The following is a 118,716-nucleotide window of genomic DNA, read 5'->3' on the forward strand; positions in this document are numbered from 1 at the left end:
CTCACTCGCACCCCTCCTCTCTCTCATCTAACATCCTCATCATGCAGCCTCTCATCTTGGTTTAATGGCACCGGGGACGCTCCACGTTCTGAGTGTTGGTAAATTGATGCACTGAGTGTCCCAGAGCTTGATACTTGGACCAGAACGAGCTGATATGAGTGTGATTTTTTTTTTTAAGCGTGAGGCAGGCAGGGCTCAGATTCACCGAGCATGCAGTATAGATCCAGTACAAGACAGTTAGAGGATCAGAGAGGAGGGTAAAGTGAAAGAGGATGGAGCCTCAGCCGCCGCCGACTGTCCTAAATTATTCCTCTCTTTGAAGACGGATCATCAAATTTAAGATCTACTCCCAGTGATGTTGGAAAAGTCTGCAAGTCTGAGCGGTTTGTTCTCCGCCTGACGACTGACCTGGTTGGCTCGGATTATCGCAGATGACACCCCCACCCACCCACCCACCCTCACCACTCCTAAAAAAAAAATGAAATAAGTCGTCAGGCGCGTGAGGCTAATGTTGATGCGGTGATAAATGTCAGTGTTTACTGACCGTGTAACAGCATCAGCGCCAGATAAATGTCACACGGCTGCGTCACGTGAGATTATTTGGGCTATAAATGTACCTGGCTTTATTAAAGCCCTCGCCCCTCGTTTCATCAGCCCTCTGTGTTTTGAAAGCAGCAGACACACACACACACACACACACACACACACACACACACACACACACACACACACACAGAGGAGAAACTTTAACAAGTAGCTCTCTATTTTCAGCTCTCCCTCTCAGCGTATTTTAAAAAATGCTGCATAGGAAAAAGGAGGAGCGGAGGTGGTGGTGTTTGGTGTTTGGCAGCCGACTAAAGCTCGTTAACGATCAAACTGCCGAGTTAAAAAAGCACAACAAAGGCTGTCGCAGGTCCAGACCGAACCTGCACAACCAGCAACAAGTCCCACAGATCAGACGACGAGACGACCGAACACGTCGCTGCTTCAGCTCCTCTACAAAGACACGGCTTCAACATCAAAACCCTGAGAGATGAGGAAGTTAACCAACCTCATTAACATCAGGTAGCACTTGTAGTTTAGGGAAAAACAAGACCGTCCTCCAGAAAATCTATTGTCACGTTTGTTGACAAGGCGACATCTAGTGGTCGTAGTGATTATGGCTGGAGACGCGCACACACACACAGGAGAGCAGTGTTTGATTCAATTCCCACGTTAAACTAGCCTGACCATCCAGACTATATCATTAACTCATTGAGTGCCGCGCTCCTTTCCAAAGTTTTAGTCAAGTGTACCGGCAATTTAGACCATTTTTGACTTTTTATGTAGAGCCACAGTGTATTCTATATTATTGCCACCAACACATACTGTAGCTCAATTGAAAGGTTTACCTTAATGCTTCAAGTGGCCACAAACCGTTTGTTTCTACGTGCCTCTGTTCCTGAGAAAAGTCAAGCTAAACATGGCTGGGTTTCACCAAAATCCCTCCTTTTTTTCTAGAAAAGGAGATAGAGCGTCTTTTATGAAAGGTGCGCTGTTTGTGTCTGTCGCTCTTCTGACACTCGCATTTCTGGATCAAAGGGCTCGTATAAGATAAATATATACAACAGTTGTTGTTCTATTCACAAAACCACCATCGGGGGCGGGGGGGGCGCCACTAAACAACAATAACACAGACGCACCGTGCCGTGTCACAGCTTCTCCCCGCGGAGCGTGAGGGTCAGTCGGCCACCGCGGCTCGGGAAGACCGGTCCCGCCGGTGGTCGCGGTCCTTCTGTGGTTCGGGTCGGTGATGCCGGTCTGCTTTGGTCCAGAGACCATCAGATTTTTACCGCGGGAGGACTTTGGGGAGGACACGGTGTTGCTCCAGCTGAAGACCGGGCGGACTGTCAGCTGAGAGCTTCCTGGTTCAGCTCCGAGCAGCTCGAGCAGCTGGAGCAGCAGCGCAGGTGAGAGCAGAGCAGCTGCGCTGCATCTGCATGCAGAACTCGTTTGCAGAAGCCGAGTTATGATAAAAACTTCCAGATCATGAGCTGTCATGTGACTTTGATCGTCATCTATTTCAGTTCTCCTCCTCGTAGAGTCCCCAAATTTACATATAATGTGTATTAAAGTGTCTATTTTCATAATTTAAAAAAAAAGCAAAAAACGTAAAATTACGTTTTCGGCACTCAACGCATGGGAACGAAAAACGAGAAATTACGTGGTTGGCACTCAATGAGTTAACATGTCTAGTCTGGCAACGACCGGTAGACCACGGCTCAATCCAGGGGGCGGGATGAAGGCTGCCTTTCAAACTGCCTCTGCACCAATAGGGTAGCGCTACGACCAATCAGAGCAAAGAGCAGGATGACATTAGCCTGACAAGCCAATTAAAATGTATGTCGTCATGGCGTCAAGCCGCCCAACGACTCTCTAAACAGATAGAGCGCTGTGATTGGTGAACACAAACGGTGTTCCAGACTCAAAAAGTTCCTATGGCTCGTTTCTAGACCCACCTACGGAGCAAATATTTTTGCTGCCGCTAGGGTGCGTCTAGGTTTCTAGGCTAACGTTAAGCGCTTTTTAAAGCTAAATCACAATTTGTTCGTCAAATTAACTAAGCCGTGAACACTATTATAGTAACCATGGCGACGAAGGTACAGTAGGTGTACCTAGAGTGCTGGAATAAGACAGTTTAACGTCACTTTAATTGAGTCCCGTGGTAAGCCTCATGCGCCCCCTAGTGGCAGGATGTGGGTATTGCAAAAGTGCCCAGAAAACCCGTTCACTACAATCAGTCTGTGTTTTGCCCACTTGCTTGTAAATTGATGAAAACAGCCGTGTTTTCTGCTTTTACGTGTCTTGGTCATATCAAAGCAGTACTAAAGAACTTTCAGTTTTGGTTGAGTTTGGCGGCGCCTGTGGACCAAAGCGGTAGTGTTTTGCCTGAAGGAAGACTCCATTTCCCATGAACACTAGCGTGAAGCCCGGTAAATATCCTGCATTAAAATTAACAGAAGACATCAAAACTAAGTTTCTGTTTCCAGTGGATCATTTCAACGTGAAAACACAAACATAATCCATTGCTAAAGTTCTGTTTTGCCTGTTCCCTCCTTGTTGTGACTCGCAAAAGTGAAAGTGAAAGTGAGAGCCGGGTTCCTACCATGCTCCTAAAGCTGCTTAGTGCCAGAGAAAGAGATACAGACCCCCTCAGACCACGACAGAGGTGTCATTCAACTTGTTGTAAGTCGATGTATCATCACAAAAGTTATGAAAATATTTTATGAAGGTTGAAAAGTTACTTAGTGCTGCTTTAAGTCATGCTTATAATTTGTTTATTTCAAAAGGTAGATTGTAACATTAATGTAGACAACTGTTTTTTTAGATTATTTTACTGTGTGTTAATATTTATCTGTAAAAGGGTCCACGAGGATGCTATTAATGTGGGTGATTTAGAAATTTCCTTAAATTATTGAAAATATCGCACTTACTCGTTTCGCTAACAATGCAGAGTTGCCAGTTCTTGGGCACTTTAACAATACCCATATCCCGCCACCAGGAGGCGCATGGCCAACTTTCCACTTGACCAATGGGTGACATTACTTTCTTATTCCAGCACTTTCAGTGTACAACTCTCGTTTTAACCATGACAACCAAGGTGCAGCATGTTTGCTACCATTGGGGGGTGCTGCTTCAGGATGAATTATGTTTTTTTTTTTTTTTTGCAATAAGTCGTCATCAGTTCGTATGTTCCGTTGTTTTGTTTTTTTACGCTATCGTCGGTTTTCTGCTAATTAACTGAAACGTGGTTGTAGCTCCTCTTGTTGTAGGTTGTGTTGAGTAATTCGATTTGAGGTGGATTTTTTTTTTTTTTTACAAAAAGTATAACTCTACAAAGTCTAAAGCCTCGTTTTTCAGTTCCCCCCCCCCCCCTTTTTTTATTCTTCTCAGCTTCATTCAGGGTCGTGGAAAGTCTCCAAAAAAATCAATTCACTTTCCTCTGAGAAAGAAAAAATTAATCTTTTAAAAGGTATTAAAAAGTCAACAGATCTTTGTTTTTTTTAAACCTCTGATAATTAGAATTTTGATTTTTCTTTAAATAAATCACAAACACAACATCTGTAATAAATAAATAACTCCAGTATAATCGCCATGCACCACCAACAGCAGCTCCACAGACCAGTGTGTTCATGTTGTGTGTGGTTTACACATGTATAAACTACCGCTGAGCCTCTGCATCCTGCTCTCTAATCCTCCTCTCCTTGTTACGGAACTAAACTCATTCATTATTTTTTAATTTGGTTTATCTACCCGTCACTTTTCAGCCCCCACATCTGGATCCAGGGCGTCGTGATTAGTTAGTTTTCTATTATAGAGAGTTATTGATGTATATACAGCAGGGACCTATACCGACAAAATGTGATATAAAAGTTAAAAACTAATTATCCCTGCAGGTAAAAAAAAAGAAAAGAAAAGGTATAAACCAATCTCCCCTGTAACGTGTAGAAAGCCTGTTTGTTGGTGTTGTTTTTGTTGTTGGTATTTGTCACTGATTAGAAACAGTCGGCGCGAACCGCCCGCTCACTCCGGGGAAACGATATCAAACCTCAGTGTTTAGATGAAGGTGCGTTTTTACTCCTCTTCTTCACTGAGTCATTCGTTCCCATAGGAGCCGGGATTTCTCAGTAAAACACTGCAGCTCCATCTTCTTCACACTCCTGTTATCTCATTCACTCCCTCGTGATTCATGCTAATGCTCTGTGTGTGTGTGTTTGTGTGTGTGTGTGTGTGTGCGCTGCAGGCTCAGGTTTTTCAAAAATGTTGAATATTTATGCCATAATTAGCGCTCTATTGAAATTCGTATGGTGTGATATACTGTAGTAAGGCATTATCCATATTGTGCTTTGTGTGTGGATGGAGGCGTGGGAGGAGCAGCAGAGATGCTGATGTAGATGAACGTTGGAGCTTCATGGAGAAGACGGGAAGTTAATATGACTCAGGGTCAGTGTGTGTGTGTGTGTGTGTGTGTGTGGTCACAGTTTAACGATTTCAATTAGTACATTTTTTTTTTATAAATAAATATATATTTATAGAGACAAACAACACACACACAGAGGCGCCAATCAACCCACTGTGCATGTGTTTGGACCGCGGGAGAGAAAAAAACCCACTCAGACACTTGGAGAACGTACAAACTGCAGCTTCTCTGTTGATGTGTGTGTGTGTTTTACATATCCTACAGACATAAAAGTAAGGAAATTATGTTTTTTCTACGCAAAATTTAAAGGGATAGTTCAACATTTTGGCAAATTTGCCTATTGCCATAATCCCTATAGTCATAGCAGTAGATTGTTACCTTTTAATTGTCGGTGCAAGCTATTTTTAGAACGGCGGAGCAGAGCCGCAAGCTTCTCAGAGCTACGCTACGGAGGGTCATGGGATTTCTTGGTTTCCCTCATCATCAAACTCATCAAATACACAATCCAACAACTCCAAAACGCTCTGGTGGACAAGTTGTGACCTGCACATTCACCACGCTATGAGATAATAACACAACGTTACCAGACAGAGTTGTTTTAGAGGCAAATGCAGCCGGAACTACATTCCAGACACGGCTGCTGGGCGGAGGGATTTCAAAAGCGCATGTAGTTCTGAGTATTGACTTCCTGTGTGGTAATGTTACATAATGTTCCATTATTATCTCATAGCGTGGTGAATGTGCTGGTCACAACTTGTCCACCAGAGTGTTGTGGAGTTGTTGGATTGTGTATTTGATGGGTGAACCTGCTGCTATGACTATAGGGATTATGGTGAGAAGAGGATTTGCCAAAAAATGTTGAACTATCCCTTTAATGTGAGGGTCTGTTCATCAAGTCTTTCTGTGACCGTCACAGGATCAATGAGAGTCGTTGTTTCCTGTAGCTGCAGGCTGATGTGTAGCTCAGGTCTGAACAAAACAGGACAGAGTTGGCTGGTGTGTGTGTATGTGTGTGTATGTGTGTGTGTGTGTGTGTGTGTGTGAGAGATATTTTAAAAGTCAGTCTGGTACTCTCAGACACCCCATCACTTTTTCATCAATCTCCGGGCTGTGGATGAATAATGGAAACGGTGTGAGACGTGGAAACTGAGGCGGAGGTCAGAGAGAGGAGCTTCATTTGTAAACACTGCTGAACACGACCGTCGTTACTTCCTGCTAATAATAATAATAATAACTATTACTGTAATTATTAATCTGTGCTCAAGGACTGTAACGTCTAATACACTCACAGTTGTGGGTGAGATGTGTGTGTCTTTTTAAGGCGTAACGCCGGCTCGCTGTGATCCCGGATGCAGCGCTTTTTTTTTTTTTTTTTTCGCTGGCGGCAACAGTTTGGAGAAAATTTTAGCATTCAGCAAAGGCAGACCTTGTTCCAAATATAGCCCGCTCGGCGTTCCGCGTTCTGATCTTGTTTGGGTTTTATTTTAATTTTCGAGTGCCCTGGAGAGCTGGATATTATAATTTGTGGATGGAGGAGCACCGTTTCTTTCTGCTCTCGCTCCCGCTACAGTGCCTTCCTTCGTAATTAATGGTCTCTGATGAGCAAGGAGTTTATGACTGAGAGAAAGGAAGAGAGAGAGAGAGAGGGAGGAAGAAGAGGAGGAGGCAGGAGTGGATGTGAACCCGGCTCGCTGCCTCCATCAGCTGAAACAGGGATTATGATGGAGGGTGTGAAGAAGTGATTACATGAATAAATGAATGAGTCCATGGAAAAGGGCAAAGGAGGCAGAGGAGGAGGAAGAAGAGGAGGAACATGATAAGACAGGAACATATAGACCGTGTGTGGACGTCTCCTCTTTGAGCTGCTGCACCGTCGCCAACTTGGCAGGGCCTGACTCCGCCCCCTCAGTCGCAGCTCATCCAAATATGGGCAAAGAGGAAGGGGCTCGTAGTAAAGATGTACACACCCACCTCCTGTCACTCAAACTGGCCACGCCCACAATTATGCAGCACTTCACGTCTTAAAGGAATAGTTGACCCAAAAATGAAATTCATTAGTCATTAGTGACTCACCCTCATGCTGATGAATACTCCGGAGTAGTTTTTTATTCCTCGAAGTGCATCTGGAGACCCGGGAGGCCGGTAAACTTTATATGAGAGTAATAGCGCCCTACACAAAAACGTCCATAAAACTACACAAAAACCATTTAATATTCCTCCACACTGCTCGTCCACTGCAATCCAAGTGTCCTGAAGGGAGATAGTCCAGAGTTTACTTGAAACGACCTCATTTAGGACATTTTTACAGCCTAAACAGTCCTGTATTGAATTTGCCTGGGGCGTGCTCTCGCGTTCACACAATACACATGGACGTGACCGGACTTGCCTAAATGACGTCGTTTCGGGTAAACTCTGGACTATATCACTTCAGGACACTTGGATTGCAGCGGACGAGCAGTGTGGAGGAATATATTTCAAGGTTTTTGTGTAGTTTTATGGACGTTTTTGTGTCGGGCCCTATTAATCTCATATAAATTTTTCATTGGACTACGAACCGGCCTCCCGGGTCTCCCGTTGGACTACGAATTTCATTTTTTGGTGAACTATTCCTTTAAAGAGTAACTATGCAGGATTTTTACCTTCATTGTGTGTGTGTCTCAGCTCTGGAAGTTGAGTCTTGGTTGAGACAAGTAAATTTTGGCCGTGCCCACCACGGCTCTAAATACTACGATACCCATGATCCTCAGTGGTCGGTCAGAGATACGAGTCAGTTGTGATTTTAATTCATTCGTGTCTGGTGTTTTCTGTTTTCTCAGCTGGTGGTGTTTTAAACCAAAGTGCACTCTGGGAGTTGTAGTCAACTTCTCATCATAGATGTTTACACACCTATTTTTTTTTTACTAATACAGTTGTTCTTCCTGTATAAGACTTTTAATTTTTGTGTTATTTCTATTGATTCCCATCTTGTTTCTCATATTGTAAAAGCTTGAATGAGAGAATATTGACAATGACCTATTCATTATTTGACAAGTCATGTCAGTGTCATGTCAGTTTCTGCAGATGCATATGAGATACACAACTCACAGTAACACAAGGCTACAGCTCCTGTCTCATTGTTAATGCAAACACCCGTGTACCTTTTTGTTAATGCATCGTAACGTGTGTGTGTGTGTGTGTGTGTGTGTGTGCTCGGTCACACCTCCACCTCCTTCAGATCAAACACTCAGGAAGAAAATGATTTGGAGTAAATCTGAGTGAAGGGCAGACGGGTACAAATGATTAGACCTCGACCCGATGAAACCATAAAACTAACAAATGGCCTCTGTCAGGCTCCGACCAACAGTGGCCAAGGTTGTACAACCAAAACACACACACACACAATCACACACACACACACTTACAGCCGTGTAATGAGAAATGTTGGGACGTGGCCTTGAGCAGCGTTTTTTGGACCACGTCCCGTTCAGCTGAAATATGTTTTCAGCTGCACAGCGACGATCACTCACTGGGTTTTTTTTTTTTTTTTCTTCAGTCCCCCGTCTCTAACTCTAACAAACACAGAATAATGAATCATGTGAACAACAGGAGAGTTTCTTCCCTCGCGGTTCTGCTTTTACACATGTTTTCATCGAGGTATTAAAGCGTCCACAACACGCACGGAAAAAGAAAAAGGAGTAAATCTGAGGTTAGATATAAGAAACGTTCCCGGCGGCGACAGCGGCGGCGGCGTTAAAAGATTCAACAGTGTGAGTTAAGTCCGACAATTAAAGGGCGATTCATCAGCGGGAGCGGAGGAGCTGTTATAGCAGAGTCACACTTAACAGAGGTGGTGCCAGCCAGGAGCATGCTGGGAGGAGGTGGCAGCCCATTAACTACCACCAGGGGCAATAATGACATGGTTCAGGAGAAAAAAAAAACACGCACACACACAGAGCACAGGGCTGGAGCTGTTTTTTTTTGTTTTTTTTTCCTTACACGCGGGTGAGTGGTGTCATGGTTTAAGTAATGTGTGCTGGTCCGGGCTGGGAAATGTCAGCGTGTCAGGAGATGCTTTTATTTTGATAAGTGGGCTTCGAAGTAAAGGTCAGCAGCAGTTTAAACCCATAAGTCCTTAAATCTGAGCTTTATTGAAGCAGCAGTGAAACAGTGTCTAGTCACTGGTCGTACTGGGCAGTTAGACCTGTTTATATACACTGGCATCATGCAAAAGTTTGGGCACCTCTGGTTTAAAATATCTGTTAATGTTGTAGCCTAACAGTTCAGCAAGTGGAGGATTAAATGATCTCCAAAAGGCATAAAGTTAAACATGAAACACTCTTTTGCAATATCTTATTTTGGTTTTCTCGGGGCTCCAAACTAACATTTTTTACCAGGAGCACAGTGGCAAGCAGAAAATGTAGTGGTGCACACTGTAAATGGACTTGCAAAGCAAATATTCACTTTTCCTTTTCATTCATGATCGTTAAACACATTCTCCTGACACATAACATAGATTCATCCACATTAATATGAGACTCTTTTATAACCAAAAGCAAACTCATCGGGGTCTCTCTTTTTTTGCACATTCGCAAGTAGGCTACAGTAGATGAAGAGTTACTTGTACCGTCTCAAATTTAAGGGGCAAAATGCCTCCATTTAGGGGCAGTTTGGAGCCCTGTTTCTGCAGTTTCAGAGTGAAAAAAGGAAACAAAGCAGCAGCCTGCAAACGAGTGGGAAACCCAGGAGACTTTGACCAAGGTAGAGTAGAGTAGAGTAGAGAATACTTTATTCATCCCTAGAAGGGAAATTCAAATTAGTCCAGTAGCTCACATGACAACCCTAACCCAAAAAGAAAGAAAGATGGGGTAGGACCGCCGGATGGAGCAGGGCCGCGGGATATACCAGATATTGTAATTGACCCTTTGTCGTTTAGTTATCCAGCAAACGTAATGTTACCGTTGCTAATGTCTTTTGAACTTTGTGAAGTTTTACGAGGAGAAACGGGAGATCGGCGGAGATTAGGTGTTAGCTAGTAGCTAACGTTAGCTAGTGTCGTTAGCTAGGCTACTAGCTAGTGAGTGACCAAAACAATGATTTTTCACCACTTTTCCGTTCAATCGCTCTTTAGCAACGTCTGTCTTCTATCATAGACAAAGTTTTTCTGATAGATAAGTTAAATCAAATTTTCCTTACAAGTAATTTAAATCTGCCTAATTTTCAATGGTTTGCAATGGGAGTTAACCCTTTCATGACTATTATTTGTCCAACCTATAGCCTACTGTACAATATCCGTGTTGGGTGGTCAACTACACTGTAACTTTATGCCTTTCGGAGATCATTTCATCTTCCACTAGTTTAACTGTTCACATGAACAGAAGTCGTTTTTAAACAAGGGGCGCCCAAACTTCTGCATGCCACTGTAGCCTATCTACGTCTCTACAGGGATGAATGGAGTCACAGAACAGGACAAATCTTTTATGAAGACGTGTGCAGATGTTGCAGCGCAGCTTCTTATGGTAAAATATAGCATCCGTTTGTCCTACATACCCCCACCCACCTCCACCACCAGCCCCTCCTCCTCCTCCTCCTCCTCCAACGTTGCAGGGGTTTGCTCAAGGCTTCACATAAATTATAGTGACAAGCCCCTGTCTAGATGTTCTCTCCATCGCTCCCTGTCCTCCTCTGTTTTATAACACTCCTTTTATTTCCCACCATGGATACACACCGGCACGCTGAAGCTGCTGCTGCTGCTGCTGCTGCTGCTGCTGCTGCTGCTGAGCTCCTATCAGAAGATTTACATCTGTGACCAGCTCAAACTCTTTCTTCCAACGCCGACACTGAGTCTGTGCTGTTGCCAGGGCTGAATCCCCGGAGAAGAGAGAAGAAGCAGCTTTTTTTTGTGTGTTTTTTTTAGGTCCACAGCAACTAAACTGAAAATGATTCAGGAGCTCAAGCCTGTGACTGAAAGATTATTTTCATTATTGATTAATCTGATGAACATAGTGCTGCTCTGACCTGTAAATGCAGTTTTTAAAAGATATATAACACATCAATTCGTCATTTCATAATTGACTAATCGATTGTTTGTTGTTGCAGCTTCATCCATGGTTATAGATCTGTTGCCGGCCTTAATAATAATAATAATAGAACCATAGATGTGGGAGGTTCAGCTGCTGTCGTCTGTGCTTGACTTTCATTTGTGTCACAGTTTCTTAACCGTGAGCTAATGAAGTCGAACGTCTCGCCTCAGTGGCATCGTTGCAGCTCGGCAGCCAAATAAGAGCAGAGGCGCCCTTTAAAGCCGCGATCAATAATGTGTAGAGACTGAAACAGCGGCCGGCCGGTGTAATGTACAGTTTGATCTTTTAAAGAAAACGAGCGAGGAGCTTGTTACACAGCCTCAGAGAGGAGACGGTGTTTGTAGAGCGAGCGCTGGCGAACACAGAAACGTGAACATGAGCCGAGGTAACAGAGTTGATTCAGAGCAGAAGTTTCACTGATGTCACTCAGATCAGATCGATGCTGCAGGTTTGACTCAGATGAAGTCGTAGCGCATGTGAACAAGTTCTTAGTTCTTTATGTTTGTTATATTCTGAACCATAAGTCGACTCTGGAGCAGCCGTCAAGTTAGTTAGCTTTAGCGCACTTAAAGCAGAAGTAAGCGGAATGTGTGTGTTAATATATATAAAGTCTTAAATAGTTTAAATATCTTCTGACAGCAATCACTTCTATAGAGTGTTTGGTCTGTCAGTCACTCTGCTCTGCTGTAAGCCGAGTTTATCCAATGAGGAGAGAGAACGGCATAAAGGGGCGGTTCTCTCTCCTGAGATGCGCGTGAATGTGGTGACGTAGGGACGAGGGCGGGGACTGCTAACTGTTTTTTCAATGAGGGCGACACGATTTGGTCGGTTATAGTGTGGCTGCACCTTAAGGCTGTATTCAGACCTGTGGCTCGTTTGCTTTGTTCTGATTATGGGGCTGAAACGATACGATTGTTGCATTTTTATTTTGCGTCCTTCGTGTTCACATGGTAATAATCCCAACCGGTCCAAAGTTATAAATACATGCCAACTGTTCTCTCATTGGTCAGAAATCTTACCTGGAAAGGAGGAGGTGGAGGTTAACCGGGAAAAACAGCAAAGGTCCTGAGATCTGAGTCATTTGTATAGTATTTCCGGTCCAAACCAGTGTGTACAGTCTGGTTCAGGTTGTTGAGAACCATGGGACATCAGAGGTGTGTCACGTGTTGTGTTGGTTGCTGAGTCGATTACTGCAAACGAAGCTCCAATGGAGGCGAGCCGAGATGAGGCCATCGTTACATCTTCTTCTCGGCGATCTCGGCCCGCTTGTTTCATCCCACATCACTGCATTCACATTAACTTTAGGGTTAAACTCTGGCTGAATACAACATGAGAATAAACCACAACAACCAAACGAGCAGCTAAACTAACAGCAACACAAACTGGTATTTGTTATTTGTTACGTCCCCAGTGTCCTAGAAATAAAACTAGAGAGCTTTAATAATTAATTAATTTGTTTTCTAGTCCACAACCTGGTTCAGTTTCTCACTTCTCACACACACACACGGTCATAAAAAAAAACATCCTAGATTTGGCCGTTTCTTAAAAACGTTATTCAACTAAATCTAATATAAAATGTAATTTTCTTCTTACTACTTCCTCATTTTCCATGAAGGACACAGTAAGGACGAGTCTTTTCTTATAACCCTCAATAAAATTCCTCCAACAGTTCTAATATTTTCATTTTACAACTGAAACCCATTTAAATCAATTATTTCGTTCTTTCTTTCTTTTCTTTTTTTTTTACAATCTCCACATAGATTTTTCTTCACATAAAGGTCCAGTTCATTGTTAATAAGAGCTCAGTTTGATATAAAGAGTCCAGAGACTATTTTCTTTATGGTTAAAATGACAAGAGCTCATTATAGAGACACTTAAACCAATGTTGTTGTCTCTTATATAACTTTACATAAAACCACAGCACCTTTTAATATATCGATATTCTCTTATTAAATGCAGTTTTTAAACGATGGTTTCATTTATTATGAGAAAAAAAAGCTGTATGTAAAAAGTAATTACCCCCCTTGTTAAATCATGAACTAACTGTGATAGATCAATTTTTTTTGGAAAGCTGAGTTCAGTTTCAGTCTCCACACCCAGGCCTGATCACGGCCAGACATATGGTACAGTAGGCGCTGATTCATGTTATTGCCCGTGGATGTGGGGCAAATAAGTAACTGCACAACAGAAAACGGCAATAAAAACATGTAGTTACCTTTGAAAACCACCCAAAAACCTTTTGTTTTCTTTTTTCCTGCTTTCCCCCATTTGCACTCAAAACTCTCTGGTTGCGTCATTGTGTAACCTGATGATTGATCGTTTTTTCCCCTCTCTTTTCTTTTTTTCTCAGATTTAAATGGCCCCGACAGACAGAGCACAAATAAAATTTGATATTAGAGCTGCAACAATTAATCGATTAATCGAACAATAATTGATTATTCAATTAATCGTCAACTACTTTGATAATCGAATAATCGGTTTGAGTCGTTTTTTCAAGAAAAAAGTTAGTTAGTTAGTTAAAGTCCAAATTCTCTGATTTCTGCTTCTTATATGTGAATATTTCTAGTTTCTTTGTTCCTTTACGACAATAAACTGAATATCTCTTTGGTTTGTGGACAAAACGAGACATTTAGGACGTCATCTTCTGGTTTGGGAAACACTGATTGACATTTTTCAAAAAAAATTTGCACAAACAACTATTCGATTAATATTTAAATAATCGACAGATTAATCGATAATGAAAATAATGTTTAGTTGCAGCCCTATTTGATATTACTCACAGTTTTTCTACAGATTTTAATTGACAATCAAATAGGTACCGGTTTCAGATTGGCGGGTCAAACTAAGCACTTCAATAAAACCTGGTTGTGACAAAGTGAAGTCGGCTGAGAGATCTGAAAAAGCAAAAAGAAATTCAACAAAAGATTAAAAAAACAAAACAAAATCATTGACATCCATCAGTCTGGAAAGTGTAACAGAAACATTTCTAAAGCTTTGAGACTCCTTTAAGCTTTTATCCACTTTCCACTGCAGCTGTTCACCTGCTGCACCTTCAGCCAGTCCCGGTGCTCTGTGTGTCCGCGGTCGGTCACCAGGGGGCACTGCACCACTAAAGGCCCAGAAACACACACACACACACACATCAGCTCCGTTCATGTCACTTCTCCTTCACCGACTGTGACATGTGTGTGAGACGCTTCTGCCGCCAAATAATGACAGACAGACAGACAGGGTTTCTGTTTTTTTTATTATGTTTTGTTTTGTTTTTGTTTTTTTTTCTTGCCTCAGGGTTCCCGGGACAGTTGCAGACAGTTGTTGGTGTAGAGACAGATGTTGCAGCTGTTTTCACAGGGCGTAAACTGCCAGAGGTGTTTCTGTGCTCTTATATATGTGTGTGTGTGTGGAGATAGAAAGTGTTTCTACTAAATACTAAGCGTGTGTGTGTGTGTGTGTGTGTGTCGGATGCTGCTGCAGGAGGTTTGTCGGCCGTCACATTAACACTGAACAGGCCTCCAGCTTCAACCTTTAACTGCTGCTCATGTGTTTACGCAATTAACTGTGTAGCTGTGATATTAACACCGACCGACCGACCGACCGACCGACCACCACTGGAACAAGCAGTTTAAAGCACCACAGCACATCTGGATCACCTCTGGACTATAAACCACTTAACCTTCACAGCTTCAGAAGATTAATTTCCCCTCCTCCTCCTCCTCTTCTTCTTTCTCTTCTTTCTCCTTTCTTTTCTTTCTGTTTTTTGTGTATTTATTTTTATTGCTTTTTTTACAGAAAAATAGATACAAATTAACAAGAGATAGTGGTGCTAAACAGAACAGTACAGATTTTTTTGACAGAGTTTCTTCTTACACGAGACAAACAGGACATACAGTATGTATAAAATAGCACTAATTTTTTAGTTTTTAGACATTAAATCGAGAAAAGGTTGCCAGACTTGAAAAAAAATATTTCCTCTTTGGCAGATATAATATACCTGATTTTCTCCAAGTGTAATACATTTCCCAGTTCTTTCAACCACATTTCAAATGTAGGAGCACTTTCAGATTTCCAAGACTGTAAAATTAGCTTTCTGGCTAACAATGTTGAAAGGGAAATAGCTATACTTAGCTTCACAACTACTTTTCACATTATTTGGATTGGCCTAACCCCAAACAACACGGTGAATGGGTCTGGGTTACATGGATGTTTAAAGGCCTTAGTGAAGAACTCAAACAAGCCGCCCCAAAGTGATAGTAGCTTATGACATGACAAAAATAAGTGGGATAGTGTCCCTTCTTCTTTTCTTTGTTTTATTATTTAGTTCAGTGAGATATGAAAATGAACCAGTAGAGACTCACAGTCGGAGTAATCGATATGAGTAATACATCCTTTTTTATTTATTTATTTATGTTTTTCTTTAAATTAAAGTTGTGTCTGTGAGCTGAAGTTGTTGCGAGCAGTAAAAAAAAAAACGTTTCCCAGGATTTATAGCGATCTGTCAGAAACGGCTCCTCTGTCAGGCTCGAATCCAGGAGACAAACAGTGAGTAAACATCGCTGTCGACTCACATAAATAATGTCAACGTGTCGTCCATTAACTGTCGCTGTTCAGCACTCGATTTGGTACAAACTCAAACCGTCCCTGCTGCTGCTGCTGCTGCTGTTGCTGCTGCTGTAACTCTAAATAATGAGGATTTAGCTCCATGTTTGGAATAGTCCTCAGTATTTTGTTATTAAATAAATTTAGGGTGAAATGTTTCGGTGACGTTTTCCTCTCTTCACGGAATTTCTTTCTGAATTCTCCTCTGTAGCTTTTGTGATATTTCTATAATGTTGTCGTCTTCTTCTCCTGTCTTTTATTTTGAAAGGTTGATCCATGAGAAGATGTAAAAAAAAACCATCTCAGTGTAGTTTTCCATCTCCTCTATCAGTTTCTCTCTGGAGCTCTAGTAACAACAGGCCGGTGTCGGCCAATCAGAAGAGAGGAGGAAGCTCTGAGCCTCTCTTCTGATAAAAAATAGAGCAGATTTCAGAATAAAACACTCAGAGAAACCAAATCCTGCAAGTTGTTGTTGTTGGATGGATGGTGGGTCCAGGCGGTGAGGGGGTGGGGCTTTGTAGTGACATCACAAAGTGACAGGAAGTCCTGACGGCTGGTTTTAAGGCTCAGTTTCTGAATACAGGCTGTGTGCATTTCTCTGTGGACTGAGGCTTTGATACTTTCACAGTATTAATATAGAACCTAGAGCTGCTTTATAATCACACTACACATGGACATCTACCTTTATACTGTATGGAGCTTTAACACAAACATCTACCTTTATACTGTATGGAGCTTTAACACAAACATCTACCTTTATACTGTATGGAGCTTTAATACAAACATCCACCTTTATACTGTATGGAGCTTTAATACAAACATCTACCTTTATACTGTATGGAGCTTTAATACAAACATCTACCTTTATACTGTATGGAGCTTTAACACAAACATCTACCTTTATACTGTATGGAGCTTTAACACAAACATCTACCTTTATACTGTATGGAGCTTTAATACAAACATCTACCTTTATACTGTATGGAGCTTTAACACAAACATCTACCTTTATACTGTATGGAGCTTTAACACAAACATTTACTGTATTCCTTTTTCTTTTTAAATATGCACTCTTCTGTTTTGTCATTTTTGTGAAATTAACCTGAACATTAACTAACTGTTGCCTCTCTCTGCTTTAATATGTTTCTCTTTTTTTCATGTTAATAAACTGAAGGAAAGTTCAAGCTGTGGAGTAGCCTAAAGTGAAGTTTGTAGGATGGAGTGATCACTGTCTTCTCTCTGTGTCCGTCTGCAGGTCGAGAGAAGAGAAAGGGTCCCATGATCTCTGCCGGCGATGCCGAGTTCCCGCGGGATTACCACACCCTGGCCGGCGGCGGCGGCGGCGGGAACCGCGGGGCCCGGCGGTTCCCCGACAACTCCAACGGGGGCTTCACGTCGTCCTCGCTGGACCGCCGCCACAACTCGGTGGCCGCCAAGAGCCTGGAGGCGCTGAACAGCATCCACAAGGCGGACATCGAGCGGCAGCGCGACGCCCTCATGGACCTCCAGAAGAGCAAGTTCTCCAACAGCCCAGGCAGCTTGTCGCAGGGCGCCGTGCCCGTGGGCCGACAGGTGAGTCCAGCACGCTTTACCCTTTACCTTTTACCCCTGGGCATTTCTGTCCACATCTCACACTTTCCCAACTCCCCACGGTCAAATGAAAGGTCACTGGGGCCGGATTTTTGGCAAGGAGGTGTATCTTTGGGTAAACTCTGGATGTCCCGAATTTCAGAATGAAAGTCCATTTTTTGGAGCCGTAATGATGAATTTTAACCACATCCATGACCCTTCAAGTGGACAAAAATGTCCAATGGGTTTTTTAATGTAAAAATTTTAACTAACAGATATCACTATGAAACTTCCCAAGTTTATCACTCACATTAAGACAAATATTTTTTGTATTACACGTTTTGTCAAATTTTATGTTTAAAGCAGATATCAGTGGAATGTTTTTGTTAATATAAGTCCTAAATAGTCCTATTTTCCGTCAGCAATCACTTACATGAAGTATTTCAGCCTAAACACGAGTCTCTCCGTCACTCTGCTCTGCTGTAACCCGAGGAGAAAATTTTCCTTGTGGGATACAAGTGTTATCCAATGAGGAGAGAGAACGGCATGAAGGGCTGTGTGTGCAGCCAAGGGATGCGCGTGAATGTGGTGACGTAGCACGAGGACCAATTGATGCCTGACAAGGGCGGGGGCTGCTAACTCATGGTGCGTTCAAAGAAACTCGTACTTTGTGTTTTTCCTTCCTGTGAAGTCATACCAGTTCGATCTGGTACGAGTTCACGGGTCGGAAGTTACGAGTGGCCGTTATAGGGAACTTTCACAGACAACAGGATGGTAAAAACACGAGCTACGGGTTACCTGGAACGCTACCAAGTCGTAGTTGTGACTTGAAGCTGTAACTTACGGTTTCAAAAGCCTGCCTTGAACGCAGCATTAGCCGAAACGGCCGTGAAGCTGATATCTGCTTTAAATATGTAAATGAGGAAATATCTAATGAAATATGCGCTAATTTCCAGAACCGAAATCTGAACAATGGATAAAGCCCCTTTAAAAATTCTTGTTTTATTTTGTTAACAAGAGGAAAAGACTCGCACACTGATCAAAAATGACAATGTCCACCAGAGATTGACAGATGCAACAAACATTTAATGGTCCATCAAACAACAAAAAAGTGCAACCATGGTGATAAAATAAAGACACAAAAATAAGTAAGTAAGTATTACTTATTTTTGTTTCTTTATTGTGTGCGAGCCTTTTCCTCTTGTTGTTTGTTGGCCTATGCACCTGAAAAGAGGATTTTTTTTGGACAGTGAGCAAGAGCACAAACACCTTTTCTCCTTTTTGTTTTATTTTGTTGACATATTATAGTCAGAAGTTTTCACCGAGGGGATTTTGGATTTTATCTCTTTTTATCACTAAAATACTGCCACCAGCCATAAAGCCCATAGAGCCCCATAGAAATGTTGTGTTCTTGCAGCAAAAACAACTGACCAGGAAGGAAGGGGTTAAAAATGTTGAAACCCATGTCAAAAGTGATTTTCATGTCTAGTCAAGACCCAGCCCTACAGTATATGTATCACAAATATTTTGGGAGTAACTGATATCTAATTTTTGTCCAGTGGTACAAATGAAAGGATCATCCGAGGGGTTAACAACAACAACAACGCACTTAATTATCCGACAACAAGCTAAAACAACCAAACAAAGACTCCTGTGATGTTTCCCCGCGGTAACACCAGTAACAGTCTGACTGCATCAGCGCTGGTGGTCACCCTCGTTAATACTGCACATAATAAACAACACGTCACACACACACACACACACACACACACACACACATGCAATTAAATTTCCATAAAAATAGACCAAGGTTGGATTATTCTGCTTTTTCCCAGTCGACATAAAGGACTCTGGAGCCACCACAGGCCTCAGTAATCACACCACACACCTCGGTTTACCTTGTAATCAAACATCAGCCTCAGTGTATACACCACACACACACACACACACACACACACACACACACACACACTGAAACATATCAAAGGATTTGTTTCAGTGTGTGTGTGTGTGTTTGTGTGTGTTAATAATAACCAGCGTTCAGGATAAGACACCTTAAAGCAGGTTTCATCAGAGGAAACAAACAGAAACACAGCGTTACGGTCACATCTGTCTCTTCTTACACATCCAGACTGATGTTCATGTGCTGATTAAGATACGAGCTTATCTACACACGGCTGCTGTTTTATACACATTATTAATATATGTGCACTGCAGTGTATATATAAAGTTTATTTGTCTTTCTAGTTATTCTCTTGCAGTTTATTTGCACAGGATTAATGTATCTATCTGTATAGGGTTTTTTTTTTTGTTATGGTGACGTATCAGAAGTTTCATTACATCCGTTACAAACACTCATTTATGTTGATTACTTACTAATTACTTAGTTTGTGATTGAAATAATCTATTTTCCTAAACAGTTCTTCTTCATATGGAAGGAAAATGTCACAAGGTCAAAGGCAAATATGTAGAAAAGAGAGAATCTAACTATCCACCTTCTTCCGAACGTCAAAAACGTAAACCGGTTTTGCTCTTCTGGTGGAATTTTACGTTACGATTTTTTTTTTTTTTTTCAATGAAAATCTGTAAAACGCATGGATCATCACAGCAGCTTTTAACAGTGGATATCACACAAATTGACATCCGTGTTAAAAGCCTGCATTAATAGATCCATGCGTTTACCGCAACTATGACAACGACTGAAAACCATGGAAACGTAAACGTGCAATTCCATCGGACGACGTGCAAAACCGGCTTCTGGTTTTGACCATAGATGATGTTCAGAAACTTGTGGATACTTAACCAGTTTGCTTTTTAGAATAAACTTTATTGATGGTGATATTTTAAAATTATTTTTTTACTATTATATAACCACTATTTAGATTTGGAAATATATTGAGGTAGCAACTTCATTTACAATATAGAAGTACAATGGACATGTCACATATGCAGCAACATGTACAGTATATACAGTACGGTATTGGAGGACTGTTAAAGTAACAGAAGATCACATTAGAAATAAATTGACGATCAGCAGGATGAGTCAATTAAAGGGAAAGTTCACCCAAAATTCAAATTTCACTCATTATCTATCTACTCACCCTCATGTGGACTAAGGGCTGGGAGAATTTTCCGAGTCCTCCGTGCCTTCTCTGAGTTACGGGGGGGTCCACGCAGCAGTATTTGTCCATATAATGGTTGTGAATGGGGCTCACTTTTCTTCGTCCAAAAAGACACACCAAAAAACATCCAAATACCTCCATACTGCTCGTCTGTAATGTCCCTCTTGTATTGAAGCCCCAACATGAGAAATTGTTCCGAAAAAAATTAAACAAGTCTATATTTTCAGCTTGTTTGTAGCTGAAGCTCCCAGTGTCTCAGTTCACTGCTCCTCCTGTGACCGGCGGAACAATTCTCATGTCGGGGCTTCAATACAAGAGGGACATTACAGACGAGCAGCATGGAGGTATTTGGATGTTTTTTGGTGTGTCTTTTTGGAGTATAATAAAATAGTGGTAAATAGTAAATATCTTGTCTGATCCCTTGGTCAAAGTTATCTGAGAGCTTAAGTCTCCTGGGTTTCCTGTTCTTTTGCAGCTGCTGCTTTGTTTCCCTGTTTCACTCTATAATTCGTATACTACTAGACTGAGACTGTGAGGTGCGTGAATGAGGGAGTGATGGTGTTCTACATGTGATGTGTTGTTATTGCAGGTCTGAACAGAGACACTGAAACTCAGATTTAAAATAATGAAAGATGGCGTCTGCTACAGATGAAACAGTCACTGTCACGTCAGACCAACGAATAAAAACAAGAGGAGGATGAGGATGACAGAACAGATTCAGTGGCTCTGTTTACACCGAGGCCGCAGCTATAAATCAGTGATTAATGGCAGTATTTGATTTTTGGCATCAAAACGTTTTGGGTTGGGGGGAAGGGGGGATTTATTATTTCTTCCCTGCAGAGAATGGAGAAATACATATCCTCCTCCCGTCATCCATCATCACTGTGTGCGTTTGGATGCAGATGCAGATGCAGGGCCCCGCATTTCTGTACAATAACAAATGTGGAGGAGAGTGAGTGAGTGAGTGAGTGAGTGCAGCCCAGGGGGAGGAGGAGGGAGGAGGGGGGGCGGCTGAGTGCTTTCTCTTATTTCCACATGTGAACATTTTCTTCCTGGGAGATAATAGAGGCACATCCATCGGTGGGCTCGCAAACCCACACAGGCGCATTATGTGGCGAGATGTCTCTGGGGGCTTTCGACACACACACACACACACACACATGTATACACACACATATTTTATGAGCGGCTCTCTGGGTCAGTAATGGACACTTTTTTAGCAGTTATTATCTGAGAGACTGAGCAATAGAAATATGGAGAAAAGCGTTTAAGTGAGTCAGTGAGAAAATGTCAGATTGTGAAATATACGATATTAAACTCTCCGCTCCGCCGGATCTCTCTCTCTCTCTCTCTCTCTCTCTCTCTCTCTATGCCTCATATCCTCCCTCGCGCTCGGCCATCAATCACCACAACACCAGTCGTCCTGACGATGTGATACCACGGCTCCAGTCTGCAACCTAAATGGCGGCGTTTTGCCCCTAAAATTTGAGACGGCGGAAGTAATGCACATGTGCAACCAGTGTGAAATGTGGAAGGAGCGACTCTAGAGACGATCTGGAATCTGTCATTACAGGTGGCAGGCCGATTGTAGCAACACAAAACGTATTAACGGCCAATTACGTAATACTTTTGCCCATTTTAAATATAATAAAGCCAAAAATGTAAGAATGTAATAAAATAAGTACATTTTCAGGGTAGAAGATGTCACAGTTCTGCGTTGTGTTTAGTGATACATATATGATGACGTTATCGGCACCAGTTATTCCAATTTCAAAAAGGTTTTTTATACTGATAACGTAATAACCTGCCAATGATGTAATAACTTGTTACATTATTGGCAACTTATTACGTTGTTGGCTTTATTACATTAAAAATGGCCAAATTTATTACATTATTGGCTTAAAGGGATAGTTCAACATTTTGGCAAATTGGCCCATTGCCATAATCCCTATAGTCATCATAGCAGTAGGTTGTTTTAGAGGGAAATTCATGCAAAACCGCTGATGTGCGTTTCCTTCAGGGACAGTTTTTCATCAAGCAGTCTCTGCATTTCCCTCTAAAACAACTCTGTCTGGTAATGTTGTGTTATTATCTCATAGTGTGGTGAATGTGCAGGTCACAACTTGTCCACCAGAGCGTTGTGGAGTTGTTGGATTGTGTATTGATGAGTTTGATGAGGGAAACCAAGAAATCCCACGAGCCTCCGTAGCGTAGCTCTGAGCAGCTCACGGCTCTGCTCCGCCGTTCTAAGAACAGCTTGCACCGACAATTAAAGGTAACGAACCTACTGCTATGACTATAGGGATTATGGCAATGGGCCAATTTGCCAAAATGTTGAACTATCCCTTTAAGTTAGGCGCCACTGTTCTCCTATTAAAAGTAAAGTTAGTCTGGATCCCTGGATACCTGTGACAGCAGGTGCAGCCTGCAGCAGCTTCCCCTGGTCCACATCTGGAGGGAAAACACCACATTTCTCTTGTCTCGTGTCTGTGCATTAAACACACAGCTGGACTGTGAAACCTCCTCGTCTCACTAATGAACACAGGGAGGGAGTGTTGTTTGTTTACCTGCAGGAGAACAGATAGGAACAGTTTGTTTATCTCAGTATCTACAGTTAGCACAGGTTTTAGTTTGGGTTTCTGCAGCTCTACAATCACAGTGGCTCGTGTTTGTTTGGGGTTATTAGAGGTCGGAGGTTAAGAGCTGGAACACGAGCTGCATTCATCTCCTGAAACTTTATTTCAAGGAAATTTTTCTGTCACTTTTTCCTCTTTTTTCTTGTGTTTCTGTGTTTTTGTGCGTTTTGTGTTTCCTGGCTCTGGCAGGTGACATCTGCTGTCGACGCAAAACACTGAAACTCTGACGGGCGCTCAGTTGTTTTTCCAAAAAGCAGGAATCTGGGTCTAACGAGATGGTAGGAAGCCTAGCGAGCACAGATGGAGCTGGTTGAGCTGTAGTTGATGTTGGAGCTTCAGTTCCTCACAGCCAACTGATCATCTGACTTTATTTACATGTAACAGCAGCTCAGGCATGGAAGGTGAAATAGTTCATTCATATTTAGAGGAGGAAAGGGATAAAAACACATATTATATGCATAATATATAGACTTTAAATAGGAACTATGCTTCATTTTTACCTTATTTAACCAGCTTCAGAGTAATAGCGCTGGTTAACCCTTGCATCAACCATGCAACCTGTCCTAAAGGGTCAAAACTGACTCGACCTGTCTGATCCTTTACAAAACATTAGGTATAAAATTGTTACCCAATAATTACATTACACCTTTTCAATCCACTTTTGCACATTATTTTGGTCTTTTATTGTTAATATACCTCATTTACATGAAAACATATATAATTTGTGCAAGCAGGATGCTGTTTTAAAACCATTCCAGTTATAATTATGTTATTTTGAGGCAATAATTTGACAGAAAACCATAAGAAACATCTGACAGGGGGTCAAATTTGGAGGTTAAATCAATGACTTGTAACTACTACTTTGTTGGAAAACCAATGCACACGGAGGAGCGGAGGGTTAGAGACACAGAGGAGGAGACACCAGACCTGGAGAGTTCCTCTTTAAAGGGATAGTTCAACATTTCGGCAAATTGGCCCATTGCCATAATCCCTATGGTTTTAGCAGTAGGTTCGGTACCTTTAATTGTCGGTGCAAGCTATTTTTAGAACGGCGGAGCAGAGCCGTGAGCTGCTCAGAGCTACGCTACGGAGGCTCATGGGATTTCTTGGTTTCCCCTCATCATACTCATCAAATACACAATCCAACAACTCCACAACGCTCTGGTGGACAAGTTGTGACCTGCACATTCACCACGCTATGAGATAATAACACAACGTTATGAGATGGAGTCGTTAAATAAGAAAGGGGAAACTTCACTTTATCCTTTGAGTTGCTTTGACTTTACTGAAACTAGTTGTCATGCTTTGATTTTGCTTTGATGTATTTTGTATTTTCAGCTTTTTAACGATTCATCACAGTCTGACTCTGGTTTGCAAACGAATGAATGAATGAATGAATGAATGAAACTGAAATATTCAAGCTGTGATATTTTGGTCTGGATTGACATTACAACAGGTTCGATCTTGACTTTTTTCCACTCAGGGAGTCGACCAATCACCTTCATGCAGCGTCGGAGGAGTCACCGCCGTGTTAATCGGAGGAGCTCTGCAGGAGTTTTTATTTAAGACTCCTCAGGTCTTTCACACTAAGCCGGGTTAACTACGGCCTGACTCCACACACACACACACACACACACACACACACACACACACACACACACACACACACACACACACACACACACACACACACACACACACACACACACACCAGGTAGAAAACCGATGTCGATCCTCTCCATGTGCTGTGTGTCTATTTACCACCGTCTCTCTATCTCCTGGTGGAAAAAGGTCGACTGAGACGGGGGGAGAAAAAGAGAGAGAGAGGGGGTGGGTGGGGGGGAAACAGGTGGAGTCAGCCGTCGTCATGGCAACCCACTGTCTCTCTCTCTTTCTCTCTCCTCCATATAAGGCGAGTGAGTGATATCATATGGTTGGCAATGCCTGGGCGCTTTGGAAGGAGGCACAGGCTGTTCTGAGTGAGAGGAGGCAGCAGCAGCGGGAGAGAGAAGGAGCGACAGGGAGCGACAGAGAAGAGGAGGAGGAGGAGAGAGAGAGAAGAGGAAGAGGAAGAAGAGAGATAGAGGAGGGAGGGAGTGTGTGTGTGTGTTTTTTTTCTATCGTTTATATCAGAGGCTGACACACAGAGAGATAGAGAGAGAGCAGGAGGAGGAGGAGGAGGAGGAGGAGGGGCAGGAAGAGATGCTAACTGCCTCTTAGGCGCTACTACGGGTACAAGCCAGCGAGAGCAAGGAGCGAGGAGGGGGGGACTGGACTCGGGCTCTAGATCCTCAGGGCGCGGGAAAGACACAGAGGAGCCGCCGCCGCCGCCAACACGAACACCGCCGCCGCAGTGGGAAGAAAACAGAAAGAGAAACAGAAAAAAGAAGAGGATAAAATAAAACATGGAGAGGGGGGAGAAGGAGGAGGAGGTGGGAGGCTGGAGGAGGATGAGGATGATGATGAGGATGATGAGGATGATGATGCACCAGGCGGCCGACGTGCTCATTAAGTAGCCACGGTAACTCTCTCTCTCTCTTCTCTCTTCTCTCTCTCTCTTCTCTCTCTTCTCTCTCTCTCTGTGTAACGGCGTCCTTCCTCCTCAGCGGAGACGTCGGGGCATTCCTGCGTGGAGCCATGACGCTGCTGCTGCTGCTGCTGCTGCTGCTGCTGCTGCTGCTGCTGCTGCTGCTGCTGCATGGCTGATGACGGAGTGATGGAGTGATGCAAAGTACAGGAGTGTGTGTGTGTGTGTGTGTTCTCAATATACGTGTGCATTGCAATGTGTGTGTGTGTGTGTGTGCAGCGCAGGTGATGATGCAAAGACAGTGAGCTCACAACTCATCCTCTCCTCCCTTTTCTGTTTAATGTAAAGTGTGTGTGTGTGTGGTGTGTGTGTGTGTGTGTGTGTGTGTGTGTGTGTGTGTGTGTGTGTGTGTGTGTGTGTGTGTGTGTGTGTGTGTGTGTGTGTGTGTGTGTGTGTGTGTGTGTGTGTGTGTGTGTGTGTGTGTGTGTGTGTGTGTGTGTGTGTGTGTGTGTGTGTGTGTGTGTGTGTGTGTGTGTGTGTGTGTGTGTGTGTGTGTGTGTTGTCGGGGAGGGGGGGTTTCCGAGCAGGCAGGTGTTGGCCAGGTGTGTCTTTTGCTGCCGCAGTGATGTGTGTGTGTGTGTGTGTGTGCACGTGTTGTGTAGCCTGAGAGTAGAAGAACAAGAATAAGAAGCATCATATCGTGCAAAGCATAAACACAAGTGTCTGTGTGTGTTTGTGTGTGTTAGTGTATGAGTGAGTGCACATGTGTTGGTGTGTGTGTGTGTGTTTGGACTGGAAGGGGAGAGAGGGAGGGGTGGGGGTGGAGGGGGGCAAAGCTGGACTGTCAGAGAGTGAGTGAGGGAGAGAGGGGAAAAAAAGAGGGTGGGTACAAAGATGGCTACTTGTCATGCAGGTCAGGCTTCACGTCTCTGTGCTCATCCCTCTCTCTGTTTCTCTCTCTCCTCCTATTCTTCTACTTCTTCTTCTTCTCGTCTTCCTTCCTCCCCTCCTCCCCTCCTCCCCCCCTCCACCTCTCCCTCTCTCTCTCTCTAAGCCCTGTCTGCCTCGGTGCGTATGTATGTGCGCCTCGGGATTTCAGCTCAAAGTGATTGAGAAATATTGCAGGCAGTAATCACTGAGTCACGGCGCATAGGGGGCCTGTTTGTGTTAGATGAGACAGGTTTTATGTTCCAAAAAATGTCCGCTTGTTGGTGCATTAAATTATCTGTGGAGTGACTTGGCGGTAATTCCTGTCATTCCAATTTAAGGTGAATAAACCAACGGGAGCGGGTGATTACACAGCGCACGGCGGCGGCGGCGACAGCGGCGTCTGTTGTGTGAATGCTAAGATATACTGGAGGATTATAACACAATGGGTACTTGACTTCACAATTATCATCTGTTTTGTTTTCTCTTTACAATATTTTGAACCCGTGAAGAGAGCGATAATGAAAATATTAACGCCTGTTTGGCGGCAACTGGCAACTTGTAATTAGGAGGCCGAGCTGAAACCGTGAAGGCGCTTGAGTTTGTCGCGGCTGTTTGGTTCTGGATCTTTGGGAAATTACCTCTCTTCTCTCAATATTGTTGTTATTCTTCTGCAAATAAAACGAACGTCAGCTGGCGAGAGATGAGCGTTTTATTGATTGAGACTAAATTAATATGAATCTGCAAAGACGTCGGAGGCAAATGTCAAAACGAGAGAGAGATCATCGTTTGCTAAAAAAGCAGCAGAGAGCAAATAGGCTACTGTACTGTACGAGTGTGTTGGTGCAGCAGGGAGGAAAAACCAAGAGAGAAGCAGAAGCAGCATGAAGGTGACAGACAGTTTGACCAGTTGATCGTTGAGTGTCCTCTGCAGGGGACAGGACCAAGGACTATGGACGTCCAGAGGGAGAGAGTCCAGAGAGGAAACCACTAGAGCAGAGGAGGTGATTGGGTCAGGATGGACCAACGCCTCCCGGGCTTCTTCCTCCTTTGGGAGGTTTTCCGGTCACGGGATGAAGGTGCCAGAAACCGCCTGAGGAATGAATGAACGATCCTGTCTCAGCGGGGAAACACGGCGGCGGGATTCCCGGAGGAGCTGGAAGAGCGTTGGTTGGTGGAGAGAGGGAACTTCCTTCTCTGAGCTTCTGCATTTTGAGTTTGACACTGAAGTATTAGTCATTTAGCCTCTCAGGGCTCAAGACTGCCCCTAAATAAGCCTGTGCATATTCTCATTTGTCCAGGTCATAGTATCTCAAAGGAATTTTAAATCGAAAGCAACTGGACTTGGTTATTTGTCTAGGAAGACGTTTCACCTCTCATCCAAGAGGCTTCATCTGCCCTAAATGGAGCCATTTTGCCCCTAGATTTTGAGACGGTGCTAGTAAATGTTTCATCTACTTACAACCGGTTAATTTGCCTCTTTTCTTTCTTTCTGGTGTAACGTGGAAGAGGCGACTCATAGACCGATGTGTACTGTATGTGTGTGGATCATGAATGAAAAGGAAATGTGAATATTTGCTTTGCAAGTCGATTTACTGTGTGCATCCCTAAAGTTTCTGCTTGCGCTCCTAAAACATTTAAATTAGGGGCCGCTGTGCTCCTTGTAAAAAAAAAGTTAGTTTAGAGCCTTGACTATTACTGGTAACTTACTTATTACTGTTACTACGGCCTTACTTGATACAATTCACCCCCCAAAATATACGATATCATCGCTTATCACTGTGAATATCAACATTAAAGTTCCACGTTTCAGCTCTATTCCACATCAAGGCAGAAAAACCAGTGTGAGATACAGGTTTTCAATACAAAATAAAAGGCAGCAAGATGTTGTTTCCTCCACATTAGCTCATGCACGTAGTTAATTGACAGAAGGAGGTGACCGAAAGGCACGAAAAATAAAAGCAAAAATCTACCAGAGTGATCAAAGGCAGATCAACAGAAGCAGGTGAACACGGAAAAACTACAAAATGGAAAAAACAATGAGTGGCAGAAAGAGAGAGAGAGAAGAGAAGCACAGAGGTTGTTGATAATGTGATGATGACTGAACAACAAGTGGACGATGCTCGGTGAGATGGAGACGGACACGACGTCACAAACAGAAAAATAAAACTCCATGGACTCGTGAAACAGAAAACAAAGGTCAAAGATCACGACCCGAAGCCTCCGCCTCGTCTGTCAAACATTCTGTTCTGTTCTGGCTCCAGAGGAACTGGGACGTCGACGTTATTGATGATTTCACCGCTGATGGAAACAAGTGGGAGACCGACTGGAACATTAGGTGCAGAAATTCAGTCGAACGGATCAAAAAAAAAAAAAACCTCATCGGACGTCATTTCTCCGCGGAGCGATCGAGGACGACGGCTCGGGAACAAAAGGTCACCGTTCAAAGTGGAGTCGATGCTCTGATCTCCGTCCAGACTGAAGGCAGCGAGTCTCTGCAGGAGCGGAGCGTCACCGGGGGAAAGAGCCGGAGCGTCGGCTGAGCGTCCGTGGGTGGAAAAGAAAGACTTCACAGAGTCATCGAGTGCAAATTAGAAAAAAAAAAAAAATCTTAAATGTGGTAAATTAGTTTGACTGATCTTTTCAAACACCTAAACTTTAAGCACTCTCCATTAAAAGGCCTCATATCTCCCACACAGCTGTTTTAATACAGATGTAAGCCCACTCAAATTAAAGCACAGACTCTGCTCTTTAATGCAGCATCTATTATTTTATTTCAAACTGAATGAGTTCAAGTAACTGTAACTGACCAAATACTAACGTCCTGGAGCGACATAGGAAGTAATTATGTTTGAATAAGGTCTTGGTGAAAGAGATGAAGAGACAGACTGAGGCTTTTCATTATATTTATACTGCAGATATATATATAATAGTTCTGTTTGGCTATAATAATCTTCAACACTTGACATTTTCATCTAGAGAAAGAAACTTCCAGTCTGCTTATTCATTTGTCGTCTGTAGGTTTGTAAGGTCGTGGTTGAAGCTGTAAAGATTCAGGGACGTCGGATGCGTCTCAATTCAGGCGTGCGTCTTTTTCGAGGACGATTGCGTCGATCCGAAAGGTTCTTTATGATCCGTCCTTCTTTTCCCCGGGCAACAAAGGTTTAGATAAATAGATCCTCCGTGGTGGCACATCGATTAAAGGAAATGATATGGCAGCAGACAATGGAAGGATTCAGCTCAGGTTCAACAGCTAAAGCTTCAACAGAAAGCTAAACAAAACACAAAGGACGAGGGATAACAAGTTATGGTTTACTGAGGTTTGGCCTTCGTAGACCACACAACCTATGAGTCAGGACACAGTCAGTGCGTTTACATGCACAGCTAAGTCGAACTACGCTCGGAGCTGGAGTTGGGGTGGCGATATGCGTCATCTCAGCAGGTTAATACAGACAGACCCCTGTCCGGTTGACTTTTCTGTCACCTAGTAAATATCTGGATATGAATAACGATATGATATGAGTTCTCAATTAGTGAGTTCCCCGACCAGATGCCGGCTTCGTTGCTACACTTCGTGCCGTCACTCCACCAGCTCCCGGTTTCTTTAAGAATTGATTTTAAAGGAGACATATTCTGCCCCCTTTCCACAAATTAAAATAGTTCCCAGGTGTCTTAAAGACAGGTCTGTGACATGCTGTGGTCAAAATACTCCAAGGATCAAACATCACAGCTCTGTTCATCCTCTCCAAACAGCCCTGTTCAGAACGGCTGGTTTCAGTGCCTGTCCCTTTAAATGCAAATGAGCCACTGCTTGCCCCGCCCCCTTCTACTGGCCCCAGGTAGGGGTGGGGTTATGCAAATTAAAAACCTAGTTACATCACTGGAGGACAACTGAGGGAACAGCTCGTAAAACCACATGGATTTCAACCTAGGGAGCCTGAAAATTACAGATTTTGTCAATTCCCGCATTTTGGGGCCGGAAGGCAAAACAAACACAAATATATGTTAAAGAGTCTTCAAAAAGTGATATTTCCATAATATGTCCCCTTTAAAGCTCCTAATGGGCTGGCTCCCCAGACCGAACTCCTACAAATCCCATGCCCCTGTCAGAGCACTAAGATCAGCCAATCAGCTGCTACTGGTCAGCCCAAAAACTCGTCTGAGGACGAAAGGTGACCGAGCCTTTCCTACGGTCGCCTCTAGCTCTGGAACAGCCTGCCCTGGTACATCCGGTCAGCGGTTTCATTAGAGCCTTTTAAATCCTCCCTGAAAACACACTTTTTCTCTCTGGCTTTCAGTTGAGTTGACCCATTTGTCTTTTATTTACTTATTCATAGTTTGCATTCTATTGCACTTCACTTATGGATTTTATGGTATTTTGATAATGGTATGTTTAAGTGCTTTATAAATACAGTTGAGTGTCTACTGTTGTGAAGCATATGCACACATGAATTGTCCAGTTTCAGTCTGATTAATGTATGCAGAAGAAAACTGGCCTCCGATCGCATTATCTGGGTGTTTTAGTCGGATCTAGAGAAGTCCAGTCTTAGTTGGACTAACACATTAACATGCAATTCAGTTGTCCAGTTATAGACGGATTAAGGCCATAATTTGTTTTCTCAACGTACTGAGTGGTACCCTGATATATGAGAGCATTGCATGTGGATTTGCCATATTTAGTATTATCTGATGAGTTTCTCAAAATGTTAAAAAACCACTGTCCTGCGAAATAAAAATGAAAAAGGGGGGGATTTGAAGGCAGGAACAAATGAAGTCTTTGGGGCACAGAATGAGGCCGTGCAGACTGAACATGCTTCATTAATGTGGTTTTGTCGGGTTGCGGTGCGACTGAAGTTGACTGAGGCTGGGTGGCATCAGATCAGGTACAGTAGGACGACTGAGCCGTTTTGTGGTCAGCGGACTTGGACACGGGCCCAGGAGCCACACGGAAATCTGGGTCACGGCCGTCCGACGGTCCCGGCGAGGTCTTTGTTTCTCCCCCGCCCGTCCTGCCTGCTCCGCTCCGCTCCACATTCAACACGGAGCGAGACAGATTTCAAGAAAGTTGCCAGTGAGATTTCGAGCAGAGAGAAGTCGTTGGGATCCAGGCGGCTCCCCGAACAGCTGCTCAAACATGAATTAAGTTCCACCTACACCTTCGTTTAATTATTAAGAGGATTTGTGTTTTCAGAAGCTCTCAGAGCGTCTGTGATGGAGACACCAACACACCTGAGCTCCGAGTTTTTAAAGTCACATTAAAATAACCCAAAAAGTGCAAAGTCAAACATGCACACTCTCACTTTTTACTGAAATAGATGTAAATTGTTTGTTGTGACAGTAGAGTTGTAGACGTCAGTGTTGAGGAAACCGGCGCGGAGGTGCTGAGAGTGAACAGGCAGCGCTCAGACGTTAAACACAACCCTGTTTCTGGGAGAGTGTGTGTGTGTGTGTGCTGCTTCAACACCTCCAGGTTCACGTGATGTCAAGTGTTTCTGGTTCCAGTTAAAAAACAGTGAGGAGGTTCAGCTGCAGATTCCCACTGAGAGAATCAGCTGGTTGATTCCCCCTGAGTCTTGTCTGTCAAACATCAGTAGTGTTGTAAAGCTCGCGACCACATTTACAAGTTTCTTGTTGTCTCGGTCTCAGTTCAGCTGGACTCTGGATTTTTTCTCCGGACCAGTCAAGACCACAGCTGCAGTGACATATTTTTTTAACCACAAATGTTTCTCTGTTTCTCTCTGTCACTGTCTCACTTTGGTTTCTGTGATGCAATTCAGTAACTTTAAGATAATTCAAATAGTTGTACTAAAGTATCTGCTTGTGTTAAACCATCTGAACAACTTGGTGTCACCAGTGTGAACAGTGGGAAGAGACTTCAGCAGATTCTGTGCTGTGTTCTTCTGTTCAATCCAAACTTTGTCTCAATTATGCTGCGTTCAATTGCACTCGGAACTCAGAAAGATCCGACCTCCGACTTGGAAAAATGCAATAGAACGGCCCTTGAAGTCAGGACTCAGACTCGGGAACTCGGGTAGGATACAAGCAGCCCGAGTCAGTCAGAATTACGTCAAAGCAAAATGGTATTTATTTATTTAGGCTATTTATTTTCCAACCTAGACATTAAGCAAGGGAGAAGTTATGGAAAAGGGAATATAGCCTAGATCCACGCGTACTGCAGCAAGAGTTGAATCTGCACGGCTCGCTATGACGCATGCAGGATTCCCCTCGCTGGTGTGTTCAAGACTGTGTTGCAAAGTGGCATTTCTCTTTCTCTCTCTCCCCCTAATATTCTTCCCCAGCAGTACTTTTTGATGCTCGAAAGACATCAGCTTACTGTGGCCGGCCATGTTGCGCAATGAAACGCATTTACCTCGGAAGTCGGAATTTCCGACCCGGATCTTTCCGAGTTCCGAGTGCAATCGAACGCAGCATTAGATATGATATAGATTGAATACAGTGATGGTCTTGAAAATGGTCTTCCATTGGTTTGGTTTGGTCTTGACTTGGTCTCAGGTTACTTTAGGTGGTCTTGACTACAACACTAGTCTGTAGGTCCTAAAAGTTCTTGATTCAGTTCCCAGAACAGTCTCTCTGAGTCTCTTTGGTGTCCGGTGTTTTATTTATTTCGTGGTCTTTTTCAGTCTCTGTTCTTGATGGTTTTGGGTTTGGTTGTTTTCAGTCGTCCGACCGCCGGTGACCGACACTGAGCTGCTTAAAAAGCCTTGTATTTAATCCTGGGTCAAGGAAGGAAGGAAGGAAGGAAGGACAAAAGGAAAGATGGGAGGAAAGAAAGAAGGGGAAAAGAAAAGAAAGATAGAAGGGGGGAGGGAACAGATTGGGTCAACTGGGTCAAAAAGGAAGGAAGAAGTAAGGACGAAGGAAGGAAGGAAGGAAGGAAGGAAGGAAGGAAGGGGAAAAGGACTGTGGAAAGAAGGAAGGGAAAAGGGAAGGAAAGAAGATGGAGGGAGGGGAAAAATTTGTTCAAGGAAGGAAGGGAAAAAGGAAGGAAGGAAGGGAAAAGGGAAGGAAAGAAAGATGAAGGGAGGGAACAGATTCGTTCAAGGAAGGAAGAAGGGAAAGAAGGACGGAAGGAAGGGGAAAGGGATTGTGGAAAGAAGGAAGGGAAGAGGGAAAGAAAGATGGAGGGATAGGGAACAGATCAGGTCAATTGGATCAAAAGAGGAAGGAAGAAGAAGGACGAAGGGAAGGGAAGGGAAGAAGGAAGGGAGAAAGGAAGGCAAGAAGGAAGGATGGAGGAGGGGAACAGATTGGGTCAATCAGCCAAGATACACAGGTGGAAGGCAGAGAGCCTCCATTCTCCCTGAAACAAGACATTTAAACGTCACAATTACGCCAAAGCTGATTCATAAATTAACAATTTAAATTTAACAAATGTAAGAATCTCGCATCGTTCCTGTTTAAATCTTTGAAGAACCTTTTGTTTTTCTTGTAATATCAGGTTGAGCCGAAGTCAAATCGACTGTGATGATGACATTTGATTAACAGAGCGCAGTGTTCACTTCAGTCCGACGGATGTTTCCTCTGATTCACTGCGGTCGACTGCTTCAGTCAAAGTCTCTGATCGACCGCGACTTGTCCGACCTGCAGAAAAATACATTTGACAGTAACATCTCTGTACAAGACGGAGAAGAAGGAGGAGGAGGAGGAGGAGGAGAAGAGGCCGACATCCTGGCACAGATAAGAGCAGTCGGATCCAAAAGCTAATCCTCCATCATGCATGATTGATTGATTGATTGATTGATGGCTTTTGAGGTCACCGCTGCAGCTTCTTTATAAAATCCAGACTGTTATCGCTCTGTGATATTGTCGTATTGGTCAGTGCTAGTCTAGTTTTGCGGTGTAAGCCGTCATGCAGCAGCTCTGTAACGAGACACATCTATAACATCAGAATGTATTGACACGGTTGGACAGGCAGTAATGATCAGTGCTGCAGAGTTATTATAGCTCCTCTCAGCTGTCACCACCGCTCATCATCACGTCTCGTCCAGCTTCAGAGGGAAAGAGCCACTCTATCATGTTCCAGCTGACGATCGCTGGGTCTGTTATTATTGTAATTTGAATTTTAAAAAATGAACTGTAGAGTTAAAGTAGCTTCACACGTCTCTAAATCTGCTAATTTCATTATAGGAAATATGTGTCCTTTTTGTCATGATGCACCTGGAGGTATACTGTCACTGCTACCAATGGTTATTTTTGAATTCAAGTAGGTGGAAGTGTTGTAAAAAAAAAAAAAAAAAAGATATTATATATTATATATCTTGCAGTTTATTGAGAGAGAAAAACAACCTGAGCAAAGGTAGAAATCCGATAGTGGAGTTGTGTAAAAGCGCCATACAGGCCGCTGAAGGTCTCCTCTGTTGGAGTGCAGCCATTCATTCAGACTCTTTTACATCTTTCTCTTTCTCTCTTTCTCTTTCTCGTCACTGTTGGGACTTTAGAAAGAGACTGATGCAGAGACCTTGGGTTCAGATCCATTTTCTATTTCAACACCTTCATCGTTGACATCGGTCGGTTCGCTGAGTGGAGGCTGTTCAGACACGAGTGCGTAGAGACACTTCACTGAAGCATCTTCATGTCTGGTCATCAGGTCGAACTCACGGCTGGTGGTCCAGTTGGATGGAGCTGATGTTAGGAGGCCTTTAAAGGAATAGTTCAGCAAAAAATGAAATTTCCCTCATGCTGATGAATACTCCAGAGTAGTTTTTTACTAGGCCGGTTCCTAGTCCAATGAAAACTTTATATGAGAGTCAATAGTCCCCGACACAAAAACGTCCATAAAACTACACAAAAACCTTTTAATATTTCTCCACACTGCTCGTCCACTGCAATCCAAGTGTCCTGAAGGGAGATAGTCCAGAGTTTACACGAAACAACGTCATTTAGGACATTTTCACAGCCTAAACAGTCCTGGATTGAATTTGCCTGAGGCACATGAACGTCAGAGTGCAATCCAGGACTGTTTAGGCTGTAAAAATGTCCTAAATGACGTTGTTTCCAGTAAACTCTGGACTCTATCCCTTCAGAACACTTGGATTGCAGTGGACGAGCAGTGTGGAGGAAGATTAAATGGTTTTTGTGTAGTTTTATGGACGTTTTTGTGTCGGGCGCTATTACTCTCATATAAAGTTACCATTGGACTACGAACCGGCCTCCCGGGTCTCCAGATGCACTTTAAGGAATAAAAAACTACTCCGGAGTATTCATCAGCATGAGGGTGAGTCAATAATGACTGAATTTCACTTTTCGGTGAACTATTCCTTTAATGATCCAGTCATCTACCACCATCAATGATCAATACCTTTTGGTATCAGAGGACGAGGAGCAGCTGAATCGTTCTGGTCCAAAGTGAAGATGTGAGTGAAGACGTGTCTCCATCTGAATAAACTCACTCAGCTTCACTGCTCCTTCTCTCTCCTCTTTGTAGTTTCTTTAAGCACTAAAAATAAATGTGCTGATGCTGTATATTTTAGTCATTGTCAACAAAAGCAACAATGAATGAAGCAGAACAACAACAACAAGTTCAGTGTGTCCAGGGACAGAAAAGGAAAGTTTATATTTTTTTTTACAGATGAACATGTTTTATTTGTAAAAGCAGATGGTGGTGAAGTCAGGAAGGTCGGATTTACAATGATGTCAAGACAAGAGGACGGGAAATAACAACGATACAAGATAAAAGAACAAACGTGTAAATGCGATTTGATAGATAACAAGAAGAATCTGTAGCGAGCTCCAGGTGGACGATGCTCAGCATGAACTCTGGGACACGGCGTCTTTACTCTGGTCTGATGTGGTGGAGCGTGGAGGTAAAGTGTAATAGACGAGAGAGGCAGCTTTGTAAATAAACAAACACAAATGCAAATCACAGGGCTGTGAGACAGACGGAGAGAGAGGCTGCAGCCACGACGACTGTTATAAGTCATAAACCTGAGAGCAGAGAGGAAGGAGGAGGAGGTTTTATCGCTGCAGCTTGAAGCACAAGACGTCGCCACGATCTCACGCTGATGAGAGGAGGAGGAGGAGGAGGAAGAGGAGGAGGAGCTCTTCACACAAAGATCTTTCAGGAGCACTCGACAAACGCGAGGGGATGACGAATGACACCACTAAGATGGCTGCACAGGCAACCCAAGACACATATAGATGTAAATAGGCTTGATATCTATAAGGATTTAAGGTTTCATGGTGCAGTCGATCTTGAGTTTGTACGTTTCGATCCCGTTCTTCGCTAACGTTACATCGTTGTTCCTGATTTGCATGAGTCACTTTAGTCTTTATTGAGAATTTTTCTTTATACAGATGTAAAACCAACATTTATACAGGTAAATGCAGAAACAAATATAAACACATGGGTCTTACTGTCTCAGCAATCTGTCCATATTCCCATTTTCTTTTATTCAATCAAGTCTTTTGCTTTGTCGCTGGTCTTATTAATATTGTCCATCTCATCCATTTCTGTTCAAACTGAGCTTCCTGTAGTGTAAATGGGTTCGTATTTTTTTCCATTAGTGTCCATTTATCCTGTGTTGGGGTTGTCCTCCTTTCCCCATTTCCTTGTAATGGCTTTTTTAGTCGCTGTTAGTCATATTTTTACCAACTATCTCTTCTTCACTTGTATATTTTCTTCACATACTGTAAGTTACACAAACACAGTACAGTACAAGACACAGGAAATCAAGTATTTTCAACAATGCATCGTGTAACATTTTCGAAAATTGTGTTTTATCACATTTCCATGTTTCTTTTATTTTTTTATACATATTTTCATGTCGGATGCTGCAGATGATCCGAAGTTTAACCAAAGTCCAGCAGCAGAGAACTGGTTTCACTTTTGCACTGCATCATGATGCAGATGATGGTGAATAATGTCCACCACAAATAGATTTTTCTGCTTTTGGCTCAACCAACGCAATATTGTTCCGTTCATGCATCTACGCATAGCGCTCTTTCTCCGTTATTGTTATTCACGCACGCATGCATGACAGTTGTGCGCGGTTAAAGAGACTCATACGGCCACAGTCTTATTGCAAACCCGTGGGAAACACTGGTGATGTGTCAATTAGTCTGGTAACAGGTGGAGGGGTATGGATGAGGAATGGGATTGGACCGACCAAGGTGGTGGGTGGAGGTGCAGGGTAAAACCAAAGAAATCCTCAATCTACAAAGATAGCATCCTTCGAAACGTGTCGCCTCTCCATTTGGGCTGTAACTCTGGCAACTGAGGGAAAAAGATGGTATATGTAGAAGTATACGTGGAACAAGGACTCGTCCAAACGAAGCTGCATCTTAAATTCTCGACCGACTGTGCAGATGAAGTAAAGATGGCAGCCTGTTAATCCAGAGTCGGTGCGTGGCGTTAATCCTGCTGCTGGGTCCGCGCCAGACGACTCATACATCACTGAGGGGCTGAATCTGTGTGTGTGTGAGTGTGTGTGTGTGAGAGTGAAGCCACTGTAAACATTTGATTAATTGCTGAGAGGCAATTACAAGCAATTAAAGTTCTATTATGTCGGCAGTGAAGGACAACGTGAGTTAATCTGGTTATCATCACGATAATTAGCTCATCATTTTTCTCACCAAGTCTTAATGTAAAAAAACAAAAAAGAAAAGAAAAAGAAATAAAGTTGTTTATTGGTTTGTTTTGAACCTAAACTACAATTTGTGGTTGTTGTTTTTTAAAAGGCGGTGAAGACGTTTTAGAGCCAATCAGAGCAGCCGTATATAAAAATAATGCAGCGTTAAACCTCTGAAGCTTCGTTAGACGGAGCACTTTGTGGTATCGCTCACTGATCTTCACATGGGAACTGAGTGACACAGCAGTTTGAGTCTGGTTTCATCTGGCTGCTGCTGCTGCTGCTGCTTGATCTCCAACATGAGAAAATGTCTCACACTCAATCCTGTTTTCTCCTCTTCTCCTTCTTCTTTTTCTTCTTCCCTCCCTCCCCTGCCTCCTTTTCTGTCTCCTTTGCTCTTTGTTTTTCTTACCCCCCCTCCCTCCTCTCCTCCTCTCCTCCTCCTCTCCTCAACCCTCCACCCCTTAGCAACAGCCAAACTACTGGAGCTTCAAGGTCAGTGCCAATATTGTGTTTGTGTTTCAGTGTAAATCTGTGCCTCTGTGTTGGATTTGTCTCTAATAGGATAACTCTCCATTGTGTCTTGTGCATGCCTGCTCGCCTCTTCACCGCCACATCCAGAGTCGCTCACATTTAGTGCTCCGGCTTTTTTTTGTGTGTCTTTTTTAACTCTCTTTATACAGTGGCATCATGCAAAAGTTTGGGCACTGCTGGTTTAAAATATAATCGGTCAATGTGAACAGTTCAGCAAGTGGAAGATGAAATGATCTTCAAATGGCATAAAGTTACAGATGACACATATTTTAAAGTGATAGTTCAACATTTTGTCAAATTGGCCATTGCCATAATCCCTATAGTCATAGCAGTAGGTTCGTTACCTTTAATTGTCGGTGCAAGCTATTTTTAGAACGGCGGAGCAGAGCCGTGAGCTGCTCAGAGCTACGCTACGGAGGCTCATGGGATTTCTTGGTTTCCCTCATCAAACTCATCAAATACACAATCCGACAACTCCACAACGCTCTGGTGGACAAGTTGTGACCTGCACATTCACCACGCTATGAGATAATAACACAACGTTACCAGACAGAGTTGTTTTAGAGGGAAATTCAGAGACTGCTTGATGAAAAACTGTCCCTGAAGGCAACGTGCATCAGCAGTTTTGCATGAATTTCCCTCTAAAACAACTCTGTGTGGTAACGTTGTGTTATTATCTCATAGCGTGGTGAATGTGCAGGTCACAACTTGTCCACCAGAGCGTTGTGGAGTTGTTGGATTGTGTATTTGATGAGTTTGATGAGGGAAACCAAGAAATCCCATGAGCCTCCGTAGCGTAGCTCTGAGCAGCTCACGGCTCTGCTCCGCTGTTCTAAAAATAGCTTGCACCGACAATTAAAGGTAACGAACCTACTGCTATGACTATAGGGATTATGGCAATGGGCCAATTTGCCAAAATGTTGAACTATCCCTTTAAACAATATATGTATTTTTTTATTTTCATCTTTTACACTTTCAAACTGACAGAAAAGGAAAAGGGCAAAGGTTTGGGCCCCTTGCATACCGAGCAAAAATAGAGTGTTTCATGTTTAACTTTATGTCTTTTGGAGATCATTTCATCTTCCACTTGATGAACATTTTGCCCAAACTTTTGCATGATGCCACTGTTTTTGTTCTGTAGTAAATGAAATGCAGACTGATTAGTTGCATGTCCATTTACTTCAACCTTTGTGCTGCTGTTATTTTCCCACTGGTTTGATTCCTGGTTGTTGTTGTGATGAATGAACACAACAGGCCAGCTGCTGCTGTGTGAGGTGTGTGGTTTGTGGACTAGTGAAGGTGGAAGTCTCCAGTTTCTGCAGGGCCGTGATGCCTTCAGTGACTCATTGGCAGCTGTTTCCTTTTGGTTTTTAAAGAGAGGAGATCGTGTAGTTTAGAGCGGGTTCATCATCCTCTGCTGAATAATGAAGGGAAATGAAACGGTAAATCAGTCTGGTTATCGGCTCCCACAGGTTCTTAGGAATGCGAGCAGCGTCGTCGGCTCGACTTTGGTCCAGACTGAAATATCTCAGTTTGTTGGATGGATTTCTGAAGGATGTTAAATGGTCCTGTGGAAAAGATTCACACTGACGATCGATAACATTGATTAGTGTGATGTTTTTTAATAGGTGCAACCTGCTCACTGTCCATCGTACATATGACAAAATAAAGTGTAATGGCAGCATCATTTACATCTGAGACATAATTTAGTTCTATTATAGAAATATCCTCCTACTCCCTCAGATCATTGGTTTTGTTCTCAACCAAATAAATGACTTTGGCTCACGTCCGACCCTGAAACAGTACGGAGGCCAAATGATGCCTTCAAGGTCTCAGAGCAGCTTTTAATTTAATGATAACAAATGGACATTCAGGATACATCACAGTATAAGGCCTTAACATGAGGAAAACGAGGTTTCATTTTAACCTTTTACTGGGCGAGTGACCACATTCAGATCAATTTACATCAGAGGAGGCTGGTCCATTGAGGCAGAGGAGGTTGGTCCTCCTCTATTTTTGAGAGGCAAAAGGAAAATTTATTTTTTATTTAAGAAAGAGTAACTGGTTGAAATAAATCATTACCAAATCTCAGTATAATTTATAAAATATTATATATGTATTTTATCATAAAAAAAGTTTGTTTTTTGGAAGAAAATCCACTTAAAACGGCTCAACTGCGCCGCCAGCAGGCTCAGGAGACAGAGCAGGCTGTGTGAGGAGCAGGGAGCAGGGAGCAGGAAGGTGGGGGCTCTACGGAGGTGGCAAGATTTTTACTTCCCTAAAGCCTGCCACACACATAAAGATAATCGGGCTGATTTTGCCCCGATTTTCCCCCTTCCGACCACGGACAGACACCGCCCGATTATCTTAAGGTCTTAAGATTATCTTATAAGATTCTCTTGTAGTGTGTGGTGTATTAAGAGTCAAAATTCCCCCGACAATCGGTCCGGAAAACGTTCGGCGCCGATAATCGTAAGTATTAAACATGTTCAATATTTACGATTATCGGGGCCGACTTCGGTGGCCGTTTCAATCAAAAGTCATCTTGTGTGTGGAGAGCCGGTGTTGTGCGGAGAAGCGCCTGCTTGCCGAGCTCTGCATGCTGCTCGCGGCAACAGCCACTTCTCCACACAACACCGGCAACCTCACAGAGAGCCACAGTGCAGCCCTGGCATTACATGAGGTTCACACAGACATTCACGCATACACGGGAGGTTTCCTGATAGCTGATAGCAAAGACAATAGCGCTCGTAGCCAGCAACAGCCAGCAATACAGCAGCCATGTTTAAACGATCATGTGACCGCCGCTCACAGCCCGTCATGTGACAGCGCACGGCTCCCTATTGGACAGCCGCTTGACTGCTTGGCGTCCGGAGCCACAGACACACAGACACACAGAGATGGGATCGTTGTAAAGGCTGAAGTGTCCCGCTTTCATTAAAAAAAAATTACGTCGCTCTCATTGTCCATTCCGGAAATAGACCCGAAAGAGTAGCTACAACGACACCCCTGGTATCGCTGCTGATGCCGGATTGTTTTCTGACCAGAGGGTCAAAAATCTTAATGTGTGTGGTGTGCTGTGTTTGGAATATCGCAGCACACCACACACAATACGATCAAAACTGTTCAATCACAGATTTTTTATCTTCATGTGTGGGGTCTCTCACAGATAATAAATCGGTTGAGATTTATAAAATCTTTATGTGTGTGGCAGGCTTAACTGGCCTCGGGGCGGGATCTTCTTCCATTGACTCAATGCATTTAGGATGTCTTCATCCTGACCTGTGATTGGCTAAGACACGTAAAATGACGTCATGACGGAGGAGGCTCTTCTGTACCAATCAGCAATCAGAACACAAGATTGACAGCAGGTTGGTCCAATGACAGTTCTCCAACCCCCCTTGGTTACTGTTGCTATGTGCGCCAAACTTTCACTCCCAGCCGCTTATGCTGCTCCTAGCACAAGAAATACGGAGTTTTCAGAGATATTGGCATCGATTTGAAAGGAAATATCAGCAGATTTCTGGATAAACTGTTCGGAGATATCAGAGAGAAGCAGTCAGAGAGATTGTTAATAGTTTTCAGTTACGTGACCTGGGCAGCTGGAGGGTAAACAAAGACACGACCGGACTTTTTTTTTTTTCTCCGCCATCAGCTCAGGTAAAAGCATAGCTATATCTAAGAGGTAAAAGCCAAATATGTATGTAATTTGAGTGGAACACTTTGTTTTGTTATTAATAATTACAGATTTTCATGGTTTTTGTTTTTCCTTTTTAAATCAGAGGGTGTAAATCCCCACTGTGGCATTTACAGGTGTTGAACACTGGCCTGCTTTTTTTTTTTTTTTTACATCCCACATCCAAGATCATGGCTCTGTCTTTTTCATTAGGCCTGTGTTAATCTGAAAACAGTAAGATTTAATAAAATTATGTTGTTTTTAAGAAATCTTGTAAGACATTGTTTTACTGTTTAATTTTCATTGAATATAATAAAGTAGGGAGAAGTAGTGCTATAAAATAAAATGAGGCCGTGGACTGGTGTTCCTCCTGTCCTCCCTAATTTTTTCAGTCACCAGCCGCCACTGATTTACATTCATGCAAATACTTAAACTTACAGTAGAACAAGTATTTTTTACACATTTTTATTTCTAAATAGATAATCCTTTGACTATTTCTTTGTGTTAAACATATTTTATAGGGTGTAGAACCATATACGTATAGTAACTTTATTGGCGTTGATTTCCAGCTAATTTTCATGTTTTTTCTTTATAATATAAGAAAAAAAACTCTTCTAATAGCCTCCAATAATGGACCAGGGTTGAAATAATGAATATAGAATATAAAGGAATAAACATTTAAATACATAGTTATATTTTTGGTTGTTATTATTTCTCCTTTGTGCTGTTATACCTGTGATTTGTCGGCCAACAGGTTGGGAGCTACAGTATTGACCCAGATATTATTATTATAAATCATGGTCTCTGGGCTGGACTGTATCCAGATGTAACATTTCAGTTTCTCCTGAACCTGCAGTGAGGTATCTCGAGACGTTCATGGTCGTCAGAGGATGAACCCTGACGTTGGTTCTGTCTGTTGGTTCTGGTTAAACCGTGACAACTTGAACCATCCACTTCCTTTTCATCTACAATCAACGTCACGTCGACTCCTTCCTTCCCTCCACATACATATTCTCTCTCCGTGCAGCAATATTTCCAGTTTAAGCTTGTCACAGGCGTAAAGTTACACTCAGTGTGCCCCCCCGCCCCCCTCCCCCTCCCTCCTTTGTGAGCCCCCGGGACAGTTACACCTGGGTTATTATTTGATTAGCTGAACGAGAGCTCCTGAGCAGTCCGGCGAGCAGTAATGGAGACAGCTGCAAGAGATTATTCATGCCCTCTTATTTCTTAAGGTAACATGAATGTAATCTGTGCTGCGTTACGCACATTTCGCCTAGTGACAGAAAAACATGAGAGATGGGATTATCTGACATGAAGCAAAAATAAATAAAAACATCACACGCCAGAGTGAAACCCACGCAGAGTCGCCTCCAGGATTTCTGAACCACTCACATGTGCCCACCACCACCACCGTTAAAAACGAAACCTCATTTCCACTCAGATTTCCACCGTGGCTCTGGCGACGCTGGGATGTAAATAGTGTGAAATGCACAAGTTAATCTGAGAGTGGAGGAGCCATTAGTGGTCATCAGTCACCGCCAGCTGCCGCGTTGCAGCTCTTATTAGTTTGTTGCCACGGTCGGAGCAGAGCTAGTGCGCCGAGACGGTGCTGAAGTTTCCACACTTTTTCACTCTCATTATGTTGAGAATAGAAAAAAAAGAAAAAAGAGAGAGAGAAGATTTTTTTCAGCGTGAGGCGTGAGGCGAGCTCCACCAGCAGATTAATCAAAGTCTGGAGTGTTTTGCTCCTCGTGTTGTTGTGAACAAACAATGGCATTTAAAATTTGAGAGTGGAAGAATTAATCTCACCAACAGAGGAGGAAGAGGAGGGGGAGGAAGAGGAGGAGGAGAAGGAAGCTGCAGCATGAGAGTGTAATGCTGCCATAATGAACGTCTGAGTTCACCTCGTTAGGATTTTAACCCTCCTGTCCTCCTGGGTCAAGGAAGGAAGGAAGGAAGGAAGGAAGGAAGGAAGGAAGGAAGGAAGGAAGGACAAAGGGAAAGAAGGAAGGAAGGAAGGAAGGAAGGATAAAGGGATAGAAGGAAGGAAGGAAGGATAAAGGGATAGAAAGAAGGAAGGAAGGAAGGATAAAGGGATAGAAAGAAGGAAGGAAGGAAGGAAGGATGAAGGGAAAGATGGAAGTTAGGAAGGAAGGACAAAGGGAAAGAAGGAAGGAAGGATAAAGGGATAGAAAGAAGGAAGGAAGGATGAAGGGAAAGATGGAAGAAAGGACGAAGGGAAAGAAGGAAGTTAGGAAGGAAGGACAAAGGGAAAGAAGGAAGGATAAAGAGATAGAAGAAAGGAAGGACAAAGGGAAAGAAAGAAGGGAGGGAGGATAAAGGGATAGAAGGAAGGAAGGACAAAGGGGAAAGAAGTAAGGAAGGACGAAGGGAAAGATGGAAGGAAGGAAGGATAAAGGGATAGAAGGAAGGAAGGAAGGAAGGAAGGAAGGAAGGAAGGAAGGAAGGAAGGAAGGAAGGAAGGAAGGAAGGAAGGAAGGAAGGAAGGACAAAGGGAAAGAATGAAGGAAGGAAGGATAAAGGGAAAGATGGAAGGAAGGACGAAGGGAAAGAAGGAAGGAAGGAAGGACAAAGGGAAAGATGAGAGGAAAGAAGGAAGGGGAAAAAGGAAGGAAAGATAGATGGAGGGAGGGAACAGATTGGGTCAAAAAAGAAGGGGACAAAGGGAAGGGAGGCAAAAAGGATTGTGGAAAGAAGGAAGGGAAAAGGGAAGGAAAGAAAGATGGAGGGAGGGAGGGAACAGACCAGGTCAACTGGATCAAAAGAGGAAGGAAGAAGAAGTAAGGACGAAGGGAAGGAAGGAAGGAAGCAAGGGAAAAAGGATTGTGGAAAGAAGGAAATAAGAAAGGAAGGAGAGAAGGAAGGATGGAGGAAGTGAACAGATGAAATGAAGGTCTAACTTCCTGCTGGTGGTTTGTATCGTGCAGAAACAGCGCTGACGGTTCATTGTGTTGATTATTCATGTGTTTCTGACCTTTAAACCCCGGACAGATAAAACCAGAACGACTCAAGTGGCAAAATATTTTTATAAACTGGCTGAAAGAACCATTTAAAATCCAGAACAAATGAGTAAACATTAAAAAAAGAAAATGGTTTAATCGTTTTTTTTTTGTTTTTTCCCCCCCGCTAAACTAATTCAACTCCATATGATGCATTATTAGTTCCACCTCTGCCTTGAATACATTACGCTGGCTGCACCGACCCCTCTGACCCCTCGGTGCAATGTGGCCTGTGGGAGATTGTGCTGCCTGCCGTTGTGCATTATGCTAAGCTAAGCACTTACTGCAGCTTACAGCATCTTAAACCATAAAATTACTCGATTTTCTTAAAGGCTGCTTTCATGCCTATCGCTGATACGGCCGACAGAAACCGCTGAAGGATTTTTCTCAAGTGGAACAATAGCAGCGCTGCAGCTTTAGGATTAAACACGGTGTCAAATGTTTGATGCATTTTTACACTTTATACTATTAAAATAGTAAAGGACTGATATTCTTTTTTATTATTATTATTATATTATTACTATTATTGTCAACAAATCCCATTAAAACTACAAAACAGACAATGCAGGTGTTTTCACAGTGATAGATCTGATTCTTCTGAGCTCTAAAAACTATAAAAACAGAGAAAATATGATTTTTTTTGCACACGATTTTGGTAAATAAGTGGAAGTCCAGATCTTCTTTAACGGTTAATTATTGATATTAATAATAAATCAGTGCACTCGATGAATAATTCAACATTTAATCGTCACCTGCTGCTGCTGCTAAGTCGTATTTCTCAGAAACAGAAACCATCAGACAGACGTTAGATTTTATTCTGCGTGGTGTTTGAAATGTATGAAGTCTCAGGTTTAACCTGTCGAGACCACGTCAGTGAACCACGGCGTTGCCCAGGGTGACGGGCTCCTTCAGCGCCACGAACACACACACACACACACACACACACACACACACACACACTCTGTAGTTTATATATAGTCTATAAGCACCTCTCTTAACAAGGTGACACAGAGCTAAATACATGCAGACAGACACACGCTGAGCTGCAGTGAAGAAAAGTCTGTTAAAGATACAATAAATATAAAGTTTTTTAAAAAGAGAGCTCAACCGAACAAGTGAATGAAACGTGTATTAATCCTCCACTGAAAATAGTCCTTATAAATGGTGTGTTAATGTTTCCTAAAACCTGCAAGACCCTGACAGAGGAGACACAGATTAATGCTTGTTTCCATCTGCTGCTTTTAAAGAGTAGAATAGAAGAACTATGCAACATTTTTACCTCAATGAAGCAGCTCCAGAGTCCTAGTGCTGGTTAAATCAATGACTTGTAACTAGTTCCAGGGAGAATGGAGGCTCTCTGCCTTCCACCTAGCATCTCTTGGCTGAAAACCAACTTTGTAAGATCAGACGTAACGCGCCCCATAACCCGTAATCTCTTGTTTATGACAGATAAGGCTACACAGATATACACATGGTAACATGGTAGATGATAAATAACGTTATCCACAGCTCCATGGATTGATTTCTCACCGGCTTCGTTGGAAAAAAATGCACATGGAGGAGAGGAGGGTTAGAGACACAGAGGACTTGGAGAGTTCAGCTTTAAATCAAATTGTGAGGAGTTAATGTGGTAACCCTTTAATTTACAGTCCACTAATTGCGTCATAATTACGTGATAACGTCAAGAAATAGCCAAGAATTGACAAGTAATTGCGTAGTAATGTCAAGAAATAGCTTAGAAATAACAATCAATTTCATAATAATGTCATGTTTTTCATGAAAGTTAAAGATTACACATGCTTTTCATGCTTTGCATTTTTTGGGAAAGGCCAGAATTTTTCTCCACCAAGCAATCGATTGTTATTTCTTAGCTGCTTTTATCGACCATACTATGAAACTGACCGTTATTTCTAGGCTATTTCTAGACATAATGACGTAGATACCGGTTATTTCTTCGCTATTTCTTGACATTATCACGTAATTAGCAGCCTGTAAATTAAAGGGTTACCGTTGATGTTTGAAATAAACGGTCGGTGCCGTTAAAACCACTGAATAAGAAGATGAAGAAGTGGGAACAACAAGGTGACGTGACTGAAATACTGTAGCAGCTGTCAAACGGCAAATGGTGAAAAATAACATGGAAATCAATATTATTAACATGATCAATACACCACATGTTTCCACTTTAGAAGGAGCTTCATGTCTTTACCACTGACACATGATGATGATGTAGCAGCGTTTCTCCAGTGTTGTGGTGTTTCTATAAACCGGTAAATGTTGTATAAGACACATAATCTCTTCTAATTTTAGTGACAGAGCAGCATCTTCTTCTTCTTCTTCTTCCTCTTCCTCCTGTCGTCATGTACAGTAGCAGCTGCCCTCGTCTGTGGAGCTGGTGACAAACACACATGCTGCCCCCTCTCTCTCCCTCTCTCTTCCTCTCTCTATTTCTCTTTCTCTTTTCCCTTTTCTTTTTTTTCCCAATCTGCCTCTATTCGTTCTCAGGCTGCAGCTCGTACAGGATTGGTTATCGCTGCTCTTCCTCTCAGGGAGCCGGGGAGTCTCGCCTCCTCTTCTGATGCAATAGAAACCCCTGCAGCAGTGCACTGCTGAGCCTCTGTGTGTGTGTGTGTGTATATGTGTGAGAGGGAGTTATATGTGTGTGTGTGAGGGTGCGTATGTGTTTAATAGTCCCCCACTGGTCCCCTTTGATGTTTCATTAGTTTGCCAACTCACTAAATGCACACACACACACACACACATGGATGATACTCCCACTGCAAAAACACACGACAGATTAACAAACAATTATATTAGGTGGATTGGATTTGAGCGCACACACATTTTCACACACACACACACACACACACACACACACACACACACACACACACACACACACACACACACACACACACACACACACACACACACACAGACTGTAAAATAAAACGTGCATATGTTGCGCACACATTCCCAGACCCATCCATCCCATATTCCCCCACAGGAGGAGGTGGACGTGGACTCGAACATGTGACACTGACACAATGGAGCTGCGAGCTGCTGCATGACTCGCTCCTTTATTCACTTCTACAAATATCAATGCTTCATTTTTTTTTTTCTCTCTGTCTGGAGCGGCCGAAGTCGCCGCCGCAGCTCCGTCGCCTCTGACAGAGAAACCATGGAGCCCAATTATTACTGAGCAGCCATCTTCATGTTGAGGGGGAATTACAATGGGATTCTTCTTGTGCTTGTTAAAGTAGCCATAGTGACGGAGGAGATGAAAAAGTTAATTAAAGAGAAACCATATGATACACACACACTGCTGTACTTCATACACACTAACACAAAGACACGACAGGAGGGGAAGGTGTTATGGAAAATTAAAAAACACATTCCTGAGTTTTTTTCACCATGATTCATAAAGATGCTTTATGTCCACGACTCCTCCTCCTGTCAGACTGAACTGAGGGCAGAATGATTAGCATGTTAGCTTTTATTAGCTATGTATATTAAAGAATAACAGCTGTTTAAAGTATGAAAAACAAACCAGTTCCTGCAGGTTCAATGTGTCTGGTCACTTGTTCACAGTTTGTCGTGGCTTTAAATCTCTTTTTTTCAAAATCTTTATGTCGTTTTAAAAGGTTTTGGGCACATCTGTGTGAGTTTAGCGTTTCCCTGAGTGTAAACTGTGAGCCGGCGTTGCTAGGAGACCGGTTGTCATCTTTCTCAGCATGCCGCTGCAGACGGGCGGAAAAACAAACGTCCCCCTGAATGTGGATGTGAAGGTGTGTTGGTTTTGTTTTCCAGACGGTCCACACAGGGTTTTTGTTTGTTTTTTTGGTTGCGGTTCCACAAGGTTGAAGGAGGCAGTTAGCCTAGCATGCTAACGACATCACTCATGAAGTGTGTGCTGCTGTTCATTTCTTTGATGTAAATATAGCAAAAAGACAAAATAATAGATTAAAATGCAGCTGCAGCTTCTGTTTCTAGGCTTTTTCTATTTAGATTTTTGTTGAATTAAATGATCAAATTCATGATATAGCCTATTTAGTTAAAGATTAACACCACTGATTCAGTAAGAGCTAAAGAAGAAGTTGACGTTTTGTTTTTGGTCTTATATGGGAAACATTTTTAGTTTTACCTTTTAAAAAGGTCATTTTCAATTCATTTATTTGCAGATATTCAACAACTTGGTCCTGTGGTTCACCTGGTGGAACAGGAACCATTTAGGTCGGTTCGATTGCAGGGAGCTGAAAGCTGTAACAGTGTTGTAGGCTATTTATCACTTGGTTCGGTTCTGCTTTCACACGGCCATTTCTGAAACGCACCAAACTTTATGAATAACGTCACCCAAAGAAAACAGCTAACAGCTTTATAAAAACAGCTAACTGTGGCGTATATAAAATAAAACAGCTAATATACATCTCACTTTCGTCTACCAGCGTATGTGGCGTGTTGACCGTCATTCATTGAACCACAGTTAGGCTACCTCTGGAGAACATTTCACTCTTCAATGAGGAAATGAAAGAAAAACGGCACTGGAGGAAAATACTGTCAATGATGGACTACGAGGTGTTTGTGTTGCTACTGTAACGTTACAGACACATTGTGTAGCTATAGATGACACTGTGTGACATTTTCCACATTTGGTCGTGTGTTTGGTCCGGTGAGCGTTCACTCTGCAGACGACCCTCATCACGGTTTTTTACTTGCAAGCGAACCAAGACCCACGTTTTCAGGCGGACCAGGGTTCGTTAAGTTTCACACCACCTGCACAAACGAAGCGTCTTTACCTCAGCAGCACAGGTTTGATTCCCGTCTGTGGCCCTTTACTGCATGTTGTCTATATCATTTTTAGATGATTGACAGCTCTGTCAAATAACAGATCAATCCTCCAGTAATCCATTCTTACTTGGTTCCAAACTGCACTGTAACAACTCTACAATATATTCTACAATTATCACACAACGCTTCGATAATGAGTCGTCTGCAAACAAACACAAATAAAAAGTGTTTTTTTTTTCTGTTGAATGGTTTCTGCGGCTCCAGGGAGAGTGTGTGTTCGTCTGTGCTCCACGTTTTTTTTCTTCCACACAAAACAAGACACGATCCCCAGACAAACCCCGGCCATATTTGTCCCAGCGAGCCAGCTCAACGCTAACCCGTTCAGACAACTGCTTTTGTTGGCGCTCACGCTGCTCGGCCGTTGATACGAAGCTCGGCGGAGAATCTCTATTCCCCTGATCTGACTCGGAGAACAGCGGAGAGTGTTTTCCACCGCTAAAAGGCTTAGGCGGCCGGCTGCTGCTGCTGCTGCTGCTGCTGCTGCTGCTGCTGTGTTTCCCCCCTCCACCGGCGCTGTGCTGAGGCACGTGGCCAGAATCACTTATTGACACTTCGCTGCCATCTGTCAAGGCTGCGAGCTTCGCTTAGCAGGCCGAGCATTAATAAGGCTGAACTTGGTGGAGAGCAATAACAGGATGAAAAGTTCCCACTGGATTTCATGTGAAAGACAATTATCCTGCACTGTGGGATGTTTACTGTCTGAAGTAACACTCACACACACCGACCAATCAGGAGGCTGCTCTGTGTTCGTACTGTAGACCAGTGGTTCTCAAAGTTTTTTACATCAAGGACCCCTAAATTGACACACATTAGACCACGGACCCCCATTGGACAAAATTTTCAAGCAAACACCAGAAATACACAAATATTTGTTCTGAGACTGAAGAATGTTACTTTTGTCAATGTACATTCAAATTAGGGCCAATGATGTGAATTTTTGGAAATATTGTAGAGAAATTTCTGGCAAGAAGTGGTACAATTTCTCCAAAAACGTTTAAACAATTCTAGAAAAATGTGGTAAATATTTTCAAAAAAAAAATGTTCTAGAAAGAAATGGTAAGATTTCTTAAAAAAAAAAAAAAAAAAAAAGCTAAACATTTTTTAGAAAGATGTGGTCAAATTTTTCCAAAAAAAAGAGAAAGAAATTCTAGAAAGAATTGTAAAAATTTCTAAAAAAAAAAAAAGATTTTTAAAAAATTCTCAGAAATTGTTTCAAAAAAATTCTCGAAAAAATGGTAAGATTTCTAAAAAATAAAATAAAATGTGGTAAAAAAATTCTCAAAAATTCTCGAAAAACCCCCTTGAACCGTCTCAAGGATCCTTGTGGGTCCCCGGACCCCACTTTGAGAACCCTAACCCAAAAAAGTTTAAACAATTCTAGAAAAATGTGGTAAAAATGTTCACAAAAAAAAAAGTTAAACAAAAAGAAGAAAAATCTAGTAAGAAGTGGTAAGATTTCTAAATTTAAAAAAAAAAGTTAAACATTTTCTAGATAACAGTGGTAAAAAATTTCTCAAATTCTACACAAGAAGTGTTAAAAAATCAAGATACAGTTGGGGACCCCCTTGAACCGTCTGAAGGACCCCTGTGGGTCCCCGGATCCCACTTTGAGAACCACTGCTGCAGACAGCGTGTGTTGCGCACCGCGGCACGAGGACGTTTTTATTTTTATAGTTTGTTTTATAGACGGTGGAAATGAGGAGGTCAGACAGATCGAACACGTCCGGTCAAGGTCGAACACGTAGGAAACCTCCGATCAGAGCACGACACGTCGACCGTGACTGGACAAGAGGTTTCCTCCTCTCTCTGTAACAACCAGCGCCCTTGAGCAACGCAATTAACCCCCAGCTGGAGCCGCTCTGTGGGAACGAGAACACGACTGTGGCTAAATCAGGCAGCTCACCACTGTGTGTGTGTGTGTGTGTGTGTGTGTTTTCCTTCACCTGCCTCTCTCCCTCAGGCTGTTGTTGTGTGTGTGTGTCTGTGTTTCTGTGTGTGTGTGTGTGTGTGTGTCGACTGTAAACTCCCGTTCAGACGAAGTGACGCAGGATTTTTCTGAGCCTCGGTGGAGAGGAATGCTTCGCTCTGTGGTCGTAATGCCCGTGAAATCTCTGAGTTCGGGGGGTGTGGCAACTGTGTGTGTGTGTGTGTGTGCGTGAGAGAGGGTCTGAGGGGTTGGTGGGGGGCAACTGTACAGCTGTGCACAGCTGCCCCATCAATCAAAACACTGCTGCATATTAGCTGGTGGGAAATCAGTGTGTGTGAGGAACAGACTCTGTGTGAAACGTGGATCCATTCGGCTCCGTCAGGTTTTTACAGGTTTAAGGTTTAAATCCTGCGGCTTCACATTAGTGTTTATATACAGTTTTATATTTATATACGTATATACAGTCCTTCTATACAAGACTGAGTCCGTAAAGAGTGAAGAAGAAGACTTAGAGGAGCTGAGGAAGCTGTTTTAAACACGATGCTGGAGGTAAGAGTCAGAAACATCTGCTGCTGGTTCTCTCAGCTCAGAGATGAAGATTTTCTACAGTTCACAAATTAACAGAAACCTCTAACACACTAACACACTAACTAACTCACTCTAACAGCCAGTTGGCAGCAGCATGTGTTCAGGACTGTGACTGCGAACTGTTAGCAGTTAATTCTCACAATAACTAATCAAACCTTGTGTGTAAAATGAATAATAATAATGATAAGGATAATGAGCTCGTCTGTTTCCAGTGTCATTCAGACACACGTGTGTAAAAGGACGTGATGCTACATGTTGTTATTAATTGTTATGAAGCTCAGGACAGTGGAGGATATAAAGTCTGTTGCAGTGATGGATCAAGTCTCATAAAATGAACATCGAGTATCGAGCTGATAAAACTGAGTCACAGTCCGACACCGAAACATGTTCAGTTTTTATAATAAAATAACACCGAGACTGTTTCTGCTTCATAAATAACTTATATAGTTTATTTTACTTAACGTTAAATCTCCCTCTGCATCTTTTATAAGCAGCAAAAAAACACTAAATAATAGATTTATAATGAGCTATAAGCGGATATAGGTGTTTATTCATGTATTAGTCAACAGCTCCTGTCTGAACGTATACGCTATAATAAATAAAACGGCTGCTAATCAATACTCACGGTGATGCGCTGCTGCTGTTAATCAAAGCTGATGCCAATATTTTTTAATTAATGAAGTTAATTAACAGTAATTGCAGTTTGTGTCTCTGCTCCGGTGGTTGTCACTCAGTCGTGAGCTTCAATCCAGATGTTGGCAGCTGTGTTTAACCTGCCGCAGTGAAGTATTAATGGTTTTATCTGCTGAAGGTTGTAGCTGCTGTGATTCTCATCATCATCATCATCATCGGTATCGGTGGCGGTGGTTCTGCCAGCCTGCATTACCCAGAGCTCGGTGTTTGGGTGCGGGGGCTGTTTGTGATGCAGCCAGCTGTTTGGTAATTGTTTTTTGGAAAGAAGAAAAAAAAAAAAGGATAAATGACTAGTTGAGTAAAAGCTCCTGATCTCGGACTAACTGGTGTTAAATTCAATTATTGTAACGAATTACACGCGCAGAGTGAAAACGTGTCGGCTCTCTGATTGAATCTCTGATTTATCGTCCGTGCTGCAGAAATGAAAAGCAAAGGAATTTAATGCTTTTTATTTAAGGACATTTCAGCTCCTGGCTTTTTCTTCTTTTCTCTTTTTTCTTTTTCTTTTTTACCTCTGAAGTCGTCATGAAACAATGAAACAATGATACAGGAATAACAAGCAGCAGCAGCAGCAGCCGGGCTCGGTGTCACAGTCGTAGTGGTTTAGTGCAGCTTCTCCAAACAAATCGGCCTCAGAATAAAGAGAATGAGACAAAGACGCCGGCGCTGAGACGTGAGGATCGTCTCAGCTCAGTGAAAACACTTCAGTCCAACCTGCAGCTTCTTAAAGGGATAGTTCAACATTTTTGGCAAATTGGCCCATTGCCATAATCCCTATAGTCATAGCAGCAGGTTCGTTACCTTTAATTGTCGGTGCAAGCTATTTTTAGAACGGCGGAGCAGAGCCGCGAGCTGCTCAGAGCTACGCTACGGAGGCTCATGGGATTTCTTGGTTTCCCTCATCAAACTCATCAAATACACAATCCAACAACTCCACAACGCTCTGGTGGACAAGTTGTGACCTGCACATTCACCACACTATGAGATAATAACACAACGTTACCACACAGAGTTGTTTTAGAGGGAAATTCATGCAAAACCGCTGATGCGCGTTGCCTTCAGGGACAGTTTTTCAGCAAGCAGTCTCAGTATTTGCCTCTAAAACAACTCTGTCTGGTAACGTTGTGTTATTATCTCATAGCGTGGTGAATGTGCAGGTCACAACTTGTCCACCAGAGCGTTGTGGAGTTGTTGGATTGTGTATTTGATGAGTTTGATGAGGGAAACCAATAAATCCCATGAGCCTCCGTAGCGTAGCTCTGAGCAGCTCACGGCTCTGCTCCGCTGTTCTAAAAATAGCTTGCACCGACAACGAACCTACTGCTATGACTATAGGGATTATGGCAATGGGCCAATTTGCCAAAATGTTTAACTATCCCTTTAAAATCCTGCTCGACTGTTCATGCGGGACGATGTAAACAGGCTGACGGACTGATTTACTGAGGGCGTGAACATCTGGCAGCTGCTGGTTTTGACGCTGAGCTGTCGTCCGTTATGTGATACGATGACTGTGCGTCTCTGAATTCACCCTGGAGACGTTGAAGCGCTGACTCACTCTGTTAAATTCATCTGAGTTTATGTTTGAGAGGAAAAACGATGAGTCGATTGATGATTAGGAGGAGATATATAACATAATGACTCTGTTTTACTGATCGATGAAGCAGAAATGGCAAAAACCTATTGGCTTTTGTTAGTATGTGCTATTTCTTTTAGTCTTTTACAGTTATTAACTGGATTTTAGACGGTTGATCAGACAAAACAAGACATTTAAAGACGTCAGCTGACAAAGTGTGACGGATATTTTTCATTATTTTCCCACCAGCTGAGCCAGTTTACAGCACCCAGCTGGGTTTTTCATATTTCCAGTGTTAAACATGCGTCTGATGGACAGATACAGTTCATGACCATGACAGTGACACAGTGTAAAGCTACAGGAGTTAATAAAAGATCAGACTCATTGTTTTGCTAAGATGAGTTTATTTGCACAGTTACAAAGACAGAAAAAAGGTCAAAGGTTCAGTTTGTTTTATTATTTTCCCAATTAATTCCTCATTTAATTAGACTTACAGATTTAAAAGGTTCTGTTTACAATCATTTATGAAAAGAAAAGTAAAATATTTAACAACGGAGAGTTTTAAATAAACAAACATGTGATATTTTTGCTTTAAATCCTGATATGAAAACATTTTCCATTTCATATTCTGTCAATCGATGAATCATCAAATCAAAAAGTTTTAGATTTGTGCTTCATTATTTAGTTTTTCGCTTTTATACATGAGAAAGTTTTGCAGATTTCAACAGCAGATAGATTCTCTCTTTTCTTTTTCTCATTATAATAAGTAAAGTTAGTTTCTAAAAAAAAACAAAAAAAACATTTCAACTGAACTTAATCTGACTGAAGTTGTGTTTATCATTTGGATCCATCAGCAGCTCCTCTTCCACTACAGTTAGAAAATAAACAATAATAATAGAAAAGCACAAAGGATGAAGAAGTATAAAATAAAAGTAAAAAAGCACAAAGAGACAGAGGAAGAGTTCAGAATTATAGAAATCACAACAGATGGAGGATTAGTGAGGCCACAGAGGCCAGCGAGCGAAAATAATGACAGATTTCATTTCGTATAAAAATCGTCTCTCGTGGGGGAAACATTGACAAAAACTTCTGATCTCAGAGCAGCTGCAGCGAAATTAAAGTGGAGTCGGGTTTAATCTGCGTCACATAGTTCACATGCTGCCTATAGTATATGTCAGAAATCACTTTTTCTATCCACTCGAGATGAGCAACTCTAATCTCTTCAACTATAAAGGGATACGATATTTTTTCGTGTCTTGCCTCACTCCCGAGTCCATGACCAGCAGATAGACACCATCCTTTCCACTAAGCGTGCAGTAACAAGGGAGATAGAGCCGCATCGCCGTAATTAGCTTAGCTCAAACGCTGGAAGTGTATGGGTAGTGTTAGCCTGCCTCCTACCTAAAGTCATCAGAGAAACTCTTCAGCAACTCTAAACGGAAACCGGCGGGCCGATCTTCGTCTCAGAGCTGACAAAACTCTCCGGTAAGGCATCTTGAGCGGTCAAATGTCGCTAACGGGACGAGATCGGTCAAAACGGAGGGTTCAAGCAAAGACGGTTTATTTTGGTTCAAGCTAGCTACATCGAGGGTAGGTTAGCTTCCTATTTCAAAGTAAAAGCACAAATTCTATCGTCATGGTTTTCTGTATGTAAAGGGCAACGGGTGTTTTATTTTGTGAAAGTAACCAGAAGTGCGTTGGTCACAACAGCTAGCTTGAGTAGCGCCGAATTCGTCCGAACAAAATTGTAAACAGCTGGTATTTAGACAAATTAACGACACACTGCTGATCTAAACGGCTACTTTCTCACCTAAACATGTTTGAAATGTTGATAAAGTGATATTTTTACAGAGTTTAGAGCTAAAATGAGGCAGGCTAACACTACCCATACACTTCCAGCGTTTGAGCTAAGCTAATTACGGGCGATACGGCTCTATCTCCCTTGTTACTGCACGCACAGTTGAAAGGATGGTGTCTATCTGCTGGTCATGGACTCGGGAGTGAGGCAAGACACGAGAAAAAAATGTTGACATATCACAGTCTGTAGCAGTGAACCTTTCACAATAAGAGCCCGCCTCTCTTTCATTTTGAAATCTCAATGTTTTACTCCATCAAACTCTCATTTTCTCCTCTCCTTGTTGGACCGTGTCCCTGCATCAATCGATTTCATCCTCGCCACAGATGCATCACTCTCTCTCTCTCTCTCTCTCCTTCACACACACTGTGTTAAAGCTCAGCGTGGCGCCGATTCTCACCGAACCTGTCACGACTCATCACTGCACCTGAGGTCACTTAGACATGACGAGTGCATCTTCGCTGGTTTAAATGACTCATAAGAGGAGCAGAGGCAGCAGGGAGGAGGATGAGGGGAGTAGATAGGAGGAGGAAGAGGAGGGGAGTAGGGAAGAAGGGGAGTTAATTGCCCATTACAGTGGATGGAAAAACAGCAGAGTTAAATGAGCAGTGGAGCTTTATGTGTCTCTAACCTGAAGAGGAACTCCTCTCCTCTGCACCAAATGGAAATTAGCCAGTTAGAGAAGTTAGAGACCATATCTCTTCATCCATCTTTACGTCCTCCTTTGCTGTGTTTACTCTCCTCTTCGCTTTTTCCTCCATATTTCATGTTCTGCCGTGCACTTTTTCTAACCTCTATCTGTGCGCTCTCCTTCATCTTCTCTTCACAGCTCGCTAAACACAAACTTTATAATTCCCGGGTGTTTTTCTTCTACTTTTCCTTTTCTTTTTTTTCTTTTTTCTCCTCTGTAGCTCGACTTCTTCAGGACGGGAGGTTAAATCTGCAGCAGCGCACGTGATCTGTCAGGCTGTTTAGAGACATGAGGAGGGGAAAAAAACAGTCCTGTGTTGTATAAAGTGATTATAAAGCAGCTCTAGGTTCTATATTAATACTGTGAAAGTATCAAAGCCTCAGTCCACAGAGAAATGCACACAGCCTGTATTCAGAAACTGAGCCTTAAAACCAGCCGTCAGGACTTCCTGTCACTTTGTGATGTCACAACTAAGCCCCGCCCCCTCACCACCTGGACCCACCATCCATCCATCCAACAACAACTTGCAGGATTTGGTTTCTCTGAGTGTTTTATTCTGAAATCTGCTCTGATTTTATTTATTGGAGCGCTTTAGATAACATTCAACCAATCAGAAGAGAGACTCAGAGCCTCCTCCTCTCTTCTGATTGGCCGACACCGACCTGTTGTTACTAGAGCTCCTGGAAGAAGCTGAAAGAGAGAGGAGATGGAAAACTACACTAAAATGGATTTTAGATCTTCTCATGGATCAACCCTTCAAAATAAAACACAGGAGAAGGAGTGTTTTATTCTGAATCTGCTCATTTTTTATTGGTCAGCCAATCATAAGAGAGACTTGGAGCCTCCTCCTCTCTTCTGATTGGCTGACACCAACCTGTGAAACTGAGAAAGCCACACTGAGATGGTTTTTAGATCGACCCTTCAAAATAAAACACAGATAGTCAGACTCAAACTAAATCAATGTAAAGTCGCTGTAAATGCAGAAGAAACAAAGAAAGCAGTGAGAGTGAGTTTATTAATTCGGTTTCTTTCTTTCTCTCGTATTATTTGTGTGGTTGAACTTCACACTCGTGGTTCTGGTGGTGTCCTGGAGGATGTGTACAGATGTGCGAGGCGATGTGCGCAGCGCTGCGGGAGCTCATTACCGTCTCCTCTGGGCTGGAAAATGTCTGTCAGTAAAGATTCATTAAAAGCCAACAACCTGCTGCAGCGGCGGCGGCTCCTCGTCGTGTCGTAATGAGAGACCCCCCCCCCCCACATCCCATCATATCCCCCCTCCGTCCTCTTCCTCCTCATCCTGTGGCCTCAAATTGCACAGGTGAAATATCTGCAGCGTTATGGGTTTGTAATTGAGTCGAGCTGCGTCGTGGTCATTAGTGCGACATCGCTCATGTTGGCCGACGATCACTAGCTGTTGTGAAAAACATCCACTCATTTTATCTGAGCTCAGAAAAGCTTCCTGTTCACTCTATCTCTCTCTATCTCTTTCTGAAGGTTTAATTGATCGAGTGGTTCTTCGTGCTTCATTATCGATGTGATTCTGAGGCGTTTATAGAGTCGGTTTGTCGAACTTTGTCTGGTTTTATCTGCAGGATTCAGCTTCTTCCTTTTTGTTTTGTTTTCCAGTGCAGCCTGTGTTTGGTAGACAGAGGATGATGTAAGAGCTGCTTTGTCTGAGCTAAACTGTTTAATGTGTCTGTGCTAAAAGCTTCCCCCCTTTCCTCTGCTTTTGTTTCTTTCCATTGATTATCGAGGCCATTTTGTTTGTCTTTGTTCGCTCGCTCCACTTCTTCTTCTTTAATTCTCTACTGCTGCATCGTCTGGTGTTGTCGTACTATGGAGACCGCATTTTCAAGGTCTCAGTCGAGCTGGATTTTACCGCAAATGTCTCTCTGTCAGTCGCTCACTTTGGTTTGTGTGATGTAATGCAGTAACTTTAAAGGAATAGTTAGGCAAAAAATGAAATTCATGCTGATGAATACTCCAGAGTAGTTTTTTATTCCTCAAAGTGCATCTGGAGACCCAGTTGGTTTGTAGTCCAACAAAATCCTTATAGAGTCAATATCACCCGACATAAAATCGCCCTTAAAACTACACAAAACCCATTTAATATTCCTCCACACTGCTCGTCCACTGCAATACAAGTGTCCTGAAGGGAGATAGTCCAGAGTTGACTCGAAACAACGTCATTTAGGACATTTTTACAGCCTCAACAGTCCTGTATTTTCGCTCTGACTTTCATGCGCACCAGGCAAATTCAATACAGGACTGTTTAGGCTGTAAAAATTTCATTAAATGACGTTGTTTCCAGTAAACTCTGGACTATCTCCCTTCAGGACACTTGGATTGCAGTGGACGAGCAGTGTGGAGGAATATTAAATGGTTTGTGTGTAGTTTTATGGAGGTTTTTGTGTCGGGCGCTATTACTCTCATATAGTTTTCATTGGACTATAGGAACCGGCCTGCCGGGTCTCCAGGTGCACTTTGAGGAATAAAAAACTACTCCGGAGTATTCATCAGCATGAGGGTGAGTCAATAATGACTGAATTTCACTTTTTGGTGAACTATTCCTTTAAGATAATTCAAATAGTTGTACTAAAGTATCTGCTTGTGTAACCATCTGAACAACTGAATATTGTCAGTATTGGTACTGGACACACTAATGGTCTTGAAAATGGTCTCACATTGGTTTGGTCTTGACTGCAACACGAGCATCGTCTCCACTCTTTCTCTAACTTTCTTCCCTTGTGTCCCACAGACTCGAACGCCACGCGTGACTCGACTCAGCCCGACACAGCCGGCTCTCGCTGACCAGGCCAGCAGGGTTTCCTTCGCCTCAGCAGAGAATCTGGAAACCATGTCCGAGCCCGACATCCCCATCGGCTTCAACCGGATGAACCGGCTGCGCCAGAGTCTGCCGCTGGCGCGCTCGTCCAGCCAGGCCAAGCTCAGGGCGCCAGGTCGGTCACTCACAAGTCATCTATTACCTACGTAGTTTTAACCTGTGGAGTCAAAGTCTTTATATGTTCTGTACAGGAGATAAAACACACAAAGAGCACAAGAAACTTAGAATTTTTTATCATCAACTTGTGCAGTGAAATCTGGTCTCCGCTGAGTTGCTCCGTCTTCTTCTTATTTATATTTTATATATGAGAATGTTTTTTATCACTGAGTTTGTCCATGTAGCATTTTAAGACATAAGACTGTTTATTCATCCCACACATGGGGAAATGTGATTGTTACAGTTGCATTGTAGCATACAAGGTTAAAAAAAAGTGTAAATGCAAATATAGAAATATAAAACGATATAGAACAAACATATAAAAACAAAAAGAGAGTGAGTGATATTCTGTACAGTTATGAGTCAAATTATTTCAAGAGTATATACAGTTATTTACAAGGATAGAATAAAAATTAATTATATATAGGGCTACACAGTATTGATAGTTGTAAGGCAGAGAAGAAACTATCGCAGGTACAGTCGGTGTATGGGTGTGTGTAGGAGTAAGGTGTGCAGTTTGTACACAAAAGTAAGTGTTGGACATAAATAAATAACTGTAAACTGTATAATTTATTATGAAGCACCAAGTTCTAGAAGAGACGACTTATGTGTAATTAATTAGACAATTATTCTGTGCATGTAGGAGCGAGAAAAACAAAAACAAACATCTACGTAAATTAGACATTAATCAAAAAGGATATCAAGAAATAAATAAATAAAAGCTCGGTAATTAAAGGAACAATAATATTAGGTAGTATGGCCAGTAGAATAAGTTTCTTTGCAGTGATGCGTTCAAGTTCCAGACTTTGTCGTCCCCTGAGGGTGAACCACCTGTTAGCATCATGACATAGAAGAATGAAATGAATAAAATAAAAGGAAATTATGGTTTCACAGCAGCTCCAATAGAATGGAATAAAAACAAAAGATAAGATAACTTTAAAAAAAGTTTTTAAAGCCACAATATTATAACCTATTTTGTGGTTGACAGTGAAATGTGTCGACAGCTGCTGAGTAGATTGAACGCGGCTGCAGGCGGCTGCTCTTTGTTCATCAGTGCGACTCACCTGCAATTATGAGGATTTACCGTGTTGTTCGTCACCGGCAGTGACACGGAGGCGCCTGAACGCATCACAGCCTTGTCATGTTTACACTCCAGCTCTGCCACCTGACATCACAGCTGCCGCGGCGCCGATCCGCCCTCGTCTCCATCACAGCTCCGTTAGATCACTGCCGCAGACGGAGTCGAGCTGCTTCCCTCTGCTGCCGTGTCAACTGTGATGCAGGTGGAGCAAAAAGGTCACATCGCTTCAGTCTCGCCTCGATCGCCATCGTCCAATCTATCGACAGCATCATCGCTTTGATTGACCATTGTCCATGTGCGTTAAACTGTTAATCTTGTATTACCTCAGTGGACGGCCAATAGGAGGCTGGATGCAAACAGAGAGTCAGTCAGTCTGCTCATGTGAACTCACCTGCAAGTTTTTATCGAGCAACTGAAAATAGAAACTCTCAAAGAGGATAATTATTATAATACAGGTGAAAAGTACAGAAAACAAAACAAAAGAGGATTCATGAAGGAAAACGAAACAAAAGCAAAACATCACCAAATAGTAACAGATAAGGTGTGAAAGATGCTGAATATTAGGCATTTAATTCAACATAAAAACAGAGCAGCAAAATAATAAATTAATGCAAAAAAGGCTTAATTCCTTGGCATATTTGTTTTCTATTTTTTTAAGAGACAAAAAAACAACAACAACTTAAAGTCGTTAATGAAACCAGGGAAGGAAGGAGGGGTTGTAGTTCCTCCATTTTGCACAATGGATACGACATTTACCCGACAACAGCCACAAGAGTCCCAGTCTGCAGGGACAAAGGCTTCACCATAGGTCCAACCAGAAGTTGGTCTTCTTCGTAAATTCTCCTTTTCTTCAAATCGAGAATTTAAAAAGTATATATTGTTTTAAAAAGTATATATTTTGATTCAAGTAGATTGGTTTAAAACTTTATAAGTATAAAAGATCTATGGCGCCGTAATCCAGTCCATACTGGAAGTTGGTCTTCCTCGTTTCCTTGCTCCATACCGATAATTTTCTGGTAGTTTTCAATCCACTTTAAAGCGATAATTTAAAAAGTATTTATATATAAAACCAAGTGGATTACGGAGATTAAAACTGAAAAAGTATAAAAGAAGAAGACAGGAGGACGTTCGTCTTCCCCGTGTGTTTATTTTGCCTGAAGTGGCCGGATTTAAAACACTTCAACAATCATTCACACAACTTTACAATATGTAAAACTGAGAAGTTAATAATTAGAAGACAAAAAATAATAATCACAGAGTTACAATGTTACATTTTAATTGATTTGCAATTAATATATTATATTATGTAACTATAAATAATATAATATATGAAAAAAATGATGCATTTGTGGGAGTTAGAAAATGTGGGAAAATGCACAACTCTTAATTCTTGTGACACCGTACAGATAAAGTGAGGATGAACTATGATCATTTAGTTTCCTTCTACTCTCTCAGCTGACACTAAAATCTAACATACTGAGGTGAAAACTGTCCCCCCCCCTCACCTCCTCTCACCCCCTCCCACCCCCTCCTCCCCCATCATGGTTCTCCCTCATCGCTCCTCCTCCTCCTCCATCTCCATACCTGCAGGGATCTTGTTCCTGCAGCTGGGAGAGGAGACGCGCCGGGTGCACCTGACCCACGAGCTGACCAGCCTGGACACCCTGAGGGCGCTCATCGTGCACATGTTCCCCCAGAGACTCACCATGGCCATGCTCAGGTACCGACCGTCACACGACCCCCCTGACCCCCCGACCCCCAGACCGTTTGTCCATCTGTCCATCGATCAGTGTGTTTCTCTGTTTACACTCCGTTTGGTGCGAGTTCCACCGATCGATCACGAGACGAGACGTGTGAATGACACAGATGTCGAAATAATAATATAAATAGTACTGTATGGTAAGTCTTGTAAACAGATACAGATCTATAGAAATGAAACGGGCGTGAAATTGTCACATAAAAGAAAATGCAGTCAGTCATACTGGAGGGAGATGAACAAAATAATGGGTGTAGAGTTAGACGACTCCTTTGTTACTTTATATTATCTTGGTACGATGCCTAAAACAGTTCCACACAAGGATAAATTTACTTTTTAAAGATACTTTTGACAAGTAGTACTGTAGTAGGAAAGCTATGTCCATAAAATCATTGCAAGTTGATGCTCCGACTCTGGAGCAGTGGAGCAGGTCGTTAAAGAAATCTATTGGAGCAGAGACTTAATTTTGTTTTAAGACTTGAGTTGGAGAAATGAACTGAACGCTGGGAGAAATGGATTATGTACTGTACAGTATGCACTTAGACCATGACATTACAGTATACCACAGTGTATGTGGGGAAATATATTGTGATTTTAACTGTAACACCAATGTCAACCTCATGTTCTTGGTAAATTTCACGTAAATAAATAGTAATAATAATAATAAAGTATTTTTTAGTATTCACATTAAAGCAGATATCAGCTTCATGGCCGTTTCGGCTAATGCTGCGTTCAAGGCAGGCTTTTGAAACCGTAAGTTACAGCTTCAAGTCACAACTACGACTTGGTAGCGTTCCAGGTAACCCGTAGCTCGTGTTTTTACCATCCTGTTGTCTGTGAAAGTTCCCTATAACGGCCACTCGTAACTTCCGACCCGTGAACTCGTACCAGATCGAACTGGTATGACTTCACAGGAAGGAAAAACACAAAGTACGAGTTTCTTTGAACGCACCATGAGTTAGCAGCCCCCGCCCTTGTCAGGCATCAATTGGTCCTCGTGCTACGTCACCACATTCACGCGCATCCCTTGGCTGCACACACAGCCCTTCATGCCGTTCTCTCTCCTCATTGGATAACACTTGTATCCCACAAGGAAAATTTTCTCCTCGGGTTACAGCAGAGCAGAGTGACGGAGAGACTCGTGTTTAGGCTGAAATACTTCATGTAAGTGATTGCTGACGGAAAATAGGACTATTTAGGACTTATATTAACAAAAACATTCCACTGATATCTGCTTTAAGTATTTTATTAGTATTTTATCGCATGCTTTGTTAAATGTTTGTTTTTTCTGATGTTTTCATCCTAAACTGCTGGAAGTTGTGAATTTTCCGCGGGATGAATTAAAGTATCTGTCATCAATCTGTAAAAAAAAAACACATAAAATCTCATCTTAAGGATCAGAGCTGCTGAAATTATAACAAGTTCATGTAAAGTTACATAAACTGTACTGAAGCTTCAGCTACATGTTCTTTCAATACTTTATATATTATATTTTAATATTTTGATGTATTTTTTTATGCAAAACAAAGTGAGGCCTTTGAGGGGTTTTGGACAATGTGTAATAAAGTTGCATTTGCTTAAAGCTGCAGATTTTTCCATTATTAAACACATAAGAAAAGTATAACTTAAGATAGACGGATGCATGATGGGAATCGTGATGTCAGACTCTTTAAAGCTCCGTTCAGAGTCGTCTGTATTTACCCTCCACATCGTTCTGGCCTGTTGGACTCGGTCTCTCTCTCATTACTGCGGCTTCATGCACTTAAAGATCTTCCAATTTTCCTCCTGCTCAGTAAATGAACCTACATCACAGCTTATTATGGGATAATAGCTACTGAAATTGTCTTTCGCCTCGACTATTTATCAGTGTTTTCTTCTTTTATTGACGTGCAGGTCTCCGAGCACGGCGCTGCTGATCAAGGACGAGACGCGTAACGTCTTCTACGAGCTGGAGGACCCGCGGGACGTTCAGGACCGCTGCGTAATTAAGATTTACTGCAAAGAGCCGGTGTACGGCACCTTCCCCGGACACCACAGCCCCCACCTGGCCAACGGAGACCTGCGGGTAGGTGTGTGTGTCTGTGTGTGTGTGTGTGTGGTAGTTGACAAAAAGAAGGGGACTAGCCACACTGTATGCTCCCAAAGTATACAAAAATGTATTAGAGGACGACATAAAAAAGAGACAATGACAACGTTTCGAGCGTTGAGCTCTTCGTCAGGTCAATTAGGGCAGTTGTTCTCAGGTATTTAAGGTCTTTAAGTAGATTCACAGGATCCACCCGTGGCTGTGGATGAGTCAGCAACACCGGTGGGTGACAATTACAGTAGTGGCGACAAGGTCTTGAGAAATCCACAATAAAAACAAGATCTATAAATATCAGTTGGCATGGCAAATATCAAAGACACAGGTCGACCATTTTAGATTAAAGTAAGAAAAAATATACTAAATATTATAAATATGACCCTGAATTCATGCCTAACAAAACGGATGATGCCTTCGACATCTGGGCACAAAAGGGACTGACCATTTTTGGGCAGTGTTTAAATGAGAAGGGAATAATACAATTTGAATCTTTAAGTAAAGCGTATCGTTTGCCGCATTCCCACTTCTTCCGATATTTACAAATAAGAAGTTATATCCAAAATAGTGAAATAAAAAATAAGACCAGTAGAGACTTACATCCACTGGTACAATTTTTGATAAAGAATTATGATAAAATTAAAGTCCCACATCAAATCTCGGCTGTATATACTATTTTGGAAAATAACTGTAAATATCAAGATACAAAGGCAAAACTGAAATGGGAAGAAGAATTGAATATAGACCTATCAGAGGAGAGTTGGAAGGAAATGAATCAGAATGTTCACACAACAACTGTATCGCCGTATTGGAGGGAATATGCATGGAAAATACAATCACGATACTTCATAACACCAGTGCAGCAAGCTAAATATAATAATAAAATATCAGCAAGCTGCTGGAGGGAATGTGGCGAACCATACGCTAATGTTCAACATATATTCTGGTCATGTCCCATTTTGCAAATATTCTGGGAAAAGGTACAGAAAGAAATCAGTCATATTTTAAGATGTGCTGTACAATTAAATATGGAGTATATGCTATTGGGAAGGACCATAGACACACCCCATGAGGAAAATGACGACTATTTGCTCAGGGTGCTGCGTATAACTGCTCTAAAACAAATCACCAGAAACTGGCTTCAGAAAACCCAGCCAACAATAGAAAAATGGAGGGATACCATTCAACAGGTACATCAAATGGAGTTTGTAACATATAAAATGAGGGGTAACCTCAGACTATATGAGATAAGATGGGCCAAGTGGTCAACCTACTACAATTGATTTAATCATCATAATTTTGTTGTTGTAACTGTGATTATCCTGCTCGTTGTAATTTTTCTTTTTTTCTTTTCTTTTTTTTTAATGCTTATTTATTATTTATTTTCTGAGTGTCTGTCTATGTGATTGTTGATGTCATATGTTTTTTTTTTGTTTTGCTTTGTTTTCTCTTTTTCCTCTTCTTTTTCTATGTGTATGACGTTGTGACTGTTATGTTGTCTATGTCTCGTGACCTTCTTTCATGTGTACATGTAAATGTACAGACACGTGGTGACTTTAAAAATAAAGTAAAAAAATAAATAAATAAATAAATATTATAAATATGAGGACAGAAAGAGTAACTAATTTTATTTTTAAAAAACACACATTTTCTGTTTCCAAAGGAAAAAGAGGAAAAAATGTAGGAAAAATTGTATATATAAGGGGTTCCCTTTCCCTAAAAAATAAGGAAATTCAATTCAATTCATTTATTAAGGACTGCACAACAAGTCAGCAGAATTTGCTTTCGGCACAGCATAGTACCAGCACATAGTAGCCTACTGTGTGGCAACAGACATCAGTTATACATTTACAGTAACATACATGAGCAGACATCAACATTAGAGCAGACATTTACATACAGACTATACATTTAACACAGATGGAGTTTGGAGATGAGTGGAGTTCAGTAGCCTGATGGCAGTGGGGAAAAAGCTGTTTTTGAACCGGGTTGTTCTTGTTGAAATGGTACAGTGTATACAAAAGAGTTAAGAGCAAAAATACACATCACAGCATTAGTTCTACCAATGAGTAGTAAAGTCATGATGATATCTCAACTCAAGTTAATAAAATATATATATACTATATATAATGGACTCTGGGGGTATACCTAGAGAGATAAGAGCAAAGGGGTTCCCCTTCCCTCCCCTTGCTGTCCTCATTTTTATAATATTTTTTCTTACTCTCATCTAAAATGGTCGACCTGTGTCTTTGATATTTATGCTCGAAACGTTGTCATTTTTGTTGTGTAGTCCTCTAATACATTTTTGTATACTTTGGGCGAGTCCTCTTCTTTTTGCTGCTTACCTCCCTGGACTCAGCACCTGGCTACACTGTGGATGTGCGATTGTGCGTGATCCTTTTTCTTTATTTTTGTGTGTGTGAGGTAGTTACCAACTCTCTGCTGGTTTTTGTTTTATTGTGACGCCAAGAAAACGATCCACTTCAGCCACACACAGTCTCCTGTTTTTCCTTCATTACACATTCAGTGTGTGTGCAGCTGTCTGACTCACAGATTAGGGAGCGACACACACACACACACACACACACTCCCAGACACACACATACTTGTTTGTTTCTGCCGTCCAATAACACACTTTATAATTCCCCTTGAAATTTGTTATTTATTCTCACACACCTGCTTCGTTCTCACACTGATCTGATTTCCTCTGTGTTTACAAACACCAGCTCATGTTACGTAACGTGTCCGAGCGTAAAAAAAATGGCCTCTGGGGGTGATGATGAGTCATGTGACCTCGCTTTCTGCGCTAGGCAACTGGGCCACACGCCAGCAGACTGTATAATAACACCAACACTGCTCTGAGGTGACGGACCGAGGGCGACCGGGTCACCGATCTGGGATACTGTTGTTGTTTCTTTATTTTATCTTATTCACGTTATTCTACAAAATCCAAACACAGACGCTGGTTTCTCCTCTAAAACCCTCAGAAGCAACTCAGTTTATAATGATGTGGAATAGAGAAAAAAAAGAAAAGAAAAAGCAGCAGCCTCCAGGGTTCAGGGCCGCCAGAGAAAGATGAGTCTGCAGAAAAAAATGAAAAGCTCAATAATAATAATCACATCTCTCAGGTGTTGAAGCCGTTTTTTGTGCCTCGTTCACATGAATCTTTGCTCCGTCGCTTCACGCTGCATCAGTCACAGTGAAAAAAACAACCACCGACAACGTTACACAGAGAGAAGGTCGTCAGTCATTCATCTCCTGCTCCTCTTCTCCTCAAGCCGCCAGCTAACGAGCTGACAGAGTAGAGAGATTAAAGGTTCAGTTTGTAATATTTGGTTTAAGGTTTATTGGTAAAACCTGAATATTCTACCCATGAATATATTTGTTTAAGTGAATAATCACTATGAAATAAAATGTGTTTGGGTTTCGTAGCCTTATAATTTTTCTTTTATATCTACATATAGTGGCTCTCAAACTTTTTTAGATCGAGGACCTCTAAACTCACACAAATCAGACCACTGGACAAGATTTTGAAACAAACACCAGAAATACATAAATATTTGTTCTGAGACTGAATAACGTTACGTTTTTTAGTCAGTGTACATTCAAATTAGGGCCAATGGCGTGAAATTCTGGGGGAAAAAAAGTGATATTTCTACCCCCCTTTGAGAACCGCTGCTTTAGAGAGTGTCATGAGGAGGTGGATCTTAATACCACATAAATATAGTTTAATAAAGGTAAAGGTAAAGGAAAAGTTATATTTTATTGTCCCGTGAAGGGAGAATAAAGTATAACTGAGTATACCTGCTGCTGCATTGCACACATCGTTTAAAGAGACCCCGAGGAGTTTGCTTTTAGTTATGAAAGAGTCTCATATTAATGTGGATGAATCTACGTTACCCACTTCATAAATAAAACATATCGTATTATTGTTTCTTTATAGTTATTTTGATATTATTATTTAGTGGTCGACTCGTCCAGCATTTCCTAGTTTCCTGGTTTCCCAGACGCTGCCCGGCGGGTCATGGGAATAACACCGCCGGATCGCTAGTTGGCATCGTTTATGGTCGGAACTACGACGGCATCTGATCGTCTTCCAACCTCTGACTTTCATTCTTGATCAATAAAAACATTCTTGGCAAATGTTTTCGCTTTCGTCTGTCTTGCGCCGGTCCAAGAATTTCACCGTGCTCGCAGAGGCTCATGGGAAATGTAGTGTGAAAACACCTCGCTTTCCGAAACTCCTCGTAGTCCCTTTAAAATACATCATAATACATGAAACATAAAACATATCAGCAGGAATACATGTCCATCTCAGTATACCAACTCATGATCCAAATGTAGTTACAAAACAAAACAAAAAAAGTAATCAGAATATACAATAAATATAGCCTACAACAATATAAATATCAAAGTGCTGCCTGAGGTTTAAGATCAGGAAAGTTTCCATTCAGTAAAGTAGCCTATGTCAGTGTAGTGTTGAATTATTGCTATTACAGATTAGGGCTGTCACTTTTTATTCGACATTCGAATATTCGTTCGAATGTGGGGGGGAAAGTTCGTATTCGAGCATTAATGACCTGCTCGATATGCAGGCTGCAGCAAAGATACTCTGTTTACCGTCTTTGGCTGCAGTGCCCGGTGCCTGCATAGCGCCGCGGAACGTCCACCGGACGCGGAAGGGCCGCGAAGAGCCGAGAAACGGAGCCAGTTTACTTTCTGTGCCCATATTAACCGCTGGTGTGGTGTCGCAGCGTGCACCTCCGCGGCCGGCTCGCGCCGTGCAGCGTCTGGTCTATTTTGTGTGAGAGCTGCGAGCAATCGCGTCAAGCTGGGCAGGAAGTCAAACATGAAACAACGAGAGTATCCGGTCAATTTTCAAAATAAAACACCGCGACTGTGTGTGCTGCGGCGGGGGGGGGGGGATTACGGGTCATTCAATAATCGTTCGAACCTCATTTTTCTAAAAACTGACAGCCCTATTACAGATGTTGCTCTGACTCTGCTTTTGACTGAATGATCACATTTGGATTGACTGACTGTCCTCTTGACCCCATGGTTACATCTGGTATATTTTGTGTTTTGCGTGAAGGAGAAGAAACGATGCAAACGCTTCCCGTCCTCAGAGTGAAGTGCAGAGTTGAGTCTGTGTGTTGAAGGTGTTGCTGATAAAAGGTGATAACAGCGAAGTCTCTCACCTTTTGTTTCAGACTCAATAAGCGTCGCCTGTGTGGCGGCGGGAACATTATCTACCTGTAGTTAACATCTGTGGAGCAGAGGAGGTGGAGGAGCCTCGTCCCCGACCATTAATCAGCTGATTGTTGTGGCTGCGCTCGGTGCAGCAGCAGCTTCCTCCTCCTCCTCTTATCGACCAGCCGCGATGGGCTTTATCTAAATTCATCAGTCGGCTGCTTGGCCACAAATAAACGTGGCACCGGCTCTGATTAGCGTGATTGTTAACGCTTCACGCTGCTGCTGCTGCTGCTGCTGCTGCTGCTGCTGCTGCTGCCAACAGACGGATGATGGATGGAGCCGGAGGCCGATGGCGATGGCGTCCTGGTCTGCAGCGAACCAAACCTCTCACCTTCTGTCGTCCTGTCGTCGCTCCGACTCCTCGCTGGTTATGGAGACGACTGAGTGATGGGAAACGCTGCTTTTTCTTTAGAGAGAAGAGAATAAATTAAAAAGCAGAAGTATCAGATTACAGAGCAGCAGCCAACACCGAGGAATGAGAAATGAGGAATGAAGCTGCATGTTGAAGAGATAGTTCAACAGTTTGTGCAAATTGGCCCATTACCATAATCCCTATAGTCATAGCAGTAGGTTCGTTACCTTTATTTGTCGGTGCAAGTTATTTTTAGAACGGCGGAGCAGAGCCGTGAGCTGCTCAGAGCTACGCTATACGGACGCTAATGGGATTTCTTGGGTTTCCCTCATCAAACTCATCAAATACACAATCCAACAACTCCACAACGCTCTGGTGGACAAGTTGTGACCTGCACATTCACCACGATATGAGATAATAACACAACGTTACCAGGCAGACTTGTTTTAGAGGTAAATTCATGCAAAACAGCTGATGCGCGTTGCCTTCAGGGACAGTTTTTCATCGAGCAGTCTCTGAATTTCCCTCTAAAACAACTCTGTCTGGTAACGTTGTGTTATTATCTCATAGTGTGGTGAATGTGCAGGTCACAACTTGTCCACCAGAGCGTTGTGGAGTAGGTGGATTGTGTATTTGATGAGTTTGATGAGTTTGAAACCAAGAAATCCCATAATGAGCCTCCGTAGCGTAGCTCTGAGCAGCTCACGGCTCTGCTCTGCCGTTCTAAAAATAGCTTGCACCGACAATTAAAGGTAACGAACCTACTGCTATGACTATAGGGATTATGGCAATGGGACAATTTGCACAAACTGTTGAACTACTGTATCCCTTTAAAGAGTCGACAGATGCCTGAGCTGCTGCCGTCAATCAAACACAACGAGGCCTTTGGTGTTCATCCCTCCGTGTGTGTGTGTGTGTGTGTGTGTGTGTGTGTGTGTGTGTGTGTGTGTGTGTGTGTGTGTGTGTGTGTGTGTGTGTGTGTGTGTGTGTGTGTGTGTGTGTGTGTGTGTGTGTGTGTGTGTGTAGTGTTTTGGAGGTCACCTGTGATCGGTCGCCGTCTGAAACCTTCCCAGCGTTTTACAGCCTCATCAAAGCAGCAGCAGCTCCCTCCACTTTTATGTGTGTGAGGTACATTGGCTGCTTCAAGGTGAGCCGCGAGGACGTGTGTGTGTGTGTGTGTCTGCGTGTGTGTGTGTGAGCTTATTGAACTGCAGCCAGCACAGCTCAGATTATTCCCCTGATTGCAGTCTGGCCAGGATTACTGCGGTCCCTGAATGCAGCACAGAAATATGGTTAAGGCTGAGATTGATTGGCAGATTTCCCACAGCGGGCGGCGGCTCTTAAAGGCGTCGCGGGACGGACGGACGGTTTCACCTGTAACAGAGTAGACGCTTGGCGACTTCAGGGGGGGGGGGGGGGGGGGATCGCCCCTGTGTCTCCAGCGGCGGTTAAAGGGATAGTTCACTCAAAATTGAAATTTCACATTCATTATCTACTCCCCCTCATGTGGACTAAAGGGCTGGGAGAAGTTTCAGAGTCCTCCGTGGCTTCTCTGAGTTACAGGGGGTCTCGGCGTAGCAGTGCATGTCCATGTAACGGTTGCAAATGGATACCAACTGTCTTCGTAAACAAAAAGACACATCAAAAAGCCCCCAAATACCTCCATGCTGCTCGTATGTAATGTCCCTCTTGTACTGAAGCCCTGAAATGCGAAATTGTCCCGAAAAAAATTAAGTAAGTCTATTTTTCAAGCTTGTTTTATAGCGGAAGCTTCTCGAAGCTCCTCTTCCTGGTTCGTCTAAATTTGACAAATCGGGAAGAGGAGCTTCTGCTACAAAACAAGCTTGAAATATAGACTTATTTAATATTTTTCGGGACAATTTCGTATTTCAGGGCTTCAATACAAGACGGACATTACATACGAGCAGCATGGAGGTATTTGGATGTTGTTTGGTGTGTCTTTTTGTTACGAAGACAGTTGGTATCCATTTGCAACCGTTATATGGACATGCACTGCTACGCCGAGACCCCCTGTAACTCAGAGAAGCCACGGAGGACTATCCCTATCCCTTTAAAGGATGGTGGCTGTTGCTAAGACACGAGATGGGAGAGGATGGCAGCAGCGGAGGCGTTGCTCGGCCGTCCGCAGGGCGTTGTTGTAAAGAGGCCTCGGGGTTATTATGGGGGAAATATTGGTTTTTCAATTTGCATCGTCTCTAGGAGAACGCTCTGTGCGTCATAAGCAATTACTGTGTTGTCTTCTTTTGTGTTTCCTCGTCGTATCCATTACTCTCAACCCTCGGCCGCCACCGCCGCTGCTGCTGCTGCTTTAAATCGCTCTGATGCTGCTGCTGCTGCTGCTGCTGATTCGTCTCCTCTCTCTCTCTCTCACATGTGGGATTGATGCCAGGAGATAATCCCTTCACGCTCAGTCTGTCAATAAGCGATGAAGTGCAACTTGAAACACACTTAAAGCACCAATTTGGACTCTTCCCCGTCAATCAGAGGAAAAAACGCCGTCTGTGAATCTCTGTGAAATATTGAAGCTGAAGATTTTTCCTTTTTAAACGACTCGTTCTTCAGGTCGTCGCTCAGTTTTTATTCTCATTGTTTCATAAATAATAATTATAACAAAATGAAAGCGTGATATTCCAAGAGTCTCTACACTGGAGATCAATACTGAAGGCAGAGCAACATCTGTCCCACATCTGGACTCGGAGGAAACATCAAACGTCTTCACTCTGCTTCATCTTCACCAGAAACTTAAAACCTTCAGATCTTCACTTTGCTGTTTGATCGTTTTCTTATTGATTTAAACTTTAAAGGAGCTTCTTCCCCCGAAGAGCTATTAGTTATTGATACTTGATAGATTTGTTCCGGTTTGTTCATCTGTTCACTCTGGATTTCTATAATTGTATGTGTATGTATGTTTTATTATTTCTGTCTCTCCTGAACTCAACATATTTTTTTTATTGATGCTACTTTTGTTTTATTTCACTTTAACTTTCTAGCTTTTATTATTCTAACAATTTTTATTTATATCGTTGTTTTATTAATTCATTTATTTTTTACTTTCAACTTTTCATATATATTTTTGCCTTTGGTGCAAATTAGTCTCTGAATCTCAGTCTGATTTTATTTATTTATTATTCAATCACTTGTAGAACTCTTTAAACTGAACAACAGGTGCTGTATAGATAAAGTTTGATCGATTGATTGATCCATAAATAACTCAATGAGAGAATGAATGAGACTGACAAATGATACCACAGACTGAATTAAACAGAGACGACTGATAAACTATAATAATAATAATAATCCATAAATGTAAAGACGACTGACAAAGGCTGGAGTTCGCCACGCAGAAATTAGAAATGCATCATTTAATAGATAATAATAATAATAATCAGTTAATCTTAACAGGTGAAACATCTGCACCACATGTTGCTGCTTTTACAAAACTGGTTGTGTTTAAACCCCTCTTCGTCTTCATTAAACATGTGCAAAGCTAATTTATTTTATTTTATTTTATTTTCCTCCACATTGTTTATACATAAATCTACATAAACACGTCTCAGCCTTCAGTGGTTTTTATTCAAAATAAATATCAACTTTACTGGTTCGTTTCTTGGCGTTGACAAACTGGTGTCGATCCTGAACATGTGCTGCGTTTTGGATCCGACGCAGAGTCAGAAAATATTTTAATATCTGTTTGTTTTTGCCAGAAAAAAAAAAAAAAAAGAGTTTTAATGAGAGAGAGGAGGAGATGTGTTTTCTCCCAGGCGGAGAGGAGGTCCCTGAATGTATCACTCTGAGGCGTGTGTGTTCTTGTACTTACTACGTTGTGAGAACCGGAACGAGTTTTTAACCAACAGAGTGAGGACATTTTTGGGAAGTGAGGACATTTTGGCCGGTCCTCACTTTTTCAAAGGGCTTTTTGAGGGTTAAGACCATAGACTGTAAAAATAACGGACGTAGCATCCGTGACGTTTTTGTGACTCCAATATGGCGGCCTGAACAGCGCCATGTTGGATTGGCCGGCCGAGAACCCGCCCACTGGCCTCGAAGCAGCTGTCCACGGAGCTGCTCGGACCTGTCACTCAACGTTTCCGCTCCCTAATTGGCCAGAGTTTTAACCTAATAACAGTAAAACGGTAGAGTTAGAAAAAAAATTCACCCCCCTCAGAGTGTGTGCGGGGGTAGAAACTATCGATTGAGATCAAAAAAGGTGATGACACCAGGCTTTGATCATGTTTATTGAGGATGTAAAGTCGGCTATTTTAACATGGGGGTCTATGGAGAATGTTGCTTTCTGACACCAGCCCCCAGAGGAAGCCGGGGGGATTGCAGTTTTTTGAACGCGGAAGTGAGCTTCACTTCTCAGACCGACAACTGCCCCCTTGGTTAAGACCATAGACTGTAAAAAGAATGGACATAGCACCCGTGACGTCACCCATTGGTTTGGGGGAGTCTGTTTTGTGCCGCTACTACGGGGGTTTGAACCGCGCCATGTTGGATTCTACTTGCCATATTTGGAGCGGTGCGGCCGTTGGCCGGCCGAGAGCCCGCCCACTGGCCTCGTAGCAGCGGTCTCCGGACCTGTCACTCAACGTTTCCGCGCCCTGATTGGCCAGAACTTTAAACCTAATAACAGTAAAACGGTAGAGTTTTAAAAAAATTCACCCCCCTCAGAGTGTGTGCGGGGGTAGAAACTATCGGTTGAGACCAGAAATGTACCAGGCTGTAAATGTGTTTTTTTAAGCTGTAAAATCGGCTATTTTAACATGGGGCTCAATTGGAGTTGCTCCCTTCTGGAGCCAGCCCCCAGCGACAGCCGAGGGGATTACAGTTTTTTGAACGCGGAAGTGAGCTTCACTTCTCAGACCGACAACTGCCCCCTTGGTTAAGACATTAGGTTATAATTAGGTTTGAATTAGGTTTAGAGTAATGGTTAAGTTTAGACATTTGTTTTGGATGGTTAAGGTTAGGGGTAAGGGGCTAGGGAATACATTATGTCAATGACATGTCCTCGCAAAGATAGTTTTACAAGGATGTGTGTGTGTGTGTGTCCACAGAGGGAGATGGTGTACGCCCCTCAGGACTCTCCGCCCAACCGTCGCCTCGGCAACCCGGCCATGTCTTCCCAGCACTCGTCCTCCTCGGCCTCGCCGCCTCAGGGCTCGCCGTCCCGCGCCCGCCTCCTCTACAGCGGCGGCGGTGGCGGCGGCGGGGGGCGTCCCTCGTCCTACGCCGGCCCCGCCCCCCACCACCACCACCACACCCACTCCCTCCCCCACCCTCAGTCCCACCACTCGTCTCCACGGCAACAACCGCAGCTCCACCACCACCCGCCGCCTCAGCAGCAGCACCACCAACACCACCACCACCACCAGGCTTCGCCGCCGCCGCCGCCGTCGGCTGCGTTCTGCGCCGCCTCGTCCAGCGCCATCTTGGAGCGCCGCGACGTGAAGCCGGACGACGAGCTGGGGGGGGGGGTCCCGGAGCATGGTGCTGCTGCGCGGCGACGACCGAGGCGGCGGCGGCGGCGGGATCTACGCCGACCCGTACTCTCTGGGCGCCGAGAGCAGCCGGCTGAGTCTGGCCGGCGGCCCGCACTCCCCGCTGCCGGCGCGGGCCGACCCGTACGGCTCGTTGTACCGCCGCGGGGGAGGAGGAGGGGGAGGGGGCGGCGGCGGTGTGGGGGGGGCGGGGTCAGTGCGCTCGCTGACCTCGTACTCGGCGGCGGCGCTGCAAGGAGAGCTGATGGAGAGCGGCGCCCTCTACAGGCCGGGCGGACCGCTGTACAACGACGCCTACGCCGCCGCGTCCATGTTGGCCATGGGGCTGCGGGTGCCCCCCCCCTCCTCGCCGCAGAAGATCCCCGACGTCAGGGACTCGTACGGCGGCGGCGTTGGTGTCGGCGGCGGTGGAACGCTGCCCGGCCGCGGCTCCCCCGGGAGGCAGAGTCTGCGCCGGGACTCGGTGACGTCGTCGGTGTTCGGGGACAGTCCCAAGGCGCGGGGCCACCAGGGGCCGGGGCTCGGAGGACTGACCTCGGAGCAGCTCTGCCTCATGGCCGCGCCCAGCCTGGAGGGAGGGGGCCCGGGGGGCTTCGGGTCGCCGCTGCTAGGCAACGAGACCGAGACCAGGTAGGACAAAACCATCATCATCATCATACAAACTGTAGTTAAAGGGATAGTTCACCCCAAAATTCAAATTTCACTCATTATCTCCTCCCCCCTCATGTGGACTAAGGGCTGGGAGAAGTTTCAGAGTCCTCCGTGGCTTCTCTGAGTTACAGCGGGGCTCGGCGCAGCAGTGCATGTCCATATTGGTAGCGAACGGAGCTCACTTTTCTTCGTCCAAAAAGACACACCAAAAAACATCCAAATACCTCCACACTGCTCGTCTGTAATGTCCCTCTTGTATTGAAGCCCCAACATGAGAAATTGTTCCTAAAAAAATTAAATAAGTCTATACTTTAAGCTTGTTTGGCACGGAGGACTCTGAAACTTCTCCCAGCCTTTAGTCGACATGAGGGTGAGTAGATAATGAGTGAAATTTGAATTTTGGGTGAACTATCCCTTTAAAAAAAAGTTGTTTTAATATGCAATATTTTGTTTTTAAAACAAATCCTGCCTACTGCAGCTTTAAATCACACAGGAGATATTGATTGGTTGATTGATTGATAGATTGAAACAAGAGGATTCAGCTTCACAGTGATCAATAATGACAGAGAAACAGGTCGTGTTGTAGTCAAGACCAAGTCCAAGACCGAGATTTTTTGTACACAGTCAGTAAAGGAGGAGGTGAAACCACAGAGTGCATGTAAACATCTGTAAACATCTGGGAGCTGTAGTTTCTCCTCCTCTGTGTGTGTGTGTGTGTGTTTGCAGGGAGCGGATGGAGGCGATGGAGAAGCAGATCGCCAGTCTGACCGGACTGCTGCAGAGAGTCCTGAGCAGAGCGCCTGAGGCCGAGAGCCCGTAAGACACACACACACAAACTGTCACACACACACACACACACACACACACACACACACACACAGACAAACACACACACACACACACACACACAGACAAACACACACCTCACAGCCGTGCTCTATTTCCCTCCTTGTGTTCTACATACACAACTATTTTTAGCGTTAAAATGTTAAACTACTTCAATGTGATGATTCAAAATCTCAAATATGGAAAAACACAGAACTGTTGTACAGAAGGAACGAGACAGAAAAGAAACAGTAAAGTCGATCTTATTGATCAGTTAAAGGGATAGTTCAACATTTTCTCGTGGACAGAGTTGTTTTAGAGGCAAATGCAGCCGGAACTACTTCCCAGACACGGCTGCTGGGCGGAGGGATTTCAAAAGTGCAAAGTACAGTTTAGAGTATTTGCTTCATTTGTCGTAATGTTACATAATGTTACAAGATTATTTCATAGCGTGGTGAATGTGCAGGTCACAACTTGTCCACCAGAGCGTTGTGGAGTTGTTGGATTGTGTATTTGATGAGTTTGATGAGGGACAGGGGACCTGTACCGTTCACTGAGCAGCTCACGCCGATCTCAAAACAACATGCACCGATAATTAAAGGTAACGAACCTACTGCTATGACTATAGGGATTAATGGTGAGAGGAGGATTTGCCAAAAATGTTGAACTATGCCTTTAATGACATCGTATGAACTGAATTAATCACTCAGAGTCGAAAACGTCTGGAACGATCTGGAACTTCAGCACCGAGCTAAAAGCTAAAAAAAAAAAAAAACGAATCGCAGTTAGTGATGAGCAACACACACACACACAGACACACACACACACACACACACACACACACACACACACACACACACACACACACACTCCTCACTGACAGTGTGTCGTTGTGCCTCTTCCAGGGAGAAGATCGAGTCGGCCAGCGACTGCTCAGGAACTGACAGTAAGTGTTCACTCACTCCTAAAAAAAGAAAGAAAGAGACAAACGACTTCCTGTCACCGCCGGTCACCGTTTCCCTCTGCCGCCGGTTCGATTCCCACATGAACGAGCTCTGATGCTTCTTCTTCTTCTTGAGCCGACGCTGTTTCATTTTCTCTGCATAATTTCCTTAAAACACCTCCTGTTGTCCTTCTGGGTCAAATTGACCCAATCAATTTCCTTCTTCCTTCCTTCCTTCCTTCCCTTCGTCCTTACTTCTTCTTCCTCTTTTGATCCAATTGACCCTTTGTCAAGGCCCCGCCCCCCACGGTTACTGTTGCTAGGTTGGACAAACAATGGTCACGGAAGGGTTAACTCCCATTGGAAACCATTGAAAATTAGGCAGATTTAAATTGCTTGTAAGGAAAATTTGAATTAACTTATCTATCAGAAAAATAGTGTCTGTGATAGAGGACAGACGTGGCTAAAGAGCGGTTGAACGGCATTACCTGACTTTTCCGAAAAATGGGGAAAAATCATTGTTTTGGTCACTCACTAGCTGGTAGCTAACGACGCTAGCTAACGTTAGCTACAAGCTAACGCTTAATCTCCGCCGATCTCCCGTTTCTAGATCTTCTCTGTCTATGAACACGACCAGAGAGTGGACTGGAGGATGAACAGCCAGGGAAAAACAGGCTCACTTCTCATGAGGACTGCACAACAACAACAACAAACAAAACTATGCAATTAACCCCTGACCTATGCTTAGAGCTCCCCCTAGTGGACCACCCCCAAACCCTATTATTAAGCTCAACTAAATGCATAACAGAAGGTTAAAGTAATATGTATACAGTAGCCTACATAGGCTAAGTATGTTTATTGATGTCTTGGGTTTGGGGAATGGGATAAAAATGACTCCAGGAATACGTCCAGATATCGTGAGTTGCTATTGCAGGAACCCCAGGCACATTTTAACCATATTGAAAAATTATAAAGTAGTTTTTGCCGAAAAACTTGCTGTCTACCTATCTCGTTTCATAGGGTTTCATGCCAGAGTTGTCCAACCTTAGAATGTTGCGCAACACGTGACATGGGGAGAAGCGCTCTGATTGGTGGAACAGCAGACCAATCAGAAGGCCAACAAAGGGTCAATTGACCTGATCTGTTCCCTATACCTCCATCTTTCTTTCCTTCCCTTCTCCCTTCCTTCCTACCTCCCTCCTTCCTTCCTTGAATGAATCTGTTCCCTCCCTCCATCTTTCTTTCCTTCCTTTTTCCCTTCCTTCTTTCCACAATCCTTTTTCTCTCCCTCCCTCCCTTCCTTCCTTCCTTCCCTTCGTCCTTACTTCTTCCTTCCTTTTTGACTCAATTGACCCAATCTGTTCCCTCCCTCCTTCTATCTTTCCTTCATTTTCCCCTTCCTTCCTTCCTTCCTTCCTTCCTTCCTTCCTTCCTTCCTTCCTTCCTTCCTTGACCCAGGAGGACAACATTAAAGTGTGTGTTGGTGATGTGTTGTTTACTGGCTGAACTCTGCAGCTTCTCTCTGTGTGTGCCGCCTCTCTCTCCTCTGCTGCTGCTGCTGCTGCTGCTGCTGCTGTGTAACCGCCACTGCTTCTTGTTTTAGCTGGACGAACTAAAAAAAAGAAAGGTAGCTACTGTCGTGTGTCTGGTTTCTCCTCCTCCTCCTCCTCCTCCTGCTCCTCCTCCTCTGTGTTTCCAGTCTGCATTTAGATCCCTGCTAGTGTGTGTGTGTGTGTTGAAGGATTTACCTCCTCTCAGCTGCGTCCTTCACTTCCTCTCCGTGTTTTATTGTCTCTTCTCTGAGTGAGAAATCATCTGAGTTGCATTTTCTGCGTTCAGAGGTCCAGTGAGTGTTTTTTTTTTTTTTTTGGTGACTAAAGCTGCGTGTTTAATGTGATTAAAGCATCTTGTTCCTTAGTGTGGAGCGTGTTTAAATTAATCTTCTCCTTCTTTATTTGATTCTGGAGAAACATCTGGAAATTTGATCTCGTTATAGATAAAACTCACATATTTTTAGAGTCTATTTGCAGCTTCGTTTATGTTGTAGCTTTCCGTCTTTCTCCAGTGAAAACCTGTCAGATTCTTTACAGCGACTGATTATTCTCACTATCATAGATTTGATTTTAATCTTTCAATATGGATCTGACAGTTTGGCTTTAATATCCAAATACAAAGCTTGTTAATTATTCATGCAGAGTGAACAACAAACACAAGCTGCACTGGAAAATGGTATATATACAGTATATATTATTCTTTTAGCGAAGAAATAACAATTAGAACTCGTGACAAATGTAATTAATGACTCACAAACTCTTTTTATTCATGCAAAAATGTCATATTGAAACTTTGTTTTTTTTTATGTTTTTGTTTGATTAGTTAACTTTATTGTAAGACTGCTGCTCAGTGACGGACAGATTTCAGAATAAATATGTATTAAGTACAGTACAGTACCTTCTCCCTGCTCCTTTCTAACCAAGGGAATAAGAAAGTGTTGTGTTGTGTTTTGGTTTGTTTATTGGAAAAAGTTGTGAAATTACCTTGGCTGGAACAAATAAAAAATATATATAAAAAGTGCAAGTCACTATAATCAGTCACTGTGCCTCTTTGGCAGTTTGACAGAATAAAAAGTACAAGAAAGTTTAGTTTTTTGTTGGCAGCAGCTTCATTTCTAGATGTTGTTGTGAGCCAAGACTGTGAGTGGACAAAAAACTGACGAGAGAACGAATCAGTCATCAACCTGTTAGAATAAAAATAATAATAATCTAGAAGGGAGATGATCAGTGGTCTGGATGTTTCTGTATAATCTCAGTGCGTATAAATAATAAACGTGACGTGTTGTGTCCTGTAGAAATGTTAAATCAGGTCAAAAGAGGCGTTCAGGCGCCTGTTGCCTGCAGACTTTAAGGGACGTGTCAGTCTCCGTCTCTGCAGAGGTCGTCGCTCTGAGATTTAAAGGGATAGTTCACCCAAAATTGAAATTTCACTCATTATCTACTCACCCTCATGTTGATTAAAGGGATAGTTCACCCTAGAATGATATTTCGCTCATTATCAAATCCTTGATTTGCGCCGGCGTCAGTGCGGTTGCTGCGAATCACGCGAGATTTGGACGGACCAGGAAGAGGAGCTTCGAGAAGCTTCCGCTTAAAATATAGACTTATTTAATTTTTTTCGGGACAATTACGCAATTTGGGGCTTCAGCACAAGACGGACATTACATACGAGCATCATGGAGGTATTTGGATGTTTTTTTGTGTGTGTTTTTTTACGAAGAGCTCCGGTGTCCCTTTGCAACCGTTGCATTGAAATGCACTGCTACGCCGAGACCCCCTGTAACTCAGAGAAGGGACGGTGGACTCTGATAATTCTTCCAGCCCTTAGTCAACATGAGGGTGAGTAGATAATGAGCGAAATATCATTCTAGGGTGAACTATCCCTTTAAGGGCTGGGAGAAGTTTCAGAGTCCTCCGTGGCTTCTCTGAGTTACAGGGGGGTACGCGCAGCAGTATTTGTCCATATAATGGTTGTGAATGGATACCACTTTTCTTCGTCCCAAAAGACACACCAAAAAACATCCAAATACCTCCATAGTGCTCGTCTGTAATGTCCGTCTTGTATTGAAGCCCCGACATGAGAAATTGTTCCGAAAAAATTAAATAAAATTAGAATTTTGAGTGAACTATCCCTTTAACTTTGAGGGAAAAAGTGTGGCAGGCGTCCGTCTTTGTCTTTTTACTTTTGACTATCGATGAAAGTGTCTTTGAAATGCAACTCTTAAAAAACGAAAAAACAAGAACCCCTCCTCCTCCTCCTCCTCCTCCTCCTCCTCCTCTGTTATCGATCGTCTTCTTCTACTTTCTTTCCCTTTGTGTCGTTCTGCATGATGATGCGTGTGACTCAACTCCCTAATTACTGTCAGAGCTTCGTCATTTCCAAGGATTATCCAAGTTGGAAACACTCAGACATCTGGGTCTGTGTGTCTGTGTGGGGACTGTCTGTCCAATCAGAGGCTTGGATTTAGTGGAAATGGTTTTTATTTTTTCTGTCCGACTGACTGACCCTGTTTGTCCCTGAACCTCCTCCTCCTCTTCCTCCTCCTCCTCCTTCTCCTCCTCCCTGACCTGCAGCAGATAGAACTTGTCCTCAATCCTGAAACGACCAATAAAAACTCAGTTTCCAGTCAGATTTGTTTTTAAAATTATGAGTTTTATCACATTTAAAGGGATAGTAGCATTTTTTTTAAGTGGGGTTGTATGATCTAAAATAGCCCCTAAGTTTTTTAATTGCAGTAGAAGACTCTCTGCACTCCTACCGTTAGCAACTGCCCTGCCCAGAGATTTACAACATACATTGTTGTGAATGGACCCAAAGAAACGGCCTATTTTCGCGGCCTAAAAGAGGTTTTACCTGAAAAAAAAATACACAGTTCCATTGTTCACTATAATATAATTTTTTCCAGCCCCTCAAAGTGCAGGAAAAACACAGTTTTTATTTGGACCTAACCAACTCACGTATCCCTCCGCCCAGGGTTAGCGCCCGCCGATCAGCAGTTGGTTAGGTCCAAATAAAAACTGCGTTTTTCCTGCACTTTGAGGGGCTGGAAAAAATTATATTATAGCTTCTTTGGGTCTGTTCACAACACTGTATGTTGTAAATCTCTGGGCAGGACTATGGGCTGGCGTTGCTAACGGGAGGAGTGCAGAGAGTCTTCTACTGCAATTAAAGTACTTAGGGGCTATTTGTAGATCATACAACCCCACTTTTAAAAAATGCTACTATCCCTTTAATCTTCTGTTCTTCATCGTAAACCTTCGATCCGTTTCTAAGTGTTTTGGGACAACTTCTGTCACCTCTTCCTCCTCCTCTGTTCAGAGCTCTAACAGAAACTATGTCCCGTCCTGTTTCCTGTCTCTGTGTCCGTGTGCAGCTCTGACTCCGTCGGCCCCGTTGGCCCTGATGCCTCCTCCGTCCTCGGGCCCCCACCAGCCCGTGGCCGTGTCCCGGCTACAGATGCAGCTGCACCTCCAGGGCCTGCAGCAGAACACCAACGCTCTGCGCAAACAGCTGTCGCAGCTGCGCAACATGCAGGTGAGTGTGTCTGTGTGTGTGTAGTTGTGATCTAAATTAGTAGGTGAGTTATAAAACCGTCCTTTAAAGGAGCTTTTTTTTTTTTCTTGTTTTGACAACTTGTGACTTGACTTGAGAAAAAAATAAAAGACTCAAAGCCTCGACTCGGGACTTGACTTGACTTCAGTGTTGTTCATTTCATGTTAGGGTTAGTTAGAAGTTTATATAAAGCTCCTTCGGAATAAAAGTAGATGTTTATATTAAAGCTCCTTCAGAATAAAGGTCAATGTTTGTATTAAAGCTCCTTCAGAATAAAGGTAGATGTTTGTTTGTTTATTGTTATTGTTAAATAAATCATTTTATGAAGTTATTTCTGTTTTTCAATTGCAAATCAAATTCATTGTCCAGTTTTTAAACAGGTTGGATAAATTGGCCAATGACGATATAACGGACAGTTGCTAATATTTCTTTTCATTACATTAAAATCAGATTCTGCAGGTAAAATTGCAATAATAAGGAGACTTGACTTGACTTGACTTGATTTGCCCAAGAAAAAATGACTTGAGACTTGCACATGTGACGTGTTCTCGTCATTTAGCAGCTACAGACGCGTTCACCTTGAGCTTTAGTAGCGTTAGTTAGTTAGTTAGTTAGTTAGTTAGTTAGTTAGTTAGTTAACGGTCTCATGTCTCCGTGTCCCAGCTGGAGAACCAGGACTCGGTTCTGTCCCTGCTGAGGCAGACGGAGTCGGAGCTGAGCCTCATGATGCTGGACGCCATGCGGACGCAGGAGGACCCGCTCCAGAGACAGCGCCTCCTGGTGGAGGAGGAGAGACTCAAGTACCTCAACCAGGAGGAGCTGCTCATCCAGCAACTGCAGTGAGTTTCAAACGCTCTTTTTATCAAAGTTTTCAGGGGGTTTTTCAACAATAAAGAAAAACAAAACGGAGAAAAAACAAAAAGGTTGACTGCAAAATAAAGTGATTAATTACACAGACAATGAATTACACAGGTCAGTTTTTCCATGCATCGTATTTCGGTGGTGATCCAGTCATTCCTTGATGGCAGATTTGTCTGCATCCATTTCCATGTAATGTAATGGCCGTCTTGCTTGCAGCTAAGAGTACTAATATAAACATAAAAACAGTTACCCTTTAATTTACAGGCCGTTAATTACATGATAATGTCAAGAAATAGCCTAGAAATAATGATTGATTGCGTAGAAATAGCCCCGAAATAACGGTCAATTGCAAGGAGAAAAATTCTGGCCTTTCCCAAAAAATGCTGCTTCTTCTTCTACAGTGGTTTTAACTACTGTTTATTTATGATAATGTCAAGAAATAGCCAAGAAATAATAATTGATTGCATCATAATAAATAATGGTCAATTTCATTGTAAGAAATAACGATTGCTTTCGGAGAAATAGCCCAGAATTAACGGTCAATTGCAAAGGACTTGGTGGAGAAAAATTCTGGCCTTTCCCAAAAAATGCAAAGCATGAAAAGCATGTGTAATCTTTTGCATTAATGAAAAACATGACATTATTATGAAATTGACCGTTATTTCTAGGCTATTTCTTGACATTATTAGGTAATACAGCCTGTAAATTAAAGGGTTACCTTAAAAACGTACAAACAACTCTACATAGCAGGGTTATAGCAGCAATACATAGCAACAACATAAGAAGTACAGTATTACATAGTTTTTAACCAGATGTAACAAAAGAAAAAAATCAACTTGTAGACCAAAGATTGTATTTCTCTATCCAGTTCTTGTCAGTATGGTTGAATACTGTATATGAAAGTGATCTGCCATCGTCTCTCCACAGTGTCTCAGTCTCAGTTTGTAGCTGAATCTTGTTCACGTCTCTATTTCTCAGACAGTTCCTGGTTTAAACTGAATCATTTAGTTCCTGTGCAGAGCTTCCTCTTCTCATTCAGCCGAGCGTTGACCTGTTGACCTGAACCTGCTGCTGCTCCTCCTCAGTGACCTGGAGAAGTCGGTGGAGGAGCTGCAGAGGAACTCGTCGGTGAACCACGGCCTGGTGACGGAGCACGACGTGGAGCAGAAGAGCAAAGAGCTGCGGATGCTGGGAGAGACGCTCACCGAGCTCAAGAGTGAGTTTTACTACATCAACTTTACAGAATCCGAGTCGTCTCACAGCTTTATGTTTTAATCTGTTGACGGATTCAGTCATAAATACTCAAACAGACCAATTTCATACCAGGAAAAAAAAAAGAAAACAGCGTAAATCATTAAACGCAGCGGCAGCAGCATCTGTCTCCACCGTCCAGCTCCTTGTTTTGGCTGAAATACTACGTGTTCGTCAAATTAATGTTACACCGAGTCACCGATGAATATTTATGAATCTTCCTGGAGCTTTTAATTGATATTCATGAAGTCCTGGTTTTAACCTCCTGTTCAGCCGCTCTGACCCGTGTCCTCCCCGCTCCTCCTGAATATTAAAGACCGACTCCTCGGCTCAGAGGTGGGAGGGGGGGGATTATCTTCATTATTATAATAATAATAATACTGTGAGGAACAGTGATGGGAAAGTTGGAAAAAGCTGTAGTTACTTGTTACTTTCCCACAAAGGCAACTGAGTTACTACATTATAAAAGTAACTAATTACCAGGAAAAGTAACTATTGTGTTAGTTTTTTTTTTAATAAAATGCTCAAATATGTCAAATTACTTGCACACTTCAACTGGTGTTTTATTATTTTGCGACTGGACTTTTTGAGTGAAGTGACGGCGCATTTTATTGCCAGTAACAGTTACTGCGTTATAACGGGGGAAACAGTAACTTTTTTGATTAGTAACGTCGTTTATTTATAATCAGAGGTGGGTAGAGTCGCCAAAAATGTTACTCAAGCAAGAGTATTGTTACTTTAGAATGATATTATTCAAGTAAAAGTAAAAAGTAGCCATCCGAATATTTACTTGTGTAAGAGTAAGAAAGTACTTGGTGAAAAAACTACTCAAGTACTGAGTAACTGCTGAGTAACCTCTGATTTATTTGTGTAATAATCAACGCATGAATGTGATCAAATATACAAAAATATAAAATAACAACGAACAAATTCAGATATTGCCAAAGAACAACACTTAAAGGGATAGTTCAACATTTTTGGCAAATTGGCCCATTGCCATAATCCCTATAGTTTTAGGAGTAAGATTGTTACCTTTAATGCACATTCACCACGCTATGAGATAATAACGGAACGAGGTAAATTCATGCAAAACCGCTGTTACACGTTCCTGTCGGAGGCAGTCTCGTAACGTTATGTTATTATCTCATAGCGTGGTGAATGTGCAGGTCACAACTTGTCCACCAGAGCGTTTTGGAGTTGTTGGATTGTGTATTTGATGAGTTTGATGAGGGAAACCAAGAAATCCCATGAGCCTCCGTAGCGTAGCTCTGAGCAGCTCACGGCTCTGCTCCGCCGTTCTAAAAACATCTTGCACTGACAATTAAAGGTATCGAACCTACTGCTATGACTATAGGGATTATGGCAATGGGCCAATTTGCCCAAAGGTTGAACTATCCCTTTAACAACTAAGACAGTAAATTAAATCTTTTCAAAGCAACATGAAGTAAGTAAATTCAGCTACAATAACTGACATATACTTGCATACAGAGGTTTATGAACTGTCCATGAACTCCACCAGTCAGACAAACATGATGTCGACCTTCGGATTGACAGGAAAATCCAGAGGCGTCAAGAAGCTGCGACAGAAACAGCTTCTTGTCGTCTGGTTGTGTCTCCTCTCCTGTAATCCCCTCATCCTCTTCTCTTCACCTCTCCCTCCCTCTCAGACCAGTTCCCCAGCCTGCAGAGTAAGATGCGGGTGGTGCTGCGGGTGGAGGTGGAGGCTGTGAAGTTCCTGAAAGAGGAGCCTCACCGCCTGGACGCCCTGCTGAAGCGCTGCAACACCATGACGGACGCACTCAGCACGCTGCGCAGGTAAACAAATCAAACACGCCTCAGTTTGTTTCTCACACATGGTTTTTTTTTCCTCTTTCCTACAGTTTTTTTTTTTTTTTTTTTTTCAAATTAAACTCTACAGGGTGCTGGATTATTTAAAGAATAAAGGTCAACGTTTATGTTAAAGCTCCTTCAGAATAAAGGTCAATTAATATATTATAGCTCCTTCAGAATAAAGGTCGATGTTTCTATTGAAGTTCCTTCAGAATAAAGGTTAACAATTATGTCAAAGCTCCTTCAGAATAAAGGTAGATGTTTCTATTGAAGCTCCTTCAGAATAAAGGTAAATGTTTGTATTGAAGCTCCTTCAGAATAAAGGTCAACGTTTATGTTAAAGCTCCTTCAGAATAAAGGTCAATTAATATATTATAGCTCCTTCAGAATAAAGGTAGATGTTTCTATTAAAGCTCCTTCAGAATAAAGGTAGATGTTTCTATTGAAGCTCTTTCTGAATAAAGGTAAATGTTTGTATTGAAGCTCCTTCAGAATAAAGGTCAACGTTTATGTTAAAGCTCCTTCAGAATAAAGGTCAATTAATATATCATAGCTCCTTCAGAATAAAGGTAGATGTTTCTATTGAAGCTCTTTCTGAATAAAGGTAGATGTTTCTATTGAAGCTCCTTCAGAATAAAGCTAGATGTTTCTATTGAAACTCTTTCTGAATAAAGGTAGATATTTATATTAAAGTTCTAGGAAAACATCAAGACGATTATCTAAAGATGCTCTTATCTGCACTAATTTATTGATTGGAAGCCATAATTTATATTATAAAGATGTGCAGACAGAGAGCAGCACATTTATATACAGGCACTTATTTAATTAATTCAAACAAAAGCTTGTGAAGGTGGCGTAGGAAATTAAAAACACTGTCGTTTAAATTGGTCTTTTATCTAAATTGCAGATGTTCAACAAAGTCTGAAAAGCGTCTGAGTGATGTTGAGAATCAGATGAGAGACTCTTTACCTTCTAATCGCCCTCAGTCTACAAAGGATTTCCAAGGATTTCCAAGGATAACTTTTTAAAGATTAAGATTTAAGAGATTTAAAAGCAGAACTTTAATGATTTCTGATGCGCGGGGCGAAGCATCAGACACTAAATAATTACCTGCTAGTCCTGCAGGAAAAGGTTCAGACTGGAAACTGAGAGACATCAGAGCAGCAGCAGCACTTCTCCTTCTCCTTCCTGGTCAGAGAGATGATTAATTCATCAAAGCAACTTGTTTACTTGTTAGAATCCACCTCTGTGTTTCTCTTCTACAACCTGAGTTTTACTTCTGTGACTTTTTAAACCACTTAGTTTATTATCTTAAAGCTCCTGTAGAGAGACAACACAGTCATATTGTTTCATACTGACACTTTCTTTTTTTTAATGCAAAGCAAGAAATAGAAAATAATATTTTGTTATAAACATTTGTGCACAAACATTTGGTCATTCTTTAATTTACAGGATGCTAATTACATGATAATGTCAAGAAATAGCCTAGAAATAACAATTAATTGCATAGTAATGTCAAGAAAGAGCCTAGAAATAACAATCTATTTCATGATAATGTCAGGTTTTTCATAAAGGCATATGATTTCACATGCTTTTTATACTTTGAATTTTTGGGAAAGGCCAAAATTTTTCAGTCCTTTGCAATTGACCGTAATTTCTGGGCTATTTCTACCCAATCAATTATTATTTCTGGGCTATTACTATGAAATTAACCATTATTTCTTAGCTATTTCTAGACATTTGAACGCAATTACTTGTTATTTCTTGGCTATTTCTTGACATTATCACGTAATTAGCGGCCTGTAAATTGAAGGGTTACCAAACTTCTTTTTTTATTGTGGTTTGAAACGATTAGACGGTTGATAAATATATCAAATAATCTCCAGCTGTGTTTTGCATCATTGTAGTTTAACATCTTAGTTTTTGAATGCAGATTAATCAGTATTAAAATGCTGATCAGGGCGTAAAGATGTCGACCATCTGTCTCTGCTCTGATTTCTTGTCTGTATGATAAATAAATGTTCCTCGGTTCAGGTCCTAATGAATATGTAAATATGCAAATGAGATGAAGTTGATGAGTGTGTGTGTGTGTGTTTCCTGTGTCCAGGTTGTTGTTGTTGCTGACTCAGTCTAGGACCTTGACGGTGTCCTGTGTGTATTGTAGTGTTTTCTATCCCTCCTATATGTACAGACAAGTGACGGAGAGCGGCATCTGGAAATGCCCCGACGACCTCAGCGGCCAATCACAGAAGCGGATCGAGGACACGTGTCGCGGCGCCGACCTGGACATCCTGAACAGCCCCCCCCTCAGCCTCAGCGACCTCAGCACCAGCGCCGGCCTCGCCAACTGGATGCCCGTGTCCAGTGCTGGCAGCAGCGGCGGCGGCGATTCTGACGCCTCGGGGCCGGAGCAGGACCTCCAGTCCTCCATGACCTTCAGAAACCGAGTCCTGGACGAGCTGCCGAGCCGACGGCCCGCTGATAAATCTGTGTCGGCTGAAGTTCGACTGGTAATTATCAGCTGCTGCAAAAACTCAATATCTTACCAAGAATATTTGTCTTATTTCTAGTCAAAAATGTCATTTCTAGTCTAAACAAGTCTAATTCTACTTAAAATAAGACTCATCACATTAAAAAGTAGCTTGTTTTTAGACACTTTTTTACTTCTTTCAAGCATATTTTCACTTAAAGTAAGTAGAAAAATCTGATAGTGGAACAAGTTTTTCTTTCTTATTACAAGCACAAAAAACTTGCTTTCACTGGCAGATTTTTCTACTTATTTCAAGTGAAAATTTGTTTGAAACAAATTAAAATTATCTAAAAACAAGTTCATTTTTAGGTGATGAGTCTTATTTTAAGTGAAAAGAGGTTAGTTTTGACTAGAAATGAGACATTTTGACAAGAAATAAGACAAATATTCTTGGAAAGATTTTGAGTTTTTGCAGTGATTGTTGTTTTGTTTTGTGTGTCGACGCCAGTTCATCAAGGATATCTCCGGAACGCCGAAGGGTAGCAATGTAATTCTTCTTTTATCGAAAACGGGACATTTAAACGAGACCTCGGCTGTGAGTGTAGCTCTGACAGAAGCCGAGTAATCCAGCCTTAAAGTCCAGGATCCCACAGGAAACGTGTTCAGTCACACCATGTGCCACAGAGAGTTCATTTACATTTAGACGGTGATGCTCTGTTGCCTTTTATGATTGCGATTATCAGGAAAATCTATTTTCCTTTCTATTTCTGGGGCCATATTCACAAAGCCTTTTATCTTACCACTAGTCTAGGAGTGCTCCTAACTCGCACTAAAAGTTTTTACGTAGGAGTTTTTTCTTAAAAGCTATTCACAAAGCCGCTGAGACCTACTCTTACTAAGGATAAATCACTAAGAGCAGAGTAAGAGTGACGCCCTGGTGACGCCCCGTTGCTATGGATTACGTCAATTCTCGTGCACGAATTCGAGGCGCTCAACACTGTGATTGGTTGTTGAGTGCCGGCGGCGCCCCCCCCCTCCTCCGCGCCGCCGGCCGCTCCGCTCCACTTTTTATTTTTTTATTTTTTGCCGTCAGGTGCGACGGGGCTTTTTAGACTGCTTCGAGTCCGAACGTCTCTGGTCCAAACCACTGTCTCTGCTGCCAAGTTGGGCTCTGAACTTTCTGTCTTTCTCTCTGCCATCTGCATCTTTCTGCTACAGTTTTTGTCGCGTCTCACTTTCTGCAGTGTGACGCTGTGCAAATGCAATGAGGGTCAGTGCGTCCACTCGCAAAGCAGCCGCTGGTTTTTTTTCTTCCCACATTTTAATATTAATTTTCACATTCGTTGACAGCCCTATATGATGATCATAATAATGATGATAAAAGAAAATGCATTACCCACATTTGTGGCCTATAGCAGGATTTGAACCCAGACTGACAATAAGTTTAGTTTACTGGGAGAGCTGCCCTATCACATGAGCTATTACTACTAATAGATGTATGAGTCTAGCGCACCCACCAACGAAAATGTTGTAGATGACCAAAAAAAAAAAAAAAAAAACACCGACAAAAAGGCACGTTGGGCATCAAAGGGCAAAGGGGCAGGTGCTCCAGCACCCCCCTCTGCAGCAATTCGCAGTCCTCCATACATTTGCCTGGCTGCAGCCATTTCCGATTCTTTGTGAATAGGTCTTACTGAGTTAGGAGTCCTCACGAGGACTTTTAAGCTCTCCCAGACTTAGGAGCTACTTTTAGGCATAAAATACTTTGTGAATTACTCTTATTTTAAAAAACTAGGAGTCCTAAATTTAAGACTGACACGCCCACTTTTTTTAAGAGTTGCTCCTAAATTCGGCCCTTAGGAGCTACTTTTAACCTTAAGATTCTTTGTGAATACGGCCCCTGATCTTATAGCTTTTTCTACATTCATATGACTCCACTACAGAATGAATATTAACTTAAAGCCAAGGTTGTCCTGAAAAAAAGGATGTCAGTTACCTGAGGCTTTACAAGGATTTTTGATTTGATTTGATTGATTTTGATTTCTTACATGTAAAATGACAAAACAAAATATAAAAAAATACAATTAAAAGAAGATTAACGTACACACATACTCTCTCTTTTTCACACACAAACACAGATGCATACTGTATACACACATATCTGAAAAGGAAAGACTTTTTTTTAATACACAAGGAGACCAGGCGAGAGAAATACAGAAGAAAAATGCCACAGACTCTGAAGGGTTAAAGAGATTTAAAATAGAGTCTGACAGTGTTTTAGGTTTTCATTGAGACTGTGTAGTAGTAGCAGCAGCAGCAGCAGCCTGTTTGTGTCATCACTAGTGTGTGTGTGTGTGTGTGTGTGTGTGTGTGTGTCAGGCAGCGGAGCGGGACTGGGAGGAGAAACGAGCCAGTTTGACCCAGTTCAGCGCCCAGGACATCAACCGGCTGCTGGAGGAGACTCAGGCCGAGCTGATGAAGGCCATCCCAGACCTGGACTTCGCTGCCCGGCACATCAACAAGCCCGCCGTGCCGCCCAAGCCCCAGATCACCATCCCCATAACCGCCACCACCGCCACTTCCCCTGCAGCCGCTGCCACCGGCGGGACCTCGGCCACCGGCACCAACACCAACAACACCCCCACCAACACCCCCACCCCCAGCGGAGACCAGCTGCCGGGCAAAGTGCAGCTGGCCGCCCAGAAGCTCAACAGCCTGGAGGGAGGGGGGTCGCACCGAGGGTCAGGTGGGTCCGTGTGTGTGTGTGCTGAAAGTAGTGATGGACAGATGATGGTTCATTTACATGGAGCCAAATGTTCACATTAGAACTCGTGCTGCACGATTTGACAAAAATGTGTGATTGCGATTATGGTGGACAATATTGCAATTTGTGATTACGATATTGTAAAAGAACGGTGTCATGAGTGTACTTGACACTGCTTGATTATGAAGGACAACACGGAGAATAAAAGAGATTTGAGTGTATTTCTCAACTCCAAACATACACATTTTATGTAACATAAGAAATTACAAAACCAGAGGTTTTTACAGTACTGTTTTCAAAATAACTTAATATTCTCAATAAATAAACATATAAAAGTAACTTCTGTCAAGTGCGAGGACCCGTCTTTATTAAAGCAGAAGTAAGCGGAATGTTTGTGTTAATATAAGTCTATCTCGATATTTGATCAGTCGCAAATCCAGACCAGACCAGCGGGTGTTGAAGCCCGGACTCGGCACGGCTCACTGGAGTTAATTCTGGACTCAGCCCAAATAAAAAGAGGAGAAATGACCCAAGTCTTTTCTACATTATTTCGGTCCAAACCAGCACGTCCCCACCGGGTTGTTTGGGTCGGACACGGCCGGCTGTAAAACGTCCATTCTGATTTGATTTGAAAATACCCTTTGATTTGAAAATATTTAATAAATGCAGTGGCTCATGTAAACACCCGATCGGATCAGATCAGATCACATGTAAACAGTTAATCTGAAAGACTCATTCAGAAAGGATTCAATCAGAATGAGGAAAAAGTGTTCATGTAAACCCACGTAATAAAATGAAATGGTTCACTTCCTGTCTCCTAAAGTGGGCGTGGTCACGTTCACTTCTCCCATTGGAGTCAATACTCCAGACCTGCTGCTGTTGGTCTCCTAAAGGGGGCGGAGCTATAGGCTGCTGGTCTCCTAAAGGGGCGGAGTCATGGCCTGCTGGTCTCCTAAAGGTGGCGGAGTCATGGCCTGCTGGTCTCCTAAAGGGGGCGGAGTCATGGCCTGCTGGTCTCCTAAAGGGGGCGGAGCCATGGTCTGCTGGTCTCCTAAAGGGGGCGGAGTCATGGGCTGCTGGTCTCCATTTTTCTTTTCATGTGCTTATAGCTAAGCTTTTTTTAAGAACTTAAAACGTTATCTATTTTCTTTTATTTAACTTTATTTGCTCTTGCTTTTAACTCTGTTTTTAGTGCTTGTTTTTATTCTGTTTTATGCTTCTCTTTTTCTTTTCTTTTTTCTTTTTTTTATTAATGTTTTGTCTTTATGTAAAGCACATTGAGTTGCCTTGGTATGAAATGCGCTATATAAATAGATGCCTTGCCTTGCCTAAAGGGGGAGGAGTAATGGGCTGCTGGTCTCCTAAAGGGGGCGGAGTCATGTTCTGCTTGTCTCCTAAACTAGGCGGAGTCATGGAGAAACCCACGGGACACAGAGACAGGAAACTGACTCGTAGTGGAGCGTCTTGTTTCTTAAACCGTTTTTTTTATGTCGTCCTCTCTCTGCAGTCGACCTCAGCGTGGCTCGGTACCGGACGGAGAAACCCTCCAAGTCTCCGCCCCCTCCTCCCCCACGGAGAAGCTTCCCATCGGCGCACGGCCTCACCACCAACCGCACCGGAGAGGTGATCGTCACCGCCAAGAACATGAAGGTGAGAAACTCAGTTTAACGTCTCCTCAGCTAATAAACAACCTGGCAACTTATTTCTCATAATATTGACTGATTATAATCAAAAACACAGAGGAGGTGGAGGTGGATCTTTATGACTCTAATGGTGCTAAATGTTTAAATGTCTCTGAGTTTACGATCAGTTCAATTATCATTTCTCACTTTTTTGACCTTTTTATAGTCAAAATGTTTCGTAGATAAATGGACAAAATCATCAGCAGGTTTAAACCGGTGATTAAAATATTCATTAGCTGCGGTGGCGGCGTCCTAACGATCCGCCCTCTGAAACTGAAGGTGAAGTTGTTCCAGGTCGAGTCCCGGTCCTGGTTTTGAGCCCCGGTGTCGGTAATGAAGCTGCTGGAGTCTGTCAGAACGGCTCATTAGCTCTTCATTAACACGCTGAGCAGGTCTGTGAGCGCCGAGTGAACTAAGAGCACAGGCTTTAAATAAACAAACAGGCACACATGAGCAGAGTGATGGAGCTGCTGCTGCTGCTGCTGTAACCAGGACCGTCACTGTGTTACCACAATATCTATCTGTAATTAAAGATATTAAAAGAATAGTTCACCCAAAATCATTATCTACTCCCCCTCATGTGGACTAAGGGCTGGGAGAAGTTTCAGAGTCCTCCGTGGCTTCTCTGAGTTACAGGGGGTCTCGGCGTAGCAGTGCATGTCCATATAACGGTTGCAAATGGATACCAACTGTCTTCGTAACAAAAAGACACACCAAAAAACATCCAAATACCTCAGAGATTTGGACGGACCAGGAAGAGGAGCTTCCACTGCAAACAAGCTTGAAATAATGACTTATTTAATTTTTTTTTGAACAATTTCGCATTTCGGGGCTTCAATACAAGCCTGTAACAACTTTGTTACGACGACAGTTGGTATCCTGCGCCGAGACCCCCTGTAACTCAGAGAAGCCACGGAGGACTCTGAAACTTCTCCCAGCCCTTATAGTCGACATGAGGGTGAGTAGATAATGAGTGAAATTTCAATTTTGAGTGAACTATTCCTTTAAATGCAGTCAAAAAGGCATGACTGAAGGATAAAGGTAAATCTACTGTAGACCAAGAACCAGAACCAGATTGAGGCCTGTTCATCATTGAGCTGACAGTAATATGAGAATGAAAAAAAAAAAAGATCCCACTCGATATCATCGTCTATCTGTGACGCCTGCACCTCGTCGTCATCCTTCCATCTGTCGGGCACTTTCTTCTTTTTCTTCCGGGACTTTTTCTTGAACAACTGTCACGAATCAAAACAAACCAGTCGCCTGCAGCAGCTGATGATTTTTTTTTTTATGAAGGGACCTATTATGCTTTTTCAAGCTTTTCAGACAGTTTAAAATGTTGGATACTTGCTCAAGAGCAATGGTTCTCAAAGTTTCAAAACTTTTTCTTGAAATTTTACCACTTTTTTCTAGAATTTTTAAACTTTGTTTATTATTTTTTGGAGACACTTTTTCTAGACTTTTTTTAAAAAGAAATTTTACCACTTTTTCTAGAAGATTTTTTTACTTTCTTTTGGTTTGTTTTTGACATCTTACCCCTTTTTGTAGAATTTTTACCACTTTTTTTCTAGAAATGTTTAAATGTTTTTGGAGAAATTGTACCATGTTTTTCCCAGACATTTCTCTACAATATCTCCATTCAAAAAAAGGCTCCCGCACACTGTCTCACTCTCAATTACAATTAATTTATTGAAGCAACGTTTCGGTCACCACTGTGACCTTCTTCAGGCATACAATATACAATATCTACAATATCTCCAGAAATTCACACTATTGGCCCTAATTTGAATGTACATTTCTTTTTAAAAAGTAACATTCTTCAGTCTCGGAACAAATATTTGTGTATGTCTGGTGTTTGCTTGAAAATTTCATCCAATGGGGGTCCGTGGTCTATAGTTTGTGTCAATTTAGGGGTCCTTGATGTAAAAAGGTTTGAGAACCAAACCACTGCTCTAGAGGACGTGAAAGAGCCATATCATGAGGCGGGCGTGTGTTAAAGTTTCAGGAGCTCTGAGTGCAAACGCTCGAGTCCGAATTTTTTCTAAAGTCTCTTTTTGTTACGTCACAACAGGGCGACTTTCAATAGTCTCCCAATGGGGTCCAATGTCATATTAAAAGCCCCTGAAATGAGCATAATAGGTTTGGGGGGTTGTAAATAAGAAATGCAGCGAGTGCTTGACCAATCAGAAATGTTCAGCCCTGCAGACCACAATCCCTAAAACTCCTGAAGCTTTATAAAATACCACCACCCCCCAACATCAGAGACTCATTCACCCCAGAACTGAATCAAGAGCCTGGTTCCTGAGGTGTAACTTCAGCTGGGCGTTGAAAGCCTCGGCTCTCCTCCGTCTCCTCCATGTGTGGGTTCAGGATCATGTTTAATGAGCCGTGTCGGCGTCTGACCCACATTCAGAAGAAGCAGCAGCAGCAGCAGCAGCAGCTTCCTGTTTGTGGGTGAAGAGGAGCCGAGTCCTCGCTGATCTCAGAGCAGCCTGAGATCTTTATTGGATGAAACCAGCCGAGGTCCCAGAGGAAAGTTTTCATCATCATCATCATCATCATCATCGTTGTTGTGTTAAGACAGAGTCAGACAGAGAGTTCCTGTCGGGTTTCTCTCAGTCTGAGGAACAAACCTGAACCACTTTATTACACCTTCCTGCTCTTTTTAAACCTTTCTTCTCCTTCACTAATGGATCTGTTCTTTTCTCTTCATGTCTGATCACCGACTCGAATCGATAACGTACCAATATTCAGATCCTTCATTAATGTACAATTTAGACTGACAGATGTTTGTGTTAAAACTCCATACAGTATAAAGGTAGATGTATGTGTTAAAGGGATAGTTCAACATTTTGGCAAATTGGCCCATTGCCATAATCCCTATAGTCATAGCAGTAGGTTCGTTACCTTTAAATGTCGGTGCAAGCTGTTTTTAGAACGGTGGAGCAGAGCCGTGAGCTGCTCAGAGCTACGCTACGGAGGCTGATGGGATTTCTTGGTTTCCCTCATCAAACTCATCAAATACACAATCCAACAACTCCACAACGCTCTGGTGGACAAGTTGTGACCTGCACATTCACCACGCTATGAGATAATAACACAACGTTACCAGACAGAGTTGTTTTAGAGGGAAATACAGAGACTGCTTGATGAAAAACTGCCCCCCACGGGAACGCGCATCAGAGGTTTTGCATGAATTTCCCTCTAAAACAACTCTGTCTGGTAACGTTCTGTTATTATCTCATAGCGTGGTGAATGTGCAGGTCACAACTTGTCCACCAGAGCGTTTTGGAGTTGTTGGATTGTGTATTTGATGAGTTTGATGAGGGAAAAACCAAGAAACCCCATGAGCCTCCGTAGCGTAGCTCTGATCAGCTCACGGCTCTGCTCTGCCGTTCTAAAAACAGCTTGCACCGACAATTAAAGGTAATGAACCTACTGCTACGACTATAGGGATTATGGCAATGGGCCAGTTTGCCAAAATGTTGAACTATTCCTTTAAAGCTCCATACAGTAGAAAGGGAGATGTTTGTACTGTATCATATTATACAGAATGAAAGGAAAAGATGGAGGTTGATTGATGTTCTTCGATTCAAACTATAATAAAATCTAAAATATTTAACATTTATTTTTCTTATGGATCAACACTTTCTGATCAATTGTAAAGTCGTTACTCGGTGACTTCATCATTGATCCGCTGTCGCTGCTCGTTCCCACTGGAGCTTTAAAATATCATGTTTTATAAAAATGTCAACGAGCTGCAGGAAGCTGTGAAGGTGTCGGAGCCTCCTTCGCTATGGTAACACGTCACCATGGAGATGTTTTCATGCTTTTTTTCTTGTCTTGAAGATGGATGACGACGCCGACCTGCCCAAAACCCTGGTGAAGCTGCGGCGGACGCCCTCCGACACCCCGCGGCCCGCCTCCACCCCGCCCGTCATCGCTGCGTCCGCCATTCAGGACGAGGACGACGAGGAGAGGATCATCGCCGAGCTGGAGGTGAGTCGTCACCATTGTTGCCGTGGAGACGAGCCGATGATGATGAGAGGACGCTGACATTTTCAATTATCATTTTATTTTTTCATCGTTTGCACATGAAGTGGGTGTGATAACGTGTCTGTGCCGCACTCTCTCTATCATCCACCTCCACGGATCAAAGGTGTTTCAGAGAGCAGGTTGTAGTAAACACAGCGCCCCCCCCAACCCCCCCTGCACCCTCGGCTCCCTGGGCAGAAAGGTAAATGTAAAACTCACCTCAGACTTCCTGTCCGCCTCCTCCTCCTCCTTTATTTACTCTTTTACTCAAGTCTTTCTAAAACTAAAAACAGAAACTTCCTTCGCCTACTACACTTTATATTCAGGTGCATCTCAATAAATTAGAATATCATGGAAAAGTTAATTTTACAGTTCACGTCAAAACGTACTTTTCAGAAAGCCAACTTTTCCATATTAAAAAATGCTTTTTTTAATTGGTCTTTTGTAATATTCAATTTTTTTGAGATACTGAATTTTAGGTCTTCATTCAATGTAAGCCATAATCATTACAATTAAAACACATTAAATACATAAAGACATAAAATGTTTCATTCTGTGTGTAATGGGTCTATATAATGTAGGCTATTAGTTTCACTTTTAGAACTGAATTACTGACATAAATAAACGTTTCCATGATATTCTCATTTATTGAGATGCACCTGTGCATTTATACGCCTTTAAATTATATATTTATGTGAATTGAAGAAAGAAAAACAGATATAGTGTTTATATTTGATCAGAACTTCTCTTTCAAACCTTTTTAACTCCTCCTCCTCCGTCCTTTATTTACTCCTTTGCTCCGTTCTTCCTTAAACTAAATACAGAAACCTCACCTGCTCTAGTTTATATACATTTATATACCTTTAAATTATGTTCACGTGATATGAAGAAGAAAGAAAAACAGATGCAAAGTCTTTATATTTCATCAGATGTGACACTGAACTTCTCTTTCCAACCTTTTTAACTCCTCCTCCTCTGTCCTTTATTTACTCCTTCACTCAGTTCTTCCTTAAACTAAATACAGAAACCTCACCTGCTGCAGTTTATATACGTTTAAATTATATATTTATGTGAATTACAATTGAAGAAGAAAGAAAACCAGATTCAGTGTCTTTATATTTCATCAGATGTGACACTGAACTTCTCTTTCCAACCTTTTTAACTCCTCCTCCTCCCTCCTTTATTTATTCCTTTGCTCAGTTCTTCCTTAAACTAAATACAGAAACCTCACCTGCTGCAGTTTATATACACTTATACACCTTAAAATTATATATTTTTGTGAAATATAATTGAAGACAAAAGAAAACCAGATGCAACGTCTTTATATTTCATCAGATGTGACACTGAACTTCTCTTTCCAATCTTTTTAACTCCTCCTCATCCCTCCTTTATTTACTCCTTCACTCAGTTCTTACTATAAGGACCTAATAACATCACCTGCTGCAGTTTATATATATTTATAGAATAGAAAAGAAGAAAGAAAAACAGATGCAAAGTCTTTATATTTCATCAGATGTGACACTGAACTTCTCTTTCCAACCTTTTTAACTCATCTTCCTCGTGTGCATCATGCTCTTTGTTGGTTTGTTTGTGAATCTCTGGACGAGCTTGTGCTGAAACAAACCGTCGCCGTGTAAACGTGAGTCAGTGAGTCAGCATGTGGACGGAGTCAGACGCCGTCTTTAGTTTAGCGAGCGAGCGAACGCACCCTGACAGCCGCAGTGACACACTGAGCTGAGTTAAAGAGGTCTTGTTTTTGTGGGGAATTATCGCACAACGGCGTTAAGCAGGTAGCTGTCAGAATAAAGGACGGAGAGGGGGAGAGAGGGAGGGAGGGAGGGAGGGGAGGAGGAGGAGGGATTCAGGTTCAGAGCTGCAGACTGATTCTGTGGAAGAATCTATTTTCCTCCTGCAGGCGTTTTTAAATGCAGAGCCTGTATATATATATATATTTTTTTCTAATCCAGTCGAGGCGTTTAGGTCACTGTTTTATCTGTGAAGTTCGTTGTCGGCTCTGATTAATGTTCACTCGGTAAAAACCTCGTCTCCTTCTAATGTCGCTCATTAAAACAACATCTTCCTGCAGCGGAGAGCGTTTTCTCTCCGCCGCTGCAGGAGGAGTCATGAACCTTGACAGGACACTTCAGGTTCTGTCTGTAAATCCCCCTCACTCTCACTCTCACTGTTTGTTTGTTTGGAAATTATTAATCATTTATTTGACACAACTGTTTGTTAATAATTCGTCTCGTGTTTTGAAGGAGGAAATGTTAATGTTTTAGTGTTGATTTGAATCAACACTGAACGCCTCACATGCAGAATATTGGCAGGCTACAGTTTACAGACCTTTGCCAGATCCTATAAATGCTTTAATGGACACTACAATTTACAGATGTCCCTTAAACACCTCAAGCGCAGACTTTGAGTATAGATGCTGTAACATGTAGACTGTCAGTAGATTTTACAATGTACGAATCTTCCTTAAATGCATCACATACCATCTGAAGACACTACAATTTACAGATGTGCTCTAATTGCTTCACATGCATAACATCAGCAGATGCTACAATGTACAGATGTCCCCTGAACGCCTCACTTGCAGAATATTGGCAGGCTACGATTTACAGATGTTTCCTAAATGCATCACACATTTACCAGGTCCTACGTTTCATACAGTCCCCTAAACGTCTCTAAACGCTACAATATACAGATCTTCCCTAAAGGCCTCATGTACCATCAGCAGACATTACAATTTCCACACGTCCCCTAAACGTCTCACATGCAGACTATGAGTAGATGCAGATTTACAGATTAATATAATAATAGTAATTTACAGATCTTCCCTAAACATTTTCCATACTATGTATAGATGGTACAATTTACAGATGTCCCCTAAACGCCTCACTGTGCAGAGTATCGGTAGATTTTACAATTTACAGATGTTTCCTAAACGCATCAGACCTTTGCCAGATCCTACAAAATGCTACAATTTACAGAGCTTTCCTAAATGCCTCACATTACATCAGCAGACATTAAAATTTCCAGATGTCCCCTAAACACCTCACATGCAGACTCTCAGTCGACACCAGAAGCTGAGTCCTGATTATGAGGTCGCAGCAGCATCAGTGTGTTGTGTCGTGTTGTTATGGGGAAGTTAAAGGCGACATATTATGAAAATATCACTTTCTGAAGGTTCTTCAACATATATTTGGGTGTTTGTTTTGCCTTCTGGCCACAAAATGTGAGAATTGACACAAAGAAATCTGTAATTTTCAGGCTCCTGAGGTTGAAATCCATGTGGTTTTATGAGCTGTTTCCTCAGTTGTCTTCCAGTGATGTAACTAGGATTCAAATTTGCATAATACCACCCCTACCTGGGACCGGTAGAAGGGGGCGGGGCAAGCAGTGGCTCATTTGCATTTAAAGGGACAGGCACTGAAACAAGCCGTTCTGAACAGGGCTGTTTTGAGAGGATGAAAAGAGCCGTGATGTTTGATCCTTGGGGTATTTTGACCAAAGCATGTCACAGATATGTCTTTAAGACACCTGGGAACTATTTTAATTTGTTGAAAAGGGGCAGAATATGTCGTCTTTAAGTGTGTTTATAAATCACTCCAGTGTCAGGGGCCACTTTGCTGTGTGGCCCTCGTCTTTCTCCTGGTTTTGCTGCAGTGTCTGTTCTCAGTGTGTGAAGATGTGAGAGTGTCGGTGCTGAAGTGAAACTCAGGCCCCGTTTACACGGCGTGCATACAACATTGAATGCACGAATCGTATGCACGCGGATTTCCACCCCAAAAACGCTCGTCTAAACGCGGAATAAAAAGTGAAGACGCGACACTACTTTTGCCTTTTCTGTTCGGATCGTTTCCGTATAAACGTAGCCTCAGACGAGACGTTTGCTGACACTTTTCTTTATCTTCCTCTTCTTTTCTCTCTGTTGTGGCGTCCACAGAACAGCACCAACTCCCCGGGGCCGACGAAGGGCCCCACGGTGGCGGCGCGGCTCAAACACCTGCAGCAGGGCAGCCTGGAGAGGCCCAAGACCCGCAAGCAGCAGAAAGAGGATTTCCCCAAAGTCCAGGGCCAGCAGCAGGTATTCCACTTCTAACTCCCCTCCGCCTCTGAAGCTTCTCCGCCTCTCTGCCGACACCTCAGAGGAAGCCCCGCCCCCCTACCTACCTATCTACCCACCCACGACTCCTGCAGGACGAGAGAAACTGTTTAGGGCCCCGACCAGCAGACAATCTGAGAGGGGAGGGGGAAGGGAGTGGTTTTTACCAGTTGTTGATGTGTGTTTTGACTTTTTGCGTTACTGGATCTAACGTAGCCTGAGTAGACATCAAAGTTTTTGTCGTACGAGTTCTGTCGATGTTTTGATTTCCTGAGGGAGGTGGAGGAGGATGGTGGGAGGGGGTGGGGGTTGGGGGGGGGGTTGGGGGTCCTTGCTGGTGCTTGTGACTGATCCAAGTAGCTTTAACTCCAACAGTCACACTGCAAAAATTCAAAATCTTACCAAGAATATTTGTCTTATTTCTAGTCAAAATGTCATTTCTAGTCAAAATAAATCTAATTATACTTAAAATAAGACTCACCACATTTAAAACGTAGCTTGTTTTTAGACACTTTTTAATTTTTTCAAGCAAATATTCCACTTTAAATAGGTAGAAAAATCTGACAGTGGAGCAAGTTTTTCTTTCTTATTATTATTCTACTTATTTCAATTGAAAATTAGTTTGAAACAAGTGAAAATGATCTAAAAACAAGTTAATTTTTAGGTGATGAGTCTTATTTTAAGTGGAAAGAGATTAGTTTTGACAAGAAATAAGACAAATATTCTTGGAAATATTTTGAGTTTTTTGCAGTGCAGACGTATCTACATCCACACTTTGCCTCCAGTGTGCGACACAAATCTCTCAAACAAATGCCACGGAACGATTTCCCTCATCTCAAAGTGATGATTTCGCCATGATCCATGTTTTCCCTCCTCTTCCTCTTCCTCCCCCCATCCCTCTCTTCTTCATCATCTCACCTGCTGCTCCTTTTGTATTGTACCTGTCCTTTAAATCTCAAGGTGAGCAGAGGAAACACGACGCTATATAGCTCCATGAGACTTTGCCTTTAATCAGCTCTGACGCTACGACTTTATTATGCAACACGACAGAAGCACAAAGAGCGAAGTGACCTGAACCGTTTCCAGCTTTTAATTTAATTTAATGTGCAATAAAGACGTTTTAAAGGAGGAAATAGAGGAGAAACTAAAACGCACATGAAGAAAAGGAAGTGGAGGATCTGAACATTACCTGCAGCTGCTCAACTACTGACAACATTAAACACCTCTGAAATATTTTACTTTGAAAATCAAATCGTAGATGTGAAATCTCAACAAAAAAAAAGAAAAAACATATAGTTCGTATGGAAAACTTAAGAGAAACTTTTGATAACCGATGATATAAAAATAGTAAAGTAGCTGTTTTCAGTTGCTCATAATAATTCAGATTCCTCTGATCTTTCTTTGCTTCTCTAACTCAAACATCCACACACACATACACTCACACACACTGGAGGTGAATTGAACTTCAAAATAAAGGTCAATCATTTAAGTTCAGTTTATTACATTTATAATTTTATCAGGGACCAAGAATAAAAAAAGAAAGAAAGAAATAAAGAATAAGAAACGTGTTGTAGCAGATTCAGCTCCAGCTCCACTCCCTCTGCTGTTGATGGTCAATACAACACTGATAATACAACTTCATGCATTTATACAAATATACAGATTTCATAAAAGTCATAAATAAAGTATGTTTATATATATAGAAATAAAAATATAGGATAGAACTAATATAGAAATGAAAGTATCTGATAGTGATGAAACTGGATTCTTAAGTTTTTTAAATCTACAGGATTTATTTCAGGAGGCGGCGACATGAGAATCAGTCCCACGTGTTCTCTAATTATCGGTTTCCGTCGTTTTTTCGAGCGACCAGGAGGAAAAAAAAACAAGCTGCTTCGTCCTGCGGTGCAATAAACCGTCCAATCAGAGCTGAGTATGTATGTAAATCGGCCCCTCGGAGCTCAGAGAGTGTGAGGTCGGACTCGGCGGACTCAGGCTCCACTCGTCTTATCTGCAGCTGCAGACTCGGCTGCCCTCGACCCGCTGAGCTCAGAGACCGCCGTCGTCCTCGGCCACGGTCGCTTAGAAAGGGAAGGGAAAAAAAAAAAAAAAAAAGCTTCCAGAAAATCCTCTGAGAGAGAGAACGATAACGCGTCCAGAGAGAGAGGGGGAGAGGAGAGAGGAGGAGGAGGAGGAGGAGGAGGAGGAGGGAGGAGCACCAGGTTCACCCTCAGTCACCGTCTCTGTTGCTGAGCTGCAGCTTCAGCATCATTTTCACTCATCAGTGAATTCATCATTAAACATGCAGAGTTCATTCAGAGCTCAGAGCAGCTCGGCATCATGGGACGTCCACATCCCAGAGAGGACAGAGTCTCAGAGAGAGGACAGAATCTCAGAGTCTCAGAGAGGACAGAGTCTCAGAGTCTCAGAGAGGACAGAGTCTCAGAGTCTCAGAGAGGACAGAGTCTCAGAGTCTCAGAGAGGACAGAGTCTAGAGAGGACAGAGTCTAGAGAGGACCGAGTCTCTGACACTAACATGACCAAGCACAGTTCGGAGCCTCGTTTCATTTCGGTCAAAGACTCAGACTCGGACTCGGACTTAGACTCAGACCTAGACTCGTACTCGGTCAAAGATTCGGACTTGGTCTCAGACTTAGACTCAGTCAAAGACTTGGACTCGGTCAAAGATTCGGACTCGGTCTAAGACTTAGACTCAGTCAAAGACTTGGACTCGGTCAAAGATTCGGACTTGGTCTCAGACTTAGACTCAGTCAAAGACTTGGACTCGGTCAAAGACTCTGACTCGGTCTCAGACTCGGACTTAGACTCGGACTTAGACTCAGTCAAAGACTTAGACTCAGTCAAAGACTTAGACTCAGTCAAAGACTTGGACTCAGTCAAAGATTCGGACTCGGTCTAAGACTTAGACTCAGTCAAAGACTTGGACTCAGTCAAAGATTCGGACTCGGTCTAAGACTTAGACTCAGTCAAAGACTTAGACTCAGTCAAAGACTTGGACTCGGTCAAAGACTTAGACTCAGTCAAAGACTTGGACTCAGTCAAAGACTTGGACTCGGTCAAAGACTTAGACTCAGTCAAAGATTCGGACTCGGTCTAAGACTTAGACTCAGTCAAAGATTCGGACTCGGTCTAAGACTTAGACTCGGTCAAAGACTTAGACTCAGTCAAAGATTCGGACTTGGTCTCAGACTTAGACTCAGTCAAAGACTTGGACTCGGTCAAAGACTCTGACTCGGTCTCAGACTCGGACTTAGACTCGGACTTAGACTCAGTCAAAGACTTAGACTCAGTCAAAGACTTGGACTCAGTCAAAGACTCAGTCAAAGACTCAGTCTCCGACTCGGTCTCAGACTCGGACTCGGATTCAGACACGGACTTGGTCTCACTCGGACTTGGACTTAGTCTCAGTCAAAGACTTGGACTCGGTCTCAAACTCAGACTCAGTAACAGATTCAGACTTGGTCTCAGACTCGGACTCGATATCGGTCTCTGACTCGGTCACTGACTCATTTCCCCTTTAAACGATGATCAGGATGTTCAGGTTTTCCGAGTTGGTTTATTTTTTTGGCTCATTTGGAGCTAAACTCCTCCTCCTCTTCTTCTTCCTCCTCCTCCTCTCCTCTTCCTCCTCTCCTCCCTGTTTCATCCTCCTCTCCCGTCCTTGTCTCCTCTGGTTTCGTCTCCTCTCTTCGCTGTCTCTCCTCATCTCTTCTTTCCTTGTCTCCTTTCATTCTCCTCTCCTCGTCTCTGCATCTCTCTCCTCCCTCCTTTTTTCTCCTCTTACTTCCTCTTAAATCCTGCCTTTCTTTCCTCTATGCTCCCACTTCCTTGTCTCCTCTTTCTTCCTCTTAATCTCTCCTCATTTCTCCTTCCCTTGTTTCCTCCTCCTCCTCCTCTACAGTACTTGCCTCTTTTCTTTCCTCTCCTCCTCCTCCTCTTCGTCTCTCTCTCTCTCTTCCTCTTGTCTCATGTCCTTGTTTCCTCTCCTCGCTCTGCTGTCTTCTCCTGTATATTACTGCCTCCCCCCCTCTTCTCCTCCTCCTCCTCCTCCTCTTCTCCTCCTTACAGCTGAATCAGGACACATTTAGTCGCTCTCATCTCAGCGTCTCTCCTCTCTCTCTCTCTCTCTCTCTCGTCTTTTCTCTCGTCTCGAGCACGAGGACGATCACGCCGTTGCACCAAAAACCTGACGTCTCCGTCGACCAATCAGGACGCAGAAGCCCAGAGGAGGGGAAAGGGGAGGGGGGGGGGGGTTGTGGGCGGGGCTTAATAAACCTTCTCAGACTGACAGATTGAAGAGAAACTTGAACATTTGTCTGTTTGTAAATTTTGATTTGTGTCTTTTTTCTTTTCCCCCTCCCCCCTCTCCTTCCTCTCCTCCTCCCTCACTGCTTCTCGTTTCCATTTAATGTTTTTTTTCTGTTCTCTCTTCTTTTTTTTCGGCTCTTAAATCCCTCTCTCCTCCTCCTCCTCCTCCTCCTGCTGCTTTTTTTGGGGCAGTGCTGAGCTTTTTGTCACCGACTCTTGCTTCTCGCGCCGCAACAGAAACTCTGCTCGTCATCAGTTTCTCTCCGCCGCGCTCTCTCTCTCTCTCTCTGTCTCTCTTTCTCCCTCTTTTCTCTCTTTCTTTCTCTCTCTCTCTCTGCTGCTTCGCTCCCTCCATCCTCTGTCTGCTCCTCAGGTCTCTCAGGTCTCAGCCGGACTTAAAACGTGAGGAGCGAGAAACTCCGTCGTTCTGCTCTCTGCTCTCCCCTGATTTTGACACTAACAGAGCCAACTAACAGGAAGTGACATCATCACAGCTCGACACTAATTAGCTGCAGTCTGAGGGCGAGTGGAGTCGAGTCGCTACTAACATGTATGTTGCAAATCCATCGTCCAACACCACATCTAACAGGTCCACGTGCTAAAAACACACACACAAACTACAGAGGGAAAACAAATATGGAGAATGACCTTTTTATGGTTTGTCTTAAATTAATAATAATTAATGAGGCGCTCGTTATGTTCCCACAGTTACACCAGTTGCTCTTGTGTTTGAATTTTCCATTTGGATCGGTTGGCGGCCATGTTTGTTGATAAACGTGTCCCGGTCGCTCGCTCTCATTGGCTGCTGAGGTTTTTTCTTTGTTTTTTTTTTTATCCTAAATATTAAATTTCAGATCATTAAAGGGACAACTAGGAGTTTTGGAAAAGTGAAGTGTTTTCACACTACATTTATGAGCCTCCGCGCACCGTGAAATTCTTTGACCGGCGCAAGACAGACTCATGTTTTCATTCATCAAGAATTAAAGTCAGAGGTTCGAAGACGATCACATACCGTCGTAGTTCCGACCATAAACGGCGATTCAGCTGCGTTATTCTCATGAGCGTCCGCGAAATCGAAAGTAAGGAAACGCTGGTCGGCTCGCCCAGCATTTCCACCATTAATTAAAATTACAAAATAATGATAGAGACAAAACAATATATTTATCGAAAATGGAGCCATTAGCAAGTGTGGGTAGCGTAGATTCATCCACATTAACGTGAGACTTTTTTATAACCAAATAGAAACTCCTCGATGTCCCTTTAAGGCTCCAACTGCGATAATCGTGTCGACCCAAAACACATTTGTTTGTTGAGGATTATTTTGGTTGGCGACAAACTTCGGCCAATCGGGTCGGCCAAACTAATTAATTAATAACACAAGAGTCAATTTGTAGTTAATTATAAAACAACAACAAGCTGGAAGGAAGAGAAGAGTCAGTGGATGTGTTGTTGTTGCTATTAATATTATTACTGTTAGTGGGCGGGGCAACAGTTTGAGTGACAGAGTGTGAGAACCAATCAGAGGCCAACCTGTGGAGAGGATCGATCTGATTGGACGGTTCAGTGTGATTGTTGTTGTGTGGAGACTTAAAGCACAGAAACGGAGCGTGAAGTTTTTATGAAGCGTTGGACAGAGACACTGTGAGTGTTTATACGACTGACGGTCGAGTGAAGTACGACGTTTCAGTCCGTAGTTAGTTATTAATACATTAAAGGAATGTATTAGAAATAAAAACTAGTACAAGAGAACAGAGAAACTCAGAGCTGAAGTGAAAGCGAAGCCGCTCCACAGATTATATTATTGTATGTATATTATACGACCATTTAGTTTTTGTTTATTCAAAAGAGAATCGCTTTATTAACATGTAAAAAAGAAAAGTGTCATCTATGTTTTATATAATCAAGCTTTTTTTGTATTTTTATACTTGAAGAAGAAGACGAAGAAGAAGAGGATTCATAAGCATGTGACACATTTATTCTGTAAATTTATTATTTTTCTGTGTTAAAGATTTTTTATTTTTTCTGCGAACCATGACCACGTTCAGTTGTAGAGATCACACCGAGCGGTCGGCGGCGGCGGTGGCGGCGGCGGCACAGTGGGAGCTTCTCCCGAGGTTTGTGACGTACTGGACAGGAAATAGTTAAAAAATAAAATACAATAAAATAAAACAAAACAAAACACACAAAAAAATAAAAAATAAAAGCACATAACCTCCTTCCTCTGAAAACGACCACCTCACTGATAGGACGCCCCCATTTTGTAGCTGTTTTCCTCTTATTATAACCGATAGTGTGCGTACACTCCACAGACTATACAGTTAAACTATCGATGGTTTATTGATGAATGTGTGATTGTTCAAACCATATGTGGATGTTCAAATCATGTATATAAACCCAAATAATCTATTACAGGACTGATTTTATGTGATTTTTTTTTTCTCTTTTTATTTTATTTTATTTTATTTTAAATTTTAGACAGAAAAAAAGAAAAAATCCAAAATGGCATGCATACTGTATACATTCCTGGAAATCTGCACGCTGGGTCAACAGAGGTCTCATTTTCTTGTCAATAATTCTGTGTATACCTGTGAGTGTATGATAGAGTAAAACAACAACTGTACAGTAACATAGATTTTCTTTTTGTATTATGTTGAAAATGGGTCGGTACCGCCCCTTTTAACTGTGACAATAACAAAAAGGAGAAAAAAAAGGCTGATCCAAAACGACGGAGAGATATCTGAATGATAATTGTACATCAGCTAAATACTGTTCCTCCAGTCTGAGAGTGCTGCTTGCTGTGTGGGGTACGTGTTGTTTGTGAATCGTGAAGAAGAATGATAATCTACTACAGAGTCCGTATAATAATTATAATTATAATAATAATAATATTAATAATAACTCTTTAACGACCGACTTTAACAGTGCAAAACAAACGCGCAACTTTGTAATCGTATGGAAAAGTTAAAAAGTTGCTGCTTCGTGTGAGAAAAATTCAACCAGACAAAAAAACGGTTGCTGCTTTTGTACGTTCCTGTTGTGGTTTTGTGACAATAAAGGTGACCCTCTTATACACGACGGTTGTGAACGCCTCATCTTTCAACAACTTAAAGGGTTAAAGCTCCAGTATGAAACTAGATGTTTGTATTAAAGCTCCTTCAGAATAAAGGTAGATGTTTGTGTTAAAGCTCCATACAGTATAAAGGTAGATGTTTTTATTAAAGCTCCTTCAGAATAAAGGTAGATGTTTGTGTTAAAGCTCCTTCAGTATAAAGGTAGATGTTTTTATTAAAGCTCCTTCAGAATAAAGGTAGATGTTTTTATTAAAGCTCCTTCAGAATAAAGGTAGATGTTTTTATTAAAGCTCCTTCAGTATAAAGGTAGATGTTTGTATTAAAGCTCCATACAGTATAAAGGCAGGTGTTTTTAAAGCTCCTTCAGAATAAAGGTAGATGTTTGTATTAAAGCTCCATACAGTATAAAGGTAGATGTTTGTGTTAAAGCTCCATACAGTATAAAGGTAGATGTTTGTGTTAAAGCTCCATACAGTATAAAGGTAGATGTTTGTGTTAAAGCTCCATACAGTATAAAGGTAGATGTTTGTATTAAAGCTCCATACAGTATAAAGGTAGATGTGTGTGTTAAAGCTCCATACAGTATAACGGTAGATGTCCATGTGTAGTGTGATTATAAAGCAGCTCTAGGTTCTATATTAATACTGTGAAAGTATCAAAGCCTCAGTCCACAGAGAAATGCACACAGCCTGTATTCAGAAACTGAGCCTTAAAACCAGCCGTCAGGACTTCCTGTCACTTTGTGATGTCACAACAAAGCCCCGCCCCCTCACCACTTGGACCCACCATCCATCCAACAACAACAACTTGCAGGATTTGGTTTCTCTGAGTGTTTTATTCTGAAATCTGCTCTTGTTTTTATTGGATCACTTTAGAAAATAAGTCAGCCAATCAGAAGAGGCTCGGAGCTTCCTCCTCTCTTCTGATTGGCTGACACCAACCTGTTGTTACTAGAGCTCCAGAGAGGAGATGTTTTTTTTAGATTTTCTCACTGACCCTTCAAAATAAAAGCCCGGAGCAGAAGAGAATGTGGATATTTAATAAACATGATTCACGTCTTTCTACAGTAATTAAACTTTTTTCCTTTTGTCCACTACAGAGAATCTACACTTGACGCCTCTTTACTAATTAAACCAGGTTTCTCTTTAATTTCCCAGCAGCCTCTTCCTATTAAACCTGACTTGTTGTGTTCGGTTTCTCTCTCCTGAGTGTTTTTTTTTTTTTCTTTTCTTCCTCGGCTGCTGCAGCTCGGGCTTTTTCCTCAGGACTCATTAAACTTTAATCTTAACCAACGATCCCCGACCTCGTCACCCCACCACCACCACCACCACCACAGCTCACGTCTAATTGATCACATATTTGGTTTGGTTTTTTTTTCAGCACCGGTGGGTTTAAACTAATCTGTGACATTTTATTTGTCCATGAGGAGAGTTTGAGAGTCAACATGATTAAAACGCCTGCACTCAGTATTAAGTGATGACACATTCATGATTTATTAAGGAGCTGCTTTTCCGAAACACTCTGAATCCACTTCGACGGCTAATTATAACCTCATCTTTTCATGCCGCTGCCTCTGTGTGCAGGATGTTTCAGACAATGACTCATTGTCTGGGATTCAACTCGAAGAATGAGCCTCATGTAGCAGCTATTGTACCAGTAGATTAGGTTTTTAATTGTAGTAATTAACACATATTTGAATTTCAGGAGAACTTTCTTGAGTCAGTCTGTTGTTCTCCGCAGTGGGAAGATACTTGTATTATAACGCATTAACATTTAATTTAAACATTTTGCAGGATGAGACTAAAATTAAACTTTATTTTGTTCCAATTTGTACAGTTGGGAAAATGTGTTTACATTTATTTTGTTGGTTTTACAGCTCCCTGTCCCAGCTCCCTACATTTTCCCTGTTTTATAGGTTTTGATACAACAGGTCAGTATCAGCCAATCAGAATAGAGAAGGCTCTGAGCTTCTTACAAAGGGATAGTTCAACATTTTGGCAAATTGACACATTGCCATAATCCCTATAGTCATAGCAGTAGGTTCATTACTTTTTAATTGTCGGTGCAAGCTATTTTTAGGACGGCGGAGCAGAGCCGCGAGCTGCTCAGAGCTACGCTACGGAGGCTCATGGGATTTCTTGGTTTCCCTCATCAAACTCATCAAATACACAATCCAACAACTCCACAACGCTCTGGTGGACAAGTTGTGACCTGATGAACAAAAAAAGGCTCGCACACATCCAGAAGTGCAGCCAGGTGCTGAGTCCAGGGAGACGAGTATCAAAAACAAGAAAGGACTCGCAACAATGTATGAGCTCCCAAATATACAAAAATTTATTAGAGGACTATAAAAAGGACAACGTTTCAAGCGCACTGCATGTCCTATCGGTTGTCCGTTGTCCTATGTTGCGAGTCCTTTCTTGTTTTTGATATCAAGTTGTGACCTGCACATTCACCACGCTATGAGATAATAACACAACGTTACCACACAGAGTTGTTTTAGAGGGAAATGTAGAGACTGCTTGATGAAAAACTGCCCCTGAAGGCAACGCGCATCAGTGGTTTTGCATGAATTTACCTCTAAAATAACTCTGGTAACGTTCTGTTATTATCTCATAGCGTGGTGAATGTGAAGGTCACAACCAGAGCGTTGTGGAGTTGTTGGATTGTGTATTTGATGAGTTTGATGAGGGAAGAAACCAAGAAATCCCATTAGCCTCCGTAGCGTAGCTCTGAGCAGCTCACGGCTCTGCTCCGCCGTTCTAAAAACAGCTTGCACCGACAATTAAAGGTAACGAACCTACTGCTAAAACTATAGGGATTATGGCAATGGGCCAATTTGCCAAAATGTTGAACTATCCCTTTAAATGCATTAATTGTCTTTTATTTCTCTCAGGTATTTGCTTTATATTCGTGCTAACGGCTCAACCAGCTGTCAGTGACTCCACATGTAAATAAAGTCAACGAGTAGAAAATAACAAGCTCACTCTCCGAGGTCGTTTTTTTTTTATTCTGAGTTTTTTTCAGTTTAATTAAAGAATCTGACACTTTGTGTATTTTCTGTGTTTGGCTCACAGAACTAATTAAGTGTGAACCTGTCGTCTCTACGCTGACATGTTGACAGCGACAGACTAAACACCAACTTAACATCATCATCCCAAAATTGTTTAAAAAAAAAAAAAAAAAAACTCAGCCTGGATTAAAAAAAAAAGTTTAAATAAAGTTGTGGCGGCTACAGATCAGAGGAGGAAGGAACAACCCGACATCAGCTGCTCAGCTAATTAACTTAGGCTCAGAACGGGACGGTAATGAGAGTTAAAGATCTGGATGAAGGTCAACGTCAGTTTGACCTTCAGCCTCAGATTCACTGATGAGACCAGAGAGACAAACTGATGTTCAGATCTGAACTGATGCTACAAACATGGACGACCAGGACAGTTTCAACTGGTTTTTAACTTTATAATCCTCTGAACACGACACGATGAAGGTGTTTGGTCTCAACACTGGTGAGGAAATCTGATGTTTTGTATTTGTTCTGTTGTTTTGTTTTGATCTATTTCTCTACCTGTTTTTCAACCTTGGCATCGGGACCCCACGTGGGGTCGCCTGAAATGTCTAGTAATTGATAAAAAAGAAAAAAAATTACTGATAAAAATATTTTTTAACTAATTATTCTTTTTAAAATTATGATTAAAAACACCACATACAATTTTAAACAACTGTATTCTATACTTTCACTTTCACAAAAAATAAATTGAGTTCAAATAAAATCCAAATATCTGATATTTCCCTGTTAAAAGGGTTTTCTATGGAGTTTTTCCTCAGTCGATGTGAGGGTCTAAGGGCAGAGGATGTTGTTATGATGCCATGTTTTTATTGTAAAGTGTATTGAGACCATGGTGATTTTGCACTTTAAATAATAAATTGATTGATTGATTGAGCTGGTGCATCTTGATTGCATTGCCAGATTTTTGTGATGTCAAAATGTGGTCATGCACTGCTGTACATATTTTAGATTTTTTTATTTAGATTTATTTTATAATTTTCTACATATTTTAGGAGTAACTAAACATTTTACTGCTCCACATTTGTCTGACAGACGCCGTGCTGCTAATAGACACAGTGGTTGAATCAGATCCATCTGAACCCGTCGGAATAAAAAGTCCCTGAAGGCATCACTGTAGTAATGTGACATTTATTCAGATGAAAGTGTTAATTAATAACGGAGCAGTTTTACAGTTTTACATTCCTCTGACACTGAGTGTTTTTGCCCCCGGGGGCAGCCCACGGTGAAACCTTCCTCCACTTCCTGTTCCTCCTCCTCTGAACCCATGACATCGTCTTTTTACCTGTGTGAAACGACGTCTGTTCACAGAGAATCAGCCACAGGCGTTACCGAGGCGACAGCTCGACAGCTTCACTGTAAGTACGAGAGCAACAGGAGGTTGACGTGTTGTGTTGTTGCTGATTTATTGTTATTTCTGAGTTTTCTCACTGCGACAGTTTGATGGAAGAAGAGATTTAAATGTTTGTGTTAAACGAGTTCAGGCAGCAGCGGCCGTTTGAACACCAACGACCTGAACGCAGCCTGAGGCGTCCGCAGCAGTTTCACTTTCACTGTGTTGGATTAAAATGTGTGAAAACACTGAAGAACATTCTGAGTTTTGTCCAAATAAACATTTGGTGCATTAAAAAAAAACAAGAAAATAAGAGTAACACAGAAATTTGAAGCAGCTTCAGTTCTGAAAGTGAATGAAAAAGACGAGATAGAAGTTAACTACAACTCCCAGAATGCATTTCAACATGAAGCATCCATACACCGCCTTTAAAATAAAGCAACAATGACTGAAAGCAGAAGAAAAGTTTAAATTTAGTTGATTCTCTCCTCAGACAGGGCTCTGCTCCATGACAACGAAAGCTGAGGATCATGGGTATTAAGACCTACTTTTTAAACATTTTCCAGAGACACTTCAGCCTCTGTAACGTTGAAGCTGTTGATTTTTATTCCTGTCTAGACTGGAATTAAACCCGGTTTTTTGTTGTTGTTGTTTTTCATTTACAGGTAGGAAAAAAAAACCTCGGCCTCACTGAGGAGAAACGTGAACTATGCAGGTGGAGCAGTGGACGACCAACCATTCATGTCTCACTTGGTGAACCCACATGACAAACTCGCCAAGAGTTTGAGTTCGTTCGTGTATCTCTACGACCAAAGCAAGCATTATCTGCAGGAAGATGAGTTGAGCTTCATGAAAGTGGCAATGAAAACTTCCTTTTCTTTGGATGTGTTATGTTTTTTGGGGGGAGCCTGTGGGGGCTTCATCGGTGCCTTTACGGGGTTGGTTGGAGGAATAGCTACACCAGTTTCTCTCGCCACATTTGACGCCGCAGATGGTATGTTAGGCAGCGCGCTAGGAGGAGTTGTGGGGGGGTTGTCCTGCTATTTTGGTGGAGCTGACTGTGTCACAGACAAATATTCAGGTAATGACAGTGCTTTAAAAAAGATGATGTGGTTCACAGTCGGTCTTGTAACAGGTAGTGTCACTGGTGGGATCTTAGGTGGGATGAGTGGAGCAACAGGTGGTGCCGTGGGTGGCGGCATCGGTTCACTCTGTGGGATGGAACTGGCAGTTTCTTTATACGAAGGCACCAATTACAGAGCTGAAGATGTGAGGAAGGCGCAAACCGTTGCAGACAGGTTCAGAGCGAGGCTCGATCCTCTGGTGAAGGAGCTGAGGATCATCAATATCAGCAATCAGTCGACGAGCGGAGATCACGAGAAAAGAGTCGCAGCACAAGCCTCCAGGACTCTGGTTGCCGTGACGAGGATTCAGACACTCATGAGCAACTGTCACAGAGTCAGACTCCCGAGTGAGATCGCATCAGCAGCGGAAAAACAAAGTGGACAAATCAGAGCGGAGCTGAGCCGAATGAGATCAGCAGCAATTTACTTCTTGCATCACCTTTGACTTTGACAGTTCAACAACATATAGTTTTATTGCCTTTCAATCAGTACTTTTGTGATTTTTTTCTTTTAGCCTACCTGAGACTCATGATCAGACTTTTTCACTCCTTCATAACTTTGTTTTTCTTCATAAAGTTGCACAGATTAAGAATCAACAATAATTAAGATTTGTAAAACTAAAATTTGTAAAGGGGTGGGAACTGAAAAGCCTGGCTTCCTCCTGCTCCTTTTCGAGCATACGTTGTTGTTTTTTTTATATGTTCGAAATAAAAAATAATCAATCAATCAATAAAACTGAAATAAAGGAATAGGCTAAAACTTCACCTAAAGTTTGTTTCTGTCTTTATATGTTTGTGAGTTTTGCTAATTCAGCTCCAAACTCGCCTTAGCCTCACGTAGCTCCGCCTCCTTCACTGAGTCTGATTGTGTTACGACTCTGCCTCCTTTCCTCTGATGTCAAAACCAACTGAGTAACTCATGTCGGCTTTCTGCCAGAAAACTCAGCGTTCACATCAGGCTCAGTATGTTTCTACAGTAAACACAGGTTTTTTTTTGTTATTTATAACTGATATCAGCAATAAATCTGTGACTTTTACCCTCCTCTGACACTGTCTGTTTTTGGCCTGGGGGCAGCCGGATGTTAAACCCTCCTGCCCCTCCCTCCTCCACTTCCTCCTTCTCATCTGAACCGATATCGTCTCTTTACCTGCGTGTGTGTGTGTAAACGAGCAGCTTCACTGTAAGTACGAGAGCCACAGGTTCAGACTCTGTTGTGTCGTTACGACTCATTTCTGAGTTTTTTTCACTGCGACAGTTTGACAGAAGAGGAGATCCAAATGTTTGTTAAACAAGTTCAGGCAGCGGCGTAGAGGCAGAAGAGTCGACTGAGTCTCTTCAGTCAGCAGTTAAATCACAACCTGAACAAACCGGTGGAAAATATTCAGAGCAGCGACGCCCATTTGAACACCTGAACGCAGCCTGAGGCGTCCGCAGCAGTTTCACTTTCACTGTGTTCGATTAAAATGTGTGAAAACACTGAACATCATTCTGGGGTTTGTGCAAATAACATTTGGCACATTTAAAACAAAAACGAGTTACAGAAATTTCAAGTAGCTCTTCTTCCTTGTGCATAAAAAAGACAAGATAGAAGTTAACTACAACTCCCAGAATGCCCCTCAACAAAAACCATCCAGACACCGCCCTTTAAACTAACAGTGACTGTGAGCAAAAGGTCACAGAGAGTTGACTGAATGGGGAACGCTGTTGATTGTATTTAAACCAAGATGACATTTAATTTCAAACATCAAAGGACAAAGTTAAAACAAATGTGTATTTCTGTGGTAGGTGTTAAACTTTGGAACTCACTCAAAATTGAAGAGAAGAGTTTTTTTGTTGTAGTTCAAGAGGGTTTATAAGAAAAAGGTGGGGAATTTATACAGTATAGAAATACATGTATGTTGTGGATGTTATTCTTTGCATATTATTGGCTGTAAACTGGCATATCATCTGATATAACGTGTTTCTTTGTTTTAAGAAAGGGGCAGGTAGGTATTATAAGTTTTCTTCACCCTGCTCCTTTTCAATCCTAGGATTGGAACAAATAATAAAAAATGAAACAAAAAAAAGGAACAGTGTTCAGAAAGTTTAAACTGAGTTGTTTAAACCTGAAGTTTTACTGGAGGTGTTTTGTTTTTCTTTAACAGGCAGGAAAATTTAAACATCTGATTGATCGACGTCCCCTCAGGTTCAGGTGAATCATTGAGGAGGAGGAAGAACGACGACGACATGGGAAACGTCGTGGACTCTGCAGGTGGAGCGATGCACGATCAACCGTTCACGTCTTGTTCGAACCCACAGGACGAACTCGCGAGGAGTTTGAGGTCCTTCGTGTTTCTCTACGACCACCACGAGCGCAGTCTGCAGAAGGCGACACGGAGCTTCACGCAGGCGGCCGCTCGACTTCAGAACCTTCCGTCTACTTCTCATCCGTTCAGTTTCCTGGGCGGCGCCGTGGGCGGAGCCTGTGGCGGCGTCGCCGGCGTGGTCGGGGGGTCGTTGGGGGCCGTGGCTGCAGCAACCTATGGTAAACTTTGCGGGAGGATCAACGCGGTCGAAGCCGCCGTGGAGCTCTTCGGCAGCGTGTTGGGTGGCGCTGCCGGCGGCGTGTTCTCCGGCGCCGTGGGCGGAGCCGTCGGTGTCGTGGTCACACCGTTGGGCGGCGATGATGATGATCGTGCGGTGAATAAAGCGGTTTGGTTCACGGTCGGTGTCGTAACCGGCGGTGCCATCGGTGGGATATTCGGCGGGACGGTCGGAGCAGCAGGCGGCGCTGTGGGCGGCGGCTTCGGTGCGCTCTGCGGGACGGGCGCGGCATTTAAATTAACTGGAAGTTCTGAC

At 42.5% G+C, this 118,716-nt stretch overlaps 1 protein-coding gene across 1 annotated transcript; it reads left to right on the forward strand.

The window, feature by feature from the left end:
- Positions 1-16,893: 16,893 nt before the first annotated feature.
- Positions 16,894-102,954, forward strand: srcin1b (SRC kinase signaling inhibitor 1b; the record flags this gene model as incomplete). The annotated part of the gene is given in 19 exon segments (XM_083994377.1): positions 16,894-17,187; positions 38,453-38,479; positions 60,148-60,349; positions 63,062-63,191; positions 65,121-65,292; positions 75,988-76,398; positions 76,400-77,061; positions 77,809-77,898; positions 78,813-78,853; positions 80,454-80,477; positions 83,778-83,938; positions 84,620-84,795; positions 85,903-86,033; positions 87,736-87,883; positions 90,063-90,408; positions 92,748-93,114; positions 94,640-94,782; positions 98,664-98,813; positions 102,799-102,954. Coding segments are annotated over 19 exon segments (3,831 nt in total).
- Positions 102,955-118,716: the final 15,762 nt, after the last annotated feature.

Source organism: Trachurus trachurus (assembly GCF_905171665.1).
Source record: "Trachurus trachurus genome assembly, chromosome: 19".
Taxonomy (NCBI): Eukaryota; Metazoa; Chordata; class Actinopteri; order Carangiformes; family Carangidae; genus Trachurus; species Trachurus trachurus.